The 144,179-nt window shown below is 37.6% G+C and overlaps 1 protein-coding gene and 1 pseudogene across 1 annotated transcript; both read left to right on the top strand.

Moving 5' to 3' along the window:
- The first annotated feature begins 80,302 nt into the window (after positions 1–80,302).
- On the top strand, positions 80,303–132,638 carry ARHGEF3 (Rho guanine nucleotide exchange factor 3). The gene is made up of 10 exons (XM_032211688.1): positions 80,303–80,550; positions 109,569–109,676; positions 117,776–117,946; positions 120,574–120,636; positions 120,796–120,892; positions 122,266–122,342; positions 123,141–123,398; positions 125,658–125,828; positions 129,454–129,640; positions 129,938–132,638. The coding sequence occupies exons 1-10, from the start codon at positions 80,455–80,457 to the stop codon at positions 130,282–130,284; spliced, it is 1,575 nt and encodes a 524-aa protein (XP_032067579.1). The 5' UTR covers positions 80,303–80,454; the 3' UTR covers positions 130,285–132,638.
- Positions 126,653–128,001, top strand: LOC116504583 (annotated as a pseudogene).
- Positions 132,639–144,179: the final 11,541 nt, after the last annotated feature.

The raw sequence follows: 144,179 nt of genomic DNA, 5'->3' as shown, positions 1-144,179 counted from the left end.
TATTTCAGTTTGTTCAACATAGATATTGGGGCTATGATTTTCAAGAGGGCAGGTGCTACAATAGAAAGGCTTCCTTGGGTATCTCATTATTATTCTTTCCACAGTAACTAATAATTTGCATTGTTAATCATATAGTTTGAGAAATGGGAGATTGATCAATCCTGCACTAGTTGTAAATATCAAATACTTTGTAGATCTGTGCTTCCACTTATTGTAACATTAAGATGTGTGGCTATCAAGTCCCAGAATTCCCCATCCAGTGTGCTAAAAAAAATCTAGTCTAGACTTGCGTAATCCTTTTAGAAAGATGGATATCTTATAAAAATTCTTACAATATTGTTTAAAAGAGCTAGAAACAAAGCTGGGCATTGCTGACTTAACTTTCACAATTTTAAAGGCGAACAGCATATATTATTATAAAGTTAAATGTTAGTAGTGTATAATATTATGAAGTTAAAGGTTAATAGTGTATAAATTATGATGTTAAGTTCTCAATGCTGCTTTTGAGTCTAGTTCTTTCTACTTTGCACAGCTTTGAGACATAATATGGTAACACCAACTGTCCTGGCACGCATTCAGAAATACAAACAAAGGCAATTTGTGCTGGCTTTGGGGAAGATTAATTGATAGAAGAGTGCTATTTTTTCAGTGCCTTCAGTTATTATATCAGCAAGATTCTTTTTTTCTCTCTTCACCTTTAACATTGATTAGAAATATACTATACTTCAACTTTTTAAGCTTTTATATTTTGTTTTTTCACTTCCTCTTGAACTTCATAGGCCCTGTTGTCTCTAAAGTGTTGATGAAACACACATTTCTCAAAGTTCCTTCTCTTTGCCACCCTGGAAAAGCCACTTGCTTTTCTCTCCTTTGCTTCAAAGAAAAAGAAGAATGAAATTCACATTTCAGCAAGTTCATTTTACATCAGTGGGTAATTTTATTTCCCATTGGAGATTCTGCCTGCCAACTCCCATTTTTCATAGTTCCTTTGTAGCATTTATGCTACCCAACTAAGGGAAAAAAACCAGCAGATACAGTTCTGCTGGCATGGTACTCTCACAGGATTTGCTGCTGCGCAACACCCTTGCAGGGATTGCTAAAATGCTTTTTGTAACACTAATCTGGCATAAAACCAGAAGGCTTTTAAAGCTTCTCAGTTAATAGTTAACAATTTCTCCTGTAGGAGAAAGTCAATTTCTCCTACAATTGCTGCATAACAGCCTATTGAGAGAAATATTTTGCAAAGCATCAGTCTGATATTTACAATCACATGTGAACAGAAATATGGATTCTATATGGGGATGCTAGAAATTTACTAGCTTCTCTCTTTGAGAAGAGGGAAGGTCTCTTAATTCATGATACATGGTAACCTCCAAAAGCAGTATATTCAATACATAGTTGACTATTTGAAGCCATAAAAGTGAGCATTCATTGGTTCACCAATTATTTATGATCAGCTGTTGGGTAGTTTGAACATGAGACTATTAACTAAAGAAAAGTGACCATATTTTCTCCTTTTTGTACACTAGTTTTTGTTGTTGTTAGGGTTGAAGGTATGTTTCTGTTTTGTTTTGTTTGTTTTACTGTTTTGTAGTTTATTTTCTATGATAAAACAGTGCATTAAAAAAAAAAGCTAAAAAAAATCTCTATATGTTTCTGTGTTTGTTTCTGTTTTTAATTTTTTATAGGCCGCCCTTTTCCCTGAGGGGACTCAGGGCGGCTTACATAAAATCAGGGGAGGGAAATACAAACAATAACGTAGACAAACATAAAATAAAATAGTGAGCAACATTCATTCATCATTCGGGAGGGGCAATTATCTTTGTCCCCAGGCCTGACGGGCTAGCCAGGTCTTAAGGGCTATGCGGAAGGCCTGGACGGTGGTGAGAGTACGAATCTCCACGGGGAGATCGTTCCAAAGGGTCGGAGCTACTACTGAAAATGCTACTGAAAATGCTGCAGCCAACAAGCATATACTCATGGCCTGAAAGCAGAATAGATTTGCAGTGGTGAAGATGATATGCAGGTGCATGTTGGATTTTATAATACATTGGATGTTACACATGGAAAGACCAGTGGTATGCAGAGCTCAGAGGCTTCATGACAGTTGTCTGGAACAAAAAACCCTGTTTCCCTTTGCCCTATTGGAATTGTTAGGTATAATCCCACAACATATGAGAATTAATATATTGTTTTTTGGGGGGCAATATGATTGTAAAAGATATGTCTTCAAATTTGCCTTTTGGATCTGAAATTTTCCAAAATTAATACTCATAATCTAGATGCTTATTTCAGTCTCTCTTTTTTCTTTTGTAATTACAATTGCATGGAAGTCTGCTGGCAAATGAAGCAAATGAGAATATTCAAACATGAGTTGTTTTTGTGGCAGCTAATTGAATTTATGTTGTTTTATTATCAAGTTCCATCCTATTGAAGTCCATCCATATATGCAACTGTATTCCAAAAGTGATCAGATATGCTGGTCCTCTTTTGACATTTTGCCTGCATCTTGCACTTTTCTTTGATGTTTATCCTAACATTTTGGCTCAAGTAGCCATAACAACAAAGCCAGATGCTTGTGAATCTGCTAGGAACCAGAATTGCTTTTCTTAACAGTGCCGGGAACATAAACCTATTTGTTTATGTACCTCTTTTGCAGATTAAGCAGTACACTGTAACCGCTTCCTTCACTGATTAGATTAGTTACATCCAGAAAAGTACCTGATGTGCAAATTACTTGCAAAGTTACTTTCTGGTCAGCTAATTCAGTCAGAAAAGTAGGAAAACTGCCTTCTGATATTTGTACCTCAGAGACAGATTGCAGTCTGAATTACTTTAGTCAAGTACTTGCTATAACAGTATTTGCCCTCTAGACCTGCATTGCCCCTGAGATTCATGTGGTCCCATTCTGACGTTATATAAACAAGCCCTCAAGACCTGGTTTTCCCCCCTGCCTTTGGTTTAGAATGTGTGATGTACTTTCATGTGTGTGTGTGTGTGTGTGTGTGTGTGTGTGTGTATGTGTGTGTATGTATATATATGTATGTATGTATATACATACATATATATATATATACATACATACAAATATAACATATATGTTATATTTGTGCTGATAAATAAATAAAGGGAGACTAGTATAGATCTATTTCAAGCTATTTAGCTCTCATCAGCTAGCCATACCCTTGCTGAGAATCGAACCTGTGCTCTATTGCCTCTTAGGCAGATGTGTTAACCATTGAGCTACAGGGCTCGACTCCTTATCAGCCAGGCCAGGGTGAAAGGTATATATTTAAAGTCACAACCCCTGGTATGCCCAAATATGGGAGGAAGATCACACTTCCATTCTCTGTCCTTCGGCTCGTCACAAGAGACCATCCAGACAGAAACCCAATATTTATATATATATATACACGTGTGCGTGTGTGTGTGTGTTTAAAAAATTGGCATTGTTTCTCCAGAATCTCCTCCCACACTCCCATGTTATCTTCATGCTTTGTGCTTTATTTTGTAAGTTAGGAATCGTGATTGACTGGGGCAGCCTATACATTTCATGAATAAAAATTAATACAGAGATGATACTGAAGTTGAGGAAATATTGTATTGTTGAATAACCAACCCACCATATTATTCGTAAGTTGCCTAGGTTTATGTCACATAAAGCTGAGTGCCTATATTTTTTAATACATAAATAAATAGAGTTGTTGCAAATATTCTCAATATTGATAATCATATATTGAGAACAATTATTTATATTGGTTATAAAGCAGAGGATTTGTTGTATTTGTAAAACATAATCCCACATTAAGTTAAACCATTTAGCCATATTTCAAACTGTTGTGTCTCAGGAAATTAATAGCAATGCAGCATTAAACTCTGAAAATACTTGCATCTGTACCTTCTCTACATTTATTTACAGGTAGGGACTGGAAATGCATTGCTGAATGAGGTAATTGTTAAGTGAATCCTGTCAGTTTTATGACTTTTTTGCTGTAGTCATTAAGAGAATCACTATGATCATTAAGAGGATCACACTGTTGATAAGCGAATTTAGCTTCCCCTGTTGAGTTTGCTTGTTGGAGGCTGGCTGGGGAAGTTGCCAATGGCAATTACATGATCCTGGAACTTCAGCTGTCCTAAATACTTGGCAGTTACCAATTTTAATCACATGACCATGGGATGCTGTGTCAGTTGTAAGTGCGAGAACCAGTCATAAGTCACTTTTTTCAGTGCCATTATAACTTTGAACAGTCACTAGATGAATGGTTGTAAGCTGAGGATTACCTGTATGTGATCTTATAGGCTAATCCAACAGGATGCCAAGATTCATTTGTTGGGATGAAATAAATAATACACCTCATTTTAATTCATCAGTATTTTTCCAGGCCACGTAGCAATCTATAATATTTTACTTATAAAGAAACACCTAAAAAGTATTAGACAGATTTAAAAACAATATATCAAACCAACTACTAAGTATGCATATACTTACCAAATAGTTTTCTAGTTTTATTGTGGTTATAATAATACTTTTGATCAGTAAACTTCAGTAAAATTTGTGCTCATTTCATTTCTGGTTGCATTTTTGTAGTTTGTCAGGTTTTTTTCCTTTGTAAATGTTCAACAGAGACTTCTATTTTTTTTAGAAGAATGAATGCAAGCAGATCCACAAACTCTATAAACAGTCCTAAAGTAATAACCCACTGTGCCAAAAGAGGAATGGAGGAAGACACAACATGGTAAGACAATATTTTAGATTTTAGTTTTTAATTAGCATTAAAATAGAGAAGAATTATAAAAATTAAGTGCAACTGTAAGAGATTAGAAACAGGCAGTTTTTATTTAGGTGTTAAAATTGTGTAAAGATTTTGACTGATCAAAAGCAATGGAATTCAGTTTCTGTGGTTCCACATGAAGACAACCATAGGAGGTGCAAAGTTAGTTAAAATGTAAGAGAACTAAATAGTTCTAAATAGAACATAAATTACTGAATGAAAGTATGAAAATACATACTGTAAGTATGAAATGAAGAGAAAGAGGAAGTCAAGAAAGAAGGCAGATACCTGTAATTTAAAATGTTATGTCGCTTTCTTTTAAACTCATATTCCTGTACCAGAAAAAAAACACTTATTAATCAAGTGTACATAAGCAGAAATTCATACATGCAATCCTCAATTTACAGCCATTCAGTTAGTGACTGTTTAAAGTTGTAATGGCAATGAAAACAGTCACTTGGTTCTCAACTTACAACCACAATTGAGCCCAAAATTTATGTTGCTAAGTGGGAAATTTTTTATATGAGTTTTGCCCCATTTTATGACTTTTCTTCCTACAATTGTTAAGTGAACCTCTGTAGTTGTTAAGTTAGTGACATGTTTGTTAAGTGAATCTGGATTTCCCATTGACTTGGCTTGTCAGAAGGTCATTTGTCAGATTATCACATGACCCCTGGGACACTGCAAGTGACTTAAACATGAACCAGTTGTCAAGCAGCCAAATGTAAATCACGTGACCATGGGGATGCTGCAAAGGTCATAAGTGTGAAAAATGGTCATAAGTTACTTTTTTCAGTTCCGTTGTAACCTCGAACAGTGACTAAATGAACTGTTGTAATTCGAGGACTACCTGTAACCTATTTTCGCACTTACAACCATTGCAGCATCCCCATGGGCATAAAATCAAAAATTTAGACACTTCAGCATGTATGTACAACAACAAAATTCAGTGAAGGAAGTCAGATTCACTTAACTTCCACACGATTAATTAACTGCAGTGATTTGCTTAATAACATTGGCAAAAGGGTCATAAAAGCAGGTGCAATTCACTTAATCACCTTGTTTACCAACAGAAATTTTGGTTCCAATTGGGGTGATTAAGTCAAGGTCTACCTGTAATAAAGCAGATATACAATAATTACAATGATTAAATAAATGATAAAAAGGGTTTTTTTTTAAGGCTGATGACATTAACGGTGCTATTATTAATACCTTTTCCAGATATTTTGCATAGATATAATGAGCTACTTTTAATTTTGCTTGTGGCAAATAATTATGGTTAGAAACTTTATAAAGTTTTACATCTTTTATTAAACCAAAATATGACTTACCTGAATTTGATTCTTATCCACTGGAAGTATCACACATTTATGTGTTAGGGTTTAATTTGATGGATATCTGATGACAGCTAAATTGCAGAATCATGGAACTGTAGAATTAGAAGGTAAATTATCTAATTTAACACTTTCTATATTCAGGATCTGGATCCCATTCATTCAGGCCTTGCTGTAGCTTTTGCTTATTGCCTATGTAGTACTTTCTACTGCAAGCACTCACCTTCCGGGAGGGAGGAAAAGTTTTGCCTTTGCTCTTCCTTTAACATTGATTTGCATATGAGAAGAAGCTCTTATATCCAAGCAGTTTACTTGCAAATAAACTAGGCATGATAGTGTAGATGGTGCTAATTATGATAAATAAGGGCAGCTAAACTCACTTTCAATCCTAGGAACTGTGTGGTCAGAGAACAATTGGCAGGTTGAAACAAGCACCATTATTAAAGAATTAACTTTATTAAAAGCTGTTAAAGTAAATCTTTTGGTTTGAGGTAGTCCTAACAACTGAGTGGAGAAATAATGACGCACCAATAAGATCACAAATGGCACATCACACATCAGCTGTCAGCCCTGAAGCCATTGTGGGAGCGCTCACATCAGCCTCTCATAGAATGCTATAGGGACATTGGATCCAGATCCAGATGAGCAATATCCGATGTTCAGATAGATTATATGGAACAAAAACATAAGCATTATATTTGCAAAAGGTGAATGAACTTCTGATAAAAAAACAGAGGCAAATCCTTTGAAACAATTAATAGACACACACAAAATATGAAACTCCACAAAGCACACTAAAATATCTTAAAGGAATCTGATTGAAAATGTCACTTTCCTCAGTAGGTGGACCTGACTAATGTTGAGACTTCCAAGTATAACCTTTAAAATTTTAGGAGTACATTTACTTAGTATTCTGCTTGCAACAGAATACCTTATGCCATCAGGCTTGAAATGTTGGGCTTGGCCGTAGAATTACGGCACCTACGGTCTGACCTAAACATAGTACACAAAATTATCTGTTACAATGTCCTACCTGACTTCTTCAGCTTCAACCGCAATAATACATGGGCAAACAATAGATACAAGCTCAAGGTAAACCGTTCCAAACACAATTGCAGAAAATTTGACTTCAGCAACAGAATGGTCAATGCCTGTAATTCACTACCTGACTCTGAAGTTACATCCTCAAACCCCCATAATTTTAACGTTAAACTATCTACTGTTGATCTCACCCCATTCGTAAAAGGTCAGTAGGGGCGTGCATAAACACACCAGCATGCCTAACGTTCCTCTTCTACTATCCCCATGTATTTGTACCCATTTCCTGTGCTCTTATTCATGTTTATTTTTATTCCTGTTATTTTGTACATGAGTGACAAACTAACTAACTAAATAAAAATAAAATACTTATTGATTTCTGAACCAAGGTTCAGCACTTGTGCAAAGGCATATTTTTGCTCTTTTCATGAAGTTTATTCTTCATCTAGACTTTCTGCTTCCCTTCTACTTCAATAAAACAGGTCTGTTCCCTGATCTCTGAAAATGTTCGTGTTTTGGATTCAGTACTTACCCTTACATCCAGTCTGAGAAGGTTGCCCATTGAGTGTGCATCTAACAGTTCAGTCTGTTTAGTCCAGGACTGGGTAATTAATTTTGCTAAAGGGCTATATGAGGAACTGGAACTGTTGTAGAAGGCTGAACCAATTCTGTGAAGATGTATAGGCATTTTCACATATGTACATTGAAAAATAAATAGCAGTCGACTTCAAAATAAAGGCTACACAGTTGTATTGCGTGTATGGTGTATATTTAACAAATATGAACAACTATTAACCTAGAACTGGGATGGCGAACCTATGGCACGCATGCCACAGGTGGCACACGGAGCCATTTGTCAGGGCATGCAAGGCGTTGCCCTGTTAGCTGGCAAGCGCGCATGCGCGCACTGGCCAACTGAGTTCAGCATTTTTAAAAGCCAGTTTTTTGCCCTCCCCAGGCTCCAGAGGCTTTATAGAAGCCTGGGGAGGGCAAAAAGAGCCATCCGGAGGCTTCAGGAGCCTCCCTGACGTCCCCGGAGCTCAAAAAACCGCCCCTATGGGCAAACCAGAAGTTTGGGAATGGACTTCTGGTTTGCTCGTAGGGTTGGTTTAAGCCCTCCAGAGGCTTCAGGGACTTTCAGGAGGCTTCCCTGAAGCCTCCAGAGGACTAAAAACGACCCTATGAGCAAACTGGAAATCATTTGAATGTCCCTGAAGCCTCTGGAGGCCCTCCGGGAGCTGGGGAGGCTGTTTTTGCCTGTTCCATGCTCCTATAAAGCCTGTGGAGCCTGTGGAGGGCGAAAAAAACATGCAAAAAATGGGAGCACCTCTCATGCGCGCATGCGCACTGGGAGGGTCGTGCATTGCATTATGGGTGCAGCACGCCTGAGCACGACCCCCATGTGGTCCCCCATCTTATGGCACGCAAGCCAAAAAAGGTTCACCATCACTGACCTAGAAGAAACAATGATGACTGTGCTTGAATAATAACCAAGGGCAAAAGAAGGAAAACCAGACTGTATAAGTTGGATAATTGACGTAATATCACCTATAGTCTATATACACCTATAGTCTATATGACATGGTTGCTATCAACATTTTAATACCAACACTAATTAGATGATAGCTTACCTCATCATAATCTTTGCTGGCCTTCAAGTCATAGTGGCTTAGTGTGGCTCAAATACCTGTTAAAAAAAAAGAATGAATGGCTGGGTGGTTGGAAAGAAAGAAAGAAAGAAAGAGAAAAAAGGAAGGAAGAAGAGAAAAAAGAAAAAAGGAAGGAAGGAAGGAAGGGATGTCCTCAGAACAATAAATTCCTCAATGGTCTTTAAATTAACAAACAAACCTTATCCATCCAGGGTTAAATAAAACAATGATAGAAAGAAAACCCTTCACTTATATGGTTGCCAAACAAACGATAGAATTTCCTGAACTTCTGCACTAGCTTCTGAACAGCTAATGAAGATAAGGCAAGTCTGGAAAAAAAAATATTATTTGTATTCCGTTATAAAAATCCATGCCACTGAGATAAATTCAAGAAAAGACCTATGCTATAGCTTGTAAAAATCTCTCAACAATTGGATTGCAATTTTGTATTGAGTAGAAATGAAAATCCATACAATTTGTTTCAATTTTAAGTTGGATTCAGTTACAATATAACTACCCCCATTAATGTTTCTATAACATTATTGCTACCAACTAATTTTCCTAGACATTAAGTGGAATGTTTAAAAACCATAAATTATTTATATATAATAAATCCTTCATAGTGAACATCTTTATTTGATTTCAACATTGCTTCCATGGCGTGTTGTTTTTTTCAAAGTGGAATAATTCATGTTTTTACAAATCAATGATTCAGATTTTTACATTGCCTTTTTCTAATTTAAAACATAAAATATCTGCTTCAACATGCCCCGATTTACACAATTCATGAAAGTTTTTATTCACATTAATTCACATTAATTGATTCATTCCAAAATTCTGTAAATCATGAAAAAGAGCTTTTAAAGTGATAAACACTATCCAACTTTCAGGTTTACTCTTGCTTGTGATGTAGCTCAGCTGTCTTTTAGCTCCCTCGAGAAGCTCCCTGTAGAAGAAGACAGAAGTGCCTCATTCTCTTTGCAGTCTCAACTTTTGCCCAATAATTTATCACTATAAAACACTATGAATTAAAGATAAAATCAGTTTTCTGCTTGCTGATAGAGCTATGAGGAGATACCCCTTTAACCAGCAAGAAAACTGTCATTGCAAATTCAACTACTTCCATTGCCAACTGGAAGTTCTTTGTAAGTAAACAATATGACTAACATGAATATTATTTATTGTTATATAAAAAGTCTGGAATATATCATATTAACAAGTGGCTAAGGATAATAAATTTTTATGTATTTTAATCATTTATTGTTAATGTGCTACAAATATCAATATGGTTTAAGATGTGATTGTGTGTTGACGAGCTTTTACTATCAGACTTATTAACGGAAACAATAACAGAGTTGGAAAGAACCTTGGAGGTCTTCTAGTCCATCTCCCTGCTCAAACAGGAAACCCTATACCATTTCAGACAAATTATTGTCCAATCTCTTCTTAAAAACCTCCAGTGTTAGAGCATCCACAACTTCTGGAGGCAAGTCATTTCACTGATTAATTGTTCTAACTGTCAGGAAATTTCTCCTCAGCTCTAGATTGGTCCTCTCCTTGATTAGTTTCCACCCATTGCTTCGAGTCCTGCCCTCAGATGCTTTGGAGAATAGGTTGACCCCCCTTCTCCTTAGATATTGAAACACTGCTATCATATTACCCCTAGTCCTTCTTTTCATTAAACTAGACATACCCAATTCCTGAAACCACCAGTTCTCTTTGTTGCTCTTCTCTACACTCTTTCTAAAATATCAACATATTTTTTATATTGTGGTAACCAAAACTGGATGCAATATACCAAGTGTGATCTTACCAAGGCATTATAAAATTTATAGATTTATTGAATAACCGATACACATAAAAAGGATTATTTTTCAGGTTCCACCACAAAACCGCAATGCCCTTATCCGCGCCGACATAAGTGCGGAGGCAAATCCGCGGCGTCCGAAGCGCTAAGAAAAAAACGACCCTACCGCCACGACAACAGCGCGGTGACAGAAGGGCGTTCTACATGCTTCGTTCTTTGCCTCCAAAGGTAGCCCTCCTCCTCCAGCTGACAGCGGCAGCGGGCACGGGGCAAAGCGGGCTGCCCAGCAGCAGCAGCCCGCGGGAAGGGTCCAGCTCAGCCGCGGGGGGCAGCAGGAAGTGGAGGAGGACGCGGCAGTGGCGGCGGCTGAGGCTCTCCCGGGCCGGCGAAGTGGGCTTGCCCGGCGGAGGCAGGCTGCCCTCTTCTTCCTCAACAACATCTCCTTGGATGGGCGGCCTCCGCCGCCGGCGCCTCCCCCGGAGGAAGAGGCAGGGCGGGCGGCGGCGGCTGAGGCTCTCCCGGGGCCGGCGAAGCGGGCTTGCCCGGTGGCGGCGGCCGCCCATCCAAGGAGATGTTGTTGAGGAAGAAGAGGGCGGCCTGCCTCTGCCGGGCAAGCCCGCTTCGCCGGCCCCGGGAGAGCCTCAGCCGCCGCCGCCGCTGCTGCGTCCTCCTCCACCGCCAGCGTCGGCGGCCCTGCTCGGGCCCCCCGCGGGCTTCCTGCTGCCCCCCGTGGCTGTGCTGGACCCTTCCTGCAGGCTGCTGTTGCTGGGCAGCCCACTTTGCCCTGTGCCCGCTGCCGCTGTCAGCTGGAGGAGGAGGGCTACCTTTGGAGGGAAAGAACGAAGTATGTAGAACGCCCTTCTGTCGCCGCGCTGTTGTCCCCGCGGTGATGACGCGCGGTAATGACGTCGCGACTTTAGCGACGCGATTTAATCTCCGCTATTTTGCGTAGCGCGGTTTTGTCGTGCCACGTATTTTTCAAAGTATTTAAAATTGGGCTGAATTACTTATCACAGATAGTATATTTTTATTTGATTTTTCCCCTGGTTAGTTTTGTGCCTTTTATTTTTTTTGTTTCCCCTTCTCTCTTTATGGGATGGGTATTAAAACAATGATATGGAAAGGAAATATAAATGAGTGATAAATAAATGTGGTGCAAAAACAAGTGATTAATAAGAATCAAGAATGTATATTGAAGTTGTTTAGTCGCATAAAATGAATGAGGACTATATCCCAAACAAATGAAGAAGGAAGAATAAATGGGCTGAGATGAAGAACAAAAACTAAGAAAGTTGTTTTTTTTTGTTTTTTTAAAACAATTTTTATTTATTTTTGAACAAAGACAAATAAGCATGCAAATAAAAAATAAAAAACCATCTTCCATTACAAATTGTAGAAAGTGTGTCAATTGGTTACAGTATTTCCATGCATCTCTTCCATAGTCATCACCTGCTTTTCAAATCACATATTTTAAATTCACCTATATTTGTATATATATCAATATAATATTCAAAATCTGGAATAGGATTATATGATAACATTCTATTCAATCATCCTAAAATCATCCAATCGCAATACAAAAAAATGAAGAAAGTTGTGTTTTGATAGAGTTCAGGCTAATTGTGAGATGTTTAGAGAACAAAAATGATATATTAAATGGTGTATGAAGATAATAGGATTATTTGCAAGTATAGACAGACATGGAGAGTTGTCGTAAGTACACATATTGTTTTTATTTGATTATTTTACACTCCCAGAGTCACTTCCTCTAAGATAACAGGAAAAACTGGAATTGAAAATGAATTTGAATCAGCAAAAACACAGATAAATATGGTTATTTCTGTACTTTTGTCAATTTTTTTGTTCGTTCTGTTAGTAACCTAATCAAAAGATTATGAGATTCTGAAGCACATATTGTATATTTTAACTACAAGCAGTGATATGCCTTGTCAGTATCAGTCTGCTTAATATATCATCCTTTTTTAATGTTGTTTTTTTCAGTGTTTTTCAACCTCAGCACCTTTAAGATGTGTGGATTTCAACTTCCAGAATTCTTCAGCCACCATTCAACACCCTGCATTCCAAGAATTGAAGTCCACACATCTTAAAATTGATGGGGAATTCTGATGGGAGATGGGGAAACACTGGTTTAGATAACCTACAGAAGTGAATTTTTGTCATAATTCTATCAAAGACAAATTTGTCTCTTTCCGAGCATGCATCTTCCTGTGAACATCTTAATATAAAAATACATAAATGTATATTCATCTCATATAATTTTTTCTATTCATGTTTTGTTTAAATCTATTATTTTTTTGCCAAACGGAACTAATTCAGCATATTAACAGTTACCCTTATATAACCCTGCTTAAGCATCAATCATACAATTACAGTTAATTTGGTCATGATTTCTTATGTACAAATAATAAATGAGAATAGTACAGTGCCATTTTGTGGAGTAGATGTAACTTTTTTGAATGTCTTCCTATCTCTACCAATTAGTTAGATGACCTCACATAGAAGAACAATTAAAAGAGCTTTAGTTTTTCACAGAATTCAAAAATTGTACCAGCTGCTCTTTATTTCAATATGATATTTACAACTCTGAATTAAACCCAGAGAAACCCAAGCTAACCACCTTAACAAAGAGCAACAAGATGGATCAGATGCCATCTTGACACATTGTTTCAGTCACAGACAAATACAATTTTCCATCTTGTGAGCATCACAATTGTGAAAGAGAAAACTGTGCCAGCTGCCTGAATGCTATCTCAGTAACCTTGGAGAGCAGATAATTAAGAGGGCATTACTAGGGTGTTCTATAAGAGAGAAGCTTATATTGAAGAAGCAGGTGTGAAGGAAGATTAATTCAAACGAATTCCTGAGGTGGTTTCTCTGCAATTATTTGAATTATTAGAGGCAAATTCTATTATTTGTCATGGGTATTAAGCAAGATTGTGTATGGGTTCAGTCAGTCCCAGACATATGAAATGTAATGCACTGAAGCATCTGTTATGCATCTGGGCTTTTAGAGAAGGAGAATTTCAGAGATAATTAAGCCTTGTGCTAGTTTGCTGGGCTTTTTGCATTGTTTGGAATATTTTTGAACATAAACCTTAAACCAGACTGGTGAGAAGAATAACTTCTAGCTCCAAGAAGTACTAATGATTTAATAAAAGAACAATTTTCTTTTTGTATAATCTTATCAGTAACTATTTGGACCAGCCAATGTTCCTAGTATGCCTTTATTTTCTTCTGATTGAAATTATTTTGAGTATATGTGGGAATAGAATCAGATTTGTGGGTAGACAATGTATGTAAGAAGTAGAGTTGACTAAAGTCATATTACTGTTGCATTTTAAACTCTTGAAAAATAGTAATCCCCTACGATTCTCTAGATTTATTGGATTACAGTGTCCGTAATCTATCACCGCTAGTTTGCTGTCTAGTCAAAGATTGAGTTTTCTCAAGGGCCATATCTTGCCTTTCCTACTGCTGATGGGTCAAGTTGATACAGTTTAGGTTCTCATAAATAGCATCTCTGTATGGCTGTGGTCTTGCCTACTAGTGATTTCCTAAGAAGATGCTATGAGTCACAGGGAGTTGACGAGGAGTGACAGAGTTCATATACATACTAAGTAAATTCAGAACCTAAGTAGTGCTTTGTTTTGTGTAACCTTTGTTATTATTTATAGCTTTTAAGACTGTGGGAGGGCTTTTAAAACTATACAGAAGTGGAAAAATGTAGGTGTTTTATACATGAGAATTATATTTTAATAATAGGTTTTTTTCTTTTTGACAGTCCAGTGAGATTCAATCCAAGTTTGTGGAGAATGCTTGGCTTGTGTCTTATCAAACGAACTAAAAATGGTCATTACATCTTTTTTTGTAACATACACGCAGGATTCTTTTTTAAACTTTGTGGTACAGACCTGTACTTTTTGTACAAGATATTTTATTACCTTGCCACAAAATATATGTAATAGTTTTTTATTTTATTTCCTCAACTTTTTCTTTGTAGGCAGAGACTTATACTGTCCTGCCTGAAAACAACGCAGTCTTATACCTCCTACATACATATTTATAATTATGTCAGGTCTGGAGCTTTTAATGTTCCAGGTTAAACTCCCAATATTTAGATTTAACAGAATGACAGAATAACAGAGTTGGAAGGGACCTTAGAGGTCTTCCAGTCAAACCCCCTGTTCAAGCAGGAGATCATACACCATTCTGGACATGTTGCTGTCCAGTCTCTTCTTAAAACCCTCCAGGGATTTACTTATGGATGTAATTCCTAAAGTTCACAATGAAAACTTAATAAAAGGGCATTTCTTCATGCTTTCTGGATCTCACAGAATGTTCAGTAGAGCAGTAATTGCCACATTATATTGACATTTAGATTTGTAGATTTATTGAACATTTATAGGCCGCCCTTTTCCCTGAGGGGACTCAGGGCGGCTTACAACAATGGGGGAAGGGAGTGCAAAACAAGACATAAAGAAAAACGTGAATAAAAATTAACTATAAAACACAACATTCACTCAACATTCGGGCGGGGTGAGAGTAAATCCTATCCCCAGGCCTGACGGGATAGCCAGATCTTGAGGGCTGTGCGGAAGACCTGGACTGTGGTGAGGGTACGGATCTCCACGGGGAGGTTGTTCCATAGCGTCGGAGCTGCAACTGAGAAGGCTCTCCTCCGCGTAGTCGCCAGTCGGCACTGACTGGCGGATGGAATTCGGAGGGGGCCTTCCCTGTGCGATCTGATGGGACGCAGGGAGGTAATTGGCAGAAGGCGGTCTCTCAAATAGCCAGATCCACTACCATGGAGCGCTTTATAGGTGGTAAGTAGGACCTTGAAGTGCACCCGACGATCAACAGGTAGCCAGCGCAGGTCACGGAGGATCGGTGTAATGTGGGCGAACCGTGGTGCGCCCATGATCACTCGCGCGGCCGCGTTCTGGACTAGCTGAAGACGCCGGATGCTCTTCAAGGGCAGCCCCATGTAGAGCACATTGCAGTATTCCAGCCTAGAGATCACAAGGGCTCGAGTGACTGTTGTGAGGGCCTCCCGGTTCAGGCGAACCTGGGCAAATGCCCCCCTGGTCACAGCTGACAAATGGTGGTCAAAACTCAGCTGTGGGTCCAGGAGGACTCCCAAGTTGCGGACCCTGTCTGAGGGGTATAAATTTTGCCCCCCCCAGCCTGATTGATGGAACGTTAGCCGAATTTTTGGGAGGAAAACACAACAGCCACTCGGTCTTTTCTGGGTTGAGCACCAGTTTGTTAGTTCTCATCCAGTCTTTAACAGCCTCAAGGCCCCGGTTCATCACGTCCACCGCTTCATTGAGTTGGCACGGGGCGGACAGATACAGCTGAGTATCGTCCGCATATTGGTGGTACTTAATCCCGTGCCTCCGAATGATCTCGCCCAGCGGTTTCATGTATATGTTGAATAGCAGGGGGGACAAGACCGAACCCTGTGGCACCCCATAGGTTAGGGGCCTCGGGGACGATCTCTCCCTCCCCACCAACACCGACTGCGACCTGTCCGAGAGGTAGGAGGAGAACCACTGTAGAACAGTGCCGCCCACCCCCACCTCCCGCAGTCGTCGCAGAAGGATACCATGGTCGATGGTATCGAAAGCCGCTGAGAGGTCAAGGAGAACCAGGATGGACGCATGGCCTCCATCTCTGGCTCTCCAGAGATCATCGGTCAATGCGACCAAAGCGGTTTCTGTGCTGTAACCGGGCCTGAAGCCAGACTGGAAGGGGTCAAGATAGTTAGCTTCCTCCAAGGTACGCTGAAGCTGCAAGGCCACCACCTTCTCAACAACCTTCCCCACAAAGGGGAGGTTGGAGACTGGACGGTAGTTATTAAGAACTGCTGGATCCAAAGATGGTTTCTTCAGGAGGGGCCTCACCACCGCCTCCTTAAGCGCGGTGGGGAAGTGCCCCTCCCGAAGAGAGGCGGTAACAACCGCCTGGATCCAGCCTCGTGTCACCTCTCTGCTGTTGGCTACCAGCCAAGAGGGACACGGGTCCAGTATACAGGTGGAGGCGCTCACAGCTCGCATAGCCTTGTCCACATCCCCGGAGGCAACATCCTGAAACTCAACCCAGAGATGGTCAGCCAAGTCATTCCCTTGTGTCTCGGCTGGATCTGCAAGAGTGGAGTCCAGTTCCGATCGAAACCGAGCAACTTTGTCCGCCAAGAACTGAACATATTCCTCAGCCTTACCCTGCAGGGGGTTCCCCGTCTCCCTCCTATTTAGGAGGGAGCGGGTTATCCTAAACAGGGCGGCTGGGCGGGACTCGGCGGACGCTACCAAGGAGGCAATGTGTGATCTTTTGGCAGTTCTCAATGCCCGAATATACTCCTTGGTGCAAGCTGTCAGAAGTGCTCGGTTCGACACGGACCTATCGGACCTCCACAGGTGCTCTAGGCGTCTCCTCCAGCGCTTTATCTCGCGGAGCTCCTCGGTGAACCAAGGAGGTCTCCGCGAGCCGCTGACTCGGAGGGGCCGTAGTGGCGCAATCCGGTCCAGAGACCCTGATGCTGCCGAGTGCCAGGCCGCAGCAAGAGTCTCCACCGAACTGTGGGCGAGAGCATCTGGAATAACCCCAAGCTCCGTCTGGAACCTAACAGGGTCCATCAGTCGCCTGGGGCGGAACCACCTGGTCGGTTCCTCCTCCCCACGGTGGGGGTTTGGCCTCCGGAAGTCTAGCCTCAGTAGGTAGTGGTCTGACCACGACAGGGGAGTGATCTCATTTCCCCTCAGACCAAGATCATAACTCCACTGCTCCGAGAGGAATACGAGGTCGAGTGTGTGCCCCGCTAAGTGGGTAGGGCCTCGGATTACCTGGGTCAAGCCCATGGCTGTCATGGAAGCCATGAACTCCTGCGCTCCATCAGAGTGTTCACCGAGCGAAGGCAGATTGAAGTCCCCCAGGACCATAAGCCTAGGGAACTCAATTGCTAGCTCGGCTACTGACTCGAGGAGCGAGGGGAGGGCTGCTGCAACGCAGTTGGGAGGCAGGTACGTTAGCAGCAAACCCACTTGACCCTTGACATTGACTACTAAAGGATAACTATTTAATGTAATTTCATTCCTTGTGTTATATCCCTGGAAGGAACAGATTTGATCTATTTGATTCATGGCCTTATACTGAAACTTTAAGTTGCTTAATTAAAATGGGCAAAGATTCTGTGTATTTGAGATTTCACATGGAGAGGATGAGTCACACAGCATAGCAGATTTTGTAGTGCACGCCCAGAAAGGAATACAAAACATTGTGTTCTGTTGGTAACAAAGTGATGACAGCCCGAAGGTGATCTCAGACACTCTATCTATATATGCATGCTCTGAAAAGTAGGCCTTCTATGAAAATGCAAGGTCTCAGAGGAAAATAGAAACTGAAATAATTCTAAGACTTATGTGAGAATAATGCTCATCTTTGACTGGGAAAAATAGCTGTTGTAGGCTTTCTTCAGAAAAACTGCATTTTTTCATGGTTGTCATGCCTCCGTGTATGGAATTTTATAAGGCTTCCACTACCACCATCACCATCCATCTTCAGGGTGAGAGAACTCCTCTGCTTTTACCCAATGCAAATCCTGTCTGTTGCTTTCCATTACACTAATCACCAGGAGACAAGCATTACACGATCTGTTTCATTCTACAGGCACTCTTGGATGTACAGTATGACCACAATTGAATCCAAAATTTATGTTGCTAATAAGACAGTTAAGTGAGTTTTGTACCATGTTATGACTTTTCTTTACACAGTTGTTAACTGAATCATTGGAGTTGTTAAAATAGTAACAGGATTGCTAAGTCAATCTGGCTTTCCCTAAAACCATCTCTATCTATTGGCCCTGATGGATTATCTGCCGACTTCTTAAAAAAGCTTTCCACTGCCAAAGCAGAACCTCTAAGCATAATCTATGAGATATCTTTCAGAACCAGCTCCATGCCCAACCTATGGTCTTTAGCCATGTTCATCCCTATCTTCAAAAAAGGAGACCCCAGCCTTGTTGAAAATTACAGACCAATCTCACCATGTTGTATCACCTGCAAAGTCATGGAATCAATCATTAACCAATCCATTACCCACCACTTAGAGACAAACAACCTACTCTCTAACAAGCAGTTTGGTTTCAGAAAAAAACTTGTCCTGTAATCTGCAACTCCTACACTGCAAAAACATATGGACTATACAACTCAACCAGGGAAAAGCAATAGATGCAGTTTACATAGACTTCTGCAAAGCCTTTGAGTCAGTGGTACACAACAACCTACTGTTAAAACTAAAATCTTACGGCATTTACAGATCTCTACCTAAGTGGATAGTTGCGTTCCTGTCAAACAGGCAATAAATAGTCAAAATAGGGAGAGACCTATCAAACCTTGCACCAGTTAACAGCGGTATCTCCTAAGCCAGAGTCTTAGGACCCATGGTCTTTATGCTTTACATAAATGATCTTTGCAATCATCTCAAAAGCAGCTGCATCCTCTTTGCTGATGACGTAAAGCTATTCAACACCACCGACAATGCTGTTGCTCTTCAAAACGACCTTGACTATGTGTCTGAATGGTCAAACAATTGGCAACTCCAAATCTCAACCAACAAATGCTCTGTCTTACACATTGGCAAAAAAAATCAGAACACCAAGCTAGGCATATACGACCTCATAGATGACCCAAACTCTGTCAAGAACCTTGGAGTACTCATATCAAATGATCTAAGTGCCAGAGCTCACTGTAACAGTATTGTCAAAAAAGGCGTTAAGAATTGTTAACCTAATCTTTTGAAGCTTCTTCTCCGGCAATATTTTACTAGGGCATGCAAAACTTTTGCTAGATCAATTCTCGAGTACAGCTCGTCTGTCTGGAATCTGCACTGTATATTGGACATTAACACACTTGAGTGAGTCCAGAGGTATTTCATGAGAAGAGTACTCCACTCCTCTGCTCACAATAGAATACCTTATGCCACCAGGCTTGAAATGTTGGGCTTGGACAACCTAGAACTACGCCGCCTACGGTCTGACCTAAGTGTAGTACAAAAAATTATCTGCTATAACATCCTACTTGTCAATGACTACTTCAGCTTCAACTGCAATAATACATGAGCACACAATAGATACAAACTCAAGTTAACCACTCCAAACTCGATTGCAAAAAATATTATTTCAGCAAGAGTGGTCAATGCCTGGAATGCACTACCTGACTCCGTTGTTACATCCTCAAACCCCATTACTTTAACCTTAAACTGTCTACTGTTACCTCACCCCATTCCTAAGAGGTCAGTAGTGCTATGCATAAGCGCACCAGTGTGCCTAATGTCTCTGTCCTACTGTCCTCATTTATTTGTACCCATTTCCTGTGTCCTTATTCATGTTTATTCTAATTGTTGTTATCTTGTACATGAGTGAGTGACTAACTAACTAAATAAAATAAAAATAAAATAAATAAATTGTCTTTGCTTATCAGAAAGTCACAAAAGGTATCATATGACTCCAGGATATTATAATCGTCATATATACATTCCAGTTGCCATACCTCTGAATTTTGATTATGTGACCATGAGGATAATACAACAGTCATAAGTCACAATTTTCTGTGCCGTTGTAATTTTAAATGGTGATTAAAGTAATAGTTGTAAGTAGATGACTATCTATACCTGGGACTAGTACCTGTAACAAGGGCATGACATAATGTATCATCTGAGGACTTAAGGAAAGGTGAGCTGTATATACAAATAGATACTATATAACTCACTGAGTGTCCCATTATTAGGATTTGGATAACTGATAAAGTGGAGGCACTATTTATAAACATCTGAAGCACAAAGGTCCCGAAGTTCAATTTTCAGGAATAACGTCTGGCTGCCTATGCCTAACAAGTTTTACATAGGACAAAATGGGTGTCTCCTAGTGGTCAATACATCTAATAGGCTGAGATAGTAAGGAGAGAAAAATTGCCAAAGACTATGTCTTGTAATTGGGATGATTGTCATGCCAATTCAGACTTGTACTTAGTTTTTCTCTATCTCTGTTCTGACTCTTTTCACACTTGCCTTATTCCCCCTTGGGACATGAGCATACCAAGGAACTAGCCAATTTTGCTGAGCATCAAGCTCAACAGTATGTCTCAGTGTTCCTGGATATATTGATAACTTCTTAAAATGTCTGAAAGCAGATTGTGAATGAACATGAAAATTTTCTATTCAGAGAAATCCACAATTTTTATTATGCATGACCAAGACCTTGGGTGTATATGGAGTAACTTATGCACAGCAAGTACTTCTTTAGATTCTACTCACAGCTCTCATATACTCTTCCCATTCTCAACATTTTTAAGTGAATGCTTCTAATTAGCACCAAACCAGTCCTTGTTAATAACATGAAATTAAGCAATAGGAGACATCCTATTTTAAATGATTAATAAAAATATTTCTTTTTCAATTTGAGATTAATCTCTTGAGTATGGAGATACTGACTTCTAGAATGACTACCTTTTACCTAATTGCATATAATGCCTATTGGAAATACAACATTCTGGCCTTTGATCTAATGTGAGAATTTATTTTAGAAACTATATATTCTCTAATCTCAATTTATATGCCCATGTATAAATGTGTAATTTGCTTATTATAGGGAAATGGGCCCGTTTTTTTGAAAGATTAATAATAGCAGGTGAGAAAAATAGCAAACAATTTTCCAAATAATCAACATTCTGGGCTGTTTCTTAGAGCTGTGTAAATCCTTCAAAAGCAACACTTCACAAAGTGTGGCAGCAGTGAGGAGCAACTTCTGAAGCAGCCATACAAATTGAGAGATAAAAGATAAAAAATGTCTGCTTGAGCTGTTTGAAAAGAAAGGTTATGCGTACTGTAGCACTTCTCTCGAAGCATTTGCATAGGCATAACAAGTTGTTGGTTTAAATATTAGTTAATTTGACAAAGCTCTAATTTGTGCTAAATACACTGTAAAAGAAAAATTATTATCATAATTACGTGATTTTGTATGTGTTTTTAAAACACACCAAGGAATGGGAGCAAGAATAAGTAGCTTGAAGCAATAACCTTGAATATTATTTGGTTTAATATGTGCTTACTGCTCTGTCATTGAACTAAGTCTGTAAAGTGCTCTAATAAATTTCAAGTTTTCTGGCCAGACTGAGATATATCCAAAAGTAGTAATTCATCTCCAAAAGGTCTAAATGCTGAATATTTACAGATTAGTTGCTGTTTTATTTTTTGAGGCTTAACCCAAGCAAAGTCTTAAATACTGCATAAAGTACTAAAATAAAAGAGAGTCAACAGCCCTATCAGTAATTGCCACAGATCTGGGGAGATGCCAGAGAAATAGTATTTTTCAGCTTTCAGAGTGTTTATTTGGCAGAAGTTATAGTCAAGAAGTTGTATATAAAGCATACCAGTGCAGCAAATCATTTCTTCCATCCTCATTTGCTCCTTCATGAAGGGTGTGCATATTTTAAATAGTTAACTACAGGTAGTCCTTGTTTAGCAACTTCCTCATTTAGCAACTGTTTGCAGTTATAGCAGCTATAGCATAAATAACTTGTGACTAATCCTTGCATTTATGATCTTCACAGGTTTGTAAAGCAAAGGCAAGCAGAAGTAAGATCAGAAGCATACTTTGCAACCACTTTGCTCAACAATCAAGTTGCTGATCCCAATTCTAGTTGTTAAACAGGGGCTACGATTATAGTAGATGCTGCAATGGCATATAGTATGGAGTGGACATGTGAATCATGAGTTCTGAAATAATTATTAAGTTGCAAAAATCATCTATTCTTAACCTCTAGCTTAAGATTGGTTTCTAGAGTAAGCATCATTAGGGTCTCATTAGAGAAGTGGACAATATTAAAGTTACTATTTTCCTGCTAAGTATCTATTTAAGATATAGATATATTGCTTCCTTGTGTTAATTTTACTCATATTCATGTTCCTGTTGCAATTGAATTCCAATTAATGTGAAAATACAGTGTGTGCTTCTCAACATATCAGCATATTTCAATCCTTAATAGATATTTGCATACAATGTAATGTTTAATAAACGTAGTAGTCATATCATGGCACTCAACTGTTTCAAAACTCAGTATTTGATACATTTTGAAGCAAAAATCTTGTCCTGACACTTGTCTTTCTCCCAGTAGTCAACATGCAAGGAAGAACTTTCTTAAAAGAAGACTAGGGGGGATGGAATAGCAGTGTTCTAATATTTGAGGGGCTACTGCTAAGAGGAGGGGGTTAACTTATTTTCCAAAACACCAGAGATCAGGACAAGAAGCAATGGATGGAAACTAATCAAAGACAGAAGCAACGTGGAATTAAGGAAAACTTCCTAACCATGAGAACAACTAGTGGAACAGCTTGACTTCAGAAGTTGTAGGTGCTTCATCACTGGAGGTTTTTAAGAAAAGACTGGACACCTGTCTGAAATTGTATAGGGTCTCCTGCTTGAGCAGGAGATTGAACTAGAAGACCTCGAAGGTCTCTTCCAGCTCTAGCCTGATTGATTGATTGATGACTGCTGTCTCGTGATTCACTATTAATTCTAGCTGAAATAGTGGGTCATATGGTAAATCACACGGTTTTCTCTGTACCCATTGGTTTTAATATTTGGCTTGTCTTCTGGAACAAATTACTGATGAGGACCAAGGTTCCACAGTATCTTAAATATATAACAAATTAGAACAAAAGGACAGAAAAAGTCATTTTTTGAAATACAGATGATACAAAGAAGCCTTATTAAGCTAGCTTGCTAACAAAAATGCTACAAAGTATACAGTATGTGATCCAAATATCTCAACCCCTCAAACTGAATATATAGTATTCTGAAAAAGAATATTGTTCCCACATGCTTCAAATCTTTATAGGATGCCTTTTTTGTTCAGAAGAAGGAAATTCCTTGTGTATTCTGCATGGGTCACCAGTCATAAAAGTGCAGACAGCACATACAGACTTGTGTGTGTCAAAAATAATAAATCTTGGCCAACATTACAAATAAAGAATTTGAAACAGATGCAGCAAAGCACATACTTCACCATAACACAACAAAGAAGCATTTTTAAATAGGCATTGTGAAAAGGCATTCTTTTTCTCTCAGGAGACTATCCTTTGTGAAAATGAAGACCTAGCCAATTTGAACACCAGAGGGTGGTATTTACCAAGAATACTTTTTAAAAATAATGCTATGTATTAATTTTCTGTATACAGTACTGTTTTTGCTTGGAAGGAAGACCAGGATTTTGTCCAATTAATTAATTTTAAAATGGATGTCTTACCTAAGATTTGCTGATTGAAAAAAAAATTCCCTGCATAATTTTCTTTGAAAGAATCATTTTAGATTTTTGAAGTGCAGGAAATCAGGAGCCAAGGCTGTTTAAATAATTCAGGTTTATTGCATGCTAGCATTCTGTACAAGAATCTGAACTACTAACAATCAAAGCAAAGTGGCAGTAGATAAAAATCAATGGAATTCAAGGTGGATTTGACTTAGATCTCTTATAGGCATGAAGGGACTCGAGTCTAATGATGTGCTTAGGCTTAGGCTCAGCCTGGCAATCTATATATATATATATATAAATGGCTCTGTGTGTGTGTGTGTGTGTGTGTGTGTGTGTGTGTGTGTGTGTGTGTGTGTGTTCCAGCTTAACTCTGGAACGCCTTGAGCAATCTCAACCAAACTTGGTATGCAGATGACTTACTCTCTGAAAATAAATACTGTGGGGGTAAGACACTCCTAACACCCCCCCCCCGTGTGTGTTTTCTGTTAAGATACAGTCTGTTGTGCTTTAAAATGGCTTCTACTGTACTGCCATAAAATGACTTCTACTGTACAGCACAGTGGAGTTGCCATGGTAATGGCTTCTCAGTACTCCACAAGGAGGCTCCCTCTGGTAAGGGGGAAAATCCAAGATTAAAAATCATGTTTGGTCTAGACATTTTCAACAAAATTAGGGCTTTTCCTGTCTAATACAGTATTAGGATAAATAAATACTTGGGCAACATTGGATTATCAGCTAGTCTCCTATAAAAATTGTTTAAAGTCATCTTTTGGGGGGTAAATAAGCTCATAATTTCCATAAAGATGTGATGTTTCCTCAGTTACTAATCTTAAATACTTGCTTTTAAAAGAGGGAGGTTTGAAGTACTTCTGTTAATTTGTGCAGGATACTTCTCTTGTCCAACGGTATATCAGTCCCTTTTTAGCCACTCTTGGGAGATAATGGAGTTGTGGTTGGGAAGCTGCAAGACTTTGAAAGCCTGTCATGAGTTCCCAACTGGAAATTAGGTTAGTATTTTAGTTAGTATAAGTCATTTTACCCATCATGCATTTGGGGAGCAATAGCAGTAGACTTACATTACCGCTTCATAGGCCTTTCAGGCCTCTCTAAGCGGTTTACAGAGAGTCAGCATATTGCCCCCAACAATCTGGGTCCTCATTTTACCCACCTCGGAAGGATGGAAGGCTGAGTCAACCCTGAGCCGGTGAGATTTGAACCGCTGACCTGCTGATCTAGCAGTAGCCTGCAGTGCTGCATTTAACCACTGCGCCACCTTGGCTGGGGAGGCAGCTAACACATTACACATTTTGCTGAGATGACTAAAAGCTGTGAATTTGAGTTAAGGAAATGTTTGAATCATTTCCCTTTTATTATGTAGTTTGCTAGTCCATGTATATCTGTTCTGAACAACCTAAAGCAACTTGAATCCCTTAAGGTACTTTTTATATAAACATTTGATTTTAACAGTAAAGATATACTGGATTCTAATGTGTTTATGGTAAGCTTGCCCTGTTATCTTTAAACTTGTATCATTTTTATTTTGCTGTTAGTGCAGAATTGTTGTGTAGCATAAATGGAAACTTTTTTCAACATGTACAATTTATGTTAAACTTTGATCTGTATATAGGCTATAAGAGATTTAATTCACATAACATACTTAAAACAAGCAAATTGCATGATGATTAATTCATTGTGTGAATCATGGCTATTTGTGATCTTTGTACATAAGAATAGATATGGTAAAAGAATTCCTTTATAAATTAGTGTACATATTCTATATTTAAAGTATTGAAAACTTTTGTTTTGCCATCAACATACATATTTGGATCATTCTGCTTTAATAGGTAATTTTTGTCATTTTAAGTAGTGTATCTCTGTCAAAACAAATTGTGTGTGTGTGTGTGTTTCCATACAGAAGAACTTCATGCAGGTATATCTAACCTTAACAGCTTACCTGTGAAAGTGAAATGTTATGGCGTGTATACTTCAGTAAAATCCATATATTACTAAATGTCTGTATAGTTTTGGGTCTGTTTGAAACATTCATTTGGGCAAAATGCTGCACAATAGGGCAAAACTTTCTCATCAAAGGTACCTCATTAGGCTAATCTATGGAATTCTTGGACTTCCTCAAACAAAAGTTGGGGATTTTTTTTTTTTTGCTGCTTCAGTGTTGCCATTGCACTGCCATAGTTGACCAGTCACGTGATCCTCATTTTCAGCATTTCCTGATAGGTTCCCACCCACAAGTCAATGGCAAACCTCAAAGGAACTGATATGATTGCCAACACTGCTATGTTCCTTGCTACATTCCCACTAGCAAAGATTTTGCTTATGGGAAGCTTGCAGGGAGAAAATCAATGGACAAACAGTCCAGTACCTCTGAGCTTGCACTGAACTGGCCACTCATGCATTCCTCCTTCCTCATGTGACAGCAGCTACTTACTTGCCCGCTGAGAAGGGAAGCCATTATGGCTTGAGTGAATCAACTAACAGTGGTTTATATCCAACAATCAATGGCTTAGCATCATATGTGGACCCTATTTATAAGATGCTGTTTTCTTTTTTGCATAGGCCAAGGATAACAGGAAGATGTAACATTTTACTGCAGAATGGAAGTTTTGGGGTAAAATCCCCCTCAGTATAGGGCAGGATAATGCCCATGACAATGGGTTTTTTGGGGGGGTTATCATAAGTCAGCTTGATTGCTTGTAATGGACTTTTTGATCTTGTCATGTATGAAAAGCACCCCTTAAATTATTAAATCTTAAATTGTCCACAAGTAAACACTAAGACATCAGCATAGTCTCAGAGTAGCTAGTATCTTAAGGACAAGATATTCTTTATTTTATTTGCTGTACATTATTTGTAAGCCACTCCAGGCATATGACTCTGGATGACATATGTACAAGATATTATTTTGAAAATAGTCATTCTGCCCCTTTTGCAGAAGTCAGTGCAGGAACTAATGTTGGAGAACATTATTGTGAGCTTGGTAGGTTGGATTGCTGCCACGACTTAATCTGTGCTGGATTGCTGCCAAGCTTGTCTGTGCCGGTTTGCTGCAAGGAACTGTCTGTCTGTTCATTAAATGCCGTAACTTATCTTTGGCTCGGAGTGTGTTGGTGTGGGACAAGGGAGGTCAGAACACCTAACTAAATTGATACTTTAGTTGCTAAATCTATGCTAAATTCAAGCCCCTGCCAGCACGTACGTGGGCTTTTGTTTTGTTTTTGACCTCTAACTGGGGCCACTTTTAAGGAAACCACTTAGATCTACCATCTGCCAACTCTGAGCCAGTGTTTACAAAAACGTATATTCAGATGTGCAAGCTGTAAAGGCTGTAAGTATTCTCCAAAGCACCAGCAAAAAAAAAAGTAATGGATGGAAATTCATCAAGGAGAGATCCAGCCTAGATTTAAAGAGAAATTTCCTGACAGCAAGAACAATTAACCAATGGAACGGCTTGCCTTTGGAAGTTGTGGGTGCTCTGTCATTGAAGGTTTTTAAGAAGAGATTGGATAATCATTTTCTGGAATTGTATAGGATCTCCTGCTTGAGCAGGAGGTTGGATTAGAACACTTTTGAGTTTCCTCCATTTCTGTTTATTCTCTAGTCTATTCTGTATTATTTAAGGCAAATTGGTGATTGTAAGGTAGGCTTTCATCTCTTACCTTGAGGCCAACTTAGACGTGAAAGATAAAACTGGCTGGTCATCTTTGACTAAAACAACGCTGAAAGGTGGGTGAAGGTAATGAATTATATTGGAATTTCAGTTTTTGATGGGACTGAACTTCTTACTTGCTTAGATTTCCAATGAAAAAATGTTTTGTTGTTGTTGTTTTTATAATTGTTGAGAGGAAGCAACACAAGTATAATGTGAGAACCTCACTGCTGGGGTTTCTGGCTACTCCTTTGATTAAATCTTCATTTACATATACAAACTAACAGCTGAGGCTTAATTTCATTTCTAGAGCTTTTAAGGAATTATGCTGCAGGCTAATACTACATACTTTTTTGAATCTATTTTATTCATTTTCACATTCCATTTTACAATCACTTATATACAGGGTATTTGCTATAAAAGAAAAAAATATATAAAAAAATATAAAAAAAAATAAAAAAGAAAACACAACTCATCATTCACAACCCCACCTGACACTTCCATCCTCCATACACCCCATCTACCCCCTCCAACTTTCCTTTCCTCCCTCTAACGCTCCCCTCCTACTTCCCTTTCCCCTCAAACCTTCCTTCTCCCCTTACTCCCAACACGCCCTCCTTGCATTCCCCTTACTCCTTCCTTACTCCTCCCTCCTCTTTCCCTCTACCTCCCTCCTTGGTGTATTCCTTTATTCAAGTGTTGTTTATTATAATCTGATAAAAAGTAAAATAAACCAAGGGAAAAAAAAATATAAAGAAAGAAAAGAGAAAAAAAGGAAAAAAAAAGAACAACCGTATATAAGTGCATTCTTGTTCTTATTGCGACTATATTAACACCCACCCACCCACCCCCCATAAATCCCCGTCCCTACTCCTCCCGACTTCCCAGGGCCCACACCTGGCACTGCCTTCTATCTAAAGTATTTTATGTTCGTATGGATTAAAAATAAAAGTAATATATTAAAGGGAAAAAAAACCAAAAAAAAAAAAAAGAAAAAAAAGAAAAGAACAAAGAAAAAAGAAAAAGAAAAAAAAAGAAACTCTTTGTGTTAAGCTCAGCCCCCCATCTTTATCTATGCTTAAATAGTATAAGTCATTCTATCTATATTTTATTCTCGTCTCTTGCTTCTTTGTTATTTACCCCGACCTCCTGTAGACTCTCCCATTCCTCTTCCTTAACCTTGTATTCAGATAAACATTTATCCAAATTTGTATAGACATCAATATACAATCTAACTCAAACATAATCCCTTCTAGTAAAATTTAAGCAGCGTGGATCATTCCACATATTCAAATATTACTTTACAGAAGAATAATCAAACTTTCCCTTTCTTAACCTTAATTTCAAACAATAATTCAAAATAATCTGACCAAACTTTCCCTTCTTAGTAAAATTTAAGCAGCGTGGATCAAGTATTACTTTACACAAAAATCAGTTTACATTCTATCTTGAAATGATCCGGACCAGCTTTCCCTTCTAATAGGATTTAAACAACGTAAATCATTCAGTATATACATTCAGTATCACCCCACCAATATACGTAAATCATTCCGCATGCATTTTACCCTCATCCCTTGCTTCTCAAATATTTGCCACTATCAAATTTATGCAAACATTAGTTTAAAATCTAGCTCAAAATAATTTCACCAAGCTTTCCCTTCTAATAAAAATTAAATAGCATAGATCATTCCACATATTCAAATAATAGTTTCAGCAAGAATCAGTTTACCTTCTATTTTAAAATAATCTCTTCAAACTTTCCCTTCTAACAAGATTTAAACAGCGTAAATCATTCTGCATGCATTTTACATATATACATTCAATATCACCCCACCAATAAATTCTGCTTTTTCTGCTGGAGAGAGGTCGCAAACCCCCATTCAATCCACAACTTTAGTGAATATTTTAGAATGTCTAAATCCTCAAACTCCGCTTTTCTGCTTCTCCGAGGGAGGAGGAGCTACCCCCTCCATCTTGCAGCCATGTGGTCTGTTGCTTGCCTTCTCCTTCGGCTTGTCTCTCCTCTTTTCCAAGTGAATCAGGAAGTCCCGCCTTCAAAGTCTTGTAATAGAAATCTCGAGCCTCCGAAACAGAATTGAGACGAAGTCTTTGATTCTCAAATGTGACCGTAATGCCGGCTGGGGCCTCCCATTTATATTGAATCTGATGATTTCTAAGCTCTTTAGTTAAAAAGGTATAGTCCCTTCTTGCCTTTAACATCTGGAAAGGTATTTCTTTGAAGACAATCAAGTTCTGGCCATCAACTCTCAAACTATTATTGTAAAATTTTTGCATGATCGCGTTTCTGGATTCTTTTGTGGAGAAATATATAATTATGTCCCTCGGGAGCTGTCGCTGTTCCGCTACCAACGAATTCTGGCGATAAATTTTCCGAATCTGCCAATCAAAGTTAAGTCCCGGGCTTCCCACCGCATGGCTGAGGGCTTCAACAAAGGTCTGTTTCAGATTCTCTCGCTCCTTTTCGCGGAATCCTCTGACTCTTATTGCGAATGCCTTCTTATTAAAGTTTATCATAACGAGCTGTTCTTGAGTGTCTCTAATTTTTTGTTGTAATATTTGAATATTAGTAGTCAAATTAGAATTAGCCTCTTCCAAACTTTCTAATTTATTCTCTATTTCAGCGGTATAATCTGACAGGGCAGACACGGCTGCAAACGTATTCGCCTTCATTTGGTCAATTTTAGACTTTAAATCACCATATAGCTCCAATACAAATTCCTTAATTTCTTGTTTAAAATCATTAAACATTTGAAAAAAAAATTCCTGTGTTAAGAATTCTCCAGTAGAGGGCGTAGGAGACAAGGGCTGCGATGCCAGTGTAAATTCTTTAAGCTCATTCACAGATTCTTTAGGCACATTTGTAGAGAGACGCTTCGATTTTGACCTGGGTGCCATTATAAATAAACAAATAAACAGCGCTTTCGCTCCCCTCTGTTTCCAGAAAAACAAAAAAACAAAAAAATTATTTTGTTAAGGAGCGGTCTGCAGGAAGGTAAAACCGGCTACGTACATCCCCTATCAGTCACCAACGGAGAGAAATCGCCATTTTGAAGTCCGTTTAAACAAAGAAGCCTCTAAGACAAATGGTGCTGGTATTTACGATAGTAATAAAAGCATAAATCTCACAGGAGTGGGACCCGCCCGTATTAATCTTAGCTTCAAACAACTTTGCTTTGTCCTGGGGGGGGGGGGGTCGCCTGTCTAGGGCTGCAAAAAAAAGGCAGCTGAGAAGAACTGGCTGGAGATAAAAGCTCCGCTCACGCTGGATCTAATCTCTGTCCACAGCCAAAAAAAAGAGAAAGGCTGTGAATTACGAATAGACCCTAGCACACAGAGCTACTCCCTGCCCCTTTATGCCAAAAAGGGGTGATATCTATGATCTTATTTAGATATACAGACCAGATCTCTGAGAGGAGCTCGGTTGAGCCCTCCTCGGCGACAGGCTCCTCCCCCCGGATCCCGCTAATACTACATACTTTGAAGTGTCTTACATTCATATTCACATTTCCTGGTAAAACAGGGACTTTGCATATTTATTCAATAATATCTGCAAGATCACTTTAATGACTCAGTATAAAATTCAACCACATAAAATGTTGCAAATGCTTGGTTGACACTGCTGCATCTTCCAGGAATATGTCTTACATCATTGTCATACTAACTTCTAAAATATGTATTTAGTATTCACTTATCTTCCCTACCAGTTTGCAAATGTTTGCTCACGTGTGCCCCTTTCTCATAGTTAGGCTCATTTATACCATGTCTGGTCTCTGGCTACAGATAGTTGCTGTTTAGTGACTATAATTGGTTCTGCTGAGTGAGTCTTTAGTGAATTGTCACAGTGAAAAGTCAATAAGTGAAAATTACATGACTATGTCTGTGAATACAGTTTTACTTCTGCTTTCCTTTGCTTTACAGCATCAAAAGGATTTGACCTCCAAACAGCTAGGTTAGCCTAATCAGCAAGGAGAGTTTCCAGAACTTGACTCACAGGAAGCTGGGTAAAACAGCAAATCTTAACCCTTTTTTATCTACTCTCCTATCCTTTGGAATATTCATCCAGGTGCTGACATAATTAGCCAGAAAAGAATTTATGTTTGTATTTACATTCATTGGAGAGGAGGAGGGGATTACAAGAGAGTAAGCAGGCACACAATAGAGAACAAACTTAGCAAGGAATGTGATGCTGGCTATTTGCCTAGCCTGCTTGCAGATGCATGCTGTGAGCTGTTTAGGAGGTGAATAAAAGCTTTTAGTGTGAAACTGATTAGGTTCTTGTCAGTGTCAAGCAGAAATACAAGCTGGCAGGAGGCGCTAATCAACTAATTAAGTTTACAGAGATTTCCTTATTAATTAATGGTTGGCATATTTTAGGGATGTGCTATGCTATGGAGAAAAGCAGCTCAGGAAGAGAGATCGTTTAGGCAGTCATTCCACTTTCCAAGAGGGGAAAAAGAAAAAAAATGGTCAAGCAGAGAACAATGCATACTAATTGACTAGAATGGCAAACACATGATTGAGAGTGAGATGCTGCAGAAGTAGTAAAAGCAGGCATTGGTTGCAAAGTTACTCTTTCATCACTGTGTAGGAAGTTACCAAAGGAGGGATTGTAGGAAGTTATCACCCAGCCCTCTCCCAGAAAAAATGAAATATCTTAGGAAATATTGAAAAGGCAGAATATTTCTCTGGATGTTAAAAGGAAGAAACTTTCATTTTTTCATTTCATTTATTTGGGATTTATAGGCCGCCCTTTTCCCTGAGGGGACTCAGGGCGGCTTACATTTATAGGAAAAGGGGGGGTGCAATATAAAGACATAAACAATATGTGAATAAAATAAACAGTAAAAACACAACTTTTATTCAACATGTTTTAAAAGACAGAATAGCTGCCTGCAGTTTCCTGTCCATCCCACTTTGTTAATGAGCCATTAAAGCCTGAACTAGTCCACTTTACATAATAAAGAGTTTTCCCCTTCAGCTCCAGAGTGATGGGATTAAGGCATGATAATATTGGCCCTTTACCCAACTCCCCACATGGCATCTGGGAACTCAACCAAACCTGGATTCAAAACGCAGCCTAGAGAGTTGCCCCTACATGGCCCCATGGGAGTCTGACAACCAATCAGAATACAAACTCAAGATCAAAGGCCAGAGAGGGCATAAAACCAGGGAATCAGCTTCTCTTCCTGCCTTCTCTTCTCTTCTCCACCAACATTGAAGCATGTGATCACCTTTTCTGTTCAGGACTCAAGCTTAATGGTCCTGTCCACCATTAAAACCATCTTTCCAAGCAGCCTCCATGTCTCCAGTGTCTTTTTCCCCACTTGGAGCCGAACCCAGAAGGACATTTCTTCCAACAACTGTAATAACTGCATATGGTCACTATCCAAGGCAGTTGCTAAACAAAGACTACCTTTATATGTCACCTATTAATTTATATTACACTAAGTATCTGTAGTTTGCTAATCTTTGCCTTTCCTGGTGGTAAATACACTATCTGTTTCTAATCCTGCCAATTTAATAGTGTCTTAATTCTGTTCAGTAGATTTGGGAAAATGAACAAATGCTTGAAGAATTGTTATAAATTAATTTTGTATCATGACAGCGTTGGGACTCCTCTTTGGGGATTTATTATATTTACTCTTCTCTGGGCTGCAGAAGTCTGGATAACACCTAGATGGAAATAAAGAAATGCAGAATATGCATGGTGAACAAGCAAATATACAAAGCAAAAAAAATATAGGTGGAAAGTGTAATTTTTTTTCTTATAGTCTTTCTTATAATGATAAGAAGAAAATGGACCAAGCTGGGAAAATATCAAGAAGGGATTTCTCACACATACTTATATCTCAAGAAGAAAGTAATTCTCCCCAGTTTTTCCTTTACTTCATTACTTGCTAAGAGTGAGGCATGGAATGTGTTTTTGGTAGTTAGATTTTTTTTCAATTTCCTGTGAGAATGTTTTTATCAAACTACAACACAAAACTCGGTTGTTTCTCTGATGTTAAATTAAGTGGGTCATTGTGACTTAAAATAATAACTTATAAATCATTGAAGGACATTATGGGATTATTTCTATTGAAAGAAATACCCTCTTAGATCCATACTGTGATCAATTGAAATAGAATGTTATTATTCTAATCCAAGCTCTTGGAATTTTCAGCTTCTAGTACAGTTATGATGACTTTGGTTCCTTGGAGGTGCTAACAAATAAAAAGTTAGTTTTAGTTGGTTTTTAGTTGAGTTTATTTATAGGCCGCCCTTTTCCCTGAGGGGACTCAGGGCGGCTAACAACTTGTATGGGAGGGGAAGACATACAATAACATAAAAACACAATATATAATTAAAACCAAGCAACATTCATACAACATTTGGATGGGGGCGGACTATGGTCTTTGCCCCCAGGCCTGGCGGGATAGCCAGATCTTGAGGGCTGTGCGGAAGGTCTGAAGGGTGGTGAGGGTACGAATCTCCACAGGGAGATCGTTCCAGAGGGTCGGAGCTGCTACTGAAAAGGCTCTCCTCCGCGTAGTTGCCAGCCGACACTGGCTGGCAGATGGCACTCGGAGGAGGCCTAATCTGTGAGATCTTATGGGTCGAGAGGAGGTGATTGGCAGGAGGCGGTCTCCCAAGTACGCAGATCCACTACCATGAAGGGCTTTGTAGGTAGTAAGAAGCACCTTGAAGCGCACACGGAGATCAACAGGTAGCCAGTGCAGCTCGCGGAGGATAGGTGTTATGTGGGTGAACCGAGGTGCACCCACAATCACTCGCGCGGCCGCATTCTGGACTAGCTGAAGCCGCCGGATGCTCTTCAAGGGCAGCCCCATGTACAGCACATTGCAGTATTCCAGCCTAGAGGTCACGAGGGCGCGAGTGACTGTTGTGAGAGCCTCCCGATTCAGGTAGGGTCGCAACTGGCGCACCAGGCGAACCTGGGCAAATGCCCCCCTGGTCACAGCCGACAGGTGGTAATCAAAGGTCAGCTGTGGATCCAGGAGGACTCCCAAGTTGCGAACCCTGTCTGAGGGGTGTAAAATTTGGCCCCCCAGCCTGAGCGATGGAACACCAACCAAATTTTTGGGAGGGAAACACAACAGCCACTCGGTCTTTTCTGGGTTGAGTACAAGCTTGTTAGCCCTCATCCAGTCCCTAACAGCTTCAAGTCCCTGGTTCATCACGTCCACCGCTTCATTGAGTTGGCACGGGGCGGACAGATACAGCTGCGTATCGTCCGCATATTGGTGGTATCTTATCCCGTGCCTCCGAATGATCTCGCCCAGCGGTTTCATGTAGATGTTAAATAGTACGGGGGACAGGACCGACCCCTGCGGCACCCCATATGTTAGGGGCCTCATGGCCGATCTCTGTCCCCCGACCAACACCGACTGCGACCTGTCCGAGAGGTAGGAGGAGAACCACTGCAAAACAGTGCCTCCCACCCCCACCTCCCGCAGTCGTCGCAGAAGGATACCATGGTCGATGGTATTGAAAGCCGCCGAGAGGTCAAGGAGAACCAAGATGGAGGCGTGGCCTCCATCCCTGGCTCTCCAGAGATCATCGGTCAATGCGACCAAAGCGGTTTCTGTGCTGTAACCAGGTCTGAAGCCGGACTGGAAGGGGTCCAGGTAGTCGGCTTCCTCCAAGGACCGCTGGAGCTGGTAGGCCACCACCTTCTCAACAACCTTCCCAATAAAGGGGAGGTTGGAGACTGGACGATAGTTGTTAAGTACGGCTGGATCCAAAGATGGTTTCTTCAGGAGGGGTCTCACCACCGCCGTTTTAAGTGCAGCGGGGAAGTGCCCCTCCCGAAGCGAGGCGGTAATAACCGCTTGGATCCAGCCCCGTGTCACCTCGCCATGATGATATTTTCCTTTGAAAATTCAACTGTTGCCAACAGTTAATGTTATCTTGCATTCAGCTACCATATCCTTAGTCAATAACGGTTGGGGTTGAGATAATTAAAGTCCAACACTGCATCAAAAAGATATTAAACTAGGAAAAAAGAGGTGTGCAAAACACAGAACATACCACCAAAGACAAGGCCAAATAGACTAGAGATAGTTAACATCATGCTTCTCTTTCTTAGCCTAATTTACCAATTATTATTTCTTTTTATTAGGAAATCTTTTTTCATGTTCCTGTTACTTTTTATGTTCAAAATGAAAGTAAAACAACTGCTATATTCTTCCCTAGAACAGTAGAATTAGTTGCCTATTCACAGTTCTTTTAGTTGTGAAACCATCTGACCAATGGCATCAAAACTAGTCATAATCCTCAAGGCAAAGATCAAAGGAACAGGATTTGGATCATGAAGTTGCACCCCCCTTCCCTTCCTGCAAGGTTTCCCTGCTTCCACCTGAGTATGAACATTTGTTACATAACTAATTTTATTCCCCGTGGTATGTTTAAAAGCTGTAAAACAAATAAACCTCTGTACAGTTTAACGATAATTTACCTAGTATATTAGTATTGTATATATAAATCCATAGGGGCCATCAATGGTGATAGAAACAAAAGGATAAAAAACCATGTTTTTTGCATCTTGCAGGCCTAAAGAACAACAGCACAACTTTTCCTTGTTTCCTTCCACAAAAACCTGGAATTTCAGAGGGGTAAGTGCTTGCATTTTAATGATAAGTGTATAATATGTATGTAGGTTTTCTTTCTGGTGATCTTACTTTCATTCACCAGAGTATAATTACAATGTCACCTAAGGTAAGTTGAGGCAGTTCTACAAAATTTAAGTTCAAAACAGTCAGTTTTTATTTCTTTATGGGACCCAAATTGATATAGATATTCAGCTTGTGTCATAAGGGATTTTTTTATCCAGGTAATTTACTTTTTGTATAATCAAACATTATATAAATATTAATAACTGTAACCGCATCCAGATTTTATTTTTAAACATTATAGATCTGAGGGCTTCCAAGCACATGTAGTGAAGCAATAGCACTTAAACTTACATACCGCCCCACAGTACTTTACAACTCTCTGAATGGTGAGAGTGTCACCATATAGTGTCATCATATTTTCCACAACTATCTGGGTTCTCATTTTACCAGTCTCAGAAGAATGGAACTCTGACTCAACCGTGAATCTATCAGGATCAAATTTCTGGCTGTGGGCAAAGTTAGCCTGCAATATTGCATTATAACCACTGCACCATCAGGCCTCCATATATATATAGTATAGGAATGTATAACTTTGTCCATGTTGGGAGTTGCATATGGCCTTTGAGTGGCATGCAGAAGGCATAGTCCACAAAGTGATTTAGCCCAGGATAAAAAATAAATATGGTTTGATTTTATGTAATTGGTTTAATAAGGTTATACTTCAATGCTACATTTAATAATTTTCTTCACTTATATTAAAAATTACAGTTCATTTGAAATTTTGTAAGAATTCTGAGTGTTGAACCCTGTAGATCCAGCATCTCTAGAGCACAGGTTCCCAATCTTGACAACTTTAAGGCATGTACACTTCAATTCCCAGCATGGCTAGTTGGAAAATTTTGGGAGTTAAACATCTGGGATCTTAAAGTTGCCAAAATAGGGAAGCTGTTTTCTAGAGTGTAAAATATGCTAATCTGTCCTTCATGATAGAGAGAATTGTTCACAGTTAGGAAAAGACCTGTCTAGGGCAGAGTATCTGGCTGGCCTTTTTCTAGATTGAATTGTTCATATTTACTGCAAGTTAGATGATATTGTGATCTTCTGAATCTTCTGAATCAAATAATTAAGACCATACTTAGACTATCAACTTTCAGATTTAGCAAGCAATCTTTCTGGGGCAATTTTAATGGGTGGATCTTTTTTATTATTAGAGTTACGATTAAGAGGTGCACCAGCAGAGACGTGAAGGGAAGTGTTCTTGAGGTCTGCTCTCCTTATATAGAACAATTGATGCCTTAAAGCAAAAATGGCTTCCCACTCTGATGACCTTCTGGAGAACATTTAAGACCTGGCAATTTCCAGAAGGCCTTTGGAGGTCAATAGGTACAATAAGAATTATGCCACTGCTGTTATATTTTTATTGTTTCAGATTTAGAATAATTGCATTTTATTTCATAATTTTTGTATCACATTATCTATCTTACAGTATATACCTGAAAGAGCTTTTAGAATGGTACAGATTATAAATCTTAAACACAAAGTATGTAAAGAAAAATAGCACATCTTACATATACACATCCTGATAACACATCTGGAATATAGAAGTGCAAACAGTTATTTTCAGGGAACATTTGCACTTTATGGGTGATTCCTGAGAGCACTCACTGCCTTATTATTACTCTTTTTGGTGCTCGTTACATTTATTCTGTGGGTATTATTTATTATTGATTTTGTTTATATGAACAGGCCATTAGGCCTATTGTTAAGTACAATCAAAAGATTTGTTTCTGCTGGAACAAGAGAGTTTATTTTGGCAAGAAGGTAGAGATCTTATCAGCAGTTCATTGTGCAATATTTGTTTAAGAGATGCCTGTAGCCTACATGTTTCAAATAAAATTTAAAAGTACCAATTAAAATATTAATGTAATATAATATATCTTATGGGGAAAAAGAAAGTCTGAAACTGATAACAGAGCAGGAAAAATGTAAGTATTTCATTTGCACATTCTTAGACTTAAGTGCAACATGGAATCTGAGAACTGAGACATAGGTGTAATTGGTTGATCACAATAATTTAGACTTAAATAATTTTAATAATAATTCAAGTCAAATTAACTGAACCAACAAACAATAGTTTTGGCAAAAACATAACTTTTTGTGTCTGCATTTTAGCAAGCACAAATCTTTCAGGAAAATGGGGAACATGTTCTAAAATGGTACTAACCACTTTTTAATTAAATTAAAATATTTAAGTAGCTTTAGATAGTGATGTTTAATTTTAATGTCATCTTAGTGAAGAGAAGTTAATTCATCTAATTAGTAGCAAACAGGCTATATGGCAAAACAAATGAGTCATTTAATCATTGTCATATGCCATCTTGAGTCACCTGTTTGAGTTGGGTAGCCATATAAATTCATTTAATAAAGAAATAAATATGTGAGAAAGTTATCTAATTAAACAGTCTGAATATGAAGTTCAAATAGATCTCACACACAGTGTACAAATGATCAAACTAAGTTCATTGTAAGTAGTATAAACTCTGGCTTTGATGACTTTCATTTCTCAAGTTATTTTTTTCATCTACAATATTTGAAGATGACTGTAATACTTATCCCCAAATATACACTTCTAGATTGATGTGTACTTGCCAGCTGGTTTCTTTGTTTTTTTAGCCTGAGTAGCCCTCTGAATAAATCACTCACTCTGTGCTGGTTCTTTATTGGATTGCATTGTAGGCAGCTTACTGGATATAACTTATACAGGAAAATGCTGATGTTTCTTTTGGGGTTTCCTGTGTCACATTGTTAAGTTACAATTGCTTTTTTTCTTTTGTATAAATGTGAAGGCGAAATAGAAAACGTTAACAAGTGCAAACTTGCTTATACCAGCCAAAAGCATAAATACATATAAATGGATGATTCATTACACAGGCTCTGAAATTGAGATTTCTGATTAAATAATTTGATGAGGGTGTCACATAATTGTCTGTAAACATAGTCTCAACATTTCCTATTATTCCATTTTAAAACTCATGGATATAGTTTCTAGCAGCCTTAATTGGCAGAGATTCCATAATTAATGGATTTTGAATTTACAGTAGTTTATAGGATTTTTTTTTAACATAAATCTGGCTAGGTGTTGCCTTCTGATTCTCTTTTCAAAGTTCAAAACATTGATTTAGTTGTGTGGTAGGAGCAGTATGTATTGTAAGATAAGTATCTTCATTTAAATTTCACAGCCATATGCTTACTAAGGCAGCCATTCCATTTCAGATTTAGCATCCCATCTTCAAAATGAGAGTAGTGTCTTCTCTGGTTGGAAAAGTAACCACTGAGGAGCAACTGAATTCTGTATCAGTACTAATCAGTATTTTTACACAACTTAATTTTAATGACAACTGCATTTAGGGTAAAAAGAAGCTCTATTTTGCATTTGTGGGAACTTTAGCATTTGGAGTTCTACTGGTTGTTATTGTATTATAAATGTTATTATAATGTATTGCTTCTAAACCAAATTATCCATTGAACCTTAAAAGATAAGAGTAAATGACTGAAAATGAATAATATTTTTCACTAACCTCTCTCCACTGCTTACTAGATCCTTTTAAGATACATCGGCTAGACTTCAGTCTCATTGTAAGTGTAGCTTATTGTTAAAAGTAAAAAAAAGTCAATTTTACTAGAAATCTGTCCCTTTTCTGCTTTTCAGTATATAAAGGCTAACACAAGTTAAATATAATATTTAAAAGTGCATCTGATATAAGAGAAAATTTCAATTGTTTTTAATTTACCCTAGAAACTAAATTCTATGCTGTTATATTTTAGATTTCCCATTGTTAATAATAGCTTGGAACAGGGTGTTGCTGCGTCATCCTGTTGCCAGTTCTTTGTGAACAACATATGAATTTGACCTTTTTAAATTTCCAGTCCCTGTGAGAACTGGGTGTTTGCTTTCTATTTTTCCTCCTTCTCCTCCTTGTTTATAGTTTTGGGGGATGCCAAATTCTTTGATTTAATGGTAGATGCTGTGGAACCCATCTACTATAGTTAGATATTTGTGTTTAGGAAGCAATTAGAGTCAGGATTTTTTAAAAAACGGTTGCAGACAATTTATCACTATACTGCTATATTGGAGCTTTAGACCTTTGAAGTAAATTTCATCCATTATATTTTCACAGTACTTATTGATGATTTTACCAGTTTCCACATTTTATGATAGTGTGTGTGGTTCTTTTTCCAAAACTGTTATACCAGCCTTGCCAAATAAGATAGGCTAAAAGGACTAGTTTGTGATCATTTAGGAAGTCCCGGGATCAATTGTCATTATGCATTGATTGGAGCACAAAATTTGCGAGAAGGCATTAAATATGAAATTTTAAAATGTTTACTCCTATACTATTTGGCCTAACAACATTGCAGCCTGGGAGCAAACAATATTTGTTCTGTATCTTTGCATTTAACACTTTTTTTGTTTTGTTTTAATGGAAACTGCATCAGCTTGGAAATAGATAAATAATTGACAAAGAAATTGTGAAGGGGGAATTTATTATTTTTCTTGAGAGTCTGTCTGCTTGAGCTAATGCCAATAATGTTCCCATTAAAAGCAAATAGCAGTTTAAAAGAAAAAAATGATGGAAAGAGAAGAAAAGTGAAGTTGTTGCTTTTGTTTGCATTCTAATCTAAATTGTTAAAAGCTTATTTTTTAGATGTCAAACTGCATTTAACATATAGTTTGATAAGTAGATAGGAAAGTAAAACTATTTAAGACAAAGGTTTAGAAAATTATCTTGGAACTGAACATTCTTCTACAGTTGCCTTTCTTTCACAAATAACTGTTTGTATGGGTAATTTGACCTAGCAAAATTGCAATGTTGATTATTTTTTTCTTCCACCAATAACTATCGCTTACATTGCAATTTTTTTTAATGCTGATAAATGTAGGAGGGAGATTACCAAAACCAGGGGGTGGGGTCAAGTGGGGCATCAGTTTAGAATAAGATGACAAAGTCCAAATGAATGAGTTTACCTTTATCTAGTTTTACTCAGGTATAAACTGTTTGTTTGAGAAGATTTGTTGGCATAGGCTGAAGCAATCAATCAGTAGTTTTGAATCTTCAGGTGTGGACCTGTTATTTTCATCTGACAACAAATGAGCTCCAATAATGTTGCAACGTAAACGCTATAGTAAAATTTTGAAATAAACATTGCTTTAATTTGAATAAAATAGAGTTCTCTTTCCTGAATTTGGATTTAATCAACTAACATTGCACTTCAAGGGAATCATAGTATAAGGGTGTGTGTGTGTGTGTTGCTTGTATCCAGATGTTTGGTACAAAAGGTAAATAGACTAATGTATGGAATTGGAAGGTTGTCTTCTAGAAAACGCTTAAGGTAGCTCGTTAGCTTAGTTTAGACATCATCATTGCTTAGCTGAATTTGTATGTTCTCATTATTTTATTAGATGTTGCTTGTTTATAGTTTCTATACTTTCACTGCAAATGCTTGATTTTTTTTGTTTACTTTATCGCTATAGGAATCTGAAACTGTAAATAAGAAGTAAATATACTGGCCACATCTAATATTATGCCTTTCACACAGCAGTTTCCTCTTTGTAGCCTCTTCACCCTTGCAGTCTTTCTCCAGTCAAGACTCTCCCCAGTATTTTGAAGGAAATTTTGAGGTGGAAAAATGAATGGAGAAGAAGAATCTATTTACTAGTGATTTTTTTTTTGCTGACAAACAAAATTAAGAATATCTAGTAGGATAGGCATTTTTATAGTGTTTACATATCTGTGGGTTTTCTATGTAAGTAATTATTCAATTATGATTTATTGCTGGCCTTCTGCACTTCAAATTTTGTAATCAGTTTGTAGTTTTAAAATATTAATGGAATTTTCTTTGAAATGGAGAATGTTGCAAGATGGTTATAAGTATTCATCAAATTTATATAGCAACCCACCTTATTAAAATTATGTATGTTACTTAATCACAAGATCCTCTTACATGTTCTTTTTCCAAACCCTTTCAGGAATGCATGTGTGTGTGTAGATATTTCCTGATTTACGAAGTAAGAAATTTGAGACAATGCACAGTGTGTGAGCAGTTGTAAATAAGAAACATATTATTTAATTGAAAAATATTTATAGTACCATACAGTATGGTGCAATATTATGCTTCTCTGTCTTCTGCTACTGAATTATTTTGTATTGTTCTAATTTTATAGAAGAAACGCAAGCAGAGTACCCAGGATGAAGATGCAATCAGTGTGTGTAGCTTTGATTCAAGTGTAAGTATTTGGAACATGGAATTGTTTAATGAAGTTGCCCAATTTGTTTTGTTAATATTATTGCTCGCCATCTCAGTTCAAAAAAGTAGAATTGTGTTTTGTTTGTTGAGTGTCCTAGTTGTATGGTCCAGCTTGAAACCAACATAGGAGCTCTATATTATTATATTTAAATTGCAAAGCTAATGGCTCGATATGTTAATGCAAACTTGAAGGGTGCAAGCTTGTAAGGCTAAGATGATATGATTGGGAAATAGATTGTTTCTTTGTTTATCAATGCTTGTAGTTGCATGACAGTGCAAATATGGATGCTCAAAATTTTAATCACAGCTGATAATTGTAACAGTTGGGGTCCACATATCTGGATAGCACTCAGGACAGGATGGGCTGATTTGTAGCATCAAATGATCTGAAGGAAATAATCTTTCTTAGAGTTTAAAGCAGGAAACCTAAAAAGAAGAAAGACAAGAATCCCTGAAAAGGAAGTTAAGTTGTTGACTATATAAAAGAAAGAGTTTTCTAATTTAAGCATCGCACTGAGTAATAATGTTTTGCTAAAGTAATCTTAATTTCTTAATTTCTGGCAACTGAGTAGAATGATTAATCACCAACCATCATCACTATCCATAATTTATTCAAGCTAAGCATCTATAAGAGTGCAGAACAAAGGCAGGGGTGGGTTTCAACCGGTTCGCGGCGGTCCCCGCGATCCGGTTGGTCGCCGAACCCGGAAGTAAGTAACTTCCGGGAATGGCAAAGGCCCCCCCACGCGCCCGTGCGCCCGCGCATGCCCGCGCGCGCTCCTTACCCGGTTTTGCCGAATTCTGCGCTTCCACGCATGCGCAGGACGCATACAGCGCCTGCGCGATCCTCCAGGAGCAGCTGGAGCATCGCACAGAGGCTAGTACGCATGCGCGAGGACGCCGCTGGCCTCGTTCCAACCGAACCGGTTGGAACGGGGCGAGAAACCCACCCCTGAACAAAGGCTATATTAAAATCAGAACTAGCTAGAGAATGTAAACAAGTCCTATTTTAGAACTCTTTATCACAATATTTTCCAATTTGGAATGGCCAGAAATAGCCTGCATTCAAAGGAATTCAGAATAGAATTCAAAATCAATTAAAGATGGCTGGTTCACTAACCCTATCACTTGAGGTGAGGAACAGCATTAAGTGAGCATATTCATGTTAAGCAAGTTTATGACTTAATGAATGTGAGAATGAAATTGTTTTTATTATAACTTAATTGCTAATCATCAACAGTTTGACACAATTGAATGAATAACATCATCATCATATAATAATAATCAAACAATTTAATTTAAAAATTGATTTATGTATAAATAAAGTACACAAACACATACATACATAAGTTCCATTCAAGTATTTATTGAAAATACTGTATCAATAAGAAGCAGCTTATTTCCAGATAGGAGATAAATTAGCTAGCATCCTACCTTGTCGTTACTTTTAAAGCCCTACATCGTATTGGACCTGGGTACTTGAGACACCGCCTTCTGCCAATTACCTCCCTACGACCAATTAGATCCCACAGATTAGGCCTCCTCCGGATTCCATCAACTAGCCAGTGTCGACTGTCGACCCCCCGGGGGAGGGCCTTCTCTGTGGCTGCTCCGGCCCTCTGGAACGATCTCCCCGTGGAGATTCGGACCCTAACCACCCTTCAGGCTTTCTGCAAAGCCGTTAAAACCTGGCTGTTCCGGCAGGCCTGGGGCTGGTGAGTTCCCAGCCCCACTCGAATGGTTGTGGCTGTTGATGAGTTTTTAATTAGTTGTTTGTATTTGTTTTGTCTTCTTGTTTTTTTGTACTCCCCCTTTCCCTATTTGGTTTTGTTAGCTGCCCTGAGTCCCCTCGGGGAATAGGGCAGCATACAAGTTTAATAAAACTAAACAAACTAAACTACCAGTTTGCTTTTGGAAGCCATTATCTAATCTGAGAAACAGATTAAATTTAATAAACTTTCTAAGAATTTTGATAAGTGTATTTTCTTATGCCTACGTTAACCCAGCATTTCCCCTGTCCCCCACTGTTCTTTCTTTTCAATCAGTAATTTCTGCCTCTCACTTCTGATTTACCAGAGACTCTAGTAAGTTTGCCTTAGCAATTTAATCAAATAAACTAAGGTTTATATGTAATTCTAGACTATTATGTTCTGCTAAATTATAAAGAAGGAAGAAGTGGTATGAGCACAAAGCTTTTTTATAATGTATTAAATTGTGGCATGGTATATACAGGCAGGCAGACTGAATCGTGAAATCCCCCTATTCTAGAAAATAGGAGTTTTGAGATGGCAAACTGTTCTGTCCCCCTTTCTCCGCTCGTTAACAGACGACAGGCAGACAAACTTAAAAGGAACTTTCTTTATCAGTTCTCGGCTCAGACTGAAAAGACTCACAGAAGACTGCTGCTGAGTCACAACAGCAAACTATGATTTAGTCAGGTGAAACTATGTGCTTTTCATGACACTACTTTGACTTAAATCCAAATATTTTAATCTGTCTAAATTGATAGTTCAATGTACAGTTAACCAATACAAGTAATTTGTAAGGTGCTCCAAAGATTTTGTGTGGGAATCTTTAACCAATAAAACACTTAATTTATAGGAGGATACTGCCTTACACAATTCCTATTTTGTGTATTTATCAAATTTCTATTTTTTTTTAGAAATCTTATATAAATTCTACAGTTTTATTTTATCTACCCCTTGAAAGATATAAGAGTTATACCTGATATGTGTAGTAGATATAAGCTAAAATATAATCTACTGAAAGTAAGAGAAGTGAAAAGAAAGTAAAACTTAAATATGCACATAGAATTGGATTGAAAAAAAAGGTGCTGGCTTACAATTAATATTGCTGACAAATTAGAACCCATTTTAATTAAGAGAGAGTTTGTCACTGAGATCTGCTGCATAATATTGCAAATTGACTAAACAAATAGTGCATAGATATAATTTACTAGTTGGAATCTACCAACTAGTAGCAAATAAATATTGAGAAATATTTGTGTGACTTACTTACATTTAGTTTGTGCTATGTTCTCCATATACAAACTTGAATTGAATTTTTGTTGGGTTGATTAAGTAATACACTACTGTATCATAATCAAAAATAGTTTTTAGTTAAATCTGTTAAGTAATCAGAGCAATATTGTATTGAATGCTTTCTTCATTGTGGGGATTCTTTTCTGCTTTGTGTGTTTATAAAATTGAGAGAGATAACTAAAATATTGATGATAAGCATAAAAGATTCTGTAAATATTGGAGAATTTTGATAGTATGAGTGGAAAGGCTTAAGCAGACTAATATAAAGGAAAATATTAAAATGTTTAGAATATTTGTGTTTTTATTAGATATATTAAGGTTTGTCTCAGTTTAGGGATGCAAAAATGTGCACTTTTTTTGCAGTCATTTGAGTGGGGGCAAAGTGTCCAAGCTTTAGGGTGGCATTTATTGGAATTTTGATAGGTTCAGTGCAAAAAGGATTTGTCATTCTTTGCGGCAATGAAGACAATCATGTCCCTCCAGGCCTCACTTATTTTGGAAGTCCTACCTTTAAGCTTAAAGTCTGGAGTGGACTTATGTCAACAGAAGTTGCACACTCTTGTCTTAATTTGAAGACTGATTTCTCAAAACATCTAAACTTTTCTTCAGTTACTCATTTAAAAAAAAGATTGCATTGTTAGTACTGCTTTGGACAACAGCATTTAAAATATTTTTGTTCTGGATTCCTGTTTGGAAAATGTCTATTTTCAAAAAAAATCCTATCGTAGACATTCCTTCATGTGATTGACATGCATATATAATTTATTTGTTTTTCTAGTCAGTTACTAAATATAATTTGATAAGAAATTGTGGTATTTGCATTTTGAAAGAAAGTGAAATGTATGAAAGATTTACATCCAGTTTTGGTAGCAGTGATTCTCATATACTTCTTCTGCAATTGCTTTGAATTTTGGGGTTGGGGGGTGGTTTGATTAGTGGTCAATATTTGTAGCCATATTGCATTTCTGGTTTAAAAACTGTAGCTTTTTAGAATCTGAGTTGATGTAAGTTAGCCCACTAACTTATTGAAGTTTCTGAAGTGTTGATAAACTCTGATGGGCTATTTCATTTACTCACTAATTTCTTCTGTGATTATTTTGTCCAGAGAATAAATTTTGCTCACTCCCTTTGTATTTAAATGTGTCAATATAAGTTTTCTAAATAGCAACAGTTCATTAAAGAATAATATATCTGCAATGCCTATATTTTCCTCCACCTTTCTTGAATCTCTTTTTCGAACTGTGTCTCATAGTTGCCTTTTCCTAACATATTAGTGCAGAACACAGATTGCATGGTTTCATTACAGGTAATCCCCTGGTTTACGAGCCTTCCCTTAGTGAATGTTCAAAGTTATGCGATAGGTGCCTCCTAGGGTTTACAAACAAGTCCCAAAATTACGAATGTTGCAGCATTGCGGTAGTCATTTGCTTTAATGAATGACTGCAGAGGCTCTGCAATATTCACCCCATCTATCCCCCCATCAAGCGTTTTGGTGACGAAATATGTGGTCCTCCAGGCCTCCTTTCTCGCCTTCAGCCCTTTTCAAGCCAGTTCCAGTTCACATTTTTCACCGGCAAATGGATTGAAAAAGGCTCTGGAGGCTAGAAAGTAGACCTGGAGGGCCACATGTGGTCTTCCACGCCTCCTTTTTCATCACTGAATCCTTCAAGCCCTTTGCTGAAGAGAAAGGAGGAAGCAGGCAAAGAAACAGGCTGGAGAGGAGACAGATCTTCATAACGTAAGTCACTAGGTATGGCAGGATGGGGAAGGAAGCAATTGTGAGGACCCCAATGAAGGGAAAATGATGTATCTGTGAGTCAGGGGAGGCCTTGGGTGGTCTGAAGTAGGTGGCCTTTTCTATTACTAGCCCCCCCGCCCCCCCATGGCCTTCCCCACCCCGAGATACTTCATGTTCGCTTAATGAACCGTACATTCGATAAGGCAGGAGTGATCATGTTTATTGTACGAGATTCACTCCTATGAATCCTCGGGTTATGAATAGAGTGGGCAGGGTCCATCACATTAGTAACTTGAGAACTACCTGTATTTTATATTCTAAATAGGACTATTTCTGCTCCTGTGTGGATTACCACTTTAATGGGGGTACTCTGCCCCTGAAGTGGTTAGTTGCTGTTCTTAGAGAATAGTTCTCCAGTTTTATAATGTTCCAAAAAAATATATTGAATCATGTCACATTGTCTAGGTAATAGAAATATCACACTGGTAAATATTTTAAATTCGCTTTGTTTCAGATACTATTTTTCTTGATTCTCAAAATAGTCAATATTAGTGTATTAATAATACATTGCATCATTATTAAAGCAATATATTAATGTTATAATGAACATTAAGATGAAAAACATCCAATTTTAAAAGTTTCTTTGTTCCCTTAAATGGAAGTTTAAATAATTTAAGATCTTCAGGACTCAACCTACCGCCCTTACAAGTTTCTTGATGAGGAGTTGCAGAAATGGTAGCTTAGTACTTTGTGGAGGTTGCTTGGTTTAATTAAAGGGTTCATACAGTGCCTTAATATTATGCTTGTTTACTTGGCATGTATTAAAAGTAGATTAGCTATATTGACTTGATTATAAACTTTGAATCCAGATGAATACTCTCCTGCTGTATTACAAATTAAAGGCAGATATGTATAATTCATGAGTGTACATCCCTCTTTTTATTTTTTGCATTCTGTTTACCACAGTTTAGCAACACATTCAGCTTACATCGATAAGAACAGCAATAATCTGTTCTGTGGTGATTAGAAATTCTTACCATTTAGCAGGAAAGAATGCTCATAAGTATACACGTAAGGCTAAAACAGTGACCAAAAAATGAGAGATAATATTGATACTTTTAATAAGTAAGTTACAGGTATGGTGACAAGGGTTACTATTGATATTACTAGTCTTGAATAAACTAAAATAAGAGGGAAAAAGGTGTTCAAGTAAGGTGGCAGTGGAAAAAGTCTGAGGGATCACCGGAATGTTTCCTTCCTGCCTTCCTTACAGGATTAACCCAGCAAAGTGGAAAAAAACAAAATGAGATTTCTTCCAACAACCAGTTCTCTGAATTGCTTCGAAAGTTAACAACCGGTTCTCCCGAATAGGTGCGAACTGGCTGAATCCCACCACTGCTATCGGCTGCCATAGAAATGGGGAGGGTGGGGGCATGGTATTTGGTATGGGAATAAATGGTACAGGAGTGATATGAAAAAGGGAGTTTTCTTCTCACCATCTTCTGCACATGCTGGTGGCCGGTGTTTGGAGTTGGTCAAGGCCAACCATCCTGCATACCAACATGTTGATGCCTTTTGGAGATGCACCCCACATGACACCTAAGGAAGTTGCAGATTGGACACTGAAGTTTGAGGGAGGGGGCTGGGTTATCATTTGATATGTATCTGTTCACGCTTTTCTGACTTAGATCTTGCTTTACTTTTGCTGCCATCTTTTCATAACCAGTAGAAGTATTTTAATTCCACGAACAATGGAGTTAGAAGTTTTCTTTCTTGGTTATTGAGGGAGGTACTCCTGACATTACCTGTCATAAATCACTTTTTACAACACTGTCATAACTTCAGTTGTTAAACAAATGGTCTAAATGAGGACTAGCTGCTTAGTCTTCAAAACTATCTTCCTACCAGTAGTTAGTGTTCTCATATCCCTTTAGCTCATTAGATTGTTATTGTGTTCTTTTATGTTGCTCCCATTTATACAGTATGTCAGTGGAGATTGAGTTAGAAACCTGTACAAATTGTCTGTTCAATTAAACATGCTAAAAATCGAATAGAATACAATTAATTTATGTTGTATTTGTTTTGAAAATGAACATGCAATATTTAGTCTATTTTTATACATCAATCATGGGCGTAGGAAACATGCTGGCAAATTTAAATCTTTGTTCTATTAGCCAGAGTGGTTTTATTAAAGTGGTTTTAAAACACTTAAATATATTTTTCTTCAGTGAGTCTGTAATATAAGGTTGTCTGTGACATAAAACAAGGAATGTCATTCTGAATGTGTATTTTTTGGCACCACAAATCTTGATAATATATCATAAATGCCTGTTGTAGCAGACATTGAACAATGAATACTCGTAATGTTTTATTCTGACCTGGTGTAATAATATTATGTGATTAGAAATGTTATTAGTTGGGGGTTATAAATTCTGTGTATGGAATTATTCTGGATCACATACACATGCAAGTACTGTTTGAAAGGACAGATTCTGCATGGATTTTGATAGCTTTAAAGACTAACCCTGAATTTGGAGAGACTATGAGAAAATCAATTTTGCTGACTATTCTTTATATCTAATTAAAGCTAATAAAACTTAATTGCCAAATTCTAGGAAGCTTATATTCAGAAGATAAGAAGGGATTAACTACAGCTCTGATTACTGGACTTGAGATAATGAAAAATATATTGTTGCTGCTTTTATTATTTGATTTTAATTTAATGTTGATACCCAGTATGGGTAGAAAGGATGCAGACCTCAAGCTATAGCTTTGTGTGTTCATGAATTATGCATGCCAGTCTACTTCCAATAGATGTTAATCTGGATTCAGAATGGATAATAAAGTCAGTGTGTCTAATCTATTTATAATCCTATCTGAGGACAATCTACATTGATAATATTACCCTCTGTCACTTATATATCAGAAGAATATGGCCTTGTTTTAGTAATTCAACTGAAATAATGAAACTGAAAATAGGATTGTATATATTTATTCTTTCTCTCTTCAAATCTTTACAACAATCTGGAAGTATAACTTGTTTTAAACTAGAAATTAGAGTGTAGTAATAAATGAATAGTCATATTTTAAGATTGGAAGAAATCACATCTCCCAAGATTCATAAGTGATCAAAAGTTAGGGATGAGGATCTATCCAAAGTTAATTACATGTAGTCTTCACTTAACAATCTTAATTGGTATAGGCAATTCCATTGCTAAGCAAAGTGGTTGTCAGGCAAAACATCACATAACTCTTGTTTAGTGACAGCAGTTCCAGAGTTCCTGTTGCTGCTGTTAAGCAAATTCCAAGCAGTACTTAGATAAGAATTGCCCTGATCTACGTTATCCCCCTCCCAGCCTCAGTTCTTCCAAGGCAAGCAGTTGCCTTCCTTTCAACTTCCCAGATCCACCTATATATCACTATCTTTTCACCTCATTGTATAACATGGATGAGATGAAGGGCCATTATATGCCTCCCTCACTTCCTCACTCGTCTCCTTCCACCCTCCTTTATGACAATATTGATAACTGTCAATAGCTAAGAAAAGCAGTCACAGCTTGTGTCTGGTAGTAAGAATTGGGGAGAGAGGTGTGGATTCAGCCCCACGCATGACAGACAGAATAGGTGGGAGAGAGGACAAACCACCATTGTGAAAAAGATGAATCACACTTCTACTTCCCCAACATGGTCCTTCTCTGAGTCCTTGCCAGCTGTTCTGGTGGAATAGAAAGGATGAACTTTCTTTACATGTGAGTTGGGTTTAATATGAAATCTGGTTTTGAAAAAATACAGTTAACACTCAAGATATAAAAGGTATATTCAAAATGTATAAAAAAGAATAAAAGACCAAGAAAAAGAATTACAAAATAACCAATGATGTATTACATTTTTGAAGCAGATTTTGGATTTAAAACATGAATTTAAGTGAGAACGATCTGATGCAGAGCATCTAGGCTTTGTCTTTGAATATTAGGCAAACTGTTATACAGGTAGTCCTCAACCTAAGGCCACAATTGAGCCCCAAATTTCTGTTGCTAATGTTTCGCAAACATTTGTTAAGTGAATTCTGTCCCATTTTACAACCTCTCTTGCCACAGTATAAGTGAAATTGTTAAGTGAATCACTGCACTTTTAAATTAGTAACACAGTTGTGAATCTGGCTTCCCCATTGACTTTGCTTGTGAGAAGATCGCAAAATGATCACATGACCCTGGGACACTGCAACTGTCATAAATATGTATCAGTTGTCTAGCATCCAATTTTGATCACATGACCATGGGGATCCAGTAACAATTATAAGTGTGAAAAATGGTCATAAGTCACTTTTTTCAATGTCATTGCAACTTTGAACTATCACTAAATGAACTGTTGTAAGTTGAGGACTACCTGTACTTTTATTGAAGAACTCTACCCCCAAAGAGAAAGGCAAGGCAGCAGATGGAACCATGAAGATGTTCTAATTTGTAGAGGAGAGACTGATGTTGATCAACTGGCTAAGCCTCCTTCTCTTAGAGATTCTAAAGCTAGGCCAACTGTTACAGGGCTGGAAGCATAGAACTTTTACATAACTTTTGGTCTCGTTACATAAAGGCTATCATAATACTACTGCCTTTTTAAAATCCAGCATATCTTAATGCTTTATCATGTCTAATTGCTAAGTGAAAAAATAAATATAAAGGTTGCCTTCAGATGTCTGCAGTAATTCTACAAGGAATTCGGTGCAATCACAGGTTTCAACTTGAACATATCACATTCCTTTATTACAGACAAAGAAACCTAAATGAGACAAACTTCTGCAAAAATAAAGAGTCCAGGCATATACGGACAGGCATAATGCAAGTTTAAATCCTGCTTTCTCCTCCTCCCATTCTTAAGTTGCATAGGAATGATAGCTACATTCCCCTTCCCCAACTAGCACAAAGTGGCTCCTGAAAATACCATTGACCAGTAGCATCTGCTGAGTTACTCTCCTAGTCTTCAGACCTGGAAAAACAGCAGGTCTTCAAGCTTTCTGATAAGTGAGTAAAGTCAGGACTAGCCAAACCTCAAGCTGTATTCCAGAGGACTAGTGCAGCTACAGAACAGGCATACTTCCTGAATCTCATGACAATATTTGATTGAGTCCCAGAAAACTCCCTTCTGCTTTATTTAATGGTAGAAGCAATAGAAGTAAGGTGATCCTTCACATTTACTGTGCCCAACACTACGCATCTCATGTAGGCATTTATAGGTAATAATTCCCATCCTGAATTACACTTGCTGCCTTACTAACTTCAGCCTGTGACAATTAAGCAGTTTTATACTTGCTGACCACTTCTATTTAGAACATGTATTAAAGATAAACTATATTAATGCTGACGTATAAGCCTCAGAGTTCATACCACGTGATCGAGCAATAAAAAACAAGCTAACAAGTTGTCTTAGTGGTGATCAAATTGTTCACTGTGTGATCTTAAATAACATGTTAACATTTATGCCTGTCTGTAAAATTTATGCATTTTAGAACTATGTAGGCTTTGAAAAATATTGAGAATTTCTTTGAAGATGTGGGAGCACAATACCTCTTTAAAAGAGCTATATAGTATCTTTTTCAGTTTCTGCATTAATTTTAAAAAAGCAGCTGTTTTAATGATGCACTTTTAAAGAGATCCTGCATTCATGTTCCTGCATATTTCAAGCACTTCTTCAAATTTATATTTGAAGGACCAATAGGTTTATTAACTATTTCCTATCTTGTTGTATCACTGAAGTAATCCATATAGATTTATGAGTTAAGGTATAGAATAATAGAATATTAAGCATAAGACAGATCTGATTAACTAGAATCATTATTTCCATTCTCTAAGAACATAGTTTATGGCAGAATTTACAAACTATATCATTTATTTATTTATTAGATTTATACAGTAAGCCATCTTATGTGCCATGACCCTGTGCCTCACAACAGTAAAAACACCCCCCAACCATTAAGTATTACAATTCCATGAAATAATTAAGTAATCACTACAAAAACTAATTAAATAGCAGCAGATATATTAATAATGGAATGTTCCCAGAGTGCCTGGTATGAATGCCTGTATTCTAAATAGCATTGTAAAGATTACTTCTTTTGTAAAAAGATTAGTAATTACTTCAACAGTTAAGCCATTTAACCTGTTAGATTTTTAATCTTGTTGATTAGACATGACTTTCCTAGTATTATGACATTTTCATTAATTGATAATAAGAGATCTTTGATTTTCTGTTATGTTTAGTCAATAACAATTAAACTAAACATTGTTCTTCATTGTTTTATTTTGTTTAAGGTAGAAATGTAAGTGTAATGGATAGTCTTAATTTTTGTTGTATTCTAACTATCTAGCTAACCAGCTTTTAACAGCAATCCAGCTTTGTATGGTCATGCCCCAAAATGTGTGATGCTTCTCAGATTTGTGCATAATTCCCCAAAAGCTTGGGCCCACAATTTGAAAATCCCTGTTTTGCTATCGTACGGTCTGGATTCCTTTGGATGGAGTTGTCAATAAGCCTTTTTGTATCTGATATAATCTAAAAATAATTGGTAGCAAGACTTAGCTGGCCCTCTTCATTTCACCAGGTATTTACAATTCCCTACCTATGTTTTCATTTAAAATTAAGCACTTTTAGCTCATCTATCTTGGTGTGTCCTGTTTCTAATCTATTTGGCATATACATTTCCTTCTACGGCTGTATGGCCCCATATTCTGCTGTATGTATCTGGGTTATTTCATCCTCAGCAGGGTGATTAAAACAGTTTCATCTCCTTCCATTAATTATGATTCATCTGAAAACAGAAGCTCCCTGCTCTCTTAAGGATTAATCACATCAGTATATACACATTACAACACGTCATTTGCTTTTATAAAAGTCTTGGTTGCTAATGAGGTGAGAAGAGGACATGGAAAGGAGCAAATACTTTGTAAACTATAATTTAATAAGTTCTGATAAACTATCCCCTAAGTTTAAGGTGGGTGGTAATTGTATGGGAATAAACATATTATTAAAATATATTTTGGCTTAATGGTAAGATACTCACAGCTGCTTTCTTCCCCAATTCTTTTTTTTTAAAGGATGAACTAATTTATTTAAATCAATAATTTTTAACTCTGTTGCGATGTATGTCATCGTTTTCCAAATAAGCTCTTTTAAAAATATAAATATGAAATTTCTCATTGCACATGCAATATTGTTTTGCAAACAATTTATCGTGTATAGATTATAATTATGATCAAATATATGTCATTCCTTTCTTGCTATATAATCTACTTCTGAAATGGAATAAGAAATAATCTCACTAGTGCTTTTTCATAAGAGAACTTGTTCACAAGTTTTTATGTGGTATAAGTGTGAAAATCTATCTGCATAAGAAAAAGAGATTTAATATAGAAATGGAAATTTTATGTATAACAAAGGAAAATGTATAATAAAAATAATTTTAAAAAGAAATCAGATACATACTTCACTGAAGTTTGATTGAAAAAATATAAAGGGAACTGATCTTTTAAATATACTTTCCAATTTAAGTAGCTTAATATTTAATTATAGCTTAATCTCATAGCTAGAATTTCATTAATCTGCTTACACTGTAATTTGAAGAAATTGGAACAATATATGTGAAGTCTACTATAATCCATCTAGGCAGTTGAGGCAAACAGGTGTAACTAGAGAAAGTTTTCTAGAACACATTGAAAAATTCAAAATAAAAATATTCCAAAATCTAGATAGCATCATTCCATGAGACCTTAAGGAACTAAAAAAATGGTATTGATAATGTACAGTATAGCAAAAATATGTTCTTAAAATCTTGCATTGTGTCTCAGGATTGGAAAATAGCTAGTGTAACTCTAATGTATAAAAATAAATCCAAGGGGATTCTAGAAACTACAACTAAATTAGCTTAAATATTTCTAGACAAACTGGCAAAAACAGAAATAAAAATGTAAAGCATACAGAGGCCTTTGACTTGCTGAGGGAGAAGTAAGGAACGCAGCTAGGGCAGGTTGAGGGTGCTGTCTCATTAACTTGCTTGAGTTCTTTAAATGTGTTAAAAAGAATATGGGTGAAGGTGATGTGCTTTATTACTTTATCGAAAACTGTTGAATAATTTGAGCAGCCATGGGATAGCAGGGGAGATGGTCTGATGACTAGTAGAAAACAACTAGTCATTAGGATTAGATGGACAATTTTCACAATTTAAGAAGATAAGTGAATTCTCCCAAGAATCTGTTTTAGGCTAGTTAACATCCAAGGTCCTTTCTGACTCTGTTATTCTATTAATTCTGTTCTATTAAAAGATTTAATTATTTTAAGTAGAAAAAAGCACACATGAACCATGAAGAGCTCCAAAGGAATCTCTTCTTACTTGGTAGAAGATTACTAGATTAGACTAGATTACTAAATTGCAAGTGCAATTCAGTATCAAGAAGTGTCATATCTATTGAAGCTAGGAATACATGCTTCACTTATAAAATGATGGGGACTGAACTGTCAATGGCGAACCAAGAAAAAGATCTTGTGGTAGTTGTAGAAATCAATCTATGCAGTATGCAACAGTGGTTTAGAAAGATAATTTTCTGCTAGGACATCAGAAAAGGGATGAGACACAGTAGTTCAGCTGATAGTACAATGCCCCAATCCAAATTTATTGTGCAGCTACATCTGAGAAAGAAATTGTGCAGCTAGAGAAATGGCAGAAAAGGGCAACCAAGATGATCTGGGGACTTGAATTTATGTTCCATATGAGAATAGGAATAATTCAGCCCCATCCGATGTTATGACTGTTGCTGAATTTTTAATTGTTGTTTTTATTTTTGTACCCCCTTCCCTTTCTTATTGTTAGCCGCCCTGAGTCTCTTGGGAGTAGGGCGGCATACAAGCCAAATAAACCTAACCTAACCTAAGTGATTGGAGCTGATTTTTAGAGAAAAGACACAAGAACATGATAGAGGTTAACATGTGCAATGTGCTTGCACAAGATGCATTGGTTGATAGGTTAAATGGCTTCAGAAGAGGTCTAGACAGATTGCTAAAGGACAGTTTTATCAATAACAGCCTCCAGGCATAGGAACAACCTATCAAAACATGGTAGGAGTACAAGCCCAATAATGGAAGAGGAGAGCTGTCATTCTTATATCTGCAAGTTTTCTAGGTGCATCTTTTGGGTCACTATAAGAGATGGCATGCTGACATGATATGTCTATGATGTAGGGTATTCTCATATTTGAGAAAGATCATCTGGTCTTTTTCCTGTTATGCAGCAAGATGTTTTTTGTACTAAATAATATCAATTCTATATTATAATAAGTGATATTAATAAAGTCCTAGATTTTATATATTTATTTACATACACATATATACTCACCCTGTGAGTGAGATGAGCGGTCTCCAAATTTGATCTATAAATAAATATAAACACACAGAGACACAGTCACACACCATCTAGGCTTTTATTAATGTCAGTTCAATACTGTGCATGAATTTTGAAAAGCAAAATCAACTTAGAGTGCCCTTCGTTTTCTGCCTCCGCACCCGTTGGTACATACACTAGGAAGACATCAGAAAGCCAGGGGAATTGCTGAGTATTGGAGATCTCTTGATGTTATAAGCAGAAGGCTGTAGCTGATTGCATCATCTTGCACAAGTCAGTAGCTGATGCATAATTCCAAAGGGACATGGGTGGTAGCAAGGGAACCTAGACAGAAATCCACTTTGCCGTAGCCTGCTTAAATTGGAGCTGTTGCAATGCTTGGCTGACACAACAACAGCCTCTATTGAGGAGGCGGAGTGTGGATTATATGGGCATCACTGATGGCACTGATAGATTTTACTCTCTGCTCCATAGCACAGCATTTGGAAACAAGACTTCATTTTTAACTATGCTGTTTAAGCTGCCTTTGCTGGGTGGCATTACTCTGAAGCCAGGAATATTTGTAATCTCTCTCCCCAGGAGATCAACCAAAGAACCTATTTAATGATAGAGTTTCTTGGTTGTTCAGTTTGAAAGAACTGTCCTATTGCTTTTTGGGCTGGACAATTTGCAATTTTCCCTTGGCAACTGTGTCTCTCTATTGCTATCTATGGCTACATTGTCTGCCTTTTTGGCATTTCCTCTTTTGGTAGTTGCATGCATTATTTTATTGTTTATTCATACTGTGCGTGCACATATATAAATTTTTAGTCTGTAGTCGGGAAACAAAGACATTTCTCTGAAGTCATTTGGAAGGAGAGATAAAATTAAATCATAGAAATTTCCAGAACACAAACAACTTACTGGCTGGCTGGCTTTCCCAAAAACAGTCAGCATAACCTTTTTCAACAAAACATTTGTTGAACTGACAGAACTGTGATATGGTGGATAAGAAGGGGATGTCTGGTATAATGGAAGCAATCCTTCTTAAAAATATGACAGGTACACCAGGACTCCTATAACAGAAGGCAACTGGTGCCGACGGGTCAAAGCAGATCAAGGGGAAAAGCAACAGAAGTTGAAGCTTTAGTGATGAGTCACTAGGCCTGACAGGATTCATGAACCTGACATTCTGGTTGAATTAGTAACTGAAAGGTTGCCTTTGTATGGTATGTGATTCCATTTGAGACATTTTGAATACACATATGAATCAAATGGCTTTAGACAGGTTATTGAAAGGAAATGTAAGGATAAAGGGATGGGATTGGCTGAAGGCAAGATGTCACCAATCCAAATAAGTGATAGTACATGCATGGATGCAAGCAAACTAATTGAGGCTGATCCATGGAACATGGATAGTGTACTTGACAAGGCATATGGACACAGGGTAGTTGTGGGGTCTTTTTATTAGATAGCTTTGGGTTCAGTCTCACATCCAAGGTGAACTTCTTTATTATTGTACACAATAGAATAGTTCTTAGAGAAATATGATTGTCTTGGAGTGCTGACTTGGTTGGGTTCATCAGTTGAAACCTTGACATTGAGATTTAAATATTAGGTTAGAGTAGCTTAGAATGTTGTTCTCCTGCACCTGTGACCCATTTGGTCGGAGTAAGTTTTAGGATCAAACCATTCCATTACATGGAATTCTGTATCTTTCATATTCTGAATTTTTAATAGCATAGTTCTATGTTAGCTGCAGTAAGGATAGAAGGAAAGTGGGGAAAGGGTGTTTAATGCTATAGTTTTTCATATTAGCCATTTTCTTTTTAACATTTTTTAAAAAATATTTTCCCAAAGAATGAGTGGTAAGGTCCAAGGCACAGCTATATTGTCTAGGCAAAAATGTTCAAATAGTAAAACCTTCTAGCTGTTCCCACTACAGGATTTTTTTTCTACATTGAAAATTTGCTAGATTTTTGAAAAGATTATGAGTTTAGGCTCCTTTTGGAGAGACAGGGTTTGGGTATATAGTATTCTCTTTTTCCGTCTTACTAGGTTATAATTATTTTTCTGGTTTGCTGGCTGCCCTTTGCCTTTTCAGATTTGGCAAGCTGTGACAGAATATTGCATCACAGAGCTGAATCAGACTTCATAGCTCTTCATTGTCAAGAAAGGTAGGCAATTGCATCTAAACATTTGTTTACATATTTAATAAGGGCTTCCATATTACTTCATTTTAAAAAGAACTAGCTAAGCAGCTTATACTCCCCATAGGTTAAATACAGAATCAGTAAACAAAATCAGAGTAGTCTACTTTTATTATTATGGCCATAAGGCCACAAATCAAATACAAATAAAACATGTAACTAGAAACATCTATCATTCAATAGATGAATGCATAATTAAACTAGACAAGTCTGTAACCTGTTGGGCTATCCTTTGAGAGAAAGTAGCGCAATTGGAAGTGGCCAGAATGAATATTAAATTTTACTGACTATATTTTTTTATCCCAATGGTGGATGGTTCTAAGTTAATATTTTCTTACCTAAACAGATAAAGAAAAAGACCACAGGCAGGTAAAAAGGCAGTGATTCTGATTCCCTGCTGGCTTCTCCATTGACTTTGTGAGAAGATGGCAGGAAGTGTTGGAAATCACAATTACATGACAACAGGGACATTGAAATGGCCACAACTTTATGACTAAAAGTAGTGTGAAAATCTTGGAAATTTCAACTTCACATGAGTAATAGGTCCCAAATTGTTGACATATTCTTTAAATTAGCAGATTTTAGATAACTCGATTTAAAAATTGTTATGATATAATGCACTGTTTGCCAGTCTTGGCAACAGTTCATACTTCTCCATATTCATAAATTCAGAGATATAGAAGGAGGGTGGCACTGTGACATCCATCCATTCCTTGGAAGTCAGGACATAAAGCAAGCCTCTCCTGCTTAATCTCATTAAATGAGTTTATTGAATTTAGAAAAGGCAACCCAAGTTGTAAATTGTTTTAAAGATTAACAACTAACACTTTGAATTTTGAAATTTGAAGCCTATTTTGAACTGTACCCAGAAATAATCAGTTCAATTCTCAAATTATAGTCCAAAACAGACATATTGAATTAAAGCCGCAAGTACTTGGTTGCTGCATTCTGGACCAACTCTAATTTCCCAGTGGTCTTCAGGGAGCGACCCATCTAGGCAAGTATGAGGTGACAAAGGCTTGCATAAAGATCAGCAGGATGTCCTGATTCAGGAATGGTGGCATCTAGTGCACAAGGTGTAGCTATGAAGAAGTCTTCTTTACAGTGTTTTGAGACCAAAAGATTATGGACCTGCTTTGTATAGAGGCACCCAGCCCAGTTGAGGGTCACAGATGGAATTCTGTTAGAATCATGGTGGTGTACTTCTTTATTGAACTTCCTAAATATTCTCCCAGTTCATAAACAAAAATAAAGGTAATTTTGCTAAAGATTGATAGAAAAATCAGATTATCCTCAGAATATCAGCTTTCGTGCAGCTAAACTAACAGGAGCATTTTTGAAAGAGGTAATTGTACTCAATTAACATAAGAGTAGAAAAGAGAAAAAGTCTTAACCCTACTTTCTGTTAACGAAGTATTACTTGAATAAATGCAATTCTATTGACTCAAAGAATAAAATGATAATGGAAAACTAATCAGTATGACTGAGAATACATTTCTCAGATGGATTGAGTTATACAAAGATTAGCAGTACATTTGAAAAATTAAGGGAAATATTTCTTAGACTTTTTTAAAAAAGCATTTTTCCAGTGAACTTTCAATTCCTGCCAGTTGTAAACCTCTGATATTTAATAAACTGATTAGAAGTCATTTCTGTAATCTGAGCTATGAAATTAGATAGAGCAAGTTTTAAAAAACTGAATAAAGAATGTTTGGTCCAGCATTTTTAAAATATATTAGAGGAAATTAAGATCAATTAAAATGTGCAGATTTGCTTATTCTAATCATTTAAATTAGTACAGTCATCAGCTGAATCGAAGTTGAAAAGGTGTCCTTATACCCAGTCCTCCAAAATCTGAACATGATATTGTAAAAAATATTGTAGATGCTTTACAGCAGGGGTGCCAAACTGGATTTCTTTAAGGACCCGATCAGCATTGTAGTTCTCTTCCTGGGGAGGAGTTCTCTGTGGGCCGGGCTGGGGGCAGGGGAGAAATGGGACGGATGCCTCCTGCAGCATCCTGCCAGCCAAAATGGGGTGTGCCCCCATTTTGGCTACCAGAGACACCGCAGGCCGGTCCTTTGCTATTTCTAGGTTGGCCTCCGGGCCAGATCCAGCCCATCGGCCTTGAGTTTGACACCCCTGCTTTAGAGAGAGAGAGCAGCACATGTGTATCTTTTCAGTCAGATTTTTTTTAATGACTTGTCATTATAATGAGTATTTTGTGAAAATGCCAGTGTATGCTTCCCAAACTTCAGATGTATGCACTGGCCCTAATTTATGCTGTGGATATGTTTTCTTTACATGTGTTTTCACTTAAATAAATATGAACAGGAATTAAGATCACAGTACATTTTTTACAGTGATAACATTTGACTTTTCTACTATCCATTAAAGATAATATCTTAGTGATAAAATTTCTGCTTCAACAAAAAAAATGCATAGTTACATTTAAAGGAAAGAAGTGGGCTTTTTGAATTAATCTGAAGGTCGTATTTTCCTTTTTCTTGATCTGTCATGAACTTCTAATTATTTCCTCCTTTCTGTTTGAAGCCATCTTAAGCTTAAGGAAGGACCTAGCTTCTGCGTGGGTGTTTGTCTAGTCTTCCCAAGAGGTTTAATTAAAAAAAAAAGTAACACCACCAGCACAGTAAAATGTAATTCTTGTCTTTCAAGAAGTTGAATGCTTACTTCAAGAAACAGTGTTTATTGTAATATATAATCTTGAAATAGATGTAATATTTCATTTAAAACTAAACAGTACTAATAATGCAGAGAAACAAATAGTAACTTTACAAATTCTATATTAACAGAACTGGCATTCAGTACTTGCAGTGATCACATCAACTACATAATATTATGAAAAAACATCAAAAAGATTTTAAAAATCCTATTGTTCCAACTGTTTTCTGAGCACATATAAATTGAAGTACCTTTCAAATAAAATTATATCATTTACATATTAATTATATATACCAAGGTGAAATTAATATACTGATGCAGGTTAACTATTACTTCATGCCAGATTATGTTAAACCAGGCCAGAAGTGAATGAACTAATATAAAAATTACCTAATCATTAATCAAATAACTTCCCTTTGGAGCAAGGTTTTTGCTCAAAATTAGCATTTAGGCTAATTTTGAAGCTAGATAAAGGAAGAAATACCTTTTCAGACAGCTGTTTAGTTTTGCCTAGTATACTGTAGATGGATGTTTTTCTTCCCAGGATTAATAATGAAGATCACTGTAGTAGAAGGATTAAAACCAAAGTCTTTTTGTTTAACAGAATGAGTTGTAATTGAGGTATGAGTTATTTAATACCAAGAATAAATGAGCAAAAACCTTTGAGAGCAAACTGAGTAATTTAATATTGAAAATATAGACCTTAAGATTGTTATGATGTAGACGAATAGTCAGACACAGGTAACTGAATGGAATAATAAGGTTCTGGGATGAAACAAAATTTCATGAGAATATATATTGTAGTTTCCCAAACTGGGGAACAGCAGAGATATTAGGCTAGAACTTTAGTAAAGCTTGATTTAGAGGTACCTGAAACTATATGTAGGCATTGCTGCATACTTATGCTGTGAAGTGGTTGATGGGTAAGCGTAGGTTGCTGATGCTGCAGGTGGGCAAATGTGCATACCTCCCAAACCCAAACTGTACATTGTGGAAAGGTATATGTCTTGCGTGCTTTGCTGTTTGAGTACGTTAACATTTGCAGAAATATAAATGCAACACCTATGCAACCATCCCAAAATGACAGACGCATATATTTTCTGACATGCAGTGCCAGAAAAGTCTAATCCAGGCTAAATTGTAAGAATTGTTGATTAGCATTCCAAATCTTCTGAAGGGCCCTAGATGGAAGAAGACTAGCATAGATGAGACATTATAAATGTACAACATAGCTTTAACAAGTTAGGTTATAAATAATCATTTCCACCCACACATGGACATCCTATTATTGTTTGTTAGCCATCAGAATTATTTACTTTACAATACAATGCAATGCAATGCAATACAATACAATACAATACAATACAATACAATACAATAGCAGAGTTGGAAGGGACCTTGGAGGTCTTCTAGTCCAACCCCCTGCCTAGGCAGGAAACCCTATACCTTTTCAGACAAATAGCTATCCAACATCTTCTTAAAGACTTCCAGTGTTGGGGCATTCACAACTTCTGGAGGCAAGCTGTTCCACTGATTAATTGTTCTAACTGTCAGGAAATTTCTCCTCAGTTCTAAGTTGCTTCTCTCCTTGATTAGTTTCCACCCATTGCTTCTTGTTCTACCTCAGGTGCCTTGGAAAATAGTTTGACTCCCTCTTCTTTGTGGCAACTCTTGAGATATTGGAACACTGCTATCATGTCTCCCCTAGTACTTCTTTCTATTAAACTAGACATACCCAGTTCCTGCAACCGTTCTTCATATGTTTTAGTCTCTAGTCCCTTAATCATCTTTGTTGCTCTTCTCTGCACTCTTTCTAGAGTCTCCACATCTTTTCTACATCGTGACGACCAAAACTGAATGCAGTATTCCAAGTGTGGCCTTACCAAGGCATTATAAAGTGGTATTAACACTTCGTGTGATCTTGATTCCATTCCTCTGTTTATGCAGCCTAGAACTGTGTTGGCTTTTTTGGCAGCTGCTGCAGACTGCTGCCTCATATTTAAATGGTTGTCCACTAGGACTCCAAGATCCCTTTCACAGTTACTACTGTTGAGCAAGGTACCACCTATACTGTACCTGTGCATTTCGCTTTTCTTGCCTAAATGTAGAACCTTACTCTTTTCACCATTGAATTTCATTTTATTAGATAGTGCCCAATGTTTAAGTTTGTCAAGGTCCTTCTGTATCTTAAGCCTGTCTTCTGGAGTGTTGGCTATTCCTTGCCAGCTTGGTGTCATCTGCAAATTTGATGAGTTCCCCATTTATTCCCTCATCCAAATCATTGATGAAGATATTGAAGAGTATTGGGGCCAAAACAGAGCCTTGGGGTACTCCACTGCATACTTCCCTCCATGAAGATGCAGTTCCATTGAGGACTACACGTTGAGTGCGGTTGGTCAGCCAGTTACAAATCCATCTGGTGATGATGCTGTCTAACCCACATTCTTCTACTTTGTCTAGTAGTAGGTTATGGTCTACCTTATCAAATGCCTTACTGAAGTCCAAGTAAACTATATCGACGGCATTGCTCTGGTCCACTAATTTTGTCACATTATCAAAGAATGCAATAAGATTAGTCTGGCATGATCTGTTTTTGGCAAACCCATGTTGGCTTTTGGCTATTACTTTGTTTGCTTCTAGGTGTACGCTAATTTGTTGCTTGATTATCTTTTCCAGAATCTTTCCTGGTATTGAGGTCAGGCTGATAGGTCTATAGTTTTCTGGATCTGTTTTTTCCCCTTTTTTGAAGATGGGATCCACATCAGCTGTTTTCCAGTCCTCTGGTAGCTCCCCGGTGCTCCAGGATCTCTGAAAGATAGTTCAGTGGTTCTGATATCTCTTCTGCCAGTTCCTTCAGAACCCTGGGGTGTAATCCATCCGGTCATGGTGATTTGAACTCGTCTAGGGTAGACAGGTGCTCACTTACCATTTTCTTTCCTATTTCAACTTGTGTTCCTAATCTGATTTTTGTGGTGCTGTTTTTGTTAGGTTGGACTGTTTTATCCCTTTGTGTAAAGACAGATGCAAAACATGAGTTAAATAGTTCTGCTTTCTCCCTGTTGCTTGTCACCTTCTTGCCACTTTCTCCCAGCAATGGACCAATTGTTTCCTTAACTTTTTTCTTGTTTTTAACATGTTGGAAGAAGCTTTTTTTGTTATTTTTTACTTATGTGGCAAGCCTTTCTTCATTGTGAGCTTTAGCTTTCCTCACTTCATCTTTACATGCTCGGGCTATTTGCTGATATTCTGCCTTAGTTATGTCCCCCCCTTTCCACTTTTTATATTTATCTTTTTTGTCTTTCAATTTGTCAGAGAGTTCCTTATGCAGCCATGCTGGTTTCTTTTGGGAGCTGTTATTTTTCTTCTTCATTGGTATTGTGTTAGACTGGGCTTTTGTAATCTCATTTTTCAAAATTTCCCAAACTTCTTGAGTTGTTTTCCCCTTCAGGATTCTCATCCATGGAATTTTTCCCAAGCTCTCTCTAAGTTTATTGAAATTGGCTCTCTTAAAGTCCAAGACTCTAGTTTCACTTTGTTCTACTACTTGCATTTGCATAATGTTGAATTCCAATATTGCATGGTCACTTGCCCCCAGTGTTCCTGTGGCTTCAACACCTTCTATCATTTCCTCTCTGCTAGTGAGAAGTAAGTCCAATATAGCTGATCCCCTTGTTCCCGTCTCTACTTTTGGGGAAACAAAGTTGTCTGCTAGGTTTGTTAGGAACCTGTTGGATCGTTCACTTGGTGCAGAGTTTGTTTCCCAGTTGATGTCAGGGTAGTTAAAATCCCCTACTACTATTGTGGTGTGCTTCCTTACATACCTTAGTTAGCTGACTAGCAAAAAATTCATCTACTTCGTCTGCTTGGTTGGGTGGCCTGTAGTATAGACCTCTAGCAATGTCATTTCCCCCCTCCCAACCTTTAATATTGACCCAAATGCATTCAAGATAGTTATCATTGTTGTGCTCTATTTCTGTAGAAATAGATTAAGATGGGTGGCCACACTCATTTGCATAAATAAATGCCATAAAATGACTAGTGTATCAGAATTGTTGCAATAAAGGTCTCCAGGTCATCAGTAAAGGTAATGCTAGTTATAAGTGGATCAGCTTGGGTGGTATCTGAACTCAAATATGCTCAGACATGTATGACATATCATCCATCATTAAGTGTTTTATTTATGGATTGTATCCTGGTTTCATCAGACCTACTGCAAGTGGTCAGGTGCTACAGATTGTCTTAAATTTTAGAAATAAATAAGAAAAGTGTTGTGTTATTTAATATGTAGAAAGGGGAATGGATATAACTTTTAACACATTAATATAGGTCCTGGATTCTAGGAGATTATTGTGCTTTGTTAATGAAAAGGCAAAAGAGAAAGCCAAGGGGAAAAAGAAAACAAGTGCCTTAAGGAGTTAAAAAGAGATAAAGTTTTTCCCCACTTTATTTTCAATGAGCTATATTTTTATTACCTCTCTTTTATTTATATAATAGGGATATTGTGAGTGGTACAGCAAAGGGATATTAATCTTCCTCTTTTTAGAAGAATATTTTGAACTAAGGAAACATGCTTTCAAAATTCTTTCTGCTTCTTTGATCTTGCCTTCTCTTGCATTTTCTTTGTAAAAGGGGCTTTCCCTTTCATGACATAGTAGACTGGACTAGATCTGGCCTCAGGCAATACTTTTGAAAGAGGCCACTCCATCTGCTGTTAGAATAATTAAAAAGGCTTCCATTCCTCTTAGTTAAAAGATGGATTAGATGTGACAGATGAGTTTTTGTCCCAACTTTGTTGCCCTGTTTCATTTGATCACAGAGTATTCAGGATATACTTTTTGAAAAGCTGAAATGTTTTGGGAACCTAACCAAAAATTAATAGTTCCTTTTGTAAGACTAGATTTAAAAGCATATAAGAATAAATATGTAATAGTTAGTTAATACTTGATCCATTTTTCAGAGCATGGATAAAAATATCAGCTTATTAAAAATCGTTAAATGTAGAGCCTTTATGAATGTAAATGTGATTAGAGTGATTAATTTCATGTTCTTCTTGTTGCACTAACAATACAAAAACAGATTTATGATTTCCGCAGTTAGATTGATATCATGATATCCAAAGCACCTGCACAATTAAAAACTAGCATATTTCCATAATACATTCAAGAAGGCTTTTTAAAAACCATTTCTGAGAAAATAAGCAATTTGTTAAAGTCTGATGCAATTATAGTTCATTATGGCATTTTAATCCTAAAACTTTTTAGGTTTAAATAGCAATGTCATAGGAGGTTCTCCTGTACCAGAAGACTAACATAGCTCAGATCTGATAACTTTTGTAGAAAAAAAGGGCTGCACTGGTAAATTAAAAATAATTGTGGGCTGCAAAGTAATAGCCAGCAGACTGAACAACAATTGGGTAGTGGATGGCGGCAGCATTGGAGCTGGTAGTATCAGGAAGACCTAGAGATGCTTGGCAGTGTGCCTTTTGGGGTAATGACAGATCCTTCCTGGTAGCAGCAATAAAGTTATTGAGTTGGTAGTCTACACAAAGCTGCTTGCTGGGATGCATGTTGTTTAGAACTGTTCTTATTTCTTACGTTCCAATCATGCTATAATGGAGTCATCAGCCAATTATTTTGTTGCAGTGTTACTTCACTAATCTCTCAGTGGTCATTAAGCATATAGTCCTTGATACTAGACTAGCAGTACAGATTGATAAGGATGTCACCACAAGATATTTTTGTTGGCTGCTTTGACTTTCATACCTAACAAATGAGAAATTTCTGGTTGTGTTAATTGTGAAAAGAACACACACTGAAGATGTATTTATTGTGATCATTCTTTTGATCTGAATCCATCTTCTTGTTATGGTGCTATTTACTGGGTCAGTAGCAGCCAAAGCCTATCTATATCAGAAAATTTCATCTTATCCTTGGCTTTTCCTCAAGCTTCGGTATTAAAAAAAACCCTGAAACTTTATTTATTTATTTATTTATAAAATTTACAAACAATATTTTGAAACAGTTGTTATAGGAAAGGAATCCAAGGGACTAAGGGTAGGTACTTTACACTGTCTTCTACACATTATACAGAAAGTCAGTTTCTGCCATTCAAAACACTAATATTACTAATATCTTTTAAGTTCCAAATGATTAATGGACAATGACTTGTTTGGTGAGATTTTTGACATTGGAATGAAGCCACTGAAAGAAAAGAAATATGACAGGTGACAAAAACAGGACACATGTGGTTGTTCTGGAAACCTTTCCCTGTCTCTACCCTCTGGCTTTAATTAAATATAAAGAAAAAATGTGAAATCCAGACATAGAATTGACTTCAAGATTATCTTGTTAGTCAAATAAGTAGAAATCATAATATATTCATTAATTGTTTTGAGCTAATCTCAGGATTTGGAAGAAAACATAATAAACTATGGAGTTTGTTGGGCTATTTTACAGACAATAATTTTTTAATGAATAATATTTTTTAGAAGAAATAGTGCTTTTGAAATTACAGTTCCACGCCCTTGCCAATTCTCTAGAGAAGGACCATTAATGGTTAGTAGTTTGTACCAATGCTGTGTAAAGTGGTTAGGGAACCATGAAGCTGTCAGTAATTTTTCCCAATGGACTATGCACTATGGCACTGAGATGAAGTAATCCAACTCTGAAATATCTGTAGTCATGTATTGTGAGTGTATTGCTGTAAATTTGGGTTTTGGTGGAAACATTATCTGAAACTACAGTAGCTTTCTGATTTCCTTGTACTGAATGCAGAAGTATGTAATGGAAAAGTATATTCTTCTCAATATTCCTTTAAAGGACACAGTTTCACACCTGATGTTAAAATTAAATTATCCACAGATGCAGTTACAACTCCAGTAAATAATAGAAGCTAAACATATATATTGTTTATAGAGTATCACAAATGGATAGAAGAGATTTCCTGTATCTTTTCCTCTTCACTATCGTTACCTGCATTCCTCTTTTATATTCTGTATTGTAAATTTGAACAATTTGAACAGATTTTAAAAACCAAAAAGAATTACACTCATTTTTTTCTGATTTTGATTGAAGCTTCACCTCAGCACAGTACTCAGAAAACAAGCTGCTTACTCCATTACTCTAAATGTTGGTTTTCTATTTACATTCTAAATAGCTCATGTTATAACATAGACTCAAGTTAAAATTATTTCTGAACATTGCTGTATAGTGCCTGCTTTAATTATTATGTAATGCCATTAAGCTTACTTGTTCAGAACCCATGATTCTACTGTTTCTTTTAGTTTCAGGGAATAAACTTCCAGATAAGATAGTCAATATGCTTAGACCTGTGATTACAGCTTAAAAGCAATATAAATAAATACATAATTGCATTTGAATGTTGTTTAGTGTAAACATTTCTCAATATGACATTTGGTTATTTAGATGTATTATAAATGCTTGTTATCTAATTAAGATGGGTTTTTATCCAAAGCAGAATGAGTCCAATATGAGTAATTAAAATGGTAAGTCAGGAAATTGTTCTCATATAGAATCAAAATCACATCAAGTATTAGTACCATTTTATAAAGCCTTAGTAAGGCCATACTGGAATACTACATCCAGGTTTGATCACCACTTTACAAAAGAAATGTTAAGACTTTGGAAAAAGTGCAGAGAAGACAACTAAGATGATTAAAGGCCGGGAGACTAAAACATGATGAATGGTTGCAGGATTTGGGTTTGGCTAGTCTAGACAAAAAAGGGACTAGGGTGGACATGATAGCGATATTCCAATATTTGAGAGGCTACCGCAAACACTTATCAACTTATTTTCCAAAGCACTAGCTGGCAGGACAAGAAACAATGGAGGGAAACTAATCAAGGAGAGAAACAGCCTGGAATTAAGGAGAAACTTCCTAACAATGAAGACAATTAATCAATGGAACAGCTGTTTTCAGAAGTTGTGGGTGCTTCATCATTGGGTTTTTTTTTAAAGACGAAACTGGATAGTTCATTTGTCTGAAATGGTATAGGAGCTCCTGCTTGAGCAGGGGTTGGACTAGAAGACCTCCAAGGTCCCTTCCAGCTGTATTCTGATTGATTGATTGATTGATTATTGAGAATAAAAATGTTGGCAATTTTATACTCAGAAGCACTTCAATGTTGTTTTCCTTTTGCCTAATGTCAATAAAATCAGTTAGTCCAGGCTTTTCTAGCTGGATGTACTCTCAATGGTGCCAGCAACTGTGATAGCTGGAGATGGTAGTTACAGTTTGAAGAGCATCATAATAGGAAATTTGATGAAGTTTGTGTTTATTGTAACTTTCTAGATCTTACTCTCTACCCATCTATTTTCATATTTTTTTAAAAGATGCTCAAAATTGTTATAATAAAATTGCTTGGACATCCATGTAGTTTTTTAAACCATAGAGGTAAATAGTCTTAGGTGGAGGTATAGATCTTCTGGATGGAAGTGTGCATCTTCTTCTGCAGACTTACTGTATATGCTTGGAGGCGATACAACATTCTCTCTCTTCTGCATCATTTAGAAAAAGAAATGCTGGAAAACAGCCAGGAGAAACTTTTGCCTGTTCTGGCAAGTATCTTAGAGATGTCTGTCCTATGTTGTGTACTTTGTGCATGATACAAAATTTAAACATTTCAGGTTTAGAAAAGATAAGTAACTAGGAAATGCGATAGACTTCCAGGACTGAAGAAACAATATAAAAGCTTCCAGGTGAATAATGGATTCAATCCCTACCCATGTACTTGATCTAATATCTAGTGTAAATGTAAGCAGTTTTCTGCATACTTTGTAGTTCACTTTTTGATAATCATATGCAATTGGCCAAATGTAGTTGATTTACAGTAACAATTCTAAAAATAGGTCTTCAAATGTAGGACTGGTTTGAAATAACAAATAGTACACATTTTATATTATTAATTATTACTATTTTAATAAGTGTCTGGCAATTGGATATCTTTTAAGTATGTACTAAAAATGCATGTGCTGGTTTTACATCATCTTTTCTCTCACTGTCAATTTTGTGACTTTTAATCTTGAAAATAGTTGTGATTCAAATAATTTTTAGTCTTCTAATGACCTTCACTATGTTAGTATTCTTTCCATTTTCATTATCAAGCTAAGTAAATGTGGCTGGCATAACAATAGAATGCAGAAGTTGCTGGCTCTAACATTGTAAGAGCCAAGGTGGCACAGTGGTTAAATGCAGCACTGCAGGCTACTGCTAGATCAGCAGGTCAGCGGTTCAAATCTCACCGGCTCAGGGTTGACTCAGCCTTCCATCCTTCCGAGGTGGGTAAAATGAGGACCCAGATTGTTGGGGGCAATATGCTGACTCTCTGTAAACCGCTTAGAGAGGCCTGAAAGGCCTATGAAGCAGTATATAAGTCTACTGCTATTGCTATATTGTAATCAGACGCTGCTCATCAACAGTCCTCATCAAATTGGAGGGAAATATCAAATGGGATGCCACGGTGCTCAGTTCTGGGCCTTCACTTTTCAAAGTTTTTACTAATATTTTATTAACTGGAGAAAGAACAGAAGAAAATACTTATCCAATTTGGAAATGACGATGCTTTGGACAAAATAACTAATAACTTAGAAGACACAAAATTAAATTTTGTTCTATCCTTAGAAACAAAAATAATATTCACTTGTACAGACTGAGGGATAACTGGTTTGACATTTCATATGTGATTAAAAACTGAATATGAATTAACTGTAATGTGATCTGCAAAAAGAATTTGACTGCATCTTCTGTACATGCATATATATCATTTTCAAATTATGGGAAGTAATCATTCTGCTATTGATTGATCAGATATCACTTGAAGTGTTTGCCCAGTTTTTCTACCAGTCTTCAAGAAGGATTTAGTCTTCATTCAGGAACAAGTTCAGAAAAGGGCAATCAGGAGGATCTGAACCTAAGTCTTCAGAGTAAGAAGGAAAATGTTGACATTTTTTAAGTACCTAAAAGGTAAAAATAAAAAAGTGCCTCACACAAAAAAGTTAAGGAACATCTGTTCTCCCAGATTGTTAGATGCAGAATAATGGGTTTGTTACAGAAAGGCAAATTAGGTTTAGGTTTAGGTTTAGGTTTATTGGGATTTATATGCCGCCCTTTTCCCTGAGGGGACTCAGGGCGGCTTACAACCACAGGGGAGGGGGGTGCAAGGTCAGAAACAGAACAATATGTGCACAAAGAAAAAATAATAAAACACAACTTTCATTCAGCAATCAAACACTCGGGCGGGTAATTGGAAACCTATCCCCAGGCCTGCTGGGAGAGCCAGATCTTGAGGGCTGCGCGGAAGGTCTGGATAGTGGTGAGGGTACGGATCTCCATGGGGAGCTCGTTCCACAGGGTCGGGGCAGCAACAGAAAAGGCTCTCCTCCGTGTGGTCGCCAGTCGACATTGACTGGCAGATGGGATTCGGAGGAGGCCCAGTCTGTGCGATCTAATTGGTCGATTTAGGGAGGTAATCGGCAGAAGGCGGTCTCTCAAGTACCCAGATCCACTACCATGGAGTGCTTTAAAGATGGTCATCAGTATCCTGAAGCGCACCCGGAGACCAACAGGTAGCCAGTGCAGCTCGCGGAGGACAGGTGTAACGTGGGCGAACCGCGGTGCGCCCACTATCACTCGCGCGGCTGCATTTTGGACTAGCTGTAGTCGCCGGATGCACCTCAAGGGCAACCCCATGTAGAGCCCATTGCAGTATTCCAGTCTAGAGATCACAAGGGCTCGAGTGACTGTTGTGAGAGCCCCCCGGTCTAGGTAGGGCCGCAACTGGCGGACCAAGCTTGTGTCGAGGGCTGACTTTCAATAGATCGCAGCGAGGGAGCTGCTCTGCTACGCACGAAACCCCGACCCAGAATCAGGTCGTCTACGAATGATTTAGCACCGGGTTCCCCGCGAACGTGCGCTTAAATAAATATTAGCAAAAAAGTTCAGATTAATAACATCAGAATCAATTATTTACAAGGGGGCTGTTGTCCCCCTTCACTAGAGGCCTTATAGGCAGCTGATAGACACCTATCAGAGATGTTTTGATTTGGATTCCTGAACTGATGGGTGTAGTCAATCCTAAACCAAAACTTTTACTTCTTACTCCCTGATTTTGTGGATGTTCTGAGATTGCTGGGGCCTGGGAGGGGAAGTTAGAAGAATATGTTTTACTGTTCCTGAGGATGTACTACCTTAAAGCTTGAAAACATGGCAACGTTTGTTGGAGCAAGTTTGGATAATACCCTTTAAAGTTAAAATGCTTTTGTTTAATATTTGGCAGTAAAAAGGATGAAAGCTGAGGAAAATTTTCAGTAGTCAAAAGTTGAGTCTCCCCCATATGAGTCAGAATTCTTCATTCTTTTCCTTATAATTGTTTCCCTCCCTGTTCTTATCTTTAACATGTAGAAGTTTATAATCTTCCAAGCTTGTTTATAACTTCTTCAGTTTGGCCTTGGGAACATGAATGAAATAGCATGAGCAGGAATCTGATTTGCCAACTGAGGGTATCCTACTAATAGCAATAGCAATAGCAGTAGACTTATATACCGCTTCATAGGCCTTTCAGGCCTCTCTAAGCGGTTTACAGAGAGTCAGCATATTGCCCCCAACAATCTGGGTCCTCATTTTACCCATCTCGGAAGGATGGAAGGCTGAGTCAACCCTGAGCCGGTGAGATTTGAACCGCTGACCTGCTGATCTAGCAGTAGCCTGCAGTGCTACATTTAACCACTGCGCCACCTTGGCTCTTTAAGTATCTTAATTAGCAATAGCAATATTAGAAGTATCTTAATTAGCAATAGCAATATTAGAAGAATATCAAAGACAGACTGGGGGCCAGTTTGTGTATGAATTTCTCTGCAATGAAATTATCCAGAGTTAAAGAAAAACTGCTTCTTACCCTGCCTTGTTCTTACATGGAACAGCTGCATTAATCCCCTATGCTATAGAACAGATCCGTGGAAAGCAGCCATGCACAAATAGAGACACTTGGTTCCAGGTATAATAAGAACCAGGTGAAGCATAACTATAATTAAAAATCAGCGAAGAATGGAAAACAATCATCTGGGTAATTGTAAGCAATGCTGCATTATTTCAGGAAAGCAAGAGGGTCCACTTCTTTGTTTTGCAAGCAGGAAGAACATTTGACCGTATGCTCTTGATTTACTGTTATTTCTGCAGCTACATTAATATTACAAGGGAAATAATAAAATCTGGACTCCTGAACTATTATACTGGAAAGGTGAAATAAGGGAATGATAGTAAAAAATGAGAAGGGGGAAACAGAGACATGTGCCACAGACTAGATAGAGAAGAAATAGAATTTTGATTCCAGCTAGGGAAACCCAGATGAGAGCAGTGGTGTTTGAAAAAGATTGAACTTTGGAAATGAATAGAAAAACATGAAACACTGAAGTCCTGTGTGTACCTGAAAGTGATTCAGAAGATATGAGTTTATTAGAAAAGGCACTGCTGCTGTAAGAAATATAATCATTTAAAACTAATTAAGATACTTAAAGGAGCAGAATCCTTTTCTAAGGCGCACACAGAAACTTGAAGAAAGTAGGATATTGAATAGCAGAGAGCATTTGTATGAAGCTGAATATCTGACTCATTTTTGAAGCAAGTATGGCACATATGGCTGTGTCTAGTCTAAAGGAAAAAAGATTAGAAAGGGAGAGGGCTGGGTTTTTTTTACAAAGAAGTTTGTAGGAAAAGATAAAATCATTTCTGTTCCATGAAGAGAAATATTAGTGTCAAATATTAGTTTGATTTGCTAATATTTTAGACTTGACCTTTTGTTTATAAAAGCTTCAGCAATCACATTGCTACGCTAGTAGGTACAGGCTTGTTCCATATAGGTGTATAAAAACGGAGAAGGAAGCATCTATATATCTACACACGCACGCACGCGAGAGAGAGAGAGAGAGAGAGAGAGAGAGAGAGAGAGAGAGAGAGAGAGGGAGGAGAGAAAGAGAGAGAGTTTGGCTAGCAACTAGAATGTCATCTACAAGTCTTTGAAAACTGATGACTCAAGTCAAATAGCAGTTTGATTTCCAAATCAATAGGAACAATTTAACTTATTCATTATCAGGCTCTAAAAGTTGTTCTTGAGAGGCAATAATCAATTTCTAAACTGAATTCATGTGGAACATGAATTCAGATTAAAGGTCCTTGTTCTGTTGTGACAGAAGCATGACCCTTTGCTTGTAGTTTAACAGGATGTAGCTGTCCTACCAGAGCTTTAAACAAGTGTCAGCTTGCAAAGGGGAGAAGGACAGGTTCATTAGGTCAGCCTTGAGAGATCCACTGCAGGCATGAAGTTACATGTGACTCAAACTTGATTCTGTTACTTGCACTTTACAATTATTTCTATAAGTACTTTTCAAGAGTTTGCATGGCTTTGTCAGGGAAGATTTGTTGGATTGTTTGTCTGACTGCCAGCTTCACTTTGATTTTCAGTAGCAATAGGGCTTATTTGTTTCCCTTTGATAAGGGGACAGAAAGGAGTTGAACAAACAAGGAACCTCGTGAAAAATTCAATTTCCCAGGAGGACTGTTTTAGAAAAAGGAAACATTCATTTATTATTTATTAAAGCAATCGGCGTTCTGTACATACCGAAAAGCAGCAGAGCTGGAATTACTTCAGGATGGTCCAAGTTAGCATTCATTGTGTTATAGGCAGAGAAGGAGCATCAAGCAGAAGTTTGGGCCTTATGGTAGCTTCATATGAGAGAAGAAATATTAAGGCTGTGTAGGTCAGCACCAATATTTCAAAGAAATACTTTTTTTCAAACCTTTTCTGTTGAATGTTTTTCAAGGCCTTGCTTTATTTTAGTACATTAATGTAGTGGCTACATTCTGTATCAGCTGCAGCTTCTTCACAGACTTTTAAAATGGCCTGTTTAGAGTGTACTATGTTATAGTGTTTCATTCATATAGCCATCATAGAAGATTGCAAATCAGTCTGGTATGTACCTTCCTGTGCACCACGCTGCACTGTCCTTCCCTCAGTCTCTGTGCACTTGCACCGACCCATGCCTTCCTTTGCTCAGCTTCCCTGTATTCATGCCAATCTGCATTCTTCTTCTCTTGGTCTCCTTGTAGTTGCACCAATTTGCATCTGCCTTCTCTCTGCCTCCTTGTGTTCACACTGCACCACAGCACCCTTTCACCCAACTTGCATAGGGTGTTCACTTAACCTTCCAGGACCTCCCACAACCCCCTGAGACACTCCCCCCTTCCTCCTTACCTGAAATTCCTGCCAGTTCCTGCTTAACAACCCACATCTCTTGGTTATGATGTTTGTAACTGCCTGGATTGCTAAAACATTGATAAGAATTATCTAAGCCTAAGGTCATGTGATGTGCTGTATGATTGCATCATTTAGTGCCAGCCCCAATTGCTGTTGTAACTGAAGTATTACCTATAATATAAACTAGGATTTGCATGTAACAGTGTCAGATGATAGCAGTGAATTCATATAAATGAGATGGGAATTAAAAATCAAAGATTCATTCAAAAAATCATATTGATTTTGCATCAATGCATTCTCCTTCTCTTCTTTAACAATCATATTGACTTTCTGACCTGTCTGGTTTGTGTTTAATGTCAGTTTTGTGCTGAATGTATCTATGTATGATATCTTAGATAGACAGGACAAACCTAGACAGACACACCAGAATCAGGGAAGAAACAGATTCCTTGAGTAATGGGAGAGAGCATTCCCAGAAGAACTCAATGAACAGAGAAATACATGTAAGAAGTTAAAAATGGACATGGGACAACCATGGGAAGACTCAAGAGCCTTCCCTTAAAACAGAGGGGAGGAGGATGACTTAGAAATCTGTAGAGAGTAAATGTCAGGCTCCACTGAAACTATAAGAATAAGGGAGGTTTGATTTTTCTGAAAATACAGTTCCAGTATCTTCACTCTGGGAAACAGTGATGGAAAGCAGAAAAGTACCTCTGGTTTGCCTATTGTTGTTTTGTTAAAGAGTAATTAGTGAAGTGGGGGTGTATAAATTTGATTAATATATTAAAAATCAATCTCTGCTTATTTGTCATGTAAATTCTATTAAATATTGCTATGCTGTTCAGATTGAAGGGAAGGTAGGATTCAGTGGTGGGTTCCGGATCCCGTTACAACCGATATAGCGCAATGGGCCTGGCATCCACCACATGAACACACGCAGCAAGCACACGCAGCGTGTGCATGCGTACTTGCCATCTGCGATGCTCCGCAACGCTCCTGCTGCTTGGTGGAGTGTCACGCAGGCACCGTACGCTCTGTGCGCATACGTGGAAGTGCCGAAGAGCTCAAATACTGGTAAGGAGCACGGGCAGGCCGGTAGATCCTCTAGAGCACCATACCGGAACAGTACCCGGTGCTCCTAGCAGGCACCGGTACACCTGTACCGGGCATACCGGTTGTAACCCACCACTGGTAGGATCTGATACAGCACAAAAGGATATTACAGTTTCTTGCTTCTACCTTGACTTCTATCCTGCCAGTCTCCTATTCTTGCTTGCCCCATAGAGCTATTGATCAGATGGATCCATGGTCCAGCCTATCAGATGTAATGGTGTCTGGATTTCTTCTTCAGGGAGACAATTCCTCTTCCAAGCTGGTTTCCATTTCCACCCACACACAAACTCTCCCTCCTTACTTTTGATAATTTTGTTTAGAACTTTCCTTCTCCCTCCCTTCCATTCTCTCTGAAAGCAATTTATTAGTATTTGTTCCTGACACTGCCTCCCTTTAAAAGTTTATTTTCATGGCCTAGTATTAACTAGCATTAAGGTTTATCCACTCCCTTATTTGAGTAATCTAATAGTCAGCCATCTCACAGCAATTGCTCTGGGCAGTTACAAAGGATTAAAACCAAAAGCAGTAAAAATAAAAACAACTTGAATAATCAACATAGCTTATCTCTGAGATCTAAAAATAATTCCAGTTTACAAGCTGTAAAACAACAGCCAACCAGATCAACCAGCAGAGCCTGCTTAACTTTCCAGCCCAAATGCCTATAAGAACAACCAGGTCTTTAATGCCTTGTAAAAGACCAACAAGGTCAAGGCCATTCAAATCTGGTGGGATGCTGTTCCATAGAGCAGATGATGCAACAAAGAGATTACGCCTCTGGGGCAAGCAAGATGACACACCAGGTTAGAAGAGCCATGCAGGATGCCCTCCCTGTTAGTTCTGGTGGGGTGAGGAAAAATAATCAGTAAAGGTGCTCTCCCCACAAATACCCTAGCTCTTTATCACATTCGACTTTGTAGGTGATAACCAGGACTTTGAATCACATGCATACAGCTAATGGAGAATATGAGTGCCATACAACTCTAAAGATTACTTGTGCTGCAACAGTATGTATGTTGCAGCCTCTGAATTCTCTTCAGGGAAAGCTCAGTGTGATATGCATTACACTAATCCAAATGGGAGATTATATGAGTTATCATGAGTAGGGTTTCCTTAATCCCAACTGAAAGAGATCCAGATAATCTGTTTCCTCCAAGGCCTTCTGGAGTATTCCAATATTCTGCAACTAGATGAAAATTGTGCAGTTCTGTTGGTCCATTGATGGTTTCTTGAAGAGAGGCTGGACCTCTTTCAACACGAGGAAATGACGCCTCTCTCAATAAGCATTCTCTACCTCTTGAGAGTCCTTAATTCTTAGTCCTTAAAAGAAGGGAATCTTAATCTGAAAAAACAGCTGAATTTATAATTCCAAAGATCCTAATGTGCTTTATTTGGATCATCAAATTATTTGATGAGACTATACCTCATGCAAGTCCAAATGATCTATATATTCAGATTCCAACTCCAACTGAATATGAGTAACTTTAATTGATAGAGGGGTACAATAGTCCTCCCAGCCATCCTGTTAGTGTTCTCTTGAACCCTTCTTACTCAAGATGATCAGGGCTACCTGCCAGCTTTCTGCAGATATAATAATTTTACTGGCTTTATTGCTACTAAGTGATCCTTAAGATATGCTCTTTCCTATACTTAGGTTCTGTTTTCCTCCAGAACTGCTCTGGGTGTCTCTTATATTTCCTAATTTGGAGTTTGTCCAAGACCCACATTCAAATTCTGAAATAAATATTGTATAATTCTCATAAATGACCTTGTATCATATTTTATCAGGTTTATTTTCCACTGTAGGAAGAATGCACGGTATGTACTATTGGGCATGCTTAGAATTTGCAAAGAAAAAAGTATTTAGCATCCAGATCCCAGAATGAAAAATAGTACTCAGTGCTGAATGATTTAGGACTTTGGAAAAGATAGACTTTTATAACAATATGTAGCCTTGACTGAATACAATTCAAATATTTACATTTTTTCTCAATTTTCTTGGAAATTCTAGATTGATTAATAACAAGTTAAAACATAATTCTGAAGAATTGATTCTGCACCTTTAAAACTAGCTACCTTTAAGAAAAAACGCATTGGCCAAATCACTAGATAAAAAAACAGAATATATCCAATGAAAAAATAACTGAAAATGCAAAGTTTATTTTAGGTTTGAAGCTTCCTTAAAATATTTGTTTACAAAAATTATTAGAATTAAGTGGTGTAATTTGGTTACATTTTTAAAAAAAATACACCTGTCCATATCTTTAGTAAATATACCTTATTGTTGATAACTTTTGCAACTTTTGCAATTTCCTCTGTAATGTTTTTAAAAAGTTTTCCCCCTTTTCTGATTGTTTCAATCACAGTTATTTTTCTTGCACCCTGAATATGTTGTTTTGCAATTGCACTTTAAGCAGCTAATGGGAAAAGTTCAATAGAAATAAAATACAAAGTATATGTATAGAATATTTTGCCATATCTCTCTTACATGAAGGTGTCTCCAAAAGTCTTATGTCCCTTTTATACTTTGGTAGATAACATAGATTCAAACATTCTAGCATCCGTGTGGCCATTTTTTTTGTTTGATGTTATTTGCATTGGAGAAGTAGTCTGTTTAAACTGAAGAGCAATTTAACTGTCTTAACAGACATTTCTGCTGCCCAATGAGAAAAGGCAGCAATGTTAGATAAACAAGTGTTTGACTTGTTTTTTTCCCTAGTAGAGCAGTACTTCAATAAGTACAGTTCAGAAAATAATATTGAAGGGGCGTAATTATGAAAACATTTAATTTTTTAAAGTGGATATGTATTCATAATTAACACTACTCAGATAATATAGTTTGTGCCTATGTACGAGTATGTGCATGTGTGTATGTATGTAAACATTTTATTTGCCATCTTCAAAATCTGTTTTCATAAGATAACTTATGATTGAGGAGAGTGTACCATTTTAGACTATGTGGGGAGGGATGGAGGAGGAATTGTATATGTCAACAATCTTTATAAAAATGTACAACTAGGCATACAGAATTTCACCTTTTTATGTGTGTACATATATGCAAATATTCTTTAGATATAAATGTTCATTATTCACATAGTATTTTTAAACAGATGAGGTCTATGAGCAGTGTATTTCCCCCCTGCTTTCTGAATATATATGGTTTTAGTGCAGTTTTTTCACTGACTTCTGAATATGCTTTGACTAAATTACTGTATATTGCTGATGTACACTGATGTATGTCAGACATTCTCCTCCCATCCAGTGTCAGTGGGTGGGTCTCAGGAATAAGCCGTATTCTGTTACACTTTCTTGACACACTCATGAGCTGTTCTGCTTCCTGTTTCTGTGGGATACAAGAGTTGTCTTCGATAATGCAGCAGCAGGAGGAGGTTCAAACGCCAGGCTGCTAAACGCCTCAGAGGCTGTAAAGAGAAGACTTGACTTTCCTTTCAGTATTCAGTAGACTACAGAATCAGCAGTGATCTCCGAAACTGCTCCCACTTCAGCCACCATGGTGGCAAAGGATTATCCCTTTTATCTCACAGCCAAGAGAGCAAATTGTGGCTTGGAAGTACAGACAGCCAGCATCTCAGCACGAGAAATAGAGGTATGGTTTTTAAATATTTGAAATGCTTCACAGTACTTTTCTAATCAAAAGAATCTACATTAGAGAAGTGGAGAACAATAACTCAGAATCTCAGAGATGGATACTGTTCTCATATTTTGCACTGAGAGGATTTATGCAAATGGAACAGTGCGCTGATGCACACCCACACACACAGCTAGAATATACTTTCTTAAAACAGGATTAATTGCTACAGTACAGATAGTTGAGAATTATTGTGTGTTTACAGGTTTGTCTAATAGTAGTTTTGATTTAGTAAAATGCACAGTGGTATTTTTCATAGGTAGAAAAGGCAAACTTTCTTCTAAATCATTACTATATACTTAAAATTCTAAAGGATCTTAATATTGACTTTTTAAAGTAAGTTATTATAATCTGGCAGCCCTACTGGCAAACAAGTATGCTGAAAGAATGAATGATAAAGTTGAAGACATATTGTTGTATATATGTATGTAATTCTGAGATAATTTTCTATGCAAGTAGTTTAATGCAACTTTTTAACATTATTTATGTTAACTTGATACATCTCATAGCTTTTTGATAATTGGTAATTTCTTCTAAATATCATGTTATATTTTACCATTATATCTTATGAAATATATTACTTTACAAAGTGCTTTGCATTTTGTTATATTTTAATAAGCATGATATTACATTTTATACTGTTTTTGATGCATAATTGCATGAAATATAAGCTTCCAGAACTGACTTTGAATTAGTTAAAAATAGTTTGTAACATGAATGCTTTAAAGAAACTGTAATTGTTCCATATGTACCTATCAAAAAGAAATCTAATTTTTGTAAGAATAATAATTTTGATCCTTGAGGTTCAAAGTTACATTTTGTACTTTTAGATGGAGATGAGTCCTGCAGATCTGATTTTTGTATTTTACTATTTAGATCAACAATGTAAAGGAAAAGTGCTGTGCTGCTCTAAATGTAGTGATGTTTTCTCTTAAAGATTTTTAAAATAATAAATGCATAGATAAAACCCCTTTTTGAAATTATAAAGTACAATATCCACATAACTTGACAAATCTCCATTTTGTAGTCTAAAATAAGAATACGCTTCCTGTATTTCACAGGCAGTTGTTTCAATTCATTCTTTGTGCAGGTGAGCAAGAAAAGCCAGGAAATGGTTAATTATAGCTTTCCATTATGCTCTAAGTGGGAAACTATTTTTTATGGTTTCCAACAAACAAGAAAATGGAACCATGGTTTGAAGTTGGAGGCTATTAATACATTCCCTGTTGGAACATAAAACAAGTGTTGGTCTACAAAAACCTCACAGCTTATTCACTTGCAAAAAGGAAAGAGCAAAGTGATTGCATGCAAGAATATGAATAATACAGATTTGGATTTGTGATTATTCAAATCTGATCAAAATCATGTATGATATCAGAAGTGAACCTAGTACCAGTTTATTTATTGATTTGATTTGATTTTGATTTTTAACTCACCTTTATTTCTTTTTAAGTAACTCAAGACAGAAGACATACCTACTCCTTTTTTCCCTACTACAGCAACCCTGGTCCAAAGTCACCCAGTTGGCTTTCATGGCTAGAAGGGGGGGGGGGGGCAGAACTCATGGCCTCTGGTTTCTCCTGGTTAAAGAATATTATATTATTAAAGAAAGCAGCTAAATATCTGGAAAATATCACTCTCTCATTTGCCATGAGTATTGAAACTGGTTGAAATTATGTCTATAGCTTTAAAAATGTTAGTGAATAATGTGATATTACAGTCCTGTGTTTAAAAGTGTGATTCATGTATTTATTCCTAAACTATATTCTTGATTTTATTATGAGAGTACTATAATATTACATTGTCTGTATAAGTTGATATTTTGGATAACTCATGTATCAATATCAATATATGCAAATTATTACAATATTGAAACATATTGTAAAGTACAGCATAACATGTCATCATTAGACACATGTTGAAATTTGTTGGAACAAATCTTGCTTGTTCCTAGAAGTGCATCTTTGTGGCATGATATAAAATCAGTAGAATTTGAAAGGAGACTTACCACCAAAAGTAGATGGATATGGGCTTGTATAAGAAATTTGAACTGTGAATGGTTTGAGTTGCAGATACACAAGCAATGGAAAGGAGGGAAAGTGTAAATGTGACCGATAAGAAAGCAATATCTTATTACAATTTTATTGTATTTTTCAATTCCAGAAAGAGCTACTTTATTTTGTAAAATTTTTAAAAAAACAGTAACAAACAGTGGTATTAAAATCTGTACAAGCCAAGCACTGCTTAAGAATTCAGTCTGTGACAACTCATAAGTAAATTACCTTTTTCAGTTGAGCCTGCTAAGTCATCTGATTTTTGTTGAGAGATGCATAGTCGAAGATGTAGTTCTCCTAGTCTGCTTCACTGCTATATAGTTTAGATTAATGGTTCCATCCAAGTTCTATACTTTATTTTCTAGAGTGTAGAAAAGAATATTGAGGTCCAGTTCAAGACACTTTTCTAAACTTTTAGGACTGTTTGGTAAAGAAGAGTTATTTTGAGTGTTCATTTAATTGCACAGCTTTTCTCTTTATTTCCATATCTAAGATTTTTGTTGTCAGTTAATGTTGGAAACTCAGGTTACAATGATACTTTAACAAGTATCAGTTAGAGAAATTACATATCAAAATGAAGTGGACAGATGTGCAGTCATAAACTGCTTCCATTGTCTTTACTTATTGGTATATGTACTAATTTAGCCAGTAGATTTCATTAAAATGGGCACAAGGCTTTTTCATAACGTATAAGATACTGCATGTTATTACTAAGCCAAATACACAGAAAGATAATAATATTTATAATTTCACAATTTTTCAGTTTTGTGACTCCATCTAAAATCAGGTTCCCTATAGAGACAGCAAGCTGACCTGTTTGCTACAGGATTCTCTGGGAGGCAGTGCCCACAGCTTGATTATTGCAAATATCGCTCCAGAGAAGAAGTATTATTTTGACACTCTCACAAGCCTCAACTTTGCTGCAAAGTCCAAGCAAATTGTGAATAAACCCTTCACCCAGAAAGTCCTACCACAAACTGATGCCAAGAGGCCTTGTCTGGGCTTCAATGATGGAAGCCCTGAGGCCAAGAGACCTTGCCTACAAGAGGGGAACAGCCAGGACCATCCGAAGAGAAGCCACTCAGTTGTTTGCTGCCTCTTAAGAATCTTGACCCTATTTTGGCTGAACAACTGCTACAATTAGAGGCCCTAGAGAAAGAAAAGGCTTGGGGCTATACATTACCTCTCCTTGACATACCATGCAGGGAACGCCTGAATGTTCTGAAACTCCTGGATGAGACATGCCGTGAGCTGAAGAGAGTTCAAGAAAAGCAGATAGAAATAGAAGCCCAGACTCAGGAGAACAAGGGTGCGCCCTTCCCCCAAGCTTCAAAACCCCGAAAACAGGCCACAGTACTGCCTCTCCAACAAGTGCAGATACCTGTCAAGACTCAGGAAGAAAAGGAGAGTGTTATTAAGAAACAGAAGACCAGAAGCCAAAAGAAAAAGATTCTAGACCTCAACTCTAAAAACAAGGCTTTCTCCGAATGAGAAGTGGAGATCCATCCAGATCAACTGGCTCATAGCAAAGCTAAAATCCTGTCTCTCATGAACTCGGGTTCCATGAAGGATCTTAATGTGGAAGTGATGTGCCAGTGCCTGGAAGCTGTCAGAGTCTGGATGGGAATGAACAAGCTTGCACTCAACCCTGACAAGACCGAGTGGCTATGGATGTTGCCCCCCAAGGATAGTCCAGATACTCCATCTCTAAGCCTGGGGGGTGAAATCTTACACCCCTCAGAGAGGGCCCGTAACTTGGGCATTCTCCTGGACCCACAGCTGACACTAGAACATCATTTGTCAGCTGTGACCAGGGGAGCTTTTGCCCAGGTTCACCTGATGCACCAGTTGCGGCCCTACCTGGACCGGGAGGCACTTCAAATGGTCACTCACGCCCTCGTCACCTCAAGACTTGACTACTGTAATGCACTCTACATGGGGCTGCCCCTGAAAAGTGTTTGGAGACTACAATTGATCCAGAACGCAGCCGCGCGAGCGATACTAGGTGTACCGAGATACACCCATGTTACACCCATCCTCTGCGAGCTGCACTGGCTTCCGATCGGTCTCCGAACGCACTTCAAGGTGCTGGTTATCACCTTTAAAGCCCTACATGGCCTAGGACCTGGATATCTACGAGACTGTCTTCTGCCACATATCTCCCATCGATAAGATCACACAGGATAGGCCTTCTCCGGGTGCCGTCGACTAGACAATGTTGTCTGGCGGCTCCTCGGGGGAGGGTCTTCTCTGTAGCTGCCCCAGCCCTATGGAATGATCTACCCCCAGAGATCCGGACCCTCCCCACTCTCTCGGCCTTCCGAAAGTCTATTAAGACCTGGCTATTCTGGCAGGCCTGGGGCTGTTGACCCCTTGATTGAGGTCCAGCCCCACTAGGGTTAAGTGCATGTTGTGTCTTTTTAACTTGCCTTGTCTCTTTATTTTAAATTTTTTAGTATTCTTTTAAATTGTTTTTATGTAAGCCCCTCGGAGTCCTTCAGGATTGGGCGGCATATAAATTTATTAAACCTTAACCTTAACCTTATGGGCCTACACCTCATTAGCAAAAAGAAAGCAGAGCTCATTGTGAACTGGAGAGAAAATTATGGATCTTTTCAGAAGGTACGGGATCTTGAAAAAATATACAGTATTTCAGCTAAGCAAGCAGATGCTTTTATTAAGGCAAATGTCTGCAAATTTCAGAAATCTCTGTAACTGAAATGGCACTGTGAAACAGTATCCCCACCCCAGCCTTTGTTTTTATTATTAATATTGCTCATGTGTTTGTTTTTAATTTAACTAATAAAGGTATTTAGCTATTTTAAAAAAATCAGGGATTTTGAATTGCAATGTAATGGGATAAAGACTGAAAATGAAGAACCATTTTATACACTGTAACCTATATTCATAATGATAGTAAGCTTCAACTCCGTGGGTTCATAGGGAGTGTCAATTGTGGACATCAAAGGAGACTGAATGCTACTTAAAGCAATAAATTTGCATGTTTTTCATCTTGTCACCATCCTGTTTTTAAATAAGAACAGGGATGCAAATACAGATAAATAAAGGTTGTAAATGACCTATATATTAATACTTCATGCATTTAACAAGTATAGTAAACCTGCATAACTTTTGATGGGAACTCTCTAAAGAATTCCAGAACTGTAGCTAGACATGAAAGTTGAAAAAAATCCTGCAATTTTCAGGAGAAAAGGATTAAAGTTGACAATCTGGAGAAGGCACAGGATTTATATGAGCAACTAGCAGGCCCGGAAGAGGAACAGAGTAGTAAAGGAGGAGATGGAATATAGAAGCCAGGAAGAATGACAACAGAGAATAAGGGAAGAACAGGGAGAAGGTAGTAGGGCGGAGGAAGAACAACAGAGAGAGAAGGAAGTGAGACTAAAAACAAGGAGCCAAAAAAGAAACTAGAGTTAATAAAAAATAAAGACAGATAGAGAATTAGGAGGATAGAAGAAGAAATTCAATTATTGTCAGTAAATATTAACGGTTTAAATTCGCCAACAAAAAGAAAGCATATCTGGGCAAAATTAACAAAACAAAAGGCAGATATAATATGCTTACAGGAAACACACATTAAAAAACAAGATATAAAATACCTGGAATGTCCTAAATTAGGAAAATTATATGCAGCATCAGCAGAAGAAAAGAGAAAAGGGATAGCGATATATGTTAAAGATGGGATAAAGACAAATTTAATTTATGCAGACCCAAAGGGAAGAATATTAATGATAGAGATATGGATAAATCAAAAAACAATACTACTGGTAGCAATATACGCCCCAAACGAAAATCAGAGGACTTTTATAAAAAAATTACATGAAAAAATTAGAGAAATTGGAGTGAGGAATACCTGCATAATAGGAGATTATAATGCCATAGTAGACAGTAAAAAAGATTACATAAGTGACAAAAAAACTAAAAATAAAAAAAGTATTACCAACAACCTGTTTTGAGATGATGGAGGAATTAAACTTGATAGATATTTGGAGAAAAATGGAACCAGAAAAAAAACAATTTACTTTTTATTCCAACCCACACCAATCTTGGTCACGGATTGATATGGCATGGATGAATGGAGAAATTGGGGCAGAAATACATACAATTGAAATATTACCAAATACTTGAGCAGATCACAACCCCATTAAAATAATCTGGAAAAGGGAAAAAAAGACTAGGTGAAGATGGATGTTAAATCTGCAAATATTAAAAGAAAAAGAATTTATTAAAAAATGTAGAAACGAATTGGCATTATTCCTTAAGGAAAACACAAAAGAATAGACATCTATACAAAATGTATGGGACGTGAAAGCTTATTCCCGTGGAATTATTATAGTGTATTCAGCAAAAAGAAATAAAGAAAAATGGGCACAACAGAAGATATTAGAGGAGTAAATCAAAAATTTAGAAATAGAATTACAAAATAAGCCACAAAGTGACAAAATTAGAAAGGATTGGACGTTAGCAAAACATAAATTAAATATATTAGACCTGGAAGAAATGGTAAAGGGCCTAAAACTAACAAAACAAAACTTCTTTGAGCAAGCAAATAAACCGAGGAGGTGGCTGTCATATAGATTGAGAAAAGAAAGAGAAAAAAGATTAACATATCGACTTCAAGAGGAAACTGGTGAACTACAACATACAATAGAAGGGAAGAAAAAGATTGCATACAAGTGCTTTGAGAATCTGTATAAAGGGGAACAAGTAGATGGAAAACAAATAAAAGAATATTTAAATGGAGAAGAAACCCCAACAATAGCAGAAGATATGAAAGAAATGTTGTCAAAAAAATTAACAAAACTAGAATTGAAACAGGCGATTCAGAAATAGAAAAATAATAAAACGCCAGGCCCAGATGGATTCCCAGCAGAATGGTACAAAATAATAGATGAATTAAACGAATTGATAGAACCCTTGATGCTGGAGATGTATAATGAGGCACTGATGAAAGCAAAAATACCAGACTCATGGAGGGAAGCACATATTACATTAATATTTAAAGAAGGTGCAGATAAAAAACAGATTCAAAACTATAGGCCAATCTCGTTGAATGCCGACTATAAAATATTCACAACAATAATAGCGGAGAGATTGAAAAAACTATTAAATGGATATATACATCCAGACCAAAATGGATTTCTCCCAACAAGACAAATCAGGAATAACACTAGAATAATAGCAAATATTTTAGAGTACTATGAGGCACATCCAGAGAAACAAGTGGCACTCGTCTTTCTGGATGCACAGAAGGCATTTGACAATTTAAATTGCGAATTCATGATACAACAAATTAAGAATATGAAATTAGGGGACCAACTTGAAAGATTAATAGAAACAATATACTCCACCCAAAAGGCAAATATATTATTAAATGGAGAAAGTACAGAGACCTTTAAAATAATGAAAGGAGTAAGGTAGGGATGCCCACTATCACCTCTGCTCTTCATCCTGATGCTTGAAAGTCTTTTAATAAGAATTAGACAAAATTCAGAGATAAGAGGAACTAAAATTAAAAAAGAGGAATATAAAATCCAGGCCTTTGCAGATGATTTGGTATTCAATATAGAAGACCCACTAGAAACAGGAAATAGCTTAATGCAAGAACTAGGAAAATATGGAGATGTAGCAGGGTTAAAGATTAATAGAGAAAAGACTAAAATGATAACTAAAAATTTGAAGGAAGAACAAAATAAAGAATTAGAAAGAATAACAGGACTGCAAGTGACAAAGAAAGTTAAATATCTTGGAATATGGCTAACTGCAAAGTGCTCAACTATAAAAGAAAATAATTATACAAAATTAGTGCAGCAAATGAAAAAAGATCTAGAACTATGGGGGAAACTATAACATTATTAGGGAAAATAGCGATAAAAATGAATGTACTACCCAGACTATTATACCTATTTCAAACAATCTCCATAAAATTAGGAAAAATGTTTTTTACTGAATTGAATAAGATTATATTAAAATTTATATGGCAAGGGAAGAAAGCCAGGATAAAGTTGAAAGCTCTACAGGATGACAGAAGCAGAGGTGGTATGGGACTCCCGGACTGGGAGCTTTATTACAAAGCAGCAGTACTAACATGGATCAGGGATTGGATAAATTTAAAAAATAAAAGAATACTAACATTAGAGGGCCACGATTTGCAAATGGGATGGCATTTTTTCCTATGGGAAGAGGGTAAAAAGAAACAAAAATACTTTCACAGACACTATATTAGAGATGCACTGATACAGGTCTGGAATAAAATTAGAGAAAAGCATTACATGAAAATACCGACATGGCTTTCTACTATGGAAGCCATGACACATCCCAATACACTAGATCTATCGAAAATGGTTAGATATAGTGAAATTTTCGACAGCCAAGGGAATTTGAAAACTAATCCAGAATTAAAGGAGCAAAATATAAATATAGATTGGTGGCCATATCTCCAACTACAATCGAGATACAAAAAAGACATAAAAGAATATGGAATATACACAGAATTACAACAAATAGATAAAATTTTAATTGGCCCGGAAAATAAATTCATAACAAAAATTTACAAATATTTATTAGAAGTAACATTAGAAGAAGAAAAAGTTAAAGGTTGCATGATAGCGTGGGCCAAAAACTTTGGTTACAACATAGATCTAGTGGATTGGGAAAGAATTTTGAACACAAATTATAAACTATCATGATCAGCAGCACTTAAACAAAATACATACAAAATGTTTTATCATTGGCATTTATCACCAACAAGATTGGCTAAAATGTACCCAAACATGAAGCCGACCTGCTGGAAATGTAAAAAAGTACAAGGGACCTATTATCACATATGGTGGACCTGCCCGGAAAGACAAAAAAATTGGACAAAAATTTGGAAATGGGTGCAAGAAATTACAGGAGAACAGATAAAATACAAACCCAAAATCTTTCTACTGGGAATAATCAAAGGGAAATATACAAAGAAAATTAAGAACATATTAGCACATCTGCTAACTACAGCTAGAATAGCATTTGCCAATGCTGGAAACAAAATAATACCTCCTCGGATGAATTAGTGATTAAAAAAACTTTGGATTGTGCAGAGATGGACAAATTAACACTGAAAGTAAAAGATAGAGTCGGAATATTATGAAATTTGGAACAATTGGTACAAATGGCTGCAAAACAAGAATAAAATTAATTAAGCCAAAAAACAATATACCGTATTTTCACGCAAATCCCACCCACGCAAATAACCCGCAGGTTTTCAAGATCGTGTAAAATATTTTCCGTATACCCCGCCCACTTTTATACCCCGCGACGAGTAAGCCATCGGACCTCCCCATTATAACCAATCGGTAAACATTACATTAGCGCTATTTCATCATATTACCTCAAGCCCAAACGTAGGCCTAACAAAGCTCCTATATATAGGCTAACCATGCCTAAGCGAAAGTCATACACGGCCGAATTCAAACTTAACATAGTAACACGTGCTGAAGCAACCAGCAGCAGATCTGCTGCCCGAGAATTTGAAGTTGACGAAAAGTCAATAAGAGAATGGAGAAAAGATAAGGCTGCATTAGCGAAAATGAATCCTAGGAAACGCGCCAGACGAGGTCCTACAGCGAAATGGCCGGATTTAGAGGTAGACCTTAAGAACTGGGTTTTAGACAGGCGGGCGAATAACCAAGGAGTTTCTACATTGGCCATCCAAATGAAAGCTAGGCTTATTGCCGTTGAACTAAAAATATCCGATTTCAAATGTGGCTTAACTTGGGTGGGCAAATTTATGAAACGGAACAATTTATCCGTGCGTATGCGCACAACAGTTGGACAACGTTTACCAAATGATTGGGAGCAACTAGTCGCTAATTTTAGAGATTTCACCATTAAGAACATTAGAGAACGCGAAATTTTGCATTCTGAAATAATTAATATGGATGAAGTTCCGATGGCCTTCGACATTCCTGCTACGAGGTCAGTCGCTGAAAAAGGAATTAAAACGGTGGCAATATCGACTACCGGTCATGAGCGGACCTGCTTTACTGTGGTTCTGGCATGTACAGCAAACGGAATAAAACTTAAACCAATGGTTATATTTAAACGAATCACGATGCCCCGCGAAAAATTTCCATCCGGTGTCTTCGTACACTGCAACAAAAATGGTTGGATGGACAATGAAGTCATGCTGTTATGGATAGAGAAATGTTTCCGAACCCGACCAGGCGGATTTTTCTCGAAGAAATTGTTGGTAATATTTGACAGCATGGCTGCACATAAGTGCGAAAACGTTAAAAAGAAACTGAACGGCCTTGGGGCCCATGTTTCTGTTATCCCTGATGGTTTAACTTCCAAACTTCAGCCACTTGATATTGCAGTAAATCATCCGTTTAAAACTTATGTTCGCGCTGAATGGGACGAATGGATGCAGTCTGGGACTCATACTTTTACACCGTCTGGTCGTTTGCGTCGTGCAACCCATGGAGAAGCCTGCAATTGGGTGCTTAATGCATGGAACAAAATCTCTCCTGATACTATCCTGAATGGATTTAAAAAGGCAGGCGGCATTGCTGACGAAAAAGAAGGCGCTTCAGACCCAAGCGACAACTCGGCAGACGAAGATGACAATCTGCGACAAGACGCTGTCACCTCCGAACGCGTAGAGGCCGTTTTAGCGGCATTTAATGATGATTCGGGCGACGATGCCTTTGAGGGGTTTTCTTCGTCGAGTGAAGAAGAGGACAATTAAAGTCTTTTAATTAATTTATAGTAATAGGACAAATATGTTTTAAAGTTTAATTTGGGTTGTATAGGGCTCTTTTATATTGATGTGAAAATATGGTAACTTTGTTTTAATAAATAAAAAATTCAAATAACGCAACAGGTTAGTTTATTCAAGTTTGTTGACTGCTATACTGGTACGTCTCCCTTTAGTTAATCTGTTAGTCGCTGTCGTGTAAAATACTTTCCGTATACCCCGCCCACTTTTATACCCCACGGGGGGGGGCATGCGGGGTAGGTAAAAACGCACATTGCCCGCGGGTTATATGCGTGAAAATACGGTATATATAAATATATATAGAACTGTGTATAAAGGTGTGTATAGAAGCAAAATATTATATACATGTTCAGGTATGATGACATAACAATGTTGATGTAACGACTGTAAGGTGTTGTAGAAGGGAAAAAATAATTTAAAAAATCTGCTTAAAAAATCCTGCAATTAAAAAAAAGAAAAACACTTTCATATTGCTGCTAAAAGAATAACATGGACATATCCTTGAAATCACAAGGAACTGAATTTAACCTGAAACAGACTTTATTTCTTTTTACTGCAATAGCATCAAAACCGCTAACTGGATCACTGTTAAGAGATTTGTTAATCAATCATTAAGGGCTTTTTTTAAACAAAAATAATAATTGTGGACTTTATATAAAACTTTGTAGATGCTGATGATGCAAAACTATCCACAAGATCTTCAGAGGATAACAGTTTGTAATTGCATAATTGTAAGGTTGTAATTTGAACAATGCCGCTACCAAGCTATAAGAAACAAGCTCGGTTGAGCAAAGACCAAAACATTGTGAAAATTTAGCAGTGCACTCTAGTGATAGATTGGTATCTTGGAGAAATGTCTAATTTTTGTGGAGATCTATATAATGGAGTACATGCTGCATGTATGTGCAGATCTGAAAAATGTTGGCTTGAGATCAGCTCACAGAAGTGGCAATAATCTCTTCCTTGAATAAGTTGCTTCAATAAGAAAAAAAAAACCCTTTACTCAAAATAATTGCCACTCAGAATATTGCATTCAAAATTCATGTCTCTATTACAGTATGTCAATCAAACTTAAAGAACTAAAAATAGAGAGCAAAAAGAAAGGGGGGGGGGGAAATAAGAAGAGAAGGTTAATTCAGCCAAAATCCTAACCCTAAAAGAAATTTATATAAAAATAAGCATCTTGCTTTCCCAAGTTCACCCTGGGTTTTAGCTGCGTTTTAAAAGCCTACCTGAGAGGTTTTAGTTTCTGTTTCAAAATGGCCTTTCAATCTTGATTTTTGTGAGCTTTTGCATTTCTCTATCCATTTGTTTCCATTACCAGGCCAAGTTTTCCTATAACCCTTTCTATGTCTCAATCTTGTAAAATGGGATTTCCCTGCATTTTCTGGCTGCCTGTTATTAACATCTGTCTCATAAATTAATGCTGTGTATGGCTGTTTTCTAAAAGTCTATTTTACATGGTAGTACTACTTTCATTTTCCTGTCCCTCTTAAATCTGATTGTAGATGATATTCTGCTGACTTTGAAATGCCAAATCGGGAAAGTATGAGCCCATCAGTGTTCTCTTTCCAGCTGGCTAATGTGAGAATGTGTGTGTTTGTGTGTGTGTGTGTTTGTGTATTTCAGTAATTTACCTTGGCTAAAAGAAGTCTTGGAGCAAAAAATGATGCCACTCTATGCACACACATACATTCACTAAAGCAAGGGGGGGGAAGCTAAATAAAATGCACACACACATCTCCATGTTTATCTACTTTTTTACAAACCATTTGAATAATTGTTACAAAGGAATAGCTGCAGAAATGCCTGGTCTCATTCCATTGTTGCACTGAAAAGTTTCTAGGAGGTGGAAGGTTCTTGCTGAGTAAAACAATAACATGGTAGCAGTTTTGCAATTGCGTAATGTTCTCAACAGCTAAAACCATACTTTACAAGGGGGCGCTGCATTTAAGATCAACTACTGTATACCACTTTCCCTTCGCCAACCAAAAATAAAGAAGGAAAAGAAATGGCCAGACTCTTTTTTCCTTGAAAAATCCACCTGAAAGTAGTTAAACAAGAAAAGAGCAGCCTGGTCTGTAGCAGGCTAGCTGGCTTTGTGCCAGAAACAATGGGAAGCAGACAAGGCAGTTGTCAACATCACCCCAGCTTCCTTCGCTGGGTTTCCATGCTGTCTGGAACAATTCCAAGAATCTGAAAGCAGCCAAAGCAGAACTGACAGTCTTGGCTGTGGTCTAAGGTAGATTCTGAAGGATGATGTGCTTCTGAAAGGTTGCCATGAGGGGAATCTGTCAGGCTGCCTTTTTCTTTTAAGGACTTCTGAAGGGAGAGGAATATCAGCTGAAGCCCAGGAGCCGGGAGGTGGGCTGAGGCAAGAGTTACAGGAAAACACATCACCTAGAAGCTCTGCAGTACTTCAGTGATGCAAATGGAAAAACTGTCTCTTTCCCACCCACCCCTCCACCCGCCCAAGGTTTGGGTTAGACCGCACAGTCAAAAATAAATCAGCTCATCTGCCCAACATATGTACTGTGCTGTGGTGAGATTGCAAACCCTCAGATCTGATTGTGGAGGAGTGTAACGCCTTCCTGTGGCAGCTATGTGAGTTCTAATCATAAGGCAGACTGGAATATATTGTTCCAATTAGGCCACTTGGAAGACATAGATAGAGGCTATTACACAAACCGGCGCGGCGAGGGTTGGATAGAAAGAAGCACGTTCTGAGGGAGATACTGAAAGGGAAGGAGTTGAGATGTTGGTTGGTGAAGGATTAGAATGAGAAACATTTTGAAGAATGCAATCAATGTGAAATATCAGATTTGTCTAGAAGCAGCATGCATCTCTGAGATGTAGAGGTAATATTTGTAGCAGATTCAGATTGGGGTTTCAATTAGGAGTCTGTGGCACTTTTTTTTACTGAAATAAGTTGTTTAAATTACACTATAATTTGATCTTAAATATCATAGAAAATGATACAAGTTATAGCAAACAGATCAATGATGTTTTCTGAGAAACAAGGTCCTAACAAAGAATTCTCCAAAGGCCATTTTATGTGTGGCCTAACAAACTTGAAACATTTTATTTTCAGACTGTAAGTAGTAAACAAATCCATTGTCATAAGGTTGGTTGGTTGGTTAGTTAGTTAGTTAACCAGCTTTGCTTGTTTAACATTTGTCATTTTAAACATCCATTTTTAAAAGGGAAAGAAGGGAAAAACAGGAAAGTGTAACATCCTCTAAAATGAATGTTCAAAGCTCTTTCTCCTGTAAAGGACTTTGTTAATTCAACTATATTATGTCTCAAATGGCAACCTGAGCAGGACACAATAACAGATGTAAGATTTGGGATGCAGAGAGGTCAACACTGTTTCTGCCACCTGTTCTTGGAGGGTTAATTTGTAGCTTTTCAAAACCTGAAATTAAAGTCATTATCTACAGGGAAGGCATGGCTTTTCACAAAATTGATTTTCCTGCAATACATGATGGTATGCTTTGGTGTGACCTCTATTATCCCTGATAACAGATGATGCGCTATGTCTGCCTCTTCAGATCGGTTTCAGAATAGTCTATTAAAAAATAAAATAAACATCCAGTCTATTTTAAAAAAAAATAGACTGTGAATCTTTGGGTTTTCTGCAACGTAGCCTTTAATTGCTAATCTCCTGTGTATAAACAAGCTGGAAATGGACAGTTTAATATACCCTGCTCCACATTTCAATCCTATCCTCTATTTTGATTACAGTGACAGATTGGTATTTCATCCAAATCAAAGTTAACACAGCTCTGGTTGGTGATTTTCCCTGTTCTTTTTTCATCCGGTTAGACCAGGAAAAAAGCTTTCTCATCTTTTTCATCTCTTTTGAGGACTAGCAGTGGGAAAAAAGTATGTTCTAATTCTCTCTGAAACCACAAGGGAAACCTGTTAGAATATTTGTCAATTTCACCCAGAAAGAAATAAAGGACCAGCATTTCCACCACCGCCACCTGTTTGGCATCTTCTTTCCTCCACTACAGTTTTAGTGTTCATTGAGTTATATATCCCAATGCTACAGTTTTATATCTGGTTACTTGCCTACAAGGGGAAAGGTGGCGGGACTTCTTCTTTTTAAATCACCAGTTAAAACAAACAAAATGGACACCCATTCATACCAACCTGTTAAAAATAAAATAAGCAACACCGCCTCCCCCACAAGATCTAGTGTTTTGATGCTTGGAAATATTGTTTTTTTAAAAATATTTGACGTATATCTCATGCTTCAAGGCTGCAGAATTTGTTTATTGAAAGAATAGTGGGAAGAGTACAGTTTGTTTACACAGGTGCTCTTCTGGAATATTATCAGTAGCTGGACTGCAGTAAAGAGAAAGCCTTGACTTGAAAGATTATAGTGAATTTATTTGAAACCTAGTAAAAGGCCTTGGATGTCCTAGTGGCCTAGTTTACAATCTGGAAAAATGGCACAACATGATGAAGAAGAGGAAACAACTTTGCAAAGAATTATGCTAGAAATTCAAAAAGTCCTAATAAGCACAGATGTCAGCGTTCCAAATATCATGCAGAATTAAATCAGAGTCCAAGGCAGAGCTATCCTTAAAGTTCCAATTTAATAAGACAGACATGTTGGCACAACTGTGGAATCCCAAATCTAAAAGCTTCCTGGGATTCCACCCAGTTGAAAGTTCATGATCTTATCCCCACACCCATAAATCCATCACATGGTCCACTCTTCTTCGGCCACGCTGGCATCTCCACCCAGCTGGTTCCGGTCAGATGCAGAGATGCAGAGACAAAATATGACCTTAGGCTTCTAGAAAGGAACACTTTAACACCTCAGCAGTGCCATAGGCTGATAGCTTCCATGCCACGCCACATTGAAGCAGTAATTGCTGCAAAAGCGGCCCAAACCAAGTACTGAGTACATATGCATGCTTATACTTTTCAGAGGTCCGATATTGTTCTATGTACAATCCCTGTTAGTTTTCCCATCTATTCAGTGATGTTATTCTATTGACCTTTATTAGGGATTGGTTGGTTACTTCCGACCCAAGGCACTTTGAGCAGGATAAGAGAGGCTCAGTGCTGGAAGTACCAGGAAATGAAGGAAGAGAGATAGATGATAGCTTGCTCTAAACTCACTTTCCTTTGTAAAAATCAATGTGAAGGACAGAATGCGAAACTTCTATTGACTTAGCCAGTCAAACAACTGGCAGTTCCTTTTATTCACAGACAACCCATTGAGCAAGTGGATGGGGGCAGTGTCAAAATGATAGTTTTAATTTTAATTTTCCTGTCTTTTTTTCTTCTTGCAGCCCCAAAATCCATTAAGGAGGAAAAGGCAGAATTCCAATGCAATGCAATATAATATTGGAATTAGCTTTTTGTAGGCACCATACTTTACCAAGAACATCGCAATATTGTATCTGGTTTTCATGAAACTGTTTGATTTATTTCCTAACTTTTCTTCAGGAAACTAGGTGATATATATTGGGATTTTTCTTCATTTTATCACACAAAGCCATTCTGAATGGTAGGCTCAGCTAAAAAGTGGGACAGGAGAGCTAAAATACAGTAAATTGTTTTTTGTATTTTATGGCTGATGAGGGATGTTACAAGTAGTTCTTAATTTACAATCATTTTAGTAACTTTTCGAAGTTACAACAGCAGTGAAAAAAGTGAGTTATGACCACCTATCACACTTACGACCATAGCAGCATCCCCATGGTCATGTGATCAAAATTAGAAAGCTTTGCAACTGACATGCAGTTGCAGTGTTTCAAGGTCATGTGATCACCTTTTGTGACCTGACAAGCAAAGTCATGTTAAGATTCACTTAAAAACCGCGTTACTAACTTAACTGCAATATTTCACGTAACAACTATGGCAAGAAAGGTGGTAAAGCAGGTCGAAACTTGCTTAAATGTCTCACTTAACGAAAGAAATGTTGGGCTCAGTTGAGGTCGTAAATCCATGTTTATAGGCTGAATTGGAAAATTAAAACAAAAACATGAAAGAATCCTCAGTGCTACCAAGAAAAATGTGAGAATCAGTTCTCTGAAGGTTACAAGCAAAACAGCCTGAAATTAGACTACTCTTCTAACAAAACAGAGATACAGAGGCAGAAATTATCCCTTGTGCCCAAAGAGTGGGTTCAGACTGTTACATCTTGTGGTTGGAAAAAGAGGTGCAATAATTTGAATGTGATTGGAATTCTTTCATAATGGCAATTCCTACCTTGACTAATAAATCTCCTTAGCATATCTTGTCTTGGAGAAACTCTATTTATGCCAGCTCCCTGCTGAAGCAATTAACAAAAACAATTTTGACATTACATGTCTGTTTAGGAAACCAAGCTGAATTAAAAGGAGAGTTTACCTACTTTGCAAAGAATGAATAAGATTATAGTTCTTTGCTCATATACTGGGGAGAGAATTCATACTTTTGGCAATTTGGAAAATATGTACAATATCAATTGAAAAAAATATGGGATGCCCAATTCAAATGTTAAACAGAAAGCCGACCAGTAACCTTAAACAAACAAGGGGACACTACACTTACTCCTTGTTCAACATTACACCATTAGTTAAGCATTCAGTCTATTCTCGCACATAATTTAGTTCCATTATATACCATCCATATTCTATTCAGCATCCATGCACAATCCATAATTCACACCTATTCATTTTATCACAGTCTTTTGTCACAATGAATACAATAATTTTATGACAGTAATTATTCATTTATTTCAATTATTTCAGGAACAGCAAAAAATTTGATCTGTGATGACCTCTCCCAGACATAAAACTACATTGCACTTTCCAAATGTTGTGTATTGCTACTTCTTGTACCCTTTCAATCGACGTTCTGCAAAACAAAATTTTCTAGGCACACTTAACGAATTCTAGTTTGTTTATCTCACATTCACTCTTGTAAAGTTTCCTTTTGTGCAAGTGAACAATAATAGCATTGTTCCAATCTTCAGTCACAGATGCATATTTACAAACAAATAAATCACAGAGCCACTTCAAAAGCAAACCACATCCATATTTTAACATTTCTGTACCAATACTATCTACCTCTTCATTCTTACATTTTTCAGTATTCTCTTGGTGTTTTCTTGAGCACTTAGCAACAATTATTTCAATTCCAATCTTCAACTTATTGTTATCATTCCCAAATCAATCTTTACTCTTTCTAGTGTTCTCTTACTTCAGTTTCAATCCAAATCATTTTATATTTTAGTTTTAATAACATTCACTCTGCTGGAGGATCTGCCTTAACCCAGGTTTCTTCATAAAAATTGCAGTTTTTCTGCATGTTCTGTCCTGTTCTTAACAGTTTCTTGCTGTCTCGCTCTATACCATGTCCTTTCACTCTGTTCTAAGAAACTTCCATATCCTTTTTACTAATATCCAATCCACTTTTCATTAAGAGTAGATATATTATCTCATTATATTGTTAATTGCCTACTAATATATTTTTAATTGTGTGTCATCAGTATCAACCGTTAGTGACCACATTGATGTTTCCCCCCCCATGATAGCAGTAGCAATAGTACTTATATACTACTCGATAGTGCTTTACAGCACTCTCTGGGAGGCTTACAATGTCAGCCTATTGCCCCCAACAATCTGGGTCATCATTTTATTGATGGAACATTGAGTCAACTGGAGCCCATCAGGACTGAACTCCATACTGTGGGCAGAGATAGTCTGCAGTATTGCATTCTAACTACTGCGCTACCAGGGCTCATGATGAACTTTTCCTAACCTGCTGGGCTCTTAACGCCTCCTAGAACAATGGGTAAGAACTGCGTTTAGGAAGGCATTTGCACAAATCTCTCTTATATACCAATTATTCCAGGATCAGGAAGCCTGTTCACAGTGACTCATGCCTAGTCACCTTTCATTTAAACTACTTAAACCACTCCAGTACACTCTACATGTACTGTACTGAAAATCACCTGGAATCTGCAACTCATCCCAAATGTACCACCACAACTTTGGACAGTGCACCCAAATTGCGCTGGTTCCCAATAAGCTGCTGGTTATTATATATAACACCCTTCATAGTACTGGGCTGTGTTACTTGTAGGACTTCCTGTGCCCCAATTTTTCTACTCAGGCTATGAGACAGGTTCTTCCATAAAACAGTGCCACTTAGTGGGGCCAAGGGGAATGCCTCCTCTACTTGCCTTATGGAACATCAGTCTCTCTTTTTGTAATTTCCCCTCCCTTGGCTTTGTTTAGCCACCCTGAGTCCCTTTGGGGAATAGGGCGGCCTACAAATTGAATAAACTAAACTAAACGTCTCCTTCTCGACCTTTTTGTCCTTCCATACAGGCCCCTAAACATGTCTCTTCCACCAAGCATTAGGCCAAACTAGGATGAGCATGTAGAAAATATGAAACTTTGAAGGAGAAATATGTTTGTTGGCCTAAGATGCTTTTGTTATTATTGTTACTACTGTTACTATTATCTCTTTTGTTACCCTGTTTTTTTTAATGTTCTGAAGATTTAACTATATTACCTTATGGTTTCTATGTTTCTTGAAATTATAAATTGCCCAGAGTTGTTCTTGTCAATTGGGCAATCATTGAAATATAATATAAAATATATATATGTATATATGCATACATACATAAAAAAATTCAAGTATTAGATTGGGAACAGAACATGCTTTTTAAAATGAGATCTTGTCTCCTCCTTTCATACATAATGCACTAAACTCACGTTATGCAAATAGATTCCTAGGTGTCCCCAATTCTTCCCCAAAGAAAATTGGGGGAGGGGAGGCAGAAAAGAAGACATAAAATTCAGTTTTAATGTAGTGCTTTTACTGTTGGGTAAAGAGGCATTTTTGTATACTTAAGTAACTATATACTTTGAAAAGCAATCATAGGCTAGACATTGCAATCAGTTACAAAGTATCTTTTACCCACACTTTTGCGATAGTTTAAAGCATTTTTGCATAAGAATTTTGTGCAAAACTGAAAGTAGCTCCATCCTTCTGTGATCTCACAAGCTATGTTTGAGAATTGAAATGATTTATTCTGGGCCTAGCTGTAGCAAACTTGAAGCAAAATTTAATGTAGACTTTTCTTTGCAACTCTTGTGGGTGGTCTGTTTCTCCAATGCACCTCAGAAATTCTGTTTTTTTCTGAAAAAAAATGGTTTGATTTCAGGGATTTTTTTTCATCCTTTCATTTTTAAATTTCAGGAGTATCCTACAAAAGAGTGATCCAATGTGGTTTTCTGTTAATTTATTTTTTTCACTAAAGGGTTTTGGTGTATCATGTTTAATTTCATCAAGTACTAATTTAAACTAATGTAGACCTGTCTTCTCCCATCCCCCATTGTCCACCACTAGCATCTGTATTCATATTCTCTTAACCATGTTGAACAATTAGAAACTGTGAAAGTAAAATATAGAAACTGCCAGAAATAGAGTGTCTACAGCAAAGCCTTTCTATTTCATTTTAGTTACAGCACCGGTAATTTATATCTGAAACAGAGGCTACATGTTTTAATTTTAGTATCTTTTATGACATTATTACAAATTCTAGGTTGCATATTTTTAGCCTTCATCCTTCCCTCAGTGCTATGGAAATAATCCCAACATTTATGTATTCCTGAAACACTTTATTTATAATTCGCTGATGACCCAGCATTGCCCAGGTATTTATTTATGGGGGTGGGGGCGGAAATGTCCAGACTAAATGTAATTTCTAATGTTGGATTTTTTCCTTTACCAGAAAGAGCCCCCTTGTGGAGTACTGCGAAGCTGTTAGTATGGCAACTCCACTGTGCTGCACAGTAGAAGCCATTTTAAGGCATAACAGGCTGTATCTTAACAGAACACACACACCCAAGGGAATTTAGGGGTGTCTTAGCCCCACAGTATTTGTTTCCAGGGAGTAAGTCATCTGTATAGCAAGTTTGGTTGAAATTGCTTGAGGCATTCCAGAGTTATGCTGGAACACAGCTGTTTTTATATGTATAGATTGATTAGTTCATACCACACTGTTTAAAATATATCTAGCATAATAGTTTTCACAGGAACATAATATTCAGTGCAGGAAGTCTATGGATTTCACCAGATAACAGGTTTAGGTTGTATTATTAGTGAAATAGAATTGTGATGAAAGTCGTGATCCAGGCTAATAATGATCATTGGCATTATTAAAATTGGTGACACTTACTAACAATCTACAATAATCTTGGTCATGAAGAGCACCTCATAGACATTGTAGGCTACTGCAGTCTTGTGCATGAGACCCACTCTGAAAGTTAACAAGGATTCTAGCTGAGAAATATGTTTGAATAATTATTTTTATTTTTATCTAGTTTTGCCATAAATGTTTTGCCATCTCAATTTTTTAAATACCATAAAGATACTGTTTAGCACCTATGTATTATATAGGTGCCACTTTCAGATTTTTTAAAAATAAAATTCTACCTCATAATGTATTTGGAATAAGGTATTAACATAATTTTGGAATACCTATTTTAGAAATATATAGGATACAATAACTTAAAACTTGGTAGTTACAGTATCTTTGAATGTAGTATTTGTGATTATAATTATTTTTTAAGTGTTACTTTCTTTAGAACTGAGTGCAAATCATGTTATAACCCAGCTGTTACTAATGTACAACAAATATACATTTTATAACCTTTTTAATGTTATTTTGGAGTATGAATGACCAAAAGAATAACCGGCACTTTCCTGAGTAAAATGAAATGGTACATGAATAAATTTTAGAGTTAGAGTAGATCCTCAGGATTTATCATTCTGAAGATCTTTTTCCATTTGTGCAGTTATTCCATCTTACTGTATTAACAGAAGATTTTTGTTAAACAAACCATATTAGTCCCAAGCATACTTATGCGTACAGCCTTTATTAGGTGAAAAATAGTTTCCTAAGAAACAGCAAGCGTGATAAAGTTATTTTTGCAACATTTGTGCTGATCGTATTGTAATTTTTTAATACTGATTCAGGTCAGTGCCTTTCTAGTGCTGAATCATCAGAAACAACTGGCTTATTTTCTGCAAGAAAAATGGAGATAGCACTCCTTTAATTGTTCAGAAAGAAATTTGAAGGCAGGATAGTCTTGCTGAAAGAACTACCGTATTTTCCAATGTATGACAAATTTTTAACCCAAAAAATTATTTCAAAAATTGGGGGTCATCTTATATGCTGGGTATAAAAAAGGCCATACCAAAAAATCAAAACAAAACCATCAACCGGTGTATAAAAAATAAAAGAACGATATTGATGTTGATTAAAAACGTGCTCATTTGAATGAGGTTGTTTGGAGGAAAAAAACTGGCCGCCCTTCTCAGCTTGCCATTCGCTCCTCCTCCATTCTGTTGCCCCTGCCAGCCCAGCCCACGCCTTGGGACCCAAGCACCGTCTCCCCACCTGGCTGGGCTGTTGCGCTGCTGCTAGCAGGCAGAGGAGCCGACGGGCTGGCTGTTGGTGCCAGCTTGGAGTGCTCCGCTGCTGCTGGTCCCCCTCGCGCTTTGCCACCCCCGACATCTTGGGGGGGGCAGCAGGGAAAATGGGGTGCTTGTGGCCCTGGAGAGCGGCGCAGTAGAAGGGAGCCCGCCCTTGGAAAGTGTAAGACTTGGATGTCTCCCTCCTCCCCCTGGCTTCGCCTTTTGTGTGTGTGCATGTGTGTAGCTCCTGCACTGAAATTCCAACACAGGCAGACATGTGCGTGCACCCCTGCACAGCCCGCTGCCTTTATCACGTTAATTTAGTAGTCTGTCTCATGTGTTGTACGATGTTGGTGTCTGTGGTGGGCCTGTCTTCGCATTAAAAGTTTGGTGACTGAAATAATAGACAAGGCGAGCTGGGCCAGGGATTAAAAAGGAACAAGATGAATTTTCTCCTATAGTGGAATCCCATAGGTAATCAAAACAGCCTTTCCTGATCTGCTTTTGGGACCTGCATGACACAATACAGCTGGAAGCTACAGGTAGGCTTCCACTTATAACAGTTCCTTTAGTGACCATTCAAACTTACACCCTCACTGGAAAAAAATGACTTCTGATCATTTTTTCAGAGTTACAACCTTTGTAGCATCTCCCATGGTCAGGGGATCAAAATTCAGATGCTTGGCAACTGGTTCAAATTTACGATGGTTGCTGTGTCCCAAAGTGGTATGATCAATGTTTGCAACCTTTTGACTCTGGAAAGAGGTGGAGGATTAGGGCAGCTTTCAAAAAAAATAAAGCCGGCATAGTGCCTCATATTCTGTTTTTTGGAGACAGAATCCAGTCTAGTAGCTTGGGAAGCCCTATAATACAGGCAATGCTCTTAGCCTTGGTGGTTTGTGGGCCATTTACTTCTCTTCAAGCGAGGAAACCCTCTGTTTGGTGGGAGCGGGGGTGGTGGTGGTGGTAATCCACATCCCGGCGTTTCCTTTGGTTCTCTGCCTTTTTCCTTCATCAGCTGAGGTGGTGGGGAGAGTTGCTGGGCAGGGAGGATGCTTGTGGCGGCTTCTCACTCTGAAGCGCTGGGAAAAGCCCTCAGGGTACGAAAGGTGGCCTGGAGCTACCTTTGCTTTCAAAGCAGCGATGCGAGTCTCGGATTTTCGGCCTGAATTAGACTGAAGCCTGTAACACCCCCTCCCCACCTCACCGCCGTCGCCAGAAGAAGCCAAACTGACTCAACTGGGGTCCAGTTTGGGGAAGGGGAGTGTTGGAAGGAAAAACCACCTGGTTCAGTTCCAAGCTGGGAGAAAGGCACTGGAAATAAAATGGAGGCTGATTGGCTATTTGGTATGCCTCGGAAGAGGGGTAGTCTTATATGGCAAGTATAGTCCAAACCCTATATTTTAACAGGAAAAGTAGGGGATCATCTTATACACCCAGTTGCCTTATACGTCAGAAAATACGGTATGTAGAAAACTAATGAATAAATGTAACTTCAAAACCTGACGAAGAATAATGACTGAGAAGGATGGGAAATGTTGTGAAACAATTAAAGGTACAGTCACAAGCAATTGCTAGTGGAAGAAAAAAAAGGTACAATCACAAGCTAGTAGTAGACTATTACAAATATCAGTGTGGATATGCACAGCTTCCTTAAATGCTAAAAAGAAAAAAATATATCTATAGGCAATGGAAGGAAGATTGCATAACCAAAAAAGGATATAAAGCAGTTGCCAGAAACTCTAGGGATTGTGGCAGAAAGCCTAAAGTTGAGAAGGAGCTGTGGCCTGTGAAAAACACCTCAAACAACATAAAAGGCTATTTCTGATATTCCAGGAATAAAAATGAAAGGCATAGAAGCTGTAGGACTATTGCGGGAAAAAAAGATATGAATTAGTAATAGGAGATGGCAAAAAGATGGAATACTTGTGTTTTATATTTATCTTCTTTCAGTAATAAAAAAGAACTCTAGATAGCCAGTTGTCTTTAAAGAAAAAAATTAGGATGAAAGAAATAGTGATACAGGGAATCCAGCATGTGAGCACTTTAATTTAGAATCAATGATCTTAATGAATGTACATCAGGGGTGTCAAATTCACAGCCCATGGGCTGTATGCATCACGTGCTGACCCCGCCCCCACCTGGTTTGGTGAAGGGGGGAAAGTCCTGATACGTCACATGACACTGCCTGACAATACAAGTTTGACACCCCTGATGTACATTGATAGAATTTTTCTGAGACTCTCCCTCAAAGCACTATGGTGCATTTGCTAGGACACTGCTTTCTTCATTGATAAGGGGGAAATCTGCAGCTGTGAGAGTCTGTGTTTGTGTGTGTTGCTCAAGTTGTTCAGTCCTAGACTTACTCTTACATCTTTTTATGCCAATAGTAGGAAGGGAAGAGAAAATTGCCACTTAAGATAGGAAGAGAGTAATATAGCATTTCATTAATTTTAAATGAATCCAAGTCTCCAGGGCTGGATGAATTACATCTGATTCTACTGAAGGTAAAACCAGAGGTGATCTCAAAGTGACTAAGTGAACTTTTTGAGTCCCAGTGAAAACTGACAAGGCCTAGAAAAACAAGGAAAGCAAGCATCAACATCTTCAAAAGTAGAAAATGAAGGACCTAGATAATTACAGTTTGACAGCTGCACTGGGCAAAATCCTAAAGCAGGCTATTAACAGCATACTTGTGAGCATTAAGACAGAAATGCCTAATCCACAAGAATCAGCATGGGTTTGTCACAAACAAGTCATGTTTCACTAATCTTACCCACTTTTTTGACAGATGTATCAGATTAATAGATTGGGGTAGATGTACTATATACCTTGATCTCAGCAAAAGATTTGTCAAAGTCTCTCATGATATCCCCATTAATAAAAAGATAAAAACACAGGCTAGGATACAGCTGTTAAATGAATTCATTATTGGGTGCATGACACACAAGTAGCTCCAGATCAGCCTGCTAAATAGTATCAAATGACATGTTACAAGGCTGTACAAGGCTTCTGTTGTTCAATATTTTTGTTAATGATCTGAATCAAGAGGGAGAATAACAACATTCGCAGGTGGCCAAAAACTAGGAGGAGTGGCTAACTCTTTAGAAGAGAAAGAGATCATTTAAAAGATCTATGCAAGCTTACAGAATGGCCCAGAAGAATGGGATAAAATTTAAGAAGTTGCTCTTCGGAGATTATTCCAGCAGTGTGTGAGATGCTGATTTATGAATAATTATTGAATATCTAGAAAGATAACTAACAAACAAAAAGTGCCAGTCCTGTATCACTTCGAAAGACGCGGCGATGCTATTTTTTCAACAACTGCCTTAGCACAGTAAGCTCTGGTAACCATCTAACTACACTAGTAGATTAGCCTAGTAGCATTCTCCATAGTCAGGTATTTACTAAGCTTAGGAAAGTATATCATGTATGTATATATTACCATTGAAGTTTGTCCTTTTATTTGAGTGTCCTTTAGAGATTTTTTTCAGCTAGATGCAAAATGCTAGTACATGAATGCTAATGGGGAGGATTGTCAAAGAGCAAGAGGAAATTAAATGGCTTCTGAAAATTAATTTTTAATAGGACAGGGAGCATTAGTTCTGCAGAAAAGACCAAACCAAGGTCCTTGCCCATGTGATTGAGTAGTATAAACTATACATAGCAAGTAATCAGTGATCTGTCTCTGCATTGGCAGCCAGTTAAGCAGAGAGAGAAAGAATGTCTGACACAGAGGGAAGGCAGAAGTGTGGCCTCATCCACTGTTAACCTGCAGCCCCTAACAGAATACTTTGAAAGGACTTTGGATCTAAATTGAAAATCGATTTCTTTCTTCTTAACTGCAAAGGCTATTCATGAGCATGGTTTCAAAGGTTTGGTAAAATGTCTAAAAGACACTTCGTTCCAACAACAAAGGTTGGAACAAACCAGTATCTTCAGCCTCAGATGAGTTTTCCTCTTATTATCTGGAGTTAGAGTGTTTTATTTTTATGAAGGTCATTGTTCATAGCGAAAAGTCAGATAATTAACAAGAAGGAATTTCTAAACATCTCAGAAGTTTTATGTTTTACTTCCTGGAATTACAGTGTAGAGATAACAAGTTTTTGATAATACCAAAAACGCAATTTTGGTACCAGTCTAGTTTGATATTGGTTATTATATTCTGAAGAATATCACCCTTTCAGAAAAGGAGATTGCGGCATAGCTCTTCCCCATGCATTTGGGATTTAGGTGCCTGGGACTGCAGTGGGTATTGACAAGAAACCTTTCTCCGCCCCCAGGAGAACAGTGGCACACAGAGCAGCAACGGCATGCATGAGCAAGAAGCAGCTGGGGGCTTGAAGGGCCATTTAGAGGAGAACGAGAGTGAATGAGTGAACAAATGCTCAACGACTCTTCTCCTGTGTTCAGTATTCTGGTGGTGCTGCAGTGGCGTAAAAATAAATGTACCATCCAAAAGACTGAGCTAAGTCACCGCTGCCGAAGACAAAGGAAATTGAATCCACCTTGGCTAAAGATGAGGGCAAGCTGGCTTTTGTTGTTTGCAGAGCATCCACAACGGAATAGGGTTTTGATATACGGGAGGCTTTTTCACATTTTAGTGCCTGGTTTTAAGGGATAGTGATGAACTTCATCTTCATCTTAGAGAAATAAATACATAGCTTTGCATTTGATTCTCCTATCCATATTTGCACTGATGGAAATAGTATTTCTGACCAAAATTAAAGAAGCTGCCACTGTCCTGGTTTTTGATTGTTGGTTGTTGTTTACAAGAAGAATTGCCACCATGAATTTACTAACATATGGAAGATTACAGTAAGATCTGGCTTATTTTCCCTGAGAATTCCCCCCCCCCCAAAAAAAAACCTGGAATTACAAGGTGCTTAAGTAAACTTTATAATTATGGCTGAAAAAGAGAGGTGATTGTGCTTAAAATTTTCTTTAAAGTATGGTTTTTGATGAGTTAGTAAATTCGTATCTTCTAGAAGTCCTATGGTTTTTCTGTTTTTATTTTTTTATATTTTTTGGGAAAAAATTCACATCACCCGGAACATTTTGCGTTTTTTTCTCTCAGATTTTGCTTTTTATATGTGCTGCCCAAGATCTCTTCAGTACAGGATGGATATTAGGAAGGCAAGGGTAATCATCAACTTTAAAAATTATTTATTGGTTTTGTCAATTTTGTTTATATTTTTCGGGCATGCAGAAGTAACTTAATATTTATTCAGAAAATCTTGATAAATATTGATTTAAATAATGTATGATATATTATTTATGTCTCTTACTGAATGCTAGATGCTTATTAAATGTTTAAAAATAATAAATGTACTTATATTTTTTGGTGCATTTAGATAAAGATAGGATGTTGAACAGTTTACAACAAAATGTTAAATGTGCAAATGTTCTTTATAGATATTATCATTTTAATGCTCTAACTTTTATCTGTTTCAAAAGATAATTATTGAATACAGAAATGTATAATGATTTGAGGGAGAAATATTTGAGGTTAATAACACGTTTTTTATGTTTTTACACTGTATCTGTGCCCTTCAAAGAATGAGCTCGTCAAAACATCCATAACAGCTGAATCTTTTATGTTATTAAAAGAGATAAGAAATTGTTTTGGGAACTAAATTTTTGGGATGAGGTTGTTTAACAAAATGTAATTCTGTATACACTTTTGAAATAGCAAGCCCCATTTTGAAGAATATATCTCACTCATTTTAGGCTATGTGTCCCCTACACACAGACACACACAGTAACCAACCAACCAAAACATGGTTTCTTGGCATTTGCAGGCATTTCATGTTTGCTAGAGCTGGGTAACAAAAAACATCTTTATTGAGGAAATATATTACTATAGCTTAGCCATAGCTTAGCCATCCTTAATGTTGCCTTCATGTGTTGGACCACAGTTCCCATCATCCCAGATATTATGACCAGTGATCCAAGCAGCTATCTTAAGAAATGGAACTATCAACACTGAAACAAACAAAAAAGATTTTAAAAAATGATCCCTAACACAAAAGGATATTACTTTATAAATTAAAAGAGAAAAAGAAAGAAATCTCAGAAGGATTTGATGAAGATAACTTAACCCTGAGGAACACAGTAAAAAGAGCAACTTAAATCATGAAATGCTGAGGGTTGTTAGTGTGTGTGTTGGAGGGAGAGAATGCCATAAGGTGATAGTAAATATGCTTGCATGAGAATGTAACACACAATATTTTAATAGCACTCAGGAAGTACCCATGAAGATTGAATACATATACACAAAGCATGAGAATAACATTCTTCCTTTGCACTGTTTTAGGAGACTTCAGGGGCCCCAGAAGAAAAATGGCCATTACAAATCAGTGTCATACGGATGTGTTATATTCTCAATGTCACATGAGATCATCTAGATAGTAGGGTCTCAATGGAGTGATCTTCTGAGTCCCTACACTTACTTGACCCCAACACAATATAAGAATAAACATGTTTAATGACCTGATGTAAATCTGACTTAAGTCAGTGTTGCCTAAAAAACAAAAAATCCCTATTACTAGTTAAACGCTTGGGGGATGGGCAGTGACTGACTAGGTAACATTTTTTGTGGCTTTCCTATTGTATTATCTATTCCTCTTATATTATCTTGTATTATGATTACAATCACCTATATAACAATGCTTATATGTAATTAATTTGTCTAAAATTTACAGGAGCCCAGTAACAAACGGGTCAAGCCTCTTTCCAGAGTGACATCACTAGCAAGCTTAATTCCTCCTGTCCGAACAACTCCCTTGAAGCGATTTGGACAGACACTCCAGGTATTTTATTTATTTATTTATTTATTAAATTTATAATGCTGCCCATCTCCCGATAAGGTAAAGAGTGTCTTTAAAATTATTAAGTGGGTTTAGATGTAATGAATATAACCGGCTTATGATTTTTTTCTGGTCTTAACCTAGAGCAATTTTCCATACTGAACATATACACCAGTGAAAATGCTCCCAAAATCTAAAACATATAAATCATATTTTCTCACTTTGGGAAGCCAAATGAGAGAGTTCTGTTATATCACAGTATATATTTCACAGGATTACTTGCTTTTTGTAACCCCTTTTTTCCTGAGAAAAATGAGCATAAAATGTATTGTTAAAATATCATTGTACTTTAATTTCTCATCAATAGTTACGTAAAATATTCAATTGGAGATTATTTGACCCAAAATGTAACTTTTATAGGAAAGCGTAATAATTGAAATATTTAAATGTATACAGGTAGAATTGTTTTGATAATTCTGCTTTAATTTTAAATAGAGAACATTTATGTTGATACCCCAAGAACAGATTTTTCAATTGCTGCGCACTACTCAGTTTTCAAATATGTATTTAAAAATGCAAATGAATAATGATGAATCAACTGCTATGATAATTTGAAGGTTACATTATTCATGAAAGCAGATCAATATTGATTATATAACTAAGTAGCTGCTTTCATGTCACATCTTTTTGAGTAGAGAGAAAATGGACCGTTAGATTACCAAATAGTCAGACAATATAAATATGAAGCAATTCATATTCATTTCATTCCACTGTAAATTTCTCTGTTTGAGAAAGTAGTAGTTTTTTCAGAAGCCGTCCAGCCTGTAATATGATTTGGAAATTGTATCACCCAAATAATGACTATGGAGTAAGTCAATACATATTGTTATTAACTTTTAAAGATACAAACTACTCTAGGCTCAGCCTTCTAAATTTTGTAACATGCTGCAGAGGATCAAATCTAGAAGTTGGATCCCTATTGTGATACTGTGCCTGGAGATATCTCCTCTGGAACCTACAAGAGCCATGCCTCACTATTTCATTTGATTTAGATTCTTTAAATAAAGAAATAAAATTATATGGAAAGCAGCAGGCTTAAACATATTTTTTATTTAAAAAATACTTCTGGGGGGACCAACATATAATCCAGATATTCTTAGGACATATTTGATTAGAGGTGAATCAACTTATGAATGAACACACCCATCATGATAGTTATTTTCTAAGAGTACCTTTAATAAATTCTAGATGTCCTGCTGTACAAAAATAATTAGGATTTTTGATTCATATCATGCATTTACACCAAATATTTATAGGAGTGTAGCAGGCAGCCAAAGAAGTCTAGCACCATTTCTGGTTTAAAAATGAGAGTGGAGATGGGACAAAGCGCCAACATGTAGCTTTTGACTCTGAAACACATGCACAAATGGTTATCGTTGCTTCAATAAAAATAATTTTCTGAAATACAGTTTCTTTATTTGTACTGATTGATGTGGACAAAACATAATTGGATATATACCAAAAAAGGTAAGACCGAAGTCAAAAATAAATTGCAGTTCCTCTTGTGGTTTTCAGTCAAAGAGAAATGTATGAGAAACATCAGAAGTTTTCTGGGTTGAAGCAACCTTACTCTTTCACTTTTAATAAAAATATTACCCAGAGAGAAATATGACTCATTAGTTCTTGTTGCTCAGAGTGAAAAGTGAATTAAAGGTTGCTAAATTTTATTATTGTACTCCATGCATCTCTTTTCATAATAATGCTGGATCATGAATGAATGAAATCCTTCCATTCCCCACCATCCAGTCAGAGCTGAAGAAGCTTCTTGGATGAGAAGTGAAACGTCTTCAAAGAAAAAACAAGAAAGTCCAATTGCCTCCTGAAAAAGCACCTTTGGGATAACCATAACCTGGATTATTGAGAATTTCTAGACTTTTAGCTATGCAATTTGGGATGAACACTCTTTGAATGGTGTGAGAGTAGGAATAGATTTCCAGAGAAAAAAGTGCTGACTACAGAAACCATAGCACTATTGAGGTGACCCTGAGGACATAGATAAACCACCAAGTGTTTCAACGACCCTCAGAAAGAAAGCAAATGACCCGTTATTTGCAAGGAATATAAATCTTTCTATTCCCCACCATCCAGTCAGAGCTGATGAAGCTTCTTGGATGAGAAGCAAAACATCTTCAAAGAAAATCAAGAAAGTCCAGTTGCCTCCTGAAAAATCTCCTTTGGGACCTGAATATAGTTATAAAATCAATGCGAAGCATATGGTCATGATCAGGGGTGGGTGGGTTCCTGAACTGGTTGGCACTGGTTTGCTGCATGCATGCTTTGCATGCGCTGCTCGCTTTGCTTGTGTGCATGCCGACCACACATTGCTGACAGATGCACAGTTGACTAAAAATTGTTCTGCACATGCGTAGAAGCATGCCATCAATGGAAGAAGAGACCGGGGAACTGGTTCGGGGGCATGAATGGTCAGGGTCGCTGCCGGTTCTGCCAAATCACCACTGCCAAACCAGGAGCAACCCACCTCTAGTCACGATGTACTGTAACTTTCATAGCAGTTTTCTTACCAGAGTCAACCTTGGTAGTAAAAGAGCCAACTAATAGATAGCTTATATAATCTCTCCACAGTCAGGAAAAGAATCTTTTAACATCAATGTCTCATGGCTCTTTCTCTTCCACCTTTGGTAGACTCTTTTGTATCAATGAGAAAATAAAAAACTTTGGGTGTGACTTAGCTAAACACTCTCCATCCTGATGGGCTGATCCATATCTTCCTTGATTCTTAACAGACCTCATGATACATTCTTAGCTCTCACTATTATTAGTCATGGTTTTTCCACTGAGTTCCCTGGCTAATTTATCAGATCTTTTCCCTCATTATTAGCATCTTTATTTTATACAATTCAATGAATATTCTGTTTCAAGTGCATAATTAGGTTTTTGTTTAGCATTCATAAAACATATACTAACTTTACATGCGTGTTTCATATGTGCTCAAACGGTTCTTAATTCTACCTCACATCAATCTTTTTTCTTTTAACTTCTTGATTTTCCCCTGTTTCCCATTAAGCCACATAGAGTAAGACATGTAGATGCCTTAAAGGTGTCCTAAGCAACTAGTAAACATACATAATGTCTGTTTAGAATTGAAAAGAATTGTTCAAACTCTTGTTGTATTTTGTTGTATAAAATGTGAATCCTTTAATAAAGAGTATTTCAGTATCAACTATAGAAACCTGGATAATTCTTTCTTGTGGTAATTGATAATGTTGTTGGGGAACATTGGCATGGCTATAATACATCTATTACATTTATTAACCCCTTCCTCTTAAAGGTTGAGATAATAATGATAATCAAGAATAACTGTGAGACTAAACATATTTTTTGTTACATTTTATTTCATTGTCATTTACTTAAATATTTTCTGAGATGTATGAGAATTAAGAGTTAGGTAAGTTAGGCTGTTGTGTTTCCCTCCCAAAAACTTGGTCAATATTCCATCACTCAGGCTGGGGGGTGAAAATCTATGGCCCTCAGACAGGGCTCGCAACTTGGGGGTCCTCCTGGATCCACAGCTGACTTTAGAACACCATTTGTCGGCTGTGACCAGGGGGGCATTTGCCCAGGTTCGCCTGGTGCGCCAGTTGCGTCCCTACCTGGACCGGGAGGCGCTCGCAACAGTCACTCACGCCCTTGTGACCTCAAGACTGGACTACTGCAATGCGCTCTACATGGGGCAGCCCTTGAAGAGTATTCGAAGACTTCAACTCGTCCAGAATGCAGCCGTGTGAGCGATTGTGGGTGCACCTTGGTACACCCACGTTACACCTATCCTCCGCGAGCTGCACTGGTTACCGATCAGTCTCCGGATACGCTTCAAGGTGCTAGTCGTAACTTATAAAGCCCTTCATGGTATTGGATCTGGGTACTTGAGAGACCGCCTGCTGCCAGTTACCTCCCACAGACACATTAGATCTCACAGGGTTGGCCTCCTCCGGGTACCATCTACCAGCCAGTGCCATCTGGCTATTACCCGGGGGAGGGCCTTCTCTGTGGCAGCTCCGGCCCTCTGGAATGAACTCCCCGCAGGGATTCGGGATTCCCCGCAGGGATTCCCTCACCTCTCTCTAGGCCTTCCGAAAAGCCGTCAAAACCTGGCTTTGCCGGCAGGCCTGGGGGTGATGAGTTCCCTCCCCTCTCGACATGTATGGTTGTGCGACTGTTGCCTATTTTTATTATTTGTATTTCGTTTTTACGTTCCCCTTTTTCCCCCTTGAATTGTTCGCCGCTCTGAGTCCTCCCGGAGAAGGGCGGCATACAAATAATAAAATTCTATTCTATTCTATTCTATTCTATTCTATTCTAAGTATATTGAGTACCGTATTTTCACGACCATAAGGCGCACTGAAAATCCTAAAATTTGATCAAAAACCGGCAGTGCGCCTTATAATCCGGTGCGCCTTATATATGAAAAAAGTATGAAAATTTACCGTTTATATGAACCTTGAGTATTGAAGGGATCTCAAAACAATTTCTGTTTCACATTGCGCAGCAACAAACTTGAAGCTCGCAATCGAATGACCGCGAGCAGGCACGCACACGTCCCTCGGGTCTGTGCCTCCCGATTTTACGCTATTATCATGACCTTTACCCCCTTTTCCCGCCGTAAGGACAAGCAAGACGGTAGTGTTTCAGTTGAATTCCACCCTTCACCTTCCTAAAAGGTTTCACATTCCCCTTCCATTCGGGAAATTCTTATCTCATTGCTTCAGAGTTTTACTTAGCGTGCGCGCGAATACGCCTTTGTCCGGCTTCTAGAACCACTATTTCTCAAGGGGAACCCCGGCTTCCCCTTGAGAAATAGCGCACTGCTGGCGCGCGCGCCTTTCCAAAGTGACTTCGAAATGGCTCCACAAAGGAGACTTGTTTACGAGGCAGATTTTAAATTGAAAGCAAGCAACCATGCAAAAGAACATGGAAATAGATCTGCAGCTAGAGAATTCAACATTAATGAGTCCATGGTGCGCAAGTGGAGAAAGCAAGAAGATGACCTACGTCTTGCAAAGAAGACGAAGAAAAGTTTCCGTGGCAATAAAGCAAGGTGGCCGCAACTAGAAGACAGACTTGACCGATGGATTTCGGAACAAAGAGCAGGTGGCAGAAGCATCTCAACTGTCGCCATTCGGATAAAAGCCAAAGCTATGGCAAATGAAATGGATATCAATGACTTTAAAGGAGGGCCTTCTTGGTGCTTCCGTTTCATGAAACGACGGCAGCTCTCTATCCGTACAAGGACGACGGTGTCTCAGCAGTTGCCGGCGGATTACAAGGAAAAGTTGGCCAACTTCCGGAGTTACTGCAAAAGCAAGATCGCTGAAAAAAATATACAGGCCGACCACATCATCAACATGGACGAAGTCCCCCTCACCTTTGATATTCCGGTGAACCGAACTGTAGAGAGAACCGGAACATCAACGGTATCAATTCGCACCACAGGAAATGAAAAGGTATCATTTACTGTAGTTCTCGGTGTTTTGTCAAATGGGCAGAAATTACCCCCAATGGTAATTTTTAAAAGAAAAACGTTGCCTAAAGAAACATTGCCAGCTGGAATAATTGTTGAAGTGAATCCTAAAGGCTGGATGGATGAAGAGATAATGAAGAATTGGCTATCAGAAGTTTACGTTCGGAGACCGGATGGATTTTTTCGTGCGTCGCCGGCATTGTTGGTGTACGACTCCATGCGTGCCCACAAAACAGAAAATGTGAAAGCCCTGGTGAAAAAGACCAACTCGGAGCTTGCTGTAATACCGGGTGGTCTGACCAAAGAAGTGCAACCACTGGACATAAGTGTCAATCGTTCCTTCAAGGCGAAACTGCGAATCACGTGGGAAAACTGGATGATGGAAGGAGAGCACTCCTTCACGAAGACCGGGAGGCAACGCCGGGCCAGTTATGCCACTGTGTGCCAGTGGATAGTGGATGCCTGGCATAAAGTATCCGCCAGAACTGTCATCCGAGGGTTCGCGAAGGCCGACATCATTCCTGGACTGACCAGCGACGGCATCGAGAGTATCGAAACTGATGACTCTGACGATGAAGATACGGGCCATATGGATTCGGGTTTGCTGCATGCCGCCATCGCCCAATTGATGATCTCCGATACGGAGGACGAAGAGTTCGAAGGTTTCATGGAAGATGAATAGAGCCGACTATAAAAGTTTTAAAGTTTTAAAAGTTTAAAAGCTGTTTAAAAGTTTAATAAAAGTGACTGATTTTTCTCTGTATTTTTTTAGTGTTTTAATTCTTTTTAGGCTGCGTTTAAAGGCTACGCCAATCCGTGAAAAATGTTTGCAAATTGAGCACCTGCCAGTAAACCCCGCGATCGCGCGATTTCGTTAGTAATTTGTTTGTTTGCGAAAGTTGCGCGCGGATGAATGTTGCAAAAAAAACTGTGCGCTTTATAATCCGGTGCGCCTTATATATGAAGAAAGGTTGAAAATTTACCGTTAACTGATACTGCGCCTTATAATTCGGTGCGCCTTATGGTCGTGAAAATACGGTACTTTGCTCTGTCAGCTTGTTTTACTTATTTTGGAATTTTCAATATTTTGTTGATAAATCATGTACATTTTGGTAGCTTTAAAATGGTTGCATTTGTTTTGGTATGTTTTACCTTGTAACTAGGGGCAATAATAAAAAATTCCTATGGCACATTTTTTGATACACAGGAAGGATGAATATTAAGAATTCAGTCCTGTAGGTACACATTTACCTATTTTTTCTTTAATTTAGAGAAATCTATTGAATTGTTTCAGAGTGTATTCCTCCCCTCAAAAAATGGTTGGAACTTTGGAGGTGTCCCTGAATTTGGACTTGGACTGCAAAATCCAGATTCCCTTTGTGACAATGAGTTTACCTTGCTTTGCTAAAAGAGTACTGCAGTATTAAGACCTCTGAAAATATAATCTAGAAACTTCAATTTGAGAAGACTGGAACAATCAGATGTTTGGCTGCCCGTACTTCCTTCAATTATATTTCAGCAAACTTCATCAACTGTAAATTTGGTTGCAAGCCAAATTCAAAGTGCCATTGTTTAATTTAAAAAACGTAAATGGTTTGAAACTGAATTAAGTGAAGCCAGTGCCCCTTGCTTCGAAACCTCCCTCCGTACAGACACCATCTAAATAACAGTTGTTGGTAGTGAACTAAAAAAGATTATATTAACAATATTGCCGCAATGGGTTGTCTTCTCCAAGGAGGTTATGCCTGACACCATTACAGTACCATGCACCCATCCCTTTAGGTGCTAGTTCTGGCATAATCTATTTTGCCTCACAGGGCTTCCAGAAATTCTACTCAGGATACAGTCTAGAACTCTTCAAGTGATATTGCAACTGCACTTCTTAACACATCTTGATTACATCTGCAGTATATTCTTGCCTGGAATTCAATTATTTACTCTGAGTAGATGCCAGTTGGATCCCTCTTGCTGCAGGTCACTTTAGTGCCATCGGATGAATAAACAGGGATAAAAGAGTGTAGTTTAATGAAAGTAGGCCCGCTCTATAATAATTTTTTTTTGCAAAATGCCTTTTAAGATTCTGCCTAAGTACATAAATTAATATGGTGTATGTATAATTCTTTTTGAAATATATACATGAGTGACCAATGAATATAAAATGACATATTTACGATAATTATGGAAACTCCCATTTGAACATTGACACTTTCATTTTGTTGCTGAATAAAAATTATACATGCATTATGTTTACAGTGGTAAATTCCAATTTAGAACTTTATTTACAGTAAATTGTAGGGCTTCCTCAAGATTTGTATTCAAGTTTATTAATTTTCTTTTTTGACTAAGTTATAATTATGGCTAAGTTTTCAAAAAGAAATTGTTACTTATTATAAGTTTCTTCCAAAAATACCAAAGAACTATATAGATTCCTATCCAGTGTTATTGCCATGACACCTGTGAGCTAGGCTGGTCCAAAATCAGCAACCAGGTTTCATCCTGCTTCTGCACTGGTACTTTAAATCAAATGTTATCTAAGTAGTAATTATAGTTTCCTTTTTCCTAGCGTTCTATCAGTTTTCGTAATGACAGTCGAACTGATCTACTTGCATCACGTTCTTGGATGAAAAATGTACCCTCTGCTAGCACCAAGCGACGAGACAGTAAACTCTGGAGTGAGACTTTCGATGTTTGTGTCAATCAGATGCTCACATCCAAAGAAATTAAGCGCCAAGAGGTTCGCTTATTTATATTGTCTTTTAGTTTCTTTTTTTTCTGAAGTAAAAGTGAATGTGTACCTGACTCTGTACAGTACATTTGCTCTCCACAAAAACATTCCCTCTTTTTGCACTCAGGGCAGTAACAAAACTGCCACACATCTATAGAAGAGACTACAGTATATACAGTCAGGGTTGAATTGTAGAAACTTGGTGCTTTTTGAGCATGGTTGTTTGCTTATAGATGTTTCATTACTCCATTAAGCAGTGACTGAAGATGTTACCTAGCTGGGTAATGAAATGTCTACAAGCAAACAACTAAGCTCACATATCTTTTGAGTGTACTCCGATGCTGTTAAGAACTGTTAACATATTGCTACTCTAGTCTGTAAAAGTGACTCTCGCAGCACCTGATTAGATTGGTGCCTGCTACAGAGCTCTGTCTATTTTGCTTACACTACAATGGAATGAATCATTTCCCCCCCTCTGTTTTGTATTCAAAAGCCAACTGGCCATTGATGTTGAAAGAGAATCCTCTGCAAGTAGCAATATAATGGCAAAACAAATCTGGATCAAGGAAGAAAGTCTGAATATAAAGACAGGGCCATTTTTAAAAATACATCACCTCATTCTATGGCTTTTTTATTTTCTTCCTATTGCTGCTACCCATATATTTTCCTCATGTAGTTATAATTTGAGGGTTGGGTAGAGTTTACAAATAGGAAGAAAAGATTCCTCTATATTTCTGATTTGCTTTTAAATGGAGCAGTAGTCAAATGAACAAGGAAAGTGATGTAGAACCTGTTGTATGCTAAGCTGTAAAATGTACTTTAAAAACCACAATGGCTGGGTACCTATAACATATTAAGCTAAAAGCAAATGAACATTATAGCCTTTCTTGATATGTGAACTCAACCAGTGTGAATTGTTGCTACAAATATTTTTCCATTGATTAAGAATAGTGAAAGGCAGGAACAAATGGCAAAGTTATAATTGCACATTTTGCTTCCTGTCTTAGTTCTAGAATGGCTACTTAGACAATAATTATGAGGTAAGAAGGTCTCTTTCCTGAACACGTGTAGCTCTCTAGATGTTAGCACAACAACATTTACCAGCCTTTAAATTTGCTCTCGTAGCACATGGCTTCATTAGCCATCCAATTGTCACTGTTACTTCCCTTTCCATGTCAGCTTTATTTTCTTGCCTTAAAGTATTCACTGCCTATCAAGCATGTGGTACTAATTATTTTTTTTCATTTGAGTTTCTTGGTGTTGTAAATTGATTAGCCCTTGAGCTGTTCATTCAGAATGATCTGCTGCATGTTCAATCAGATGCAAGGCATTTTATTTGATATTCCAAGCATTCATGCTTAAAAGTAGCAGCTTTTCTGGTTTTTTAAAGAAATAGACTGAGTCTCAACTGGAAATAAAATGAGTTAATTTGCTTTGCCACAAAACCCCCACAAGGCCATTGTACACCCCAAGAATCTTAAGCATAACAATCTCTTGAAACAAGTCATGAGTAAAGTAGGAGCAAAAAACAGAATGGCATTTGAACAATTCCTCCTCCTTTTAAATTATTTTGAAGCTATAAAAATATACTTTTTAAAGGACAAGATACAATGTGCACCAATTTATTTTAAGGAAACAATATAATTTGCACCCATCAATTTGTCCTGAAACTGATAGTAGGACCAATGATGCACTTAATATTTAAGGAAGTGGAAACATACAAGATACAGCTAGTCCTTGTCTTACAACTATTTGTTTAGTGACTGTTCAAAGTTACAGCAGCATTGAAAAGTAACTTATGACTGTTTTTGACACTTATGCCCATTGCAGCTTCCCCATGGTCACATGGTCAAAATTCCAGCAATTGGTAACTGGCATATATTTATGACAGTTGCACTGTCCTAGGGTCATGTGATCACCATTTATAACTCTCCCAGCTGGCTTCCAACAAGCAAAGTGAATGGGGGAAGCTAGATTCATTTAATGACCGCATGCTTCATTTAACAACAGCAGCCATTCAGTTAACAACTGTGGGAAAATGGTCATAAATAGGTCACTTAACCATTGCCTCAATTAGCAATGGAAATTTTGGGCTCAGTTATGGTTGTAAGTTGAGGACTACCTGTAAAAGACAAAAAGAAGCAAGGTCTTCTCATTTGTCCTCTGCTCCTTTGAGCAGAATGAAAAGAGGGGGACAAAATCTCTACTTTTTAGCTTTACCTGTAGTTCTCTGTGCACATTCCCTTGAAGTGTGTCTCTATGTGTAAATATATGAAACTCATTCTGAAATATTGATATTAAAATAGTATTCTCTAATAAAGAAGCATGCTAACCAAAAATCAGAAACTGTTATACTAGCATACATTGCTTTATAACTTTTTCTGATGTAGCAAAATGGACTATATAATTAGTCATACAACTAATCATTGTTAACACGGAAGCTGTAGATTGGAATATAACATACATAAAAAAACAGAGTAACTACATAATCTGTTGGGTTTTATCATATTTTTTTCCTTGCAAAAGAAAACAAAAAATTGTGTCTTTAGCCTTATTTCAATTTTTCTATTTATTTTGGAATAGCACATTTATTTCTTTATTTTATAAAAATCTCACCTTCATTTTCAAAATTACAGGCAATATTTGAACTTGCACAAGGAGAAGAAGACTTGATTGAAGACTTAAAGTTAGCAAAGAAGGTATTTTCATGCTTACATATTCTATCTGAAACTTGTTAATACTGTTTCTGTAACCAGTGCAAATGAAGACAAAGTTTGAATATGGAAGCCAGAACTTAAATATGATCACTAATACGAGAGTTTAAATATTTATTGTACGGCTTTTCTGTCTTTACACAGGCGTACCATGATCCAATGCTTAAGCTATCCATAATGTCTGAACAAGAATTAAACCAAATTTTTGGAACACTAGATTCTTTAATTCCTCTTCACGAAGGTATAATTCCTTGCATTCAGTATATTGGCGAAATGGTTGTATACAATATTAGAGTCTTATGCAAAATCTAAAATCTAAAAGCTGTAATATGCAGCAATGTCCCATATTTAAATTTTCTATAATATTTGTGTAGGTTTATGTTTATGGAGAGGCCTTTACCTTGGAATTGGTTGTAATCTGTTAAGGTTTCATTATGGAATTTATATACATATACATACATGTATACATAAAAACGTACATACATATATGTATAAATAATTTAATAAAAGAACTGGAAAAAACACAAAACATCGTGACCTGGCCATCGAAAGTACACGGTTATGGATGAAACATGTACCCATTGTCACCGGGGTACTTAGTACCATGACCAAGAATTTTACAAAACACATCAAGAAATTGCAGCTTCCTGCAATAACACCAGCGGAACTGCAAAAAACTGCGCTACTCAGAGCATCATATATTTTAAGAAGATATTTGGTTGATACCTAGGACGCTGGCAGCAACCGATGTCAACCATTAGCACCAGTCACTGGTATTTGTGACACATTTTTAAATATTCAGTTGACTGCATTTCATGTTTAATAAATAAAGTTTATAATAATAATAATTCTGAAGTACATACCAAAAGTTTCCGGATATATTTTACATAGCTCATTATTTCAGCTTATTCAGATTTGTAAAATTATGGTATGTGTGTCTTTGTTTTTTTCTCACTATTGAGCTTCTTTTAGGACTTCCTGAAATTACTCTTCTTTTTTTTTTTTAAAGGGTGCTATGAAGGGAGGGACTCTGATTCCAAATTAAGCAGCCTTTTAGAAGAAAGGCTTAACATTGTTGCAAAAGGGTCATTTCTGAAGTGGGGGTCATGCTATTGGTTGTTTTGCTTTTCCTCTGATCATCATTTAATCTTTAGAAGGTGGGTTGGATGCTTAAATGTGGAAATGTTTTCTAATAAAAGATACAAATCATTCTGCTATGATCAAAACTGAAACTGTCAATGCAGCAGTTAAAACGGATGTATGAAGAAACCATTAGGCATGTTGCATGAGGTTTGTTACTGAAACATGAATAGCCCTTTGACTCACTTTTTATAAAAATGATAGGGGCTTTAATGACATTTGGCAAAGTTTTTATTAGTAGAAACTAATACTAAATTGACAAGCTTCCCTTTTCTGTTGTTTAGACAAAATATAGGAAAACACAGTATATTTGAGTCACACAAAAGTTCAAAAGCCTAGTCCATTGTAGAGGAAAAACCAGTGTTACATTCTCTGCTAAGCCTGGCTTTTCATATTATGAACATTATCAGTGAATGATTCATTAACCAAGTCTTCCATTCATTCCCATAATACTCAGTATTCTATTTTCATCAGATCTTCTTAGGAGACTGAAGGAAACGAGGAAGTCTGATGGATCTACAGAATCAGTTGGTCACATTCTTGTGAGCTGGGTAGGTAAAATACTTATATAGATTTTCTTGTTCCTATTTTTTAACTACCATACCAATCTTATTTAGCATTATAAACATATTTAAAGAAACATGAATAGCAGGATTTGTGAATATTTGAGTTAAAATTAATATAGTTGGAAAAGATAAATTTTAAAGAAAAGGATCTTTGATTTTAATACTTAAAGCAGCTTTCTAACACTGCAGAAGATTAAGGGTAAAGAACAACTTCAAAAACTGCTTTCATAGTTTCATATATTAACAAATGTTTATTTTATAAGCTTTGCATATGCCAATGAGCAATGCTTGTGATACATAATCCTTAGATTAATTATAATGTGCTAAGGTTACACATATCAATTGCTTCAGAAGATTGCATTGTTATATTAGTTCAAATATATTGGACTTATTCAGAAAATGTGCTTTTTAAACTCATTGTTGGATTCAAGGCTGCAATAACTATTTTTAAAGCCATTGAACTGTAGGTAGGAAAATACAGAAAATAGAACTTACAATACTGCATAATTAGAACCTTAGAATAGCAGATTTAAAGATTTGAAAAAAAAAAACCGTTTGAAAGCAACAAATATGTTTGAATATGAACATGTAAAAAGTTGAGTTGTTGAGTTTATTATATTTCTATGCCGCCCTATGTCGCCAGTCGGCATTGGCCGGTAGATGGAATTTGGAGGAGGCCTAATCTGTGGGATCTAATCGGTCTATTGGAGGTAATTGGCAGTAGGCGGTCTCTCAAATACCCCAAAACTCCTGCCACCTATTATCATTTCTTTTCTTTCTTAGCTGCCGTTCTTGAATTCTTACGATAGTTACTGCAGCAATCAAGTGACTGCTAAAGCTTTGTTGGACCATAAAAAACAGGACCACAGAGTGCAGGACTTCCTACAGCGTTGCCTGGAATCGCCTTTCAGTCGTAAATTAGATTTATGGAATTTCCTTGATATCCCACGCAGCCGTCTGGTGAAATATCCACTGCTACTCAGAGAGATTTTGAGGCACACACCAAATGATCATCCAGATCATCAGCACCTTGAAGAAGCTGTATGTATTTAGCAACAATGTAACAAATAGAGATATTTTTTTAAAAAATGTTGAATTATCCATCTCAAGGCAGTTGCTTGGATTAGAATTACCATAGTGTATGTATGTGAGTCTGTAGGTGCTTGATATGCAAAATTATTTATAGTTAATGTAAGAATATTAATAGTGTAGAAGTAGAAAAGCAGTACTGTTTTTAGAGGCTGTGGAAAAGTTAAGGTGCCTTCTTCTGCTCTGTTGGCTAAGTGTTCTTCTAGACTAGATAGTTCCAGTAGATGTATCTACCTTCAAGCCCCCTTTTTAATGAAGTGAATCAAATAGTCTCTTTCCTTTGACAAAATAGATCATGTGACCTCCACAACCCAAATTGGTTGGTCATACTAATGGTTTCCATGTATTGTGTTGAGCTGTTGAAGCAGAAATAACAATCTGATAACACATGAACCATGTCCCACTGTGACTGTGCGTATGTGTATGTATTTATGGCTAAATATCACACCTTCAAATATTCCTCTCCATAGTGTTGCTTCTTAGATATAATTCTAAGAAACAGAAGCGTGCCAAAGTTACTTATGCCAAACTTTTCTTTAATCCTCTGGGAATAAATAGCTGCTTCTGCTTAAGTATTCAAAGGCTGGTCAGGGTTTCAAGAATATTGTAGATTAGCCTGGTTGCAATAGCAAAGGCACCAAGTGTTTAGGGCTCCCACAAATTTTAGAATTCCTTCCCCTTAATGAAGACATGAAAGTTCAATACAACTGCTTTTACTAGAAGTATGCAGGACTATTTTTAATCACTTAGGTTTATTTAGAAAAGCATCCCTATTTACTATGGCAAAGCAAATTACAATACAGGCATGGGGTCAAGCACACATAATACTAGCAGTTTTAGTTAAAAAAATCAAACAACAAAGTTCTGTTGTTTATGTGCAAAATGATTCCGATTATATTTCATTTAGTCTACTTGAATGAAGAAATGTGCTAAATTGTCATTCATTTAGCAACTATTACATTTAGAGATCACTTGTAAATGCAATGGTAAAAAAGGGCATTTATTAACCATTTTTAACCAGTACACATATTTATGACCAAATTCATATGCCAGAAAACAATACACACCAGAATGAGATTAATGCTGTACAAGAGAACTTTATCTAAATGAGACAGTAGCATCCGGTAATCTTCACTGCATCTGTCTCTGTCTCTCTCTCTCTTTGTGTGAAGCGTATGCTTAGCAATTATTTCACTTAACAATCACTGGAACAGAACTTGGTCACTGAACAAGGACTGGGTGTATTCATATTGATTAGAGATTGAGAGATTGAGATTTGTTTTATTTATATGCCGCCCTATTCCCTGTGGGACTCAGGGCGGCGAACAACTCAAGGGGGGGAAGGGAACACAAAAATACAAGACAAGCAGTTAAAATAGCCAACAGCCACACAAGTCGAGAGGGGAAGGGAGCTCATCAACCCCAGGCCTGCCAACACAGCCAGGTTTTAACAGCTTTTCGGAAGGCCTGGAGAGAGGTGAGGGTCCGAATCTCTGCGGGGAGTTCGTTCCACAGGGCCGGAGCTGCCACAGAGAAGGCCTTCCCCCGAGTCGTAGCCAGATGACATTGGCTGGTAGACGGAACCCGGAGGAGGCCAATCCTGTGCGATCTAATGGGTCTTTGAGAGGTAATTGGCAGCAGGCCGATTATCGTATGGTATATTCCTGCTCTCAAAACATAACCAAAAAGTGAAGGGTCCTTGGTGCTTTCTTAGCTTGGTTGTTGCAGGCATTTCATTCCCTTGTCCAGCACTGATAATGTCACCTAATTTGGGTAATTAAACATCTGCAAGAAAACAATCAAGCTGAAACCAACAAGGACCCCACATTTCAACCCTGAGCTATAAGTATTTTCTTTTAATGATAACCAAGAAGTTCCTGCAGATGTCATTCCTGCACATTCAGTTGAACCACTGTCAATAATATCTAGAACAGTGTTTCTCAACCTTGTCAACTTGAAGATGTCTGGACTTCAACTCCCAGAATTCCCCAGCCAGCGAATGCCCAGAAGAAGTCCAGACATCTTCAAGTTGACAAGGTTGAGAAACACTGATCTAGAATGAAGAATTCTAGGAATTAAAGTCTACACACCGTACACTCTGCCAGAAAAATATTGAAAATTTAATTTTAAATAGATCTCCTTTTAGCAGCTTTTTGTCAACCTGTCTTGGAAATTGACCTGCTTGTAAATAATCTCTTTATTTTTTTCCAGATGAATATTGTTCAAGGCATAGTAGCAGAAATCAATAAAAAGACAGGAGAATCTGAATGTCAGTATTACAAAGAGAGGCTGATATATCTTGATGATACCCAAAGGGACTCCCTGATAGATGAATCACGTGTTGTTTGCTGTCACGGTGAACTAAAAAACAACAGGGGAGCGGTAAGGGATTTATTTTTCAAAATAAAAATAAAATACTGATATGTTTTATTCCCTTTCCTTTGAATTTTGTTTTTTACATCATCAGATTGTTGCTCAAATTAACCAAACTATTGGCTGCAGTTAGTATGCCTTAGCAGACTTTAGAACAACAAACAAGCTAATGTGTATTAGAAAATACTATCCTTCTTTTAATAGAATTGTGATATTTGTCTATCCATCGATCTTTTCATCCATCCATCCATCCATCTATATATCCATCTATCATATTCCTTAGGGCTTTCCCACCACAGTACGTTCTTAAATAAGCATTCAGATCCATAAAAGGAGGACAGATCATGTTATAGCCCTACAAGGGAACAGCACCATAAAAGATCTTGCCTTCCACAACATGGAAAGTTCCATTAGGGATCATGCTGCCAAGCTACAGGACCATGAGGCTATATATAAGCACATCTTAGAAGGGAACAAATCTAGAAGTTCAAAACATTAATTGTTCATAGATAGAGCAATTGCCTAAAATTCAAGGTCAAAACAGATCAATCTGAGCACAGCCTGGATTCACTACAGGAAAGCCTATGGTTTAGTGTCACACACTTTGATCTGTGGTACTATACAAAGTCAACAGGACACTAAGGACCTTCCTAAAGTACTCAATGGGACTCTGGAAATAACACTGGAAATCAACTCAAGATAACTTGCATAAGTGTCCATCAAGCGCACATATTCCAAGATGATGGCAGCTGCGCCGGCGTTTCTCCCCAGCCAGAGACGTCTCTTAGTAAGGCTGCTAGCAGCCCAGAATACTACCTGCCCTGTCCCCAGGCTCGGAAACATGGACAGTCTTTCTACAGCAAACACCACCTTTGCCCTGGACCTCTTCAAGAAGCTTTGTGCAAAGATCCTTCCAAGAACTTGTTTTTTTCTCCTTTGAGTATATCTTCGGCACTGCTTATGGTCTTGTTGGGGGCCAAAGGCAATACAGAAGTTCAGATGTCAAAGGTGCTCTCTGTATCCAAAGATGGAGAGGTTCACCAAAAATTTGAGAAACTGATTTCTGAAATCAACAAACCAGGGGCCAATTATATCCTCAGCCTAGCCAATCGGCTCTTTGGAGAAACATCATACGATTTTCTTGCATCATTTATAGAATCCACTGAGAAATTCTACCATGCAAGTCTGGAAAAACTTAACTTCAAACAAGCTTCAGAAGATTCAAGAAAACATATAAATGACTGGGTAGCAGAGAAAACCTCAGGAAAAATTCAGGATCTGCTTGTCCCTGGAATAATTGATTCGCTTACAAAACTGGTTTTGGTGAATGCTATCTATTTCAAGGGGAACTGGGCAGCTAAGTTCAACAAAGATAACACACAGGAAAAGCCATTCCGTATTAACAAGAATGAAAGGAAAACAGTGCAGATGACGTTCAAGAAAGCAGAATACAACTATGTCGATATATCGGCCTCTCGGATTTCCATTCTTGAGATTCCATATGTTGGTGATGAGTTGAGCATGATCATTCTGCTCCCCGATGAGATTGAAGATAACTCTACTGGATTGGAAAAGCTGGAGAGAGAAATTACGCATGAGAAACTCATGGACTGGATCAATCCAGAGAATATGTTCCCAGAAAAATTGAACTCTCCTTTCCCAAATTTAAACTGGAAGAAAAATATGACCTGAAGCCTGTTCTGAAAAGCATGGGAATGACGGATGCATTTGATGAGGGCAAGGCAGACTTCTCTGGAATGTCAACTAACAATGATTTAGTCATCTCTGAAGTTGTTCACAAATCATTCATAGAAGTCAATGAAGAAGGCACGGAGGCAGCTGCTGCCACTGCTCTCGCCATGAAGGGAGGTGTAATGTTTGTGCCACAATTCAAAGCTGACCATCCCTTCCTCTTTTTTATTATCCAGCGAGCTACAAAGAGCATCCTGTTCTTTGGTAGGTGTTGTTCTCCTTAATAGGTGCATTCTGCCCATGTTGATTAAATGCCTTAACTCCTCAAATTTCTTTATAAGCCACTTTCCCAAGAACTTTCATCAACACACATTTGTTTTTCTCTGTATTCAGGGTATACTTCCTTCTAGTCATATGGAGAGCCGAGGTGGCACAGTGGGTAGAGTGCAGTATTGCAGGCCACTTCAGCTGACTGTTATCTGCAGTTCAGCGGTTCAAATCTCACCAGCTCAAGGTTGACTCAGCCTTCCATCCTTCTGAGGTGGGTGAAATGAGGACCCAGACTGTTGGGGGCAATATGCTGACTCTGTAAACCGCTTAGAGAGGGCTGAAAGCCCTATGAAGCGGTATATAAGTCTAACTGCTATTGCTATTGCTATGATGTTTTGATCCTGCGGCTGTTCCGCATAGTTTTGAACCTCCTCCTCCACCAGATAATCATAAGGAGTGATATGGATACAAGTTCAAGATAGAGACTACCATCAGCCACTATCTCTACATAGATGACATAAAACTACATGCAAGAGTGAACAAGATATCCATCTGACACATCTACAGTGAGGATATTGGGATGGCATTAGGACTGGAGAAGTGTGGCATCCCAAGTACCACCATCAAAGGATAAGTCAGATTCTGAAGACCCAACTTAATTGGAAGAACAAGATCCATGCCATCAACATACATGCCATGTATGTCATCAGATATCTTGCTGGTAGAATGAGCTGGTCAAAACAGAACATGAAGATCCAGAACCTTCTCACAATATATGGAATTTTCAACCCAAAGTCCAACAGAGATTATATACCAGGCAGAAAGAGGGTGAGGTCTAAGTCTGAAACTCATAGCATCCAGGCATACATCAGTAAGATGGCAGACAAAAATGAGCTTCAGAGGAAATGTCTAAAGCAGCAGCAGACATGAGAAGAAAATCAAGGAGAATGCTCAAGTGCCATGGGAAGACAAGACTCTGCATGGGATGTACCATCAACAGATAGCTAAAGTGGCAGACATTGGGAAATCCTACCAATGGCTGGGAAGGGCTGACTAAAAGGCAGTACTGAGACACAGATCAGATCAACACAAGAACAGACACTAAGAACTACATCCATGGAAACAAAGTTCTATTGGACTTGAGAGGACCCCAAATGCAAATTATGCAGAGGTGCAAGACATAGTGGCATGGTGTAAGATGCAGACAGGAACAGCATACATTTAACAGCACAACCAACTGGTTGGCACTGTGTACAATAAAATTTGCACAGTGTATGAGCTAGACCCTCCCAAATCCAAATGGGAGGTCCCCCAGATGGTTATGGATAATAATAGCACCAAGGCACTGAGGGGCTTCTGGATCCAGACATACAGATACTGGCCAATCAACTAGACATCATGGTAGTAGACAATGATTAATGGTGGCAATAGCAGTGTCAAGTGATAGCAACATCAGGAAGGAGTACAAAAAGCTTGGAAAATAACAGGGCCTGGAAAAACTAAAGAGGATTTAGAAAATAAAGAGCAGAGGTGTGTGTGTGTGTGAGAGAGAGAGAGGAGGGGGGGGGTATTTTGAATGCTTCTGTTTTCTCTAGGGTAATTGATTGTTTTTTAAAAAAAGAAATGTATAAAATTCTAGAAAAGAGACTCAAGCTTTTTTTTTCCTCCTCAGAAATTTCATGTCTTTCTTTTCCAAGAAGTGCTAGTAATTACTCGGGCAATTCTTCATAATGAACAACTCTGCTACCAAATGTATCGTCAGCCCATCCCTGTGAAGGATCTTATGCTGGAAGACTTGCAAGATGGAGAGGTGCGATTAGGTGGATCCATACGTGGTGCATTCAGCAACAATGAGAGAAGTATGAATCACAGTTACATTATTTTGATGTTTGTCAAATAATGACATTTCAGAATTTTATTTATTTAAAATTCTATTCATTTGCTGTTTTGCTAAGAAGCTGTTTTGACATATCCTTCATGTAGCGGGCACCTAGAGAATCCCAGTTCTTAAATTAATAATAATGTGCCATTGTTTTAAATCCTTAGCATTTTGTGGAAAATTACAAACCAAAGCTCAAACGTTCTGAAAATTCACACAGCATTTAAATCATCCTACATAAAGCATTCTATATACTGATTTGCTTCCTTTCTTCCAGTTAAAAACTTCTTTCGAATCAGCTTCAAGAATGGATCACAAAGCCAATCCCACTCATTACAAGCAAATGATACTTTCAATAAACAGCTCTGGCTCAACTCTATCCGTCAAGCCAAAGAACTGGTTTTACGTGCCTCGGGTGAAAATGGAGTCCGTGATTTGGAAGGACCTGTAATAGCATCAAGTAGGAACAGCATATTCCAGCAAGAATCCAAGTCTGAACAAATGGACCAATCAGACAGTGGATCTAACTGTAGCATGGACACTAGTGAAATCAGCCTTGAGTGTGACCACATGGGAGAGACAGATTCATGGGAGAATGACAGAGAATTAGAAAGCAATGTCTGACAAAAGCTTCAAGAGGCTTTCAGTGTCTCATATGTACGTATTTGCATTCCATATGTGGAGCAAGAAGCACTTTTTAATATTTTTGTGACAATGTCAATTCAATTCCTATTATATTTGTACCTATTGACCATAATACTGTTAACTACTGGTATGTGTGGCAACTGTAGTCTTGTGATAGTCTGTAAATGCCTCAGTCGCTGAGACAGGTACTTGGCCAAATGTTTCACACGTCCTGTTGGTAGACATGATTTCTAAACTACCAGTTTTAGACATATACCAGGTGTCCCTGTTTATAAAATGCCCACATTTGATGTTTCAAATGGCAACTTAACACAAGTTGTCTGCATGGCATTTTTAAAGTGTCAAGGTCAGGAAGTTACATAAAGCAAGGTTTCAAAAAGCCTGAAGTTAAAACTGAGTTACTTATCACCTGGTGATTTGACATAAGTACATTTCTTGACATTAAGTACATCACTTGCAGGGGTGCAGAAGCTATCACAAGTAGCATATTGGACAGTGGATGGTGTTCAAAAAATAATGAGGACTCAATTGATGTCCAACCATTTATAAAGCAGTGCTATATTTTAGGATAAACTAAAATACTAAGTCGGCAGGAATCTTAAATACAGATTGATTTACATTTTTAGGGCGAAACGTTAAGATACACATGTCAACAATTAACATGGCTAATGCAATAAAATAGGGTTTCAAATGCAAGATAATCATTTGAAAATTAACACTTCATTAATAGTGAAAATCTAAAACTCTATGATTGTGCTGAGCATGGAAACACCAAAAATGACAACAGAAATATAAATGAACTCACATTTATACAGAATTGTTTTGCTTTGTGTAGCCCTTTCTGAGGTAACATATCAGTTTGTATATAAAATGGTGCTCTCGCTTTACATCTTTGATTTGTCTTACATTTTATAAATAAAAATTATAATCAAGACCTATTCTTGGGAAATCAGTTGGGTGAGCAGCAAATAAACCTTCTCTTTCTCAGTTTCCATGATTGCTCATATTCCTAGCTTCCATTGCAGGTACAGATAGAGATACCTGATGGGGAAAGAGTGGCAAATGATAAAAGAAGCCACAAGGTCCATCCCTTTTGCATATGTCTTGTGACCTCACAAGGACATAAAATAGGGACAAATTAGAGGATGACTCTGCTTTTTTCCCATTTTGACAAAAGCATATCCTGTTGTCACAACTAAGATACTTTGTCATGAATTCTGTGTAAGAAACTTGTTTAATATGCTTCTCATATTAAAATTCAGAATACATGTAATGTGATTCAAACAAAACATTAGCAACCTTGAAAAAAATTGGAATAGGGATCCCCATTAGAAAAAATTAGAAAACCAGGTTTTTAAATTAATTCACTTTTATGTTTATAATGTGTTTTATCAGGAGTTTAAATTGATTAGCTAATTGTGATTAAAATAAGTCACGATTGTCATGATTAAAACTGATTCAGATATTTTCTTATAACAGATCTCCCAATAAAGCATTGGCTTCCTTAGTACCAGTCTGTACCATTCTATAATTCTCTGTTGTGAGAACCTTCTGTAGCACCTACTGTTATTCTTGAAACGCAACTGCAAAGTGTTCCGATTAACATCTCAGAAAAATGTCCAGCTTTGATTAGCTTTCCCAGTTAAAGTTGTGAAAATGCCAATAAACTGGGAAATTGAGTAAGAAAATTACAATTAGGTTTGAACAACATTAAATTCAGTATTTTACTGATTTTTTAAATAAATGGTTCTATAATATGCAACAGTGCACTGAAATATAATAACTATTACTTTCCATACAGTATAGACTCCAACCTCAGTACAACAGTAACGTTGGCAAAATGTATACATCAAGCATTTTATGTTTACAAAAAAATTAGTGGAGTAAATAAGGTGTCAGGTTTTTTTTAATGTTTCACTATCTGTTACACAAGTAATTATGTTAAAATAATCAGTATATAGTAGGTTACTTTACTTCTTTTTTTAAAAAAAGTATTAATTACCAATATCACTATTTAGGACATTTCTGTATGTATAGGATTAAAAAATTATGATCATGTTTCAATCTTGTAATTTATTTAACTTGCTTTATTCTGAAAAATGTTCAGGGAAAGAGATCCAGTGACTTATGGTTTAATGCAATGTTCCAGACTGGGCTTGGAGTAATAATTACAAAGGAGACGCAATAGAAAATACATTAAATTGCAATCTTAAAATTTTTACAACCTTACAACACATGGGAATAAGTCCAAATGACATAGTGGGACTATTTCTCAGTAAATATACCAAGGATTATGTACTTAAGTTGTGAACTACTGAACTGACAAATATTGCCAAAATGTTAGAGAAATTATATGGTTTTCATTTATTAAAAATACTGTATTAGTAATTAAATATTTTTGCATAATAGACTTATACTGTTCTCAAAACATTTCAAATAAATTACACTGAATTATGTTCCATAGCTCCATGCTTGGTTGGGAAAGGCAGAATATAATTTACTTCAAAGTATTATTAATTTTATATTTTAGCTAAACTTATTGTATATTACTGATGCTCAAAATGGGTTTATGAAGGATTTGAAATGTGAGAGCTATAATCAACTTCATCAAATTCTTTTTCATCAGTTTTAAGATGCTTGCTATGTCTGAACAGGAACAAACACCGGCAATTGTTGCAGTCCAGAGTCAAAATGCATATCTCCTTAGAAATCTTACAATAGGAGTTCATTTGATTTTTTTTTAAAAGGGAAGCAAATATCCACTATGTACTAGCAAATACAATAAGGCTGTGTAAATCATTCAAGACGTATTCCTGTGTTATAGCTGCTTTAGTAATTTAAAGAGGGAACCTTCTTATTCTATAGATTCCTTCAATCTCTTCTATGATTAATAGGTTAAACTTTTATGCATATTTAAGACATTAGGCAGTACATTATGGGGATCTTTCTGCTGAAATTTCAGAATGGTTCTCCTAAACCAACCAATGCCAAGTGTTTTATTTTATGTGAAAATCATATCTTTGGAGCAACTGTAGACCTCGGTTTCTTCTCCAGCCAAATAGATTTTTGAGATTTGGAAAACATGTTTTCCTTTACAACTTTAATTTTAAAATTCTGAAGGCATCAGAACATGAAGGCAGTCATGGAGTATAGACGTATGAGGTATGAGGAAAATAAATGCCAAAGTGGTAGTAGGAGCCCTTGGGGTTGTGACTCCAAAACTGGAAGAGTGGCTCCAACAGAGCCCAGGAACATCAGAACTCTGGCGCTACCAGTTCACTCATGCTTGCGCATGACACTTCTGTGCATGCGCAGAAGCGTGCAGGAGGGTGGAGCCTCCCCGCTACCACCACTACCCTGGATAATAATCCTAATCGGGCTTTTGAGCACATGCGCTAAAATAAGCCCTGCCCAAAAATATTGCAACACAGCAGTTTTATATATATATATATAGAAAAATCAGGAGTAATGTGAGGTTCATGTAAAAACACCTGTTCCATGCTGCAATTATTTCTTTTTTAATAAATATCTCATGCCTTTTATATTGCATGAAAATATTATGACACTGTTTAAAACATTAGGCATCATAAATACAATGGAAAGACCCAATATGACAAGCCAAAGAAAAAATAGAAAAGCTGAATCTGAAACAAGCTGTTGCATATTAAAAAAATTGAAAGCCGCTCAAGTAAAAATAGAAATAAACTCAACTGACTATGGAAAAACACATACCTATAAAAAAACCCAAAAAGCTGAAATAAAATACCTGTTGAAGGGAAAAACTATACATGAGAAAGAGAAGCATCTACTTGATATTTTAAAAATTATTGGGAAGACTATTATTGTATTTTGCTATCAGAATGCATTTCAGATCTTACGTTCAAATATTTCCACCATCAAAAGAAGCAAAATAAAAATCAGAGAGTAGAAAAAAAGGCTGCATCTCTCATCTTGTTCCAATAAATGACTTAATTTATTAATGAAAAAGTAACCACATCAAGAAGAATATAGTGAAATTGTTTAAACTGCTGGTACTATTTTAATGAAAGTAAAATTGTTTAGAAGAACATCTTAATTTTTATTAATTTTTCATATCCAGTAATGATTGCAGTCTAAAGGTCAGATTCCTATAATTAACTTTTGTCTACTCAAATTCTTTAGAATTCAATCCAGAATAGGAAATTTCTTTTCTAGGAAACCAAAAAAGGATCTGGGTTGTTCAAACCAGGATCATCTTTTTATAGAAGCACCCTAATTAACCAAAATGAAGCTTGTCACATGCTTAAACCAGGCTGTCTGTAATCAAATCTCATTAGAACATAATATATAAATTGTACAAACTCTGATTATCCTGCATGATTGCTTCCCTGTAGATTTTTAATGACTATTACCTGCTTAAAATCCTGAAAGATCTCATGAAACCAGATTGTTTTTCTGCCCCCCCCCCTACTTCCGGGGAAAAGCAGATTTCTAACCATTTACTGTAATAAGGTAAGTACACCAGATGATTAATTTTGAGTCCCATGAAAGGCACACTTAATTACATGTGTGATTGTTTGTGGGACTCTTCTGTTTTATGGGTCTAATTAGGCTAGGCTAGGGAAATATGCCCATTTGCTGATGCTGCACCTTGGGCAGCCAAGTATCTTGGGATAGCCCTTATTAAATCATAACAAGAAATGTCCCCAAAATATAATAATTACACATTTAATGGTATCATTGTTATAAATAAGGTGCAAAAACTAATTTACTACCTATAGATAGTAGCAAAGAGATACAGACACCTCTTCCTTGCCATCTAGTGGTTGACAGGCAGACCAGATATGGCTCTAACTGTTCTAAGTGAATATGTGAACATGTTAGTTTATCGGAATGCATAGTGTAAAAATATCTTCTATCTACAGGCTGCTGTTAATTTTGATACATATTACCAACCTTAAGCCACAGCACTTTGCTGACTTGTGAACTTTGGAAGCTAAGCAGGTCCAATACTGGGATCTGTTGCATGATGGGAGCTTGCCCAAATTAAACTCACCAATGTGGAGATTGTAAAATAAACTGTATTCTGTAGAAGTACACAAAGGGATCTGTCTCAAACTATGAGTTCCTACCCAGTATTTTTTATACGGTATTTAGATTTAGAAGTTTAGATTTAGAATAACAAGAGTTAGAAGGGACCTGGAGGTCTTCTAGTCCAACCCCCTGCTTAGGTAGGAACTACACCACTTACAAGTTATAGTATATCTGACGTTACAATATCACAAAATGTTTCCTGTGTTCTGACACCAATGTCTTTGCAATAGTCAGCATTTCTACATAAGCGGTTGTGCGCGTGCACCCACATACACATATATCAGCATAATATATTACTAAATTTAACCACAAGATTTCTACATATGCTATAACATGGCTCGTCCAGGACTCTTCTAATTTCAGCAATGCATTTTTATGTGTTTTTCTTTTTATGCCTTATGCCTTGTCCTATAATATGGCTGGGGTCATATTCTTGCAAGCTAAACACTATGATTTCAACTTTTATTGGGAAATTGGGCCTTCTCTATCACAGAATCAGACCTGGTTAATATTTTGATGGGAGATTATAGGCTAGACTGTGATTTCTCTGGATTTTATCTAAGGAAGAATCATTTAGACAATGATCAAAAGAATAGCACTGGTATTGGTGTGTATGTGTGTATACGTGTGTACGTATAGCAATAGCACTTAGACATATATAGCACTTCACAGTACTTTATGGCCCTTTCTAAAGGGTTTACAGAGTCAATATATTGCCCCCAATAATCGGGGTCTTCATTTTACCAACCTGGGAAGGATGGAAGGCTGAGTCAACCTTGACTGGTGAGAATCGAACTGCTGGCAGTCATCAGAATAATGTATAGTACAACATGCCTTATCAAATCTAGAGGAAACTGTTTCAAGCAACAATAAATATCCACTTACAGTTTCTGTAAGTTTGGAAGAAAATTTTAAGAGCAGAATAAAAATAAACACAGGAAAAACTGGCACTAAGAACTGTCTATTTATTTAACAATGTCCATAATGGCCTAGTTTGTATATAATATTAAGCCACAATTGATCATCAACAAATCTATGGCAATTATAGAGTTATTAGATACAACACAGATTATGAAATTTATAACAAATTACTGAACAAGCCAGTTAAAAAGATTAAAGAAAGGTAGCAAGACAGAAGTTAAAACTTAATACTTAGAACCAGATGATTTTTCTGCGATATAGTTGAAGATTTTCAAAGGGATGCTGATGAAACAATTAACAAATGTTAATAAATGTCAAGCATTTCTTCCTTTGTGACTGGAAGCTTTTATATCCTTGGTGTAGAAGTAGGGGGATGAACTACAGGGCTGAATAGGCCTGTCTCCTTATTGGTTATAGATTGTAAGCTTTTAATAGCTTCTCTTGCAAAAAGGTTACATAGTCTCTTAGGCAAAATAATTTATGCTGATTAGTGCGATTTCTCCATGGGTCGCCCATGAAGCCAATGATGAAAGAAGACTCGGAGGCAGGTCTCTCTCGAGATGGGCCGACACGGAATAGAATCCGGAGGCCTTTTTTATTGAACATACACAAGGAAAGGGTGGATTCACATGGTCTATGTGGACCAATCATGGTTGTACAAGTCTATGGTATATGGTAACTCATTTACTTCCATGTAGACCTAAAGAATGCCCATAGTCAATAAATCTTTTACCAGCATGCAAACTTCTAATCCTTAATTAATGTTTGAGAGTTAAAACAGTTGTAACCCCTGATTTAATCAACGCTTAATTAAGAGTCTGTGATTACTGATCTGCTTAATGCTTAGAGGTAAACAGTTTGTTTTAAACAGTTTGTTTTACTGATAGAGGTAAACAGTTTGTTTTACTGATCTAATTAATGCTATGGTTAATCATTACTACTATTGTATACGTGTTCCCGCACAGCTATGCACAATGTTTTTGCCCTGTGTTTTCTAGACAGCCATAATAGCCGCCCTATACACAGAACTGGTAATGGATCTCAACAGATTAGATTGGATCTATCCCAAAGAAATATATGAGACATAGTATCAGACATATTTTTAATGCTACTGATAATAGCATTAAAATATACTATGATAATAGCATATGTATAAGAAATAAGCAAAATTTGGAAAGACCGTCCAGTTTTAATCTATCAAGTTGTTACCTGAGTTGCAGACCATATTAACATTTAGTTAGACTACAATAGAAGGATCAGGATTCTCAGAGAGCCTGCATAAATACTCCAGTCTGATACAACTGTGCAATCAGTGCCAAAAAGATTATTCAGTTATATGCAGCCTATTAAAAGTATGCTACAAATATAAAAGAAGAAAACCCTCAGGGTTGTCCTCTCTTGCTTTGTTGTTAAGTATTTATTTTCATGAAAGCAAATATGCTAAAAAATTAATCATCTGAGAAATAATTTATATGGACTGCAAGTTTTAATCTGCAATCTAGGAAATATGAAATATTTCAAGACCCTTTCACTGGAATGTAGCAATATAGTTAAATGAAGCAATATAGTTAAAAAGGAACTACAGAAAATGTTAGATCTGTTAGACAGGCCAAAAATAAACTCCAATGGAAGACTAGAAATATACTTTGCTGAAGTACACCAGAACAACAGAATATTGCAAGTTTTGTTATGCTATCCCTCCCCTCCTCCTTACACTTCAAATAATCAAGGAGGCATTTGCCCAAGCTGCTTCCAAATATTACCTTGCTTTTCAGTACTAAATATTTCAGCCTTCTTCGCCTAGCCCTAGGTAATAGTTTTTCTATACAGTATTTCAGTCACGATCATTTCCCATGCTTTCTAATAAAACAAGGTGGCATATTTAAAGTTTCGACCAATAACACAAAACCCAGAATGCTATAACACAAAATCCAGATAACCTCTTAAGGTTTATACAGTAATTATAATTAAATATGCTTCAGGAAATGAACAAGCCAATGTTTATATAAAAAAATGAATGTATAAGTTAAACAAGACAATTCATATGTAACAATGGGAATTATCAATGGAAGAAAAGTATGTTTACTGGTATTGTTTTCCACTGATATAGTACTTCAGTATCAATTGTCAAAATTGATAATAAATATAAAACTGCAGGAAAATCCAATAACCAGGTTCAATAATTCTTCCGTATTTTAATGGCAATGTCACAAACTCTACAATTCTGATTTTTATCTATTAAAGAAATGTATATCGCTTCCCTTTTTGTGAGAAGTGAATCATGTTAGGATGAATTTTTTTTTAAAAAAAATGCTTTTCTATTAAATGGGCCCAACGTCATCCCCTTTCTGGTAGTTCCTCTGGAGTGCCATGGCGCGCCCCACGTCTTGGAAGCAGAAGCCGCCTTTCCTTCTCTACAGATTGGAAGTTCTCAATATGAACGGTATCGTTTACCCTGTGCAACATTCCGAGCATTCTCGGCAGCGGCGGTGGGGAGCAGCCTACTTGGATCCAGTGAGTTTATACTGATTTACCAGCGGAAGCTCCATTGGCGTTTTATCCAAAATGTTTAATTCGTTAATCTGGAGACGCAGGGCTAATTCAAACTCTGCTTGATAATACTGCCGATTACCTTCCAGCTAAGCAACCAGTCAATGCCAAAAGTACGAACTGGAGTGCATTTAGAGTCTTACAGCCACACAGAATGACTAGTTAACCCGGTTATTTCCCCCCACCCTCCCGTGTATACTCAAGTGCCTTTCGTGGAACATTGCAGGCTGGGGGCGAAGGTGTGGTACTACAGAATTTGTTAACTATATCTATTCATGCGATGTGATCCTACTCCAGGAGACCTGGGCTTGTGATCAGATATCCTTTTCAGGGTTTACAGCCATTTCGTTGGCCGCTACTAGACAATCTATGGCAGGGAGACCTAAGGGTGGTCTAGCTTGTTTGGTCTCTATTTCTTTGAAAGTGGATACAGTGGAACTACCCCCCCTGTGGCTCTTTAGCTATGGTGCTTTTAATTAAGAAAGGATGCAGCAAACTGTTAGTGTTTAATGTTTATCTTCCCCCGACAAGGAGGCAAGCTGATATCAAGGCTCAATGGGGCACGCTGGAGAACTATATTACTTATATGGAAACTAAATTCCCAGCATTGTACATCCTTATAGGGGCGACTTTAATGCCCGTCTGGGAGCTCAAGTCCCCCCAGCGATAGAGACACTCTACCCCCAAGAAACCCTCCAGGCCATAGGTCATCTGACTTCAGCCAGACATTCTAAGGATGAATTAACAAACTTTGCTGGCATTCAGTTAGCCCTTCTAGCAGCCCAACACAACAAGATAATTCTTAATGGGAGTACTTTAGGTGATCTGGCTGGCGAATTTACTTTTAGTTCCTTACGTGGGAGTAGTGTTATTGATTTTGTGCTGGTATCTCAATCTTTAAGAGAGGCAGTTCGTGCTTTTTATGTGGACTACCTTATGGAGAGCAACCACTACCCCCTGGTTACAATTATTGAGCTTTTTTCAAATATACATCTCCCTAAGAGCCCTCAGATATCAGACCCCTATGTGGCCTCATACACAAGGAGGATCAAATGGTCTCCCAACACTGAAAGTTTCACTCCTTTTTATCATCTCCGGAGTGTCTCAACCTGTATAATCAGGGACTAGGAAGTAGTGGCTCGGAGATAGTCTTGGCCTTTGAATCACTAATTAACAGTGTCCAAAGGGAGCTTGGAGCCGTCTGTGGGCTGAGTGGTTTATATTAATCACGAAGTAATTCTTGGTTTGACAAAGATTGCCTGATGCTTAGGAACCAGATTAAATGGGTTTACCTGCTCTACCGCAACCGAGGGGACAAACGCCCACCAGAGGACTACTACCGCCTGAAGTGGGAGTACAAAGGATTAATTGCTAAGAAAAAGAAAGCTAAAGAGAGAGAGAGAGAAGTGGGATCTACTTCTCCTCTCCATCCAGCAGAAGGACACCCGATTATTTTGGCAAATTGTTGCCAGCTCTTTGCTGGGCCATCAGGAACTCCGCCCAGGACGTTAGTGCTCCAAACTGAGCTTTCTCAAGGAATTTCCATACAAGAGACAAACATGACATTTCGAAAAGGAGAAGTTCATTTTGGAAAGTTACAAAAAGAGACGTACATAGGAAAAATACAAAAAGAGAAGTTCCTATAATGTCTTAAGCTATCGGCAGCTTCACCTCTGTTCTATTTTACACCCACGCTTGGCTTCCTGTGCCCCTCCTTTACAGTGTCTTGCCACACTGTTCCAGTAAGATACGTTAACACAAACTGAGTGAATAAAATCAAACTTAATAAAAGTATAGATTAAGTATATATTAATAATGCTCAAAAGCTAGTAAGAATTTAGAGCCTGGGGGCCCATATGCCCAGGTGATATTTTGATTTATCTTCTCCCACCTGCCTCATTCCGCCCTTTTGAAACTTCACCCTAATCAAAGGATTAATGTGTAGTTTCATAAATGTTAGGGTTTTGTTCATCTGTAGCTAGGACAGTATATTCCCACATTGCAAGAGCTCTGGTAGCTGCCTTCTTTTCAACGAGCAAGGAAACAGCGTTGGTTATGGTGCGCATAAAAATCGGGAGGATGCAGGGTAAAATAATACAACCAGCAGTGATCAGACCAATCAAGGCAACTATGGCCTGCAAACCCAGGAGTTTGGGGAACCAGGAGATAAAAGTGGAAGCAAGATCAAGCCCTTTCCAATCTTAACCGTCAAAACAAGTGAGTTGCCTCATTTCACTGGTTAACTGCTTTATGACTGCCCCCATCTCGTCAATCTGAAGACAACAATTAGAAAGGTTAAATTTTCCACAAACATCTCCCTCTTGCCAGAATATAGTCCAGAGCCAGCCTATTTTGATATACGGCCGGTCCTTAGTTTGTCCGTGGCTTTGGACAAAATATTCAAACATTTTTCTAACCTCTGTCCAGCAAGGTCCAAGACTGCTTACACTCTAATAATCCTATTGAGCAAGTAAATAGGGATGCGGTATCCCCAAGAACTGTCTTCAGCCCACATGGCTTTTCCGTAAGTACAGACAATATGTTCAGCGCTCCAAAAGGTGGATTTTTCATATTCGGCGAGTTCCTTACAGGGGAAGTTAGAAAAGGCTGTGTCGACGTCCCTTTTCTGCTTGTTGGGACCGACCGGATCATAAATAGGAACCCCCAATACCTGCCTTGATTGGATAGGCAGGAGGAAAAAGGATGGTTTGATCCTTCCTAACACGCAGGAGCTTGACCAACCATTGGGCAAAGTCTCGTAGGCTAAGTTACCGCAAATCCAATACATATTATTTGGGGCAATCCACGATGCGGAGGTGTCATTGAGGAACATCAGTAGAGATCTGTTAAATTTCGGAGGTTGGGTCAGATTCACAGGGGACATCTAGGTGGCATAGGAGGAGTCCCACAACCCTAAACAGATCAGGTGTCCGACGGACATGGAGCCGTTCCTTGTAAAACAATTACGACCCACCAGATTAGTGGTCAGGGCCCACACAACACCTGAGAAGCGTGTCCTCTGGGTAATGTTCCCTGCCCGTGACATATTATTGTATACCCCAGGGCTAGCTTCCAGGGCTTCCCATGGCCATTGTTCCCCCATGTTCGCTCCTCCACACACAAAGCAATTCTTTACTGTTAAGGCTTTGGCTATCTCCTCGGCCAGTTCCACAAAGAGATTAACTGCATGAGGACTAAGGGGAAGGGGCTCTTCCAGTTTTCCAAGGTTGTCATACACCGACCAACCAAGAGATTTGACTTCCCCATTCCGAATGGTTTGGACGCAGATAGTGATAAAGGTGGAGGGGTCCCTCCCTGTACCATCAATTCCAATTCCATAACTAACCTGTGGTGGGTGGTTCCTAGATACCTGAAATGACACCTTGTTGCTTCCAGGGATCCTGCGGAAATCAGAGAGGTGGGCACATCCCGTATATCCACCCCCCGGGTAAACACACATAGCCCCACCCTCTACAGTCAGTTCGTGCGCCGCAAGGGATGAATTGATCGGGGTTACCATAGGCCCAATTCAGATTCTGCATACATATAAACTTATGATTTGAGTTGTACATGTCCCTCCAAGCCTCGCTCCCACACGTTACCTGTGATACTTTGTGCATAGCATCACAGAAGTCAATAGTTACTGTGAGGGGCTGCTGTCCTTGTTTTAAAGCCACCACCGATGTTAGAAAGTAGAGGTATGAGTCCTTGGGTTTTGTGATTAGGCTCAACCTGGTCCAGACAGAGACGTCAAGTCGGATGGGAGTTTCATGTCGATAACAGACAAGTTTCTTCTGCTGGAGGTAGTAGTTATACATAGTGCCATTGGACAAACAAGTTTTTACTTGAGGGATACAATCTTCTGGAGCTGAGTATGATATACTAATGTCCTAACAGTGGGTCTGCCAACCCTGGCGTTGGTGCTGCAGGATGCACATTCCTCGAGGCTCAGGGTTTGGGGCAGATAGCATACGATTCCTTCAGACCCATTACATCTACTATAGACTCGGGGGTTTTGTTGGCCAAACATACAATTGGTGAGGTCAAATTGGGAGCAGGACTTGGGTGTTCCCATTCTAAATTTTAGGGTATTTTTGTTAGTACCCTGAATGCACTGGGTACACTGCTTGAGGTTTGGAGGTGTTCCCCTAGATGTTGCCTAGGGATACGTAGCCGGGTGGCCGTGTCCGTGTTGGGGTCAGGCCCAAGGATGGAAACCTCAATTTCCCTGGTTTTTACCATCTGGGAATTACCTGCCTGACATTGGTAACGTCCAGCATCCAGAGCTGTCACTGCCTGAAGTGTCAGGTTGCTGGACTTACTAGAGAGCTCCTTAGTAACCAGTCTATTGGCAGAGTTGGTAATGGGTTGTCCTGCCCTCAGCCATCCTATATACCACCTAGTTCCTATGTTTCCCTTAATCTGACAGTTTAAGGTAACTTCTGATCCAGGCCTCACCAGAACGTAGATGGGGCTTAAAGAGAGAGTGTAAGAGGGGATTCATCTTCTCCCACCTGCCTCACTATCACAGCACTATTGAGAGTGTCCTGACATACGGATGGGAGCAGCTCTGCAGCGGACAAAAAAAGCTCTACAGAACTGCCCAGAATATCACTGGGCTCCAGCTACCAGCCCTGGATGACATCTTCGCATCTTGCTGTTTAAGGAAGTTGCACAACATTCACAGAGACTCTTTCCATCCTGTTTACAGTCTTTTTAGACTGTTGAATTCTGACAGAAGATACAGAACAATTAAAACTAGGACCACACGTCTTCTGAATAGCTTTTATCCCAGAGCTATAGCAATAGCAATAGCAGATTTTTTTTTAATATATATACCGCTTCATAGGGCTTTCAGCCCTCTCTAAGCGGTTTACAGAGTCAGCATATTGCCCCCAACAACAATCCGGGTCCTCATTTTACCCACCTCGGAAGGATGGAAGGCTGAGTCAACCCTGAGCCGGTGAGATTTGAACCGCTGAACTGCTGATCTAGCAGTCAGCCTGCAGTGCTTCATTTAACCACTGCGCCACCTTGACTCTTTATAATTTCACTCAACAATGAATGTCACCATCAGTGAGCTATTGGACAGCACTAATTGGTCTGTTGTGTAGATGCTTGAGTGGTTTAGGGGCAGAGAATTTTTTTTGTGGGTGGGGTATGTTTGGGGATTGTTATGTGTGTTGGGACTGGTCTCTGGCTATTATGTGAATTTCGTTGTATGTGTAAACTGTGTATATACGTACAATAAAGTAAAGTAAGTATTATCTGTTTCAATTTCTGATATGATATAATACTAGTTTTTAAAGTGTCAAACTAACATGTGATCA

The sequence above is a fragment of the Thamnophis elegans genome, chromosome 2 (genome assembly GCF_009769535.1).
Source record: "Thamnophis elegans isolate rThaEle1 chromosome 2, rThaEle1.pri, whole genome shotgun sequence".
Classification (NCBI taxonomy): Eukaryota; Metazoa; Chordata; class Lepidosauria; order Squamata; family Colubridae; genus Thamnophis; species Thamnophis elegans.
Note: the sequence above shows the minus strand (reverse complement) of the source record. Positions and strands in the feature narration are given on the sequence as shown.

Coding starts and splice junctions, on each gene's coding strand:
- ARHGEF3 (XM_032211688.1), top strand. CDS start 80,455: ATGGTGGCAAAGGATTATCCCTTTTATCTCACAGCCAAGAGAGCAAAT. Junction 80,551..109,568: donor TCTCAGCACGAGAAATAGAG/GTATGGTTTTTA, acceptor TAAAATTTACAG/GAGCCCAGTAACAAACGGGT. Junction 117,947..120,573: donor AAGAAATTAAGCGCCAAGAG/GTTCGCTTATTT, acceptor TCAAAATTACAG/GCAATATTTGAACTTGCACA.